This window comes from Macaca mulatta, chromosome 4 (assembly GCF_049350105.2).
Source record: "Macaca mulatta isolate MMU2019108-1 chromosome 4, T2T-MMU8v2.0, whole genome shotgun sequence".
NCBI classification, from domain to species: domain Eukaryota; kingdom Metazoa; phylum Chordata; class Mammalia; order Primates; family Cercopithecidae; genus Macaca; species Macaca mulatta.
The window spans coordinates 89,216,588-89,334,965 of NC_133409.1; the positions used below are offsets into that span (position 1 = coordinate 89,216,588).

A 118,378-nucleotide genomic window follows, 5' to 3' on the forward strand; every position below is an offset into this window, starting at 1 on the left:
TTCAGGGAAATTTGTGAATACTTGGTCATCCTTCTGAAGTTGCTGTAATAGTACCCATAAACCCCTCAAGCCAGCAATGTTCTCTGATCTGAAGAAATTGCTTTAGTGAATAATGTATAAATTCTCAACAGTAAGCCACACAGAAATTTTGATCAATATATTTTATGGGGAAAATTGCACTTCTGGATAATGAATCTTTTCCACACAGATGTACAGTTTGGAACAAAATTTCGGACCATGCTTAGAATTACACAATTGCTGTGAATCAATTAAACTGGCAGAGATGAAGAAGTGAGTGGGGTCTTACTTCTTTATTTGTTTCAAATCTTGTTGTCTTTGCAAATAAATTATTAAAATATAAGAACTAGGAAAAACATTTTAAGGTATTAGAAATTATATATGCTTGTTTATAATTTGAATAGGTTAAATTCAACTAAATTAATCCATGTGTTTATTGGATTGGCTAATGTATAACAATAAGACATAATTCTTGCTCTCAAGGAGCTAGTAACACAGTACAGGAAAGAAATAATGACACAAGCAATATCTTCAGTAACAAATCAAATGACATGTGCAAAACACCATATGTGAAATAAAAAACGTTATGGTGCTGGAGGCGAGAGAATGCTTCATTGAGGAGGTATAGTTGACTTGGGCTTTGGAGGTTCAGTAAAATTTGCGTGCTAGAAGTAGACATTCCACTTGTCAGAAGAGGCATATGCAAAGTCACAGAAAAGGAAACATATGGCAGATTAAGGAAACAAAAAATAGCCAATTTTGGCTAAAGCACAGGGTACAGGGAATCATATGTAATAAATTGAAATGTTAGAGTAAGGCCATATGTAAAGCATCACATCCTTTAAGTCGTAGGCAAATGACTCATTGTACTGAGAGGGGATCGTGAATAGTGACGAGGACAGCAAATAGGTTGAGAGTAACTTCTCTAGTTAATGGAAAAGGATAGCTTTATTCCACAGAAAGCTGATTGCTTCTGAGCAGAGGATTGACGTGATCAGGAAGTTAGGAGACTATTGTAATTCACTAGACAGAAATAAATGAAGGCCAGCATCTTGTAAAATATGCAAGTTAAACCCATGAATAGAACCTCTGTACCCTCCTCAAAGCACACTAAAATGACAGTAAAGGGGCACTTCAGAAAGATGACCAAGTATTCACAAATTTCCCTGAACCATGTTTAAAGTATGAACCAATCATAGTTTATTCCGAGGATTTACACAAGTCTTCAGTTTTTCAATACAGACTGTAGACTATAATTTTTAGAGGAAATAGCCTCCCTTCCCCCACTTTTAGGTTTCTTTGGTGGCAAAAATTAAATTGGGTTGCATCAAACATTTTTAAAAAGTATGAACCAACAAGGACAAGGGGAGTGAAAAGAAATTGATAATAAAGATTTGGAAGCTGTCAAAGTAGGTGGATAAACAAAAAATTAACGATCTGGGATGAATGAAGAGTGAAAAATAATTCAAGTTATATGGCACAATTCTTGGCACCAAGTACATGGGTGAATTTGGGGCTATAAACAGAAGAATGAATTGAAAGTTTGTTTAGAAAGAAGATGGTCCCCTCTATTCTTTCTTTTATTGCATCCCCCTCCTTAACCATGCAGAAGAACAGAGATTTATTCTCTGAGAATGGTAAAGCAGAGGGTCTTTGGAATGGAGAGTGGCAGGCAGATTTGATGGCAAGATTACTGGTTGAAAATGGGCCATTAAGTGAAAATTTACTCTGAATCTGAGATGTTTAGTCTTCTTTCTCCTCTCATTTACTATAATGCTGTTAGGGAGGCTTATATCATTCAGGTAAAAATTGGAGATTATTCCCTGGCTGGAATATGACTAGCAAAAGGAAAAATTTTGAAGACATTGATGTCATCAGCTGTCTTCCCCCAAACCTCATCTGGCCTTCTGGAATTACCCTTTATTCAGGTTCCTCACTGACAGTGTCAACTATTCATTCAAGGTTTCCAAACTGCCCATTTGGGGGCCATTCTTAAATATCAGCTGACATAGCACTTTGGGAGGCTGAGGTGGGCAAATGACTTGAGGCCAGGAGTTTGAGACCAGCTTGGCCAATATGGCTGAAACACTGTCTCTACTAAAAATACCAAAATTATACAGGTGTGGTGGTGCACACCTGTAGTCCCAGGTACTCGGGTGGCTGAGGCATGATAATCACTTGAAACGAGGAGGCAGAGGTTGGAGTGAACTGAGATTGCACCACTGTATTCCAGCCTGGGCAACAGAGTGAGATGCTGTCTCAAAAAAAAAAAAAAAAAAAAAAAAATTCTGACACCCTAGTATCATCACAAATTTGAACAAAAGCTCTGATATTGAAGATAGAGACCAAAATGAAAACTAGGAGAAACAGACTATACATGGGGAAGAACGCCTCAGAGAAATCAATCATTAATATCTTCTGAGAGACAAAATAAGAGATTGCCTCTAAGAAGTAGGAACAAGTGCTATGGTCAAAAAATTTCAAAAATTAAAAATATAGCAGAAATGAAAAAAATGCCAAGAATGGTCAGAAGTAAAATTAAGAACATCTCCCATAATACAGAGGAAAAACACAGTCCAGGCAGTTTAACATCCAAATATTAGAAAATTTAAAAAGAGAAAGCAGAAAGTGAGGGGGCACAATTTTTAAAAAATATATACAGATCTGTGTACATACATATGTGTATGTATATGTATATTTAAATCTAATTATTAATATACATATCTGTGTACATACATGCGTGTGTATATATATTTAAATCTCATTATTAACAGACATAAGTTTTCACATACAAATAGCTTTCTGAGTGCTCATCCAAATGATGAAAATAGACCCATACCAAATCACATCATTGTGAAATTTCAGAACACTGGAGACAAGGGAAAAAACCTTCCAGAGAGAAAGAAAAACAGTAGGAGGAGGGGAAGTATATTCATACAAATGATCAAGAATAAAATTGTCACTGACAATAGCAAAGCTGGAGACTGGAAGATATTGCCTCCTAACCTTGAATTCTATACTCATACATACTATCAATCAAACATGAGGGTAGAATAAAAATGTCTCAAAAATTTATGTTTTAAACATTTTTTCTCAGGATGCTACTTTAGGCAAAATGAGGAGTTATAGCTAGAAAGAAGAAACAGAGGGTCTGGAAAACAGAGATCCAAACCAAGAATTAGGAAAAGGGAATCACTGAGATGATGGCAAAGTGAGAGCTTAATACGACAGTAGTGCAGTTGGCCAGAAAGGGAGGGGACAATCTTCACAGAGCAGATCTGAAGTTCTAGTGAGAGATGTCACTTAGGTGAGATTGAAACATGCTTGAATGTATTGAGAAGATATTGACAACCCAGGGAGAATTTGTGGTTGAATTCCTGATAGAAAATTAAGCAAATGAGACTTCAGGGGAAGCTGTTGAGTAGAGAAAGGAAAGACATCACATTATGCTACATGAATCAATAAGGGAAAGCATTTACTTAATCATAATAACGTAAACACTGATCCAACTAAAATTATAGCATATTTATAGTTGAAGAATGAAGACTATGAAGTATATGGTGAAAGGTAGGGAGAAACAGAACTGAAGCTTTGTCTTCTATTGTGAGAAATCAATAGTTAACACCTCAAATTTACAACTCAAGCAGTAGCAATATACATGTGCTATTTAGAAGTACGGATGTACGCCAAAAGAACAATTTAAAAGAGAAGAAAGTGGTTGGCTCTGGGGATCAGGAAATGGAAGTGGGAGAGTCTAAAATTAGATAAGACTGAGAGATATGGCAGCAGCAGTAAAGAAATAATAGGTAGGACTAGATGAGAGAGATGTGGTAAAATTAAATCAATAGGACTGGGCAATTGGTTGGACAGAGAAAGTAAGAAAAAAATGACAAGGGTTTCAACCAGAGTAGCTGAGAGCACAATGAAGTCACTAACAGAATTAGGAAATCTAAAGAAGACATGTGAATGGAATATAATAGAAATATAATATAATAGACAATGGAATATAATAGAAATATAATGGCTCAGTGTGTAAAGATCTAGCTTCCAGGCCTGATTCTGCCACCTTGTCCATGTGGCCTTGAGCAGACCACCTCACCTCTGTGAGCTGCACTGTCCTTATCTATAGAGCAGGGGAGTCAGGGGAGCATAGTGGTGAAGAACGCAGGCTCTGGAACTAGATTTCCCAGGTGCAAATATCAGCCAATGCCATTCTCTAGCTCTATTTACTAGCCATGTATGTGGTTTAGACCATTCATCTAACTGATGTGTGCCTCAGTTTCCTCACCTGTAAAATGGGGATAATAGTATCCTATTTATCATCATATATTGTTGGGAGAATTAAATGAAAGTGAATTGTATCATTTAACAATAGAAAATAAATAAAAACAAATAAAATAAAACACCTGATCAAGCATACATGGACTAAACTTGAAAAATAAGAAAGAGGCTGATATGGTTTGGCTGTGTCCCCACCCAATCTTATTTTGAATTGTAGTTCCCATAATCCCCACATGTGGTGGGAACGACTCAGTGGGAGGTATTTGAATCATGGGGGTGGTTTTTCCCATGCTATTATCATGATAGTGAATAAGTTCTCACGAGATCTGATGACGAGATCTGGCTCTCATCCTTCTCCTTCCTGCCACCATGTGAAGAAAGACGTGTTTGCTTCCCCCTTCCACGTGATTGTAAGTTTCCTGAGGCCTCCCCAGCCCTGCAGAACTGTGAGTCAGTTAAATCTCTTTCCTTCATAATTTACTCATTCTCAACCAGTTCTTTGTAGCAGTGTGAGAATGGACTAATACAGAGGCCATGTGGAAGGATCAGTAGAATTTCTCCAGGTAAACACTAGATGCCATAAACAGATCATGGCAAGAACTTGAGCCTTGAACTTGAACAAATCAAGGTTTGAGTCTTAATTCTCAAGCCACGTAAACTGGGGAAATTTGTGTCTCCCACCTAAACCCATTCTTCCTTAGCTAGAAAACCCACAACAGTTATATATAAATTAAAGTACATAATATGCACAACGTGCTCAACACAGTGCATATTATAGAAAAGGCATTTGAAGGCTCCATTGACTAGAGATGGTTTACACACATAATTGGGGTTGCCTATGACTGTGAGCCTGTGTATACCTCATGCCATCTGAAAGGTGAGCTGTTTTCTTCCAGGGGTCAATCTCTTTCCTAGGTTTCCTCTTCCATCAATCAGGTTTTCATCTCTCTTAGAGTCCCTGTGCAGCCAAAATTTTCTGATAAGTGCCCTTAATCAATGTCTACTCTGTAAGTGAGGTGAACTAACGATCTAGTTCGCAGAGCCATGACCAGGTCCAATGTAATATTTATAAAGTAGGCATAGCATTTTGCACCTGCATACTGGGTTAATGCCAGTGCTATCTTTACACTCTCGGGAGCATGGTTAGATTTGGGAGTCCTTTGGTTTGTTTATTTGAATAATGAAGGAAACTTAAATCCTGGAGAAAATTATAAGCTGACTTTCTATAGTTATATCCAGTAACTAAGAAAGTCCAGAAAACAGTCAGTTTTAATAGGGAAGATATGAAATCACCAGGGGTTGGTTGCACAATTAAGAGGGTAAAAGCAGGAGCTCAATACATTTGTTTCATTGAATGCCCAATCTCTTTACAGCGCAAAGCATTGGTCTGTGTGCTAGAAAAAAAAGGAAAATGAATTTAAATGACAACAAAATAAAACATAGTCCCTGGGTAAGGTTGATAGGCATAACTAACCACAAGTTAGGATCTGACATTAATTAGTATTATGGCAGAGTCATTATACCATTGTAATCACTATCTTTTCTATTTGAGTATTTCATGCTTCTTCAAAAAATGTTATAATATTTTTACATTTTGAAAAATATGTATGCAAGAAATCTAATGCAACTCACAGAATACCAATTATGCCCTCCAAAGTATCTGTGTAATCATAACTTTGGGCTTTGGAATCATGTCTTTGAAGAAATGGAGAAAACCATGGAAAATTCTTCATGTTCTACAGGATGTCACATTAAGCAAACCAAACTTAGAGGAAGAGAGATGCAGAAAAAGAGAGGTAATTCAAATTGCTTCGTTGTCCACCAAAAACTAAATTCTGCATTTGTCCGTTTCCAGTAAACCACAGTATGATATGAAGCTGTGGGACTTATGCTCCATTTTATGCTTCAAGTTTCACTCTACTGGTAGGAATTCAACTGATTCTAGGTAAATTGATTAGGGTTAAACCAATTCTCATTACTTACTAATGATCCTTAACATTTTGTATGTGGAAGAGATGTGGCCCAGCCAAAGCTAGTCAACAGGATCAGAGTGGCCTCCAGTGCTAGAAAATATTTTATGTATAATACAGTTTTCCCCAGTAAAAAAATGCATTACTTAGATTCAGTAAGACATGTGAGGCATGGAAGGAGCATAGCATTGGTAGTGGAGGTAGATAATTCATGATTTGTGACTTAGGCCAATACTTAAAGTATCAGTTCCCTTACGTGTAAAATGAGGATAATATTACTTTGTGGGGCTATTGTGAAGGCTCTATGATTAAACATATAAAATGTACCCAACCCAGGGTCTGACATATCGTTAGAACTCAAAAAGTTTTCGTTATTTTGTTTATTTGTCTCTGAATGGAAAAGTGAAACTGGTCCTAGATAAAAGGCTACAAAACTGATTTTGTCAGCCTGAAAGTAGAGAAGGGCTTGTCCCTGTACACATCAGCTCTTTTCCATTCTATTACGGCCAGAGAGATGAGCGTCCATTGGCACTGCTAGCTTTAATCTCCACAACTGTTTTAGCAGGGGAGGACTCAGAAAGGCAGCCTTGGTAAAATGCCAGACACTCTTGGATGCTCAATTGATATTAATTAATCCTCAGTAGCAACATTTTGGCAACAGATCTTGACTCATGTGACCTTTCATGCTGGATGGAATTACACTCAGACGATTCTTTTTCTCAGCCAAGCCCTTTAGAACCTTTTTAGACTGTTGGCAGAATTCCATGAGCACTACAGTTTCCTGAGAATTCTGCAGTTGGCACTTTAAATGTGTCAGTGCTAAATAAATAGAAGGTGAGACATTATGTATCCAATTTTGGTGGTAGGAGATAGCCAAGTAAGTGTTATAAAGATGCAAAAATTCTCTGTTGAGTTCTGGTGATGACCAAGAGGATGGATTTATATAGTCTCCAGCCTCCTACTATCAATCATTCCCAAGGCCTGTGGTTATTCAGGATGGCCACTCACCATGACAAGGAATATTGCTGGCAAAACAACTGCTTCTCTCAGAGGATAAGCAGCTAAAATGTAGTGCCTTGGGTAACATCAGATTTACATTAGTTTTTAGTCTCCCCCCCGGCCCTTACTTTTGCTCCTGCTGTTTATTAAAGGGCTTCTTATGTGATTTTATTCTGTATTTAAAATGAAGGCAGCAGGAGTTAGTCTCAAAAATGAAACAAGAACTGACACTTCTCGCCATGCCTGGGCCTCTTTGTGCTGAGACGATAGTGCCCATGCAGTTACTGTGCCTATGGACTCCCACCAGGGATTAGCGCAAACTGCTCTAAACATCTTTTACATCCCTATAACTGTATTTTCTTGTATATGATGTTTAATGTAATGGAAAAATCTACTGTGGAGATGATTCTCAGGAACTTGGTGATAATAGTATTAATTTTGTAATTAGAGATACTGTTACTACTGTTAATGCTATTTCTTTCCTGGAACTACAGCACTTATCGTAATATGTTTAAATGGTAAATTTACTTTTCTCTCTCCTCCACCATATTTTAAGATTTTTTTCATTGTATCTCCAGCACTTGGAATTATGACTGGTACAGAGTAAACTGTTCAATAAATATTTGTTGCATGAGTGAATGATGAGGTACTGGAACATGAATGATAGTAATGTAGCCAAGACTTTACAGAGTTAACCTGATTAAAATTAGTATTTTTCACATGTTCAACCCACCTCCAAGCTGCTCTTGGCTAACTCCAATTTATCCTTTAGATAAAAGAGTTTCTCAGGGAAGCCTTCTTTCATGTTCTTCATCTTGCTGGTAAGCATTATGAGTACAAAGACCATGGTGATTTTTGTTTAACATAGTATTCTCAGCACTCAATAGAGAATCTGGCATGTTTTAGACACACAAAAAATATTTGTGAAATAATACTCCATGCTCTGATTTCTCCTCTTTCCTACCCATGCTACCAAATTATCTTGCATTCATCATATTTCATTTAGACCATGTCCATTATCTTCTTGTTGGACTTTCTACAGCTACCCTTCTCCCTGCTATAATTCGTATTGGATACAGCTGCCAAAGTAATTTTCACCAAACTGTGCTCAGGCTAATACTTTCTGTCCTCAAATTGCTTTTAAATTACAGTGATTTATTTATTAAGTTATAAACAACAACGTGTACTCCCCATTTTCTTTTGAAACCTCATTCTTCTATAAAAGTTTTTTGTATTATAGCCATGGTCTGAATGTATGTGATCCTCTAAAATTTATGTGTTGGAACTTAATTCCCAGTGTGACAGAATTTGAAGTGATTAGGCTGTGAGGACAGAGCCCTCATGAATGTTAAGATTAGTGCCCTCACAAAATAGGCTTGAGGGAGACTGCCCTTTTCAACAAGTGAGGACAAAAGAAGGTGCCATCTGTGAGGAATGGACCCTCACCAGATGCTGAATCTCCTGGCACCTCGATCATAAACTTTCTAGCCTCCAGAATTGTGAACAATAGTTCTGTTGTTTATATGGTCTAGTATTTTGTCATAGCAGCCAAAACTGACTAAGACAGCCACTGTACTTTGTCTTTGACTTTATCTATACTTCTGTCTAGCTATACCCAGCTTCTCTTGTCTTTCCCTCAGTCATGAAGTTTCAGGTCTGCAGAACCGTTTATATTGCACATACCATGTGCTTACATGAGTGAAAAAGATTCAGGAATGTTTTACCTCCATGAAAGATGAGCTCCCGATATAAAACAGCAAATTGCATGAGGAAATGAACCAAAGAAAGAAACAGAGAGTTTGAAATTATTGAATAATATGAATGAAGCTATAAAATAAATATATGTATTAGTCTGTTCTCACGCTGCTAAAAACACATTCCTGAGACTGGGTAATTTATAAAGAAGAGAGGTTTAATGGACTCACAGTTCCACATGGCTGGGGAGGTGTCACAATCATGGTGAAGGGTGAAGGGGAAGCAAGACATGTCTTACATGGCCGCAGGCAAGAGAGCGTGTGCAGGGGAACTGCCCTTTTTAATATCATCAGGTCTCAGGAGACTTATTCACTATCATAATAGCATGAGAAAGACCCGTCCCCATGATTCAATTACCTCCCACCTTGTCCCTTCCACAATATGTGTGAATTATGGGAGCTACAATTCAAGATGAGATTTTGGTGAAGACACAGCCAAACCCTATCAGTATATTTAAGTGGATTATAGAAATAAAGGGCTTCCTGTGACTCCAGCAAGGAAGAGGGAGCTAAGGAGAAAGCAGGGGTTGGGGGCCCCTACCATGCTGTGTCACTGCTGCTTTGCTGACGCTCTGAGCTGGAATGGGGAGATATAGAGGAGCGAGTCATGGAGATGAGTGGCAGCACCTTGATAGGGGTGGCAGTTGAGTGATAGCAGATCAGGGTAAACTCAGCAATCTTGGCTGCTGGAAGTGAAGGGGCCAGAGCCCCGTGAGAATTAAAACAAAAATCAGAGGCCTATGCTTGAAGTCTGAAGAAATCTGTCAGTCAAGATAGCTTGAATGCTATTCAAAATATTTGGTGATATTTGTGGTCTATCTATTATATATCTTAAATTTTTATTTTTAAAAAAATTTTTGACCTTTTTTTGAGTATGATGGTTTGCCTTGAAAAACAGCTACTGTTTCTTGAGGAATAGAAGATGGAGAAATACATGTTTCATTTACTAGAGACTATCAGTGTACTGCTGGCCTAAAAAATCCAACTATTCAGGTAGTTTTTTCTTCAGAAAGGAAATTATGAATATCAGTAGCTTATGGATTTTATGATGAATATAAAAGAAGACAAACTATTCAATTATGAAAAATTTCCAGAGTAACTTTTTGTAAGTATAGGTATCATAGATAAGAAATTCTGCTATCATGAAATTTATAATCCCCAAATCTTTAAATATCTATGGAGCAGCTTCAACAAATTGTAAGACCAACTTATATATCAAAGCAAACTCTTTTTTGTGATATTTTGTGAACTGTTCCTAGAAAGATGTCTGAGTCTAGGGTGAAAATGATGAGGAATATCTTTTCTATTTAGCTAAGAACTAGTTGCAAAATATTTCTGTACAAAAGATTTGAACTTACACAGGAAGCTTTTCAGTTGATTAAAGATGGTTATGAATTTCGCCAAACTATTATGGGGAATTTGATAATTCAGGTGCCATGATAAATGTGAAAGAAATGCTTGTTTCTATTTTTTATGTATTTTTTAAGTTTCAGGAAAAATAAAGCCAAATTTCAGTAGTTTCATAATACCACCAAATGGTATAATCAAACCACAAGTGATAAATAAAAAGGCCAATTTAACACTGCTCAGTTGGGACTTTTATACAAAATGTGTAACTTTCATTTTAAAAACTGATGTATACTAGGTTTTTTTTTGTGCTCCTTTCCACATTTTTCATTTGATAAATGGCAGTTACTGGTTATAACATGCAAATAAAAGATTTTCTCTGTTCTCAAGTATAGCATTTCTTATCAAGTCAAATTCTCTATTCTATTTGTATACAACTTTATTTTCTGAAAAATGACAGCTGTACTCTCCAAGAGGTAAACATATAATTGGTTTTCGTTCATCTTTAAATTCAGCGTAACTCGTTATTAATTTAAAACTCCTTTTTCCCTAGTTTGTGGATGCTTAATACTAGATTTGTATGTATCAAAAGATACATACATCCTACAAAAACCATGTTAAATGTACTTTTATTCTTTAAAGTTCGTTAAAGTGTGTTTTATGGTCCAACATGTGGTCTATCTTGATGACTATTCTATGTGACTTTGAGAAGAATGTGTATTTTGCTGTTATTTGATGAAACATTCTATAAATGTTAATTATATCCAGTTGATGGATTCAGTTCAGCTGAATCCTCACTGATTTTTTACCTACTGTATTTGTCAATTATTGATAGATGTGGAAATCCAGTTATAATAGTGATTCATCTATTTCTCCTTCAAGTTCTATTATTTTTTGCCTTATATATTTTGATGCAATGTTGTTAGATGCTACACATTAAGGATGATTATGTGTTCTGAATAACTGATATTTTATCATTATGCAATCTCCCTTCTTATCCCTCTTAATTTTCTTCACTCTGGAAGTTTACTTTATCTGAAATTGATGTAACTATTCCAGATTTCTCTTGATAAATGTATAGTAAGGTATGTCTTTCTCCATCCCTTACTTTTTAATCCATGCCTTTGTGTTTTAAGTGGTTTTCTTATAGACAACATACAGTTGGATCTTGTTCTTTTAAAATCTATTTTTACATAGCCTTTGTCTTTTAATTGGTATATTTACATCATTCACATTTAAAGTGAGTATTGATATAGTTGGTTTAATATTATCTTATTTGTTACTGTTTTCTATTAAGTGATCTACTCTTTGTTTTTTCATCTTCCCGTCTTTTCCTTTAATCTCCAGTTTTAATTTAACATTTTATGATTCTATTTTTTCTCCTGTCTTAGCATATAAGTTATAAATTTACAACAAATCTAAGTCCACTTTGAAATAAAACTATAACATTTTATGAGTAATGCATGTACTTCCCTCCATCCCTTATAATATAATTGTCATTAATTTCATGTATCTTCAAGCTATAATCACTGAATATATTGTTGTTATTGTTATTTTGAGAAAATTTTTATGTTAGATCAATCAAGAATAAAAATATTTTATTTTCAATTATTTTTATCTGACACTCTTCCTTTCTTTATGTAGATACAAATTTGACCTATATAATTTTTCTTCTCTCTGAAGAACTTATAAGATTTACTGCAAGGCAGGTATACTGTTGACAAATTTTCTCAATTTTTGCTTCTCTGAGAAAGTTATTTTTTCTTTACTTTTGAAGAGTAATTTTATAGATTCAGTATTCTAGGTAAATGATTTTTTCTTTCAACACATTAAATATTTCATTTCACTCTTTTTTTGCTGCATGATTTCTGAAGATTAATCTGAATGTAATTCTTATGTTTATTCCTTTATAGATTAGGTAATTTTCTTGTTTGGGTTCTTTTCTATCTTGTTTCTTGATCTTTGGTTGTCGAATTTGAATGTAATATGCTTAGATGTAGATATTTTTGTATTTATCCTGCTTAGTGTTCTCTGAGATTTCTGGATCTTTAGTTTTTTGCCTGCCATAAATTTCAGAAAATTATTAGTCATTATTAAACTAGAAAATATCAATGACAGAAAAATATCTTAAAATCAAGGAGAGAGAAAAGATAGCTTATATACAAATAGTGACAACTAGAGAGCAACTTTTCTTATATGAAATAGGTACCTGAATACAATGTGTTTATTAATGAGCTTGGGCTTAATGGATTGCTGGAATAAGATGCAAGGAATAGGAGTGAGTTGAAAATGTTACTGTTACATACAGCTAAGAATCTTTTGATTCATGGAATTATTGTTCCAGATTTCTCATCCTTCCCTATATCCATACCTTTTGATATGGGATTTTGTGGTTTCTCAAAATAGAAGTGGAATATATTTCCATGGCCCGTTGGATGTGTGACTTTGGCCAATAGAATATGAACAAGAATAAAATATGCCCAGTTCCTATGCCAAATCTTAAGAGGCACTGTGTGTTTCCTCTTACCTTCTTGTGCTTCTATCATTGCCAGGAGAAAATTATGCCCTGTGCAGGCTGTTGGTCCCAGAAACATTACAGCAACGTGGAACACACTTAAATCAATCCCACAGTCGGGAGCCAAGTCTAGATGAGTTTGGAAGAGCCATTCAAGCAGCCCTACAAATGTGTGAACGATATAAAAGATGGTTGTTTGAAGACATTGAGTTAGGATCTTTTTGGAGCATTATTACTATAATAGCTAACTGAAACCAAAGGGCTAGACTCTCAGATTAAGGCAAAAGAAAGCATGCTCCTTTTGGCAGATGGAGAAAAAAATTTCTAAAATTTAACAATTATAATGTGATTCTTAGCAAACTAGGAATAGAAGGGAACTTTCTATAGTTGTATAAGGGGTACAAAGAACATCTACAAAATAATAAAAATAAAACTATAGCATATAAGATACTTAAGGGAGAAAAGTTGTAAGAATCTTTTGTATGGTAATAGATAGCACAGGGACAGATGCTCACTACACCACATCTAATCAACATTGAATGACAGGACTGAGTCAAAGGACCCTGAGATCACTCTCAAGCTTGATAATTCACTAGAAGGAATCACAGAACTCAAAAAAACTGTAGTGTTTACAGTTACATTGTACTACAGACAAAGGATACAGGTTAAAATTAGCAAAGGGAAAAAGTAGAAGGGGTGAAGTCCAAGAGAAACTCAATTTCTTCCTGGTAGTTCAGTTCATCCACTTCAGTCATTAGGGTAATTCCCCTTTTTGTTTATTGTTTCTGTGGCATAAGACATGCCAAATGGCCAGGTAAAAGTCTCAGCTTTGATATCAGTGGATTCATTTTTGTGTTCCCAGTGGAACCATTCCCCCAAAACCTGCAGTGCTGATGTTCTGTGGCATATTAGTGAGAAGGTTCATTCTACTTTTCCTCCTTGATTCTCCACATATTTTGAATGTAGGGAGGAAAACACCATGTAATTTCCTCCTGTAAGACAAAGAGGGTGTGGCCTTCCAACTGAAGCTATTTTTAATAAGTCAATCCATCTTTCTTTCAGTCCAATCACTTCTGGAAGATGAAGTATGTTGTATGACCAGTTAAGTCCTTGAGCATAAACCCATTGCTGCAGTTCTTTACCGTATAATAATTTGAAGCAATGCTTTGCCAAATAACATGATGATGAACAAGGCATTCTGTGAATTCACAGGTGGTGGTGTTGGCAGAAACATTGTGGACAGGGAAAGAAAATCCATCTCCAAAATGTTTGTCTATTCCAGTGAGGATGAATCTCTATCTCTTCATAATAAAAGGGGCCCAATGTAATCAACATGCCACCAAATGGCTGGCTGTTCCTCCCAAGGAAAGGTGACATATTGAGGGCTCAGTGTTGATCTCTGTTGTTGGATTCAACATTCAACAGCAATTGTAGCCAGGTCACCTTTGGCAAAAATACGTCTCTGTTGTTAAGACCACGTATAGTGTCTATTTCTTGCAGTGTGGCTACTTTTTTCTTAGGCCTATTAAGCATGCTCTGGGGTATCTGGGGAAAGGAGTGACTGACAGTCACAGAATGTGTTATTTTGTTCACTTAGTTAGTGATTGCTTCTTTTGCAGTGGATGCCCTTTGGTGAATATTTTTTTAAATGAGACACAGCCATTTTTTCTCTTTGAGGCCATTCTGAGTGGTCTATTCACATAACATTTTCCCAGACTTTTTGTTACTGATATTCCAACCCTGTTCTTTCAAAGTCTCTAATTCATCCATTTAAACAATTAGCAACAACTTATGCACCAGTGTAGATCTTTACTTTTGGCTTTCTTTCAATTCAATGGACAATCAAATGTCCCATTGAAATTCTATAATTTTTTTCTTTTGCCACTGCCCATTAGGTCCAATTCTGTAGTTATCTTTCCCATTTTAAAACCAGGATTAAGTTTTTCTTCCTCAGTCCACTGGTAATAAGAAACTACACATGAGGTTACAGGACTAGATTGAAGGACAGGAGGCAATGAAGTAGTCAGTGTAAAAGGAGATTGATCCGCCACTGCCTGAGCCCAGTCCTTTTATATCATTTTTATTTGATGTAGACTGAAGGCTACAGAAATGTTTGATAAAACATTGACTTGGAGATAAAGTACTTGTAAGAGTCCAGTTAGGAGATTAATATTATAGTAGCAATGATGACAAACAACATTGACTGCAGTGTGTGATAGACTCTATTAGAGTGCACTTGAGTACTTAGAGAAAGATAATAAGCTTGGCTCAAATCACAGTTTGAGAGCCAGAGAATTCCACAGCATTCCTAAAAGATTCCTAATTTCTTGAAGTTACAGGGCAGATACTACTGAAAAATGATCTCTTTCTCCTCAAATTGAGGCTTTTCCCTCAGACACCTTCTATTGGCAGAGCCTAGCATCAAATCAGCTGGCAAAGAAATAAAGGAGTTTATAGAATTTAGATCTAGCGGCCGGGCGCGGTGGCTCAAGCCTGTAATCCCAGCACTTTGGGAGGCCGAGACGGGCGGATCAAGAGGTCAGGAGATCGAGACCATCCTGGCTAACACGGTGAAACCCCGTCTCTACTAAAAAAAATACAAAAAACTAGCCGGGCGAGGTGGCGGGCGCCTGGAGTCCCAGCTACTCGGGAGGCTGAGGCAGGAGAATGGCGTGAACCCAGGAGGCGGAGCTTGCAGTGAGCTGAGATCCGGCCACTGCACTCCAGCCTGGGCGACAGAGCGAGACTCTGTCTCAAAAAAAAAAAAAAAAAAAAAAAAAAAGAATTTAGATCTAGCACCACAAAGTAAGGAAAAGGCAAGTGGGTTCAACTCTGAGAGGCAATAAAATATGGGCTTGAAGCAACCCTATAGCTGGAACAGATAACCAGCTTGAAATTGAAAGAAGTAAATACAATTTTACATGGAAAAACATCATAGATTGCCCTGTGATTCATAATAAGAACTTTGACATTTGTGTAGAAAGGGGTAAAAAGAAATTTATGATTTAACTACTTAGCTTTGTAATCATGTTTCTAAGTATAAAAATCATAACCTTAAAATAGTGATAAATGTAGATCACCACTAATTTATGCAATTTCAGAGATGAAAAATGTTTATTTGTTTTCTAGTCCCTGTTACTTTTGGTGTGTCTGGATTACAGAATATTTATATTAGTCCACTGAATTCAAGCCAAAATCCTTTATTTTGGGATAATGTGCTTACATGAGAGTAGAATAAGGACTTAAAGAGAGGTTAATTAAGCAAAGTCAATTTTGAAAGAATATTTAGCCACAAGCTTGCTGAGTTTTTATAGGGCAAGTGTACTGACTCCTTGAGCTCTTGGTTGTCTTATCAACAAAAGTTTTAAAGTCTAGTGACTTTATAACTTCAAACCTATGAAAGTACCTCCTAGGATTGTCCTCACTTTGTACTGGAAATAGAAGAGGTATCCGTCAGGTATAGAAGAGTATACCATGGATGACCCTTGAAAACATTCTAACTGAAATAAGCCAGCCAAAAAAAGACAAATATTGTGTAGTCCCACTTGTATGAAGTACCTAAAGTAGTCAAATTCATGGAAACAGAAAGTAGAATAGTAATATAATCAGAACCACATTTCCAGTTACCTGTTTTATCAGTCAAGTGGTAAAGAAGAGAAGAACAAAATTGTCTTTTAAGTAACCCTTGTCACAAACTTTTAATTCTGAGACTATATAGATGCACTAGTGTTTGTGAGTTTTATAGTAATGGACCAGGTTATCCTGTGTAGAGATTTTTCAACTGTCATTTTTAAATGTACGAGAAATGTCACTATAGAAGAATTGGAGAGTATTTAGCTTATTGAAAGGCATAGAAGAATTGGACAGTATTTAGCTCATTAAAAGGCAGAAACAGTAAAATACTAAATATTTTTTTAAAAGATTTAACTGTAGCACTTGTGAATTTCTAAGTTTTCAAACTCAATTATTTTCACATCCATATTCATGATGATGTGGTTTATCTGTAAATGCTACCCACTAGGTTTATTTTGGATGCTCTTGGTAACACCCTTACAAGCACTGAACTTGTAAAGTCATCTTTTCAGTAATATGGAACAAAAGATTTGGTGTGGGGATGGGGATAAGGCAAGAAAAAAAATGATACTGAGGGTAAAGGTCAGATATTAATGTTCACATATCAACAGGAAAAGATTTCAGTGGTCAGAAATGAATCAGAAATTTGGGGAAATAAAAATCACAAAATACACTAGTGATTGGGGCACAAAATATTTAATTCACTGTGTTAAATTACCCAGTTATTTCAAAGAAGAAGAAAATTTCCAACTGTATTAGAAATATATTTCTCAAAGATTGTTTGAGATGTTTCTCAAAAATTGAGATATGTTTCTCAAAGATTATACCTTAAAAGGGTGCATTTGCCTCTTTATTTAAAGAAATGGATGTGTCTGAGATCACTGAAGGATTAATAATCATGCCTTTTGACCTAGGACTTTGGTTTTGATTAGTTTATTTTCTCTCATTTCTGTGAAAAGAGAACATTATGATAGAATGATAAAAATATTAAAACATGGAAACTAGATTTTGGTGACTTTTAGGGCAATCTCTTTAGGCACAACTCAATTCAATCAACAAGAGGGCATGGACAAACCTACTCCACTTATTAATTTAATTTCTATTTCTCATGTCACCGTTTTTTCAGCTTTTTCTTTTCAAAATGCTGACATTTGGGATAAATGTTTGTGTATGTGAAAGAAAGAAAAGGAAGAAAGAATCTATCTAATGTTTAAAAGTGATCATAATCTGTAAAATACTTTCTTTTTGCAATTCAATAACATTAGTAACATTTTAAAAAGTACATTCAAATATGTCTAAAAGTAACAATATCAGTTAACAGTTATATCACCAATTTGTTCATTAAATTGGGGAAGTGAGAAGTTTGGATTATTCTTCCATTTTATATTACACTTAACAGAATAGATGGCATGTGTAAACTCTTTCTGTGTTTAATTTTTTTAAGAAGAAAAGTGAATTTTTAAAATGATTAAGAAACAGTTATTACACCAATGTTCATCGTGAAACTGGTCCAATTTTTCCACAGAACTGAAATTTGAGAAACTTAAATTTGTCTTATCTGAGTTCCTTTGATGGCCAGGCCTCCTGGGTGGTATTGGGGAACTGAGGCTTTCCAGATCACCACACCAGACAGTGAGATATACCTGCTGCTTGGTATATCTTGGTATATCTGAAGTAAAAATTCACTTTTCTTCTTAAAAAAATTAAACACAGAAAGAGATATACCTGTTGATTGGCTTGTCTTTCTTACCTCTCCCTAATTTTCATTTTCCACATGTGATTAAAGAGAGATACTAGACCCCCTCATTTGACCACCTGATGCCTGTTGACCAACTCCTGATCCTTAACCCTACTGTTTTCTTTCCATGCTATATATTAATAAAGCTCCAACTTTAGTCAGGGGAGAGAGACAGATTTGAGACTGCTCTTCCATATCTCTGGCTGACATCACACATCATAATGCCTTTCTTCTCTTACAATTCTCCTTGTTTCAGTTATTGGCTTTCTGTGCAGGTAGTAACAGGACCTAGGCCAAATACCTGGCATTCGGCAGCAATAGCAGCATTATTCATAATAACCAAAAGGTGGGACAGTCCAAATGACCACCAACCGATAAATAAATGACAAAATGTGGTTTATACATACAATGATATATCCAGTCATCAAAAAGAATAAAGTTCTGACACATAGTATACCATGGATGACCCTTGAAAACATGCTAACTGAAATAAGCCAGCCAAAAAAAGACAAATATTGTGTGGTTCCACTTGTATGAAGTACCTAAAGTAGTCAAATTCATGGAAACAGAAAGTAGAATAGTGGTTCTCAGGGGCTGGGGGAAGGAGGAATAGGGAGTTATTGGTTAATGGAGTTTTCTGTTTGGGAAGATGAGAAAGTTCTCAAGATGAATGGTGGTGATGGGCGCAACAATGTGAATGTAATTAATGTTACTGAACTCTACACTTAAAAATTGTTAAAATGGTAAATTTTATATATATGCGTGTGTGTGTATATATATATATATATATACATACATATATATAGTTTTCAATTTCAGCTTTTATTTTAGATACAGGGGTACACATGTAGGATTGTTACATAGGTATATTGGACCCAATTCATAAGTATGGTACCCAATAGGTAGTTTTTCAACCCATGCCCCCAACCCTCCCTTCTCTAGTAGTCCATGGTGTTTATTATTCCCATGTTTATGACCGTGTGTGCTCAATGTTTGGCTCCCATTTATAAGAAAGAACATGTGGTATTTGGTTTTCTGTTCCTGAGTTAATTCACTTAAGATTATGGCCTCCAGTTCCATTCATAGTGCTGCAAAGGACATGATTTCATTATTTCTATGGTTGCACAGTGTTTCATAGTATATATGCACATTTTCTTTATTCAATCCACCGTTGTTGGTCACCTAGGTTGATTCTATGTCTTTCTACTGTGAATAGTGTGATGATGAACATATGAGTGCATAGTTCTTTTTGGTATAATGACCTATTTTCCTTTAGGTACATGTCCAGTAATGGGATTACTGCCTGTGTTTTAAGTTCTTTGAGAAACTTCCAAATTTCTTTTCACAGCAGTTGAATTTACATTCCCAACAACAGTGTATAAGCATTCGTTGTTTTTCAGCTTTTTAATATAGCTATTTTGACTGGTATGAGATGGTATTTCATTGTGGTTTTGATTTGCATTTCTCTGATGATTAGTGATGATGAGCATTTTGTAATGTGTTTTTTGGCTATTGTATGTCTTCTCTGAGAAGTGTCTGTTCATGTTCTCTACACATTTTTTTAGTGATTTTTTTTCTTGTTGATTTGTTTAAGTTCCTTATAGATTCTGGATATTATTAGACCTTTGCATAGTTTGTAAATATTTTCTCCCATTCTGTTGGTTGTTTATTCTGTTGATGGTTTATTTTGCCATGCAGAATAAATGTTAAATTTAAGTTCTTTAGTTTAATTAGGTTCTTTACAACAAAAAATGAAATTGACAAATGGGACCTAATTAAAGAACCGAAATTTGAGGAACTAATTCCCCAAAAGCAATTGCAAAAAAAAAAATAATAATAATAAAATAAAATTGGCAAATGGGACCTAATTAAATTAAAGAACTGAAATTTCTCATGAACTAGTTAGTTTCTCATGAACTAGTTTCTCAAATTTCAGTTCTTGAGTTTAATTAGGTAGTATTTGTCAACTGCATTTTTTTTGCTGTTGTTGCAATTGCTTTTGGAGAATTAGCCAAAAACCCTTTGCCAAGACCAATGTCAAGAGTAGTATTTCTATGTTTTCACCTAAGATTTTTGTAGTTCAAGGTCTTACATTTAAGTATTTAATCTATCTTGCTTTAATTTTTGTATATGGTGAAATGTAAGGGTCTAGTTTCATTCTTCTTCATATGGCTAGGCAGCTATCACAGCACCGTTTATTTAATAGGGAATCCTTTCCCCATTGCTTGTTTTTGTTGACTGTGTTGAAGATCAGATGGTTGTAGATGTGTGACATTATTTCTAGGCTCTCTATTTTGTTTCATTGGTCTGTGTCTGTTTTTGTAATAGTACCTTGCTCTTTTGGTTACTGTAGCTTTGTAGTATAGTTTGAAGTTGGGTAATGTGATGCCTCCAGCTTTGCTCTGTTTGCTTAGGATTGCCTTGCCTATTTGAGCTCTTTTTGGTTCCACATTAATTTTAAAAGTTTTTCTAATTCTGTGAAGAATTTCATTGGTAGTTTGATAGGAAGAGCACTGAGTCTGTGAAATGCTTTGGGCAGTATGACCATTTTAATGGTATTTATTTTTTCAATCCATGAGCATTGCACGTTTTCCCATTTATTTGTGTCACATGCCATTTTTTTAGTAGTGTTTTGTAGTTCTCCCTATGTGGATCTTTCACCTCCTTGGTTAGCTGTATTCCTAGGCATTTCATTTTGTTTGTGGCTATTGTAAAAGAGACAGTGTTCTGGGCCTGTGGCTCACGCCTGTAGTCCCAGAACTTTGGGAGGCCAAGGCGGGTGGATCACAAAGTCAGGAGATCGAGACTATCTTGGCTAACATGGTGAAACCCCATCTCCACTAAAAAATACAAAAAAATTAGCCTGGCATGGTGGCGGGCTCCTGTAGTCCCAGCTATTCGGGAGGCTAAAGCAGGAGCATGGCGTGAACCTGGGAGGCGGAGCCTGCAGTGATCGAGATCAGGCCACTGCCCTCCAGCCTGGGCTACAGAGGGAGACTCCGTCTCAAAAAAAAAAAAAAAAAAAAAAAAAAAAAAGAGAGAGAGAGAGACCGTGTTCTGGATTTGACTCTCAGCCTGGATTTTATCATTCTACAGAGATGCTACTGATTTTTGCACATTGAGTTTGTATCTTGAAACCTTGCTAAAATCGTTTATCAGTTCTGGTAACCTTTTGGCAGAGTCTTTGGGGTTTTCTAAGTATAGAATAATATCATCAGCAAAGAGAGATCGTTTGACTTATCCTTTTCCTATTTGGATACTTTTTATTTCTTTCTCTTGTCTAAATGTTCTCTCTAGGACTTCCAGTATTGTGATGAATAGGAGTGGTCAAAGTGGGTATTCTTGGTTTCTTTTAGTTCTCAAGGGGAATGGTTCTAGGTTTTGCCTTTTCAGTATGACTTTGGCTGTGAGTTTGTCGTAGACAGCTCTTATTATTTTGAGGTATGTTCCTTCGATGCCTCGTTTGTTGAGAGTTTTTTTTCTAGAAAGAGATATTGGATTTTACTGAAAGCTTTTTCTGCATCTATCGAGATGATCACATGATTTTTGCTTTTAATTCTGTTTATGTGGTGAATCACATTTATTGATTTGTGTATATCGAACAAACCTTGCATCCCAGGAATAAAGCTTACTTGATCATGGTGAACTAACTTTTTGATGTACTGCTGGATTTGCTTTGCTAGTCTTTTGTTGAGGTAATTTTTAATCTATGTTCCTCAGGTATATTTTCCTGAAGTTTTCTTACTGTGTTGTGTCTCTGCCAGATGTTGGTATTTAGCTGATGCTGGCTTCAAAGAAGGAGTTAGGGAGGAGTTTCTCCTCCGCATTTTTTTTTGGAACAGATTGAGTAGGATCAATAACAGTTATTCTTTGTAAATCTGGTAGAATTAGGCTGTGAATCCATCTGGTCCAAGGCTTTTTTTGGTTGGTAGGTTCTTTATTACCGATTCAATTTCAGAGCTTGATATTGGTCTATTCTGAGTTTCAATCTCTTCCTCATTCAATCTTACAAGGTTTTGTGTTTCCAGGAATTTATCCATTTTCTCTAGGTTTTCTAATTTGTGTGCAAAAAGTTGAATAGTATTCTCTGAGGATCTTTTGTATTTCTGAGGGGTCAACTGTAATGCCATTTTTGTCATTTCTGATCGTACTTATTTGGATCTTCTCTCTTTTTTTTTTTTTTTTGTCTCCGTTAATCCAGCTAGCAGTCTGTCAGTCCTGTTTATATTTCTGAAGAACCTATTTATGACTTTACTGATCTTTTTAATTTAAATTTATTTTTTCTTTTCATAGTGTTGGAGTCTTGCTATGTTGCCCAAGCTGGTCTCAAACTCCTAGTTTTAAGCCATCCTCCTACCTCAGCCACCCAAAGTCCTGGGATTACAGGCATGAGCCACCGTACTCAACCTTATAGATCTTTTGTATGCATTTTCCCATCTTAACTTTGTTATGTTTTTCTCTAATTTTAGTTATTTATTTTCTTGTGCTTTGGGGTTGGTTTTCTCTTTTGTTTTCTCTCTCTCTTTTTTTTTTTTCTAGTTTGTTTAGGCTCAAAGTTAGTTTGTTAATTTGAGATCTTTCTAACTTCTTGCTGAAAGTCTTCAGGGGTGTAAATTTTCCTCTTACCATTGCTTTGGGTGCATCCTAGGGATTTTATTAAATTGCATCCCTCTTTTCATTAATTTCAAAGAATTTTTTGATTTCTGACTTAATTTTAATGCTCATACACAAGCTATTTAAAATCAAATTGTTCAATTTCTATGTATTTTTGTAGTTTTGAGAAATCTTGATATTGAATTCTATTTTTATTTTACTGTGGTCCACAAGTATGCTTGCTATGATTTCAAGTTTTTTAATTTATTGAGATTTTCTTCATGATCAGACAGGTGGTTGATTTTAGAATACATTCTGTGTGCAGATGAGGATGTATGTTCTGTGGTTGTTGGGTGGAGTGTTCTATAGATGTCTATTAGGTTCAGTTAGTCAAATGTTAGGATTTAACTCCAGAATTTATTTGTTAGTTTTCTGCCTTGATGATCTGTCTAATGCTGTCAATGGGGTGTTGAAGTCTCCCGCTATTATTGTATTTTTGGCTAAGCCTTCTTTTTTACGTCAAGAAGAACTTGTTTTATGAATCTGGGTATTCAATTGTTAGGTGCATATATATTTAGGATAGTTAAGGCTTCTTGTTGGATTGGACCCGTTATAATTATGTAATGCCCTTCATTGTCCTTAATTTTTATTGGTTTAAAGCTTGTTTTTCTTCTTTTTTTTTCCAATGTAAGAATAGTGACTGCGGCTCTCTTTTGTTTTCCATTTGCATGGTAGACCTTTTTCTATCCTTTGATTTTGAGCATGTGGGTGCGATTACATGTGAGATGAGTCTCTTGAACAACAGATGGCTGAGTCATTTCTGTTTACCAAGATTGCCACTCTGCGTCTTCTAAATGGGATGTTTAGCCAATTTACATTCAAGGTTACTATTGATATATGTGATTTTGATCCTGTCACCGTGTTGTTAACTGGCTGTTATGTAGACTTAATTGTCTAGTTGCTTTATAGTGCCTGTGGGCTATGTGCATAAGTGTATTTTTGTGGTAGCAGGTGTTCTTTTGATTTCGTGTTTAGTACTCCCTTTAGAACCTCTTATAAGGCTGGTCTAGTTGAAACATATTCCCTCAGCATTTGCTTATTTGGGAAGGATTTCATTTCTCTTTCACTTATGAAGTTTAGTTTAGCCAGATATGAAATTCTTGGTTGGAATTTCTTTTCTCTAAGGACACAGAAAATAGGCCCCCAATATGTTTTGGCTTGTAACGTTTCTGCTGAGAGGTCTGGTACTAGCCTAATGGGTCTACCTGTACATAACTTAACCTTTCTCTCTAGTTGCCTTTAAGATTTTTTTCTTTTGTGTTGACTTCAGTGAATCTGATGACTATGTGCCTTGGGGATTGGTCCTCTTGTGTAATATCTAGGTGGGGTTCTCTGTATTTCTTGAATTTGCCTGTCAATCTCTTAGTGAGATGAGGGAAATTTTCACAAACTGTATCCTCAAGTATATTTTCCAAGTTGCTTATTCTCTCTCCTTCTTGCTCAGGAATGCTAAAGGGTCATAGATTTGGTCTCTTTACATAATCTTACATTTCTCAGAGGTTTTGATCATTTTTCTTAATTCCTTTCTCATTATTTTTGTCTGACTGAGTTGACTCAAAGAACCAGTCTTCAAGCTCTAGATTCTTTCTTCAGCATGGTCTATTCCATTGTTAATACTTCCAATTGTATTACAAAATTATTATAGTGAGTTTTTCAGCTCTAGAAATGCAGTTTGGTTCCTTCTTAAGATTGTTATTTTGCAGCCTGGGTAACATGGCAAAATCCTTTCTCTACAAAAAAATACAAAAAACCAACTGGGTATGGTCACGTGTACCTGAACCTGGCAGGTTGAGGATGCAGTAAGCCCTGATTGTGTGACCACACTCCAGCCTTGGTGACAGAGTGAGACCCTGTCTCAAAGAAAAAATAAAAAATGATGACTACCTTGTCTTTCAGCCCTTGGGTCACCTTACTGGATTCTGTGGATTCTTTTGATTGGGTTTCAACTTTCTCCTGAATCTTGATGACTTTCCTTGCCATCCAGCTTTTGAATTTTATGCCTGTCATTTCAGCCATTTTATAATGGTTAAGAACCATTGCTGGGGAGCTAGTGGGCTCATTTAGAGGAAAGGGGACACTCTGGCTTTTTAGATTGCCTGAAGTTTCTTGTGCTGATTCTTTCTCTTCTGGGAGAATTGGTGTTCCTGTAACTGTGGTTTAAGTTGAGTATATTCAGTTGGCTTCATTTCTGGATGCTTCTAGATGCCCAGGGCTCTGTAAAGGAACTTTATATTTGGGTCAATTCTTGCTCTTGGTTTCACAGGTGTATATATTTAGTGGGACAAATTTTTGGTGTTGTGGGTTGAGTTGGAATCCAGTAGATCACACTTAAGAATAATGGCCAGTAGCTAAGCTAATACCCAGTCACGTGACTCTTTTGTACTACCTTGTATTCACAGGCATGCTCTGTGGTGGCAGGGGAGAGAGACAGCCCCCTCACCAGTCCACTCCTGGGCCTTGGGGGAGCCCCTCTGATGGCTGCTGCTACACCCACATTTTTTGTTAGGTGTTCCATGTGGTGGGGCCCCCCTTGGGCAGAGGCTGTGGTAGGGAGATGTGAACACAGTCTCTGAAATGGCCTTGAGGAGGAAGGCACACTCTGTTCCCTCTCTGTCCCAGGAACCCATGCATCTCACCCTTCTCAGTGTTCTGAGGATGGGGACTCCTTCTCCACTTAAGTGCCAGCCACAGATCTTGGCTTTGTACTCTTGAGCTGCCCGCTACAGCCCTGGGGGCAACGGGATGTTGGCTTGGGTCTGGGTTCTGGTAGTGGTGAGAGATCCAGTGTGTTCCAGGGTCCTCAGGAAAGTACTTAGGTGCAGTGACTCACTAAGGGTGTGCTGCAAGGGCTGCACTGTGCACCCACTCCTGCAGGGAAGCTAGGCATAGACCCTATGAGGGAACAGCAGGCAGAAGAGCTTGCAGAGCAGATGCCTCCAGTCCTGTGGTGAAGCTGGCCCCGCCTCTGCTGGCTTAGAGGTCAGCTGGGGCCTGCACCTCCTGGAGGGGAATGGCGGGCCCTGGGGGATGGGCCTCTGTCCTCACTCTCTGCAGGAGAGTCCAGTGTGCAAAAGCTCCCAGGCTCCATCCATCCAATGGCCTGTCTCTGACTGCTCCCTAGGGAGATCCCCCGCTAGAAGTCCATGTCCATGGGGGATACAGAGTCCTCTGTAGCTAGGATTCCACAGGTCTGCAGCAAGAGTGGGCTGTCCCTCAGTTCCCCCACTCACCCCTTTCTCAGAAGCCAATTGGAGCTGGAACTAGCCCTGGCATTAGGGTATCCTACACAGGATTCCCAGCTTCATCCCTCTTCCGCCTTGGTTCCTGCATCACTTCTCCATCCACTCTCAGCATTTTCTCTCTGAAGATCTGCCCAAATTATGGTGGTTTACTCGATAATTCAGTCTCTCTCAGTAGGAATGGCATTTTTGGGACTGCATCTAGTTGGTCACTTTGTGTTCAATTTGAAGAATGTTTAGGACATGTTTTGCTGGACAGCTCTTCAAAGCATACTGCTGAGCACTTCTACTGGGCCCATTTTGAGACTGAAATTGTAGAGCTTTTGAGAAAACAAATGCGGTCTAAAAGCTTGAATAGACATTCTCATTTCAATATTTGTCATTTAAAGCATCCCTCATTATTATCAATATAAAGTGAAAATGCCATACCCACAGTCGTGCTGCCAATCATTTTCTCTACGGAGCTAAAGACTCACAGAAATGGGATTTTTATAGTAGCCTCCAGAGACACCGAAGTGACAGTGCTATCTGCATCCAAAATAAGAATGTATCTACCACTGGCAAAATGAATTAGTATGACTAAAACTCAAATGAATCTCATTTCTACCCCCTCCTCTCTTTCAGAATACTTATCTTATTTTATTGTAATTGCTTTATAAATTTCCTGCCTTTGACATTGTAAGCTAAGCAAGGGAACAGTCTATATATACATGATTTTACATTGTTTTCACAGTACTTAGTACAATGTCTGGTTCATGGTAAACTGTTAATAAGTAGTTATTGAATGTGTGTGTGAATGAATAATAAAATGAATCATACCATGATCTCAGTTGCTAAAATAATGCACAATTAAATAGAGGGCAAAAATTTTACACTAGAAAACTAAAGCCCACAATATAAATAATCAAGTGATCTACTTTTCAAACAGTGGTCAATGACTGAGCAAACAATATTTAACCTATTGGGAAATTTTAAAGTTTAGCAATTAGTTAATCATCCTTCAAAAGGCACTTATTGAACACCTATTATGTACTAGTTCCTGGGAAAAGCTTTACGCTACTAATTTCTAACAGAAGCAGTACCCAACTCCCACTTCCATCCCCAGTTGTGTTTTGCAATTTATTTGATTTTTCTTTTTGCTATCATGATTTTTGGTGGCCAGGAGCCAAGCATTCTAGATATCTTACAATTTGTGGGATAGTCCTTCACAATGAAGAATTGTTCCTGGTTCCACAGGATTTTGAAATATTTTGCAAGATATTTAAGTGCCATATTTCACTCAATCTAAGATACCATTGATTTTAAGATGTACTATAATTATATATATAACTGAGAAGGAAGAACACCGCAAATTATACTATGACACAATTCCTTCAGTACAGTTCTGCACAACACACGTGTCAGTCTCAACAGCTCTTGCTCTTCTGAAATTTCTTTTAACTACTCTGAGCGATCTACAAATTCTCCTCCTTTTTGTTACTCAGATGGATCTACAAATTCTTCTGCCTTCTGTTGCACTGAATGGCATATGATAGTTAATCTTTGTATATATTTCATGATGAAAATGTAAGACGACATTTATTCATGGTGTCTTCTTTTTTTAATAAAAAAAAAATGTGCTTGGCTGGGCGCGGTGGCTCGCGCCTGTAATCCCAGCACTTTGGGAGGCCGAGGTGGGCAGATCACGAGGTCAGGTGATCGAGACCATCCTGGCTAACACGGTGAAACCCCATCTCTACTAAAAGTACAAAAAATATTAGCCAGGCGTGGTGGCGGGTGCCTGTAGTCCCAGCTACTCGGGAGGCTGAGGGAGGAGAATGGCGTGAACTCGGGAGGCAGAGCTTGCAGTGAGCCAAGATTGTACCACTGTACTCCAGCTTGGGTGACAGAGCGAGACTCTGTCTCAAAAAAAAAAAAAAAAAAAAAAAAAAAAATTTCTCTAGCCGTTCGAAGTTCCTCTGGGAAAAATATTGAATGATTGTTATTCTTCCAGTGACGAATGCTTTGTAGTTTCAAAATGATGTCCACTGTCCTGCTTCCATGCTTGTGAATAATTATTTGTATTGATGTTGATTCATAGTATAATGTATTTAAATGACATTTTATATAGCAATTAAACTCAACACATGCAATACCTGCAAAGCAGATAACCCAATTGAAGTGATGAGAATACGAACAACTCTGATCAAGTTTCCTCATCTTGGCTGCAACCTGATTGAAAGAGACTGTAAGAAGCCATTGACTGTAAGATGAATTTTGTAATTTCAAAAAGGTTAAAATGTGTCTAGAGACAATAGATGAAAGACTTGTTTTTGTAGTTATTTGAGTCCAGAGTCTAACTCCATTTAACTCAAATATGCTGAGTTTTTCAAGAATGCAAATATACTATGTAAATCACAATAAGATCAACCTTGGCTTTGTTCAGAACTTACCGAGGTTATTCATCCTTCTGGAAAAGCTATTTGAGATACAGTATTTGAGTTTCTTAGGTTACATACCTATAACTGTGTTACGAACTACTATATTCAATGTGATTCTTCATATAGTTGCAAACATCTGACTAATTTAAGACTTGTCTTTGTCAATGATTTAGTCTCATTAATTATACATAATTTTCTTATTGCTCTTATACTATGCTGATGGCATTTTGTCAATTTATTCGAGAACAGAATGCTGATTTATAGTATTTATAGAAATATATAAAACATATTTCAAAAGACTATAGCTACATTGCATATTGTGGTTGATAGTATTTAAATGCTGCTATAGTGATATTGTTTGTACAACACTTGAAATTAACACCTTCTTCATACAGATGTAGGTTTGAAATGCATGTATTTTTTTAGGGTAATACACTTTCAATCTTCTTAAGATTCTTAAGAATTTTTACACATTCTTAATCACATTAATAGTATTATTTTTCTAAAAAGGTGGACCTTTTTTCCTAAAAAAATTATCCCCAGTGGAAGCTGTTCTTAATGATGCATGGTAACTGATAGCATACTAATGGGATTTTGAACTAGTTCTTTTTTCATTTGAAGCACAAACAAAAAACTCACCGGGGCAGACTATCTCCAAAAGACTGATCAAACCCCGAAAATATGCAAAGGCATTTCAGACAAACATTTCTAACTTTAATACTTAGATGAATGCTATAGCTTTCAATCTGAATATCTTCAGCTTTAACATCACTAATTATCTTAACTTTTTGAATGTTCTGAACTTGGAGAAAGGTCTAATTAATTTTCAGTGGCTCAGTGAGATTTAGGTATATATGAGCATTGTCCAAAATACGTACAGTCGCTTGGTTTCAGGTCTGTGATGCATGGGATCATGTGATGCCAAAAGGCACCAGGGCCCCATATTTCCTGACCCCTGGTAAAGTTCACTGTCCGCCGTTAAACTGGCAACTGACCTGACACCAGAGCTATCAAAGGGAGATTTTTTTTTTTTGAGTTCTACGTACACTTGATGATTCTTTTGTCATTGTGGTTGGTTTTCATTGTGTCAATAACTTTTGGCAGTTGGTCTACTCCTTAACCTGAATAATCAGGATTCATCTCTTTGCATTCTGTCTCAAATGTCTCCACTGATGTCTTCCATAAGCTGGTTCCAAATCTGCATCTCCTGGTGGGGAATCCCAGACTGCCCCAAAAGATTTTGAGATCCATTGGCATTCCAGATTTTTACTCCCTTGGAGACAATTACTTAGCATCTGTGGATAAATCGTATATGTAACACAGTACTACAGTAACTCCTCCAAACACCTCTGCAGGATACATGTTTGGTTGCCAGCAAAGAAAACTCTTCTGTTCAAGGTACTGCATGCTGAACATGCACAGGGTGCTGGTGAGTCCTCCTCCTGAAGCCAGGGCAAACTGTGCTTGATCTTCCCTGGGCACTGCATTTGGCCTCAGAGATGCAGCCCTGGCTTCTGGTCCAAGAAGGTGAATGCTAAGAATCTGTGCTACACTCTTGCTGCAAAAGACATCAGGCCTCTTGATATTTTGAGCATGTTTTTATGTAGGATATATTAACTATGGATTTCACTTTAGGAGAAGAGTAAAAGGACTAAATATATTTATAAATAGGGGGGCTTGGTCTGATAAGATTGAGAACTGCTGAACACAGATATGCTATTCCTGCTAATAGTGTCATTGAAGAGTAGACTTAGACAATTGCAGCAAAATGGGAAAAGTTTGGCGATAGTGGTAAGCACACAGTGCTATAAACGCACACAGGAGGGCACTTAGGATGGACTAGGGAAGGGCCAGGCAGGGTTCCCTAGGAGAGGTGATTTTTGAGCTGGCCTACAGAAATATTTGGAGTTATCCAGGTAAATGAAGGTTATTCTAGTTAGATGAAAAAAATGCCTTGGAGGTATGAGATGGCATAGCATTTATAAAGACCTACAAATGGATGAGGCAGTTGAATCAAGGGAAATAGTAGTGTTTCGATTGGATAAGATGCCAGGTTGTTCATAGGCAATTATTGCTTCTCCCTCCTGAGACTCCATTAAAATGAAATAAATCATTTCCCCTTCTGTCCTACTCCCATGTACAGTCGGTGTAAATCCACAGAGAAAAAGGGAATGAGAGAGGGGATGTTAGTAGATGAAAGATTGTTACAGTTTGTGAATTTAGGAAGTTCATAGAAGCAGAAATGTTATTTAAAATATTTAAAAATAAGTACGATGTGGGGCCCAAGCAATCAGAAAGAACTGCCTGTTGTCGTGCAGAAGAGTTTCCTGGAGACCCTCTGCTGAGCCAGTGGTGGGCTGCACAGTCTCTGTCACCCTTGGCTTCTCTAGATGTACTCTCCACTAAACTTTTAGAGCTGAGAGGACTCCCTTGCTTTTTGACTACCTGATAGTTCAGCTAAAGGAGGCATCAGGGGTATCAGGATCATTATTCTACTCGTTCTTTCCCTGCTGAGCCATGGTTTTGTGTGCCTGCTATCCTCTACCTAGGACCACAGTTTCTGTAGGGTAATCTATTCTATAGCTATAGCTCTGCTTGGTTGCACCAACAGTTTCCTTTCTTGCCTCTTCAGGCTTAGAGGAGGTAATAGCTTTCTAATCTTGATGATTCTGGTGTCTTGTCCCATCCTTTGTTGGTTGGTTTCCCTTAACCCTCTTCATGCCGCTGTAAATGGTCTCTTCATTAAATCTTTCAATGATCCCATTTTCTGTGCACCATCTGTTTCCTGTAAAGAGTTCGTGTGGGTGCATGTGGAAAGGGGGTTTCCCAGGGAGAGAATGAGGTGGCAGGGGGTGTGCAAGGGATTCTGGAGAGGTAGCTAATAACCAAGAAGGACAATAGGATTTCTGTTTCATGAACTGTCATGGCTAACCTGGTGAATGTCAGTTAGATATCAGTTCTGGATAGGATACAAACTATGTACTTATCGGAATAGAAACTTACACAGAATATGAAGGGCTTTGTTTTTGTCCCCTCAAATGCACAAAGGGTCAGGATGGCATATATTTCAGAATATAGAAGTAAAGTACAGAACTAAAAATGGTACCAACAAAGGAATGCCTTACATGTCTGAATATGGAACTGGAATCTCAGCTCTTATTTCTATCCAATAACTAGTTGAACCAATAACTAGATGTGTAGCTTTCAGACAAAAGATTGTAGGTTCTTTCTGTATAGGAATTAAATAGTGAATACTTGAGATTAAGGGAAAATTTAGGAATATTGACTGAAAAGCTGTACTCAAGGATGTTTGTTCTCTATTCCTATAATCCCATCAAGCCTTTGTTGCACATATTCCAGTCAGGAGACTGGAGAACTCTTCTGGAAAATAGAATGGCTTCAGGGAAAAGTTCTTCATATATTGATGTTTAGAAATCACCAGTGAAAATGTGGCTCTCCCCACCTGTCAATCCAAAGTGAAACATGTGAGTTGACATACTTCATCTATATTAGAAAGCTGCCTGTTAGCTTTTTAAGCTTTCATTTTTAATATGTACTCAAACCAAAGATCTCTTGGCATAAAAGTAAGCCTCATAAATTAAAAACAAACAAGTAAAATAAACATACAGAGAAAGTGCCCAGACCAAAAAAATGTGTAAATCAGAATTAATCTCTCCCAAATAAGAATTTCACAGCTCCAACTAAAACTTTAAGGTTTGTGAGAACATGTTGTAACTGTTAAAAAGTCCCAGAAAGCAACTTTAAAAATTAACATGCAGGTAAGTTAAAAAATCAGGTGGCTAGAATAAAAAAGGGAAGATTTGGAACATAAAGTCAAGAAAATTTCTCAAAATATAATAAAAACAGAGGTGAAGGCCAGGCATGGCAGCTCACACCTATAATCCCAGCACTTTGGGAGGCTAAGGTGGGTGGATCACCTGAGGTCAGGAGTTTGAAACTAGCCTCTCCAACATGACGAAACCCCATCTCTACTAAAAAAAAAAAAAAAAAAAAAAATAGTCGGGTGTGGTGTGGTGGTGCATGCCTGCAGTCCCAGCTACTTGGGAGGCTGAGGCATGAGATCATGGAGGTGGAGGTGGAGGTTGCCGTGAGCCAAGATCACACCACTGCACTCCAGCCTGGGAGACAGAAAAACAGAGGTAGAAGGCCAGGTGCTGTGGCTCACGTCTGTAATCCCAGCACTTTGGGAGGCTGAGGCTGGCGGATCACGAGGTCAAGAGATCAAGACCATTCTGGCTAACATGGTGAAACCCGATTCTGCTAAAAATACAAAAAATTATCCAGGTGTGGTGGCAGGTGCCTGTAGTCCCAGCTACTCGAGAAGCTGAGGCAGGAGAATTACTTGAACCTGGAGGCAGAGGTTTCAGTGAACTGAGATCACGCTACTGCATGCCAGCCTGGCAGTAGAGCAAGACTCTGTCTCAAAAAAGAAAAAAATAAATAAATAAAACAGACGTGGAAAATATTAGAAAAAAGAAGATACTTAGAAGATAAATATAGAAAGTTCCACATCTGACTAAGCTCCAAAAAGAAAGAAAAAATAATGAAAATGGAAGGAAGGAAATGATAAAAATAAAATACAATAAAATATTTTACAATCGAAGTGTATTAATATCCAGATATAGAAGCCTTACCAAGTTGCCAGTGCCAAGAATGGAAACGACCCACACGAGGGCACTTCATAGTGAAACTGCAGAGCACAGACGTAAAGACAATTTCAGAACACAGATATAAATACCTTCTGAGTGTCAGAAAAAAAGACACATGTAAAGGACTAGGAATCAGAATAGCGCCAAACATCTCAAAAAAAGTCTAAGAACAACGAGAGAGTAGAAGATGGTTTTCAAAATTATGAGGAAAAACTCACTCTATGTATCTATGTATCTATGTATCTATGTATCTATGTATCTATGTATGTATGTATCTATCTATCTATCTATCTATCTATCTATCTATCTATCTATCTATCTATCCATCCATCCATCCATCCATCCATCCATCCAGCCAGCCAGCCAGCCAGCCAACCAGCCAGCCAGCCACCCTCCGTCTGTCTATTGGTCTATCATCTATCATCTGTCTATCTCTATGTTTCTTACTGAGAACTTTATACTTAACAGTGAAAAGGGCAGATGAAGACCTCCTCATGGAACCTTTGTTAAGCAATTAATGGAGGATATGTTCCAGCAAAATACGGGAATAAATCAAGTAAGAGGAAAGCATAAGCTTTGCACAGGGGGAGTATGGTAGCCAGTGAGGTTTATCCCGAGTGCGATTATTGCTAGTTGATAACGTTTCCCAATACCCCACCATGACAACTTGAAACATAATCGGTATTGGCAATTTTTGACAGTCTCTAGTGACCAAGATTTAAAAAAAGAAAAGGAGGCAAACATAGTATCTAGGGAACCATGTCTCTAACAAAGGAGAATAGCAAAAGAAGTACCTGGCCGAAAACCGTTCAGAGGGCCTGCAGAGCAACCATCCTTGTTCAGAGCAGGAGAGTGAAGGTCCCCATGATGCAGAACTCCATCCAGAAAAAAAGTAGACTCAAGGGAATGGATGAAATTGTCAGTGGTAACTTAGAGATGAAGGAAAGTATTAACGATATTTAAATGAAAATTATGCAAGCCAAAAAAAAAAAGAATTTTTTAAAAATTGACACAATAGTAAACAAAAAGCTCTATAGAAAATAATGTCTTGATCCTCTTCCTAAACCGGTGCTCAGCAAGGAGAAGGCCATGTTCATTTCGGGCGCCAAGATCGTGAAGCTCAATGACGAGAAGCTGGACTAGTTTGAGTCCAGCATCTCCCAGGCTCTTCTGGAGCTGGAGATGAACTCAGACTTCAAGGTTCAGCTCAGGGAGCTTAATATTATGGCAGCCAAGGAAATTGAAGTTGGAGATGGTCGGAAAGCTATCATAATCTTTGTTCCCACTCCTCAACTGAAATCTTTCCAGAAAATCCAAGTCCAGCTAGTAGCAAATTGGAGAAAAAGTTCAGTGGGAAGCATGTTGTCTTTATTGCTCAGAGGAGAATTCTGCCTAAGCCAACTCGAAAAAGTCATACAAAAAATAAGCAAAAGCATCCCAGGAGCTGTGCTGTGACAGCTGAGCACGACGCAATCCTTGAGGACTTGGTCTTCCCAAGGAAATTGTGGGCAAGAGAATCCGCGTGAAACTGGATGGTAGCCTGCTCGTAAAGGTTCATTTGGACAAAGCACAGCAGAACAATGTGGAACACAAGGTTAAAATTTTTTCTGCATCTTGGCTGGCATAGAGAAACCCTGTCTCTACTAAAAATACAAAACATTAGCCAGGAGTGGTGGCGGACGCCTGTAGTCCCAGCACTTTGGGAGGCTGAGGTGGGCAGATCATGAGGTCAGGACATGGAGACCATCCTGGCTAACACAGTGAAACCGTCTCTACTAAAAATACAAAAAATTAGCCAGACATGGTGGCGAGCACCTGTAGTCCCAGCTACTGAGGAGGCTGAGGCAGGAGAATGGTGTGAACCTGGGAGGCGGAGCTTGTAGTGAGCTGAGATTGCACCACCGCACTCCAGCCTGGGCTACAGAGCCAGACTCTGTCTCAAAAAAAAAAAAAAAAAAAAAAAAAAAGAAAGAAAGAAAGAAAGAAAAAATCTGGTGTCTATAAGAAACTCATGGGCAAAGATGTTAATTTTGAATTACCAGAGTTTGAATTGTAAACAAAAATGACTAAATAAAATATTTTCACAGTTTAAAAAAAAAGAAAAAAAATAATGTTTTGATAACTTTTTCTTTGCAGCGAGTTATATTTTCTGAATCAGATTATATTGATTCAACTGAAAGTAGCCTTTAACTATATTTAAGAAATAAGAGAGAGGAGGTGGGAGTATAGGAGTTAAATGCATGTGTGTCATATATGTAAATTTAAAGATAAAGTCTGAAGTATTGATAAATCTAGATAGAGAAGTATAAATCTATGTAGCAGAGACTTCTACAGGTCTCCTAGAGGCTGTCTCCCCTTGTCCAACAGGAGGCTTTGGCACATGGCTGGCCAGTGCAAGCAATACTTCTCTACCCTCCCGGCTGGGATGAAGTTTTGGCTCATGAGTTGTATGTACACGTTTCAAATGACAGCAACTAGAATCCTTCAAAGAACAGCATGCCCATGTGCCTTTGCCCTTTTCTCCATCTTGATGTCTAAAACATAGATTCTACCTCAGACCGTGAGGACAGAGGCCACATTCTAGTGGCAGTGGAATATGAACAGGGAGAAGTCTGGCTCTTTATACTGCAAGTATTTTATGTAAGACAAAAAAAAAAAAAAAAAAAAAAAAAAACAACAACAACAACCCTGTTTCTCTTATTTGAGGCATGGCATTGAACTTGTCAGAGCCAAACCTAAACTCTTTTAGCATAGTATGAGAAATATGGAGGAAATATCCAGAACCAACTGAAATAATAAAAAATGGTTGTCTCTGGAGAGTATATTTGGTGCTAAAGAGGGACAAAGGAAAGAGCTACTGTTTTCCATTATAAACTTCAGCAATAATAAGCCGAATATGAAATTGCTGTTTAGTAGACTGAAATTGGTTGAATATCAGCAATTTACTATGCTTCAATCTAATATATATATTAAACCAGGTGCATGTATTGGTATGATTAAAAAATCTTTGAATACAAAAGAAAGAAAGAGGAGACTGGGTAAGTAGACAGGAATCTAATCTTGAAAGACCTGCTGTGTCATAGTGAGGGTCTGTGGTTTAATGTGATCAGATTGGTGTTTTGAAGATCATTCCCACAGTAAAATGGAGAATATACTTTATAGTATAGCTCCATTATTTAGTAGCTATTGTAAATAATTTTAAAAGGTGCCTTTATAAATCAATCAAGACAACAAATAATGAAAACTAAACTAAGGCTGTTGCAGAGAGGATCAGGTTAAGAAACAGGTTATCAATCAGAGAAAGAGAGCAGGAGATGGAAGAGAGACAGTCTGGGAAAGTGGTTAAGAATCTGGATCTGAAGTCCCTTGGACTGTCTGTTACCCTATGTGTGGCTTTGGCAAGGTTCTGTAATCACGCTGTGCTTCCCGTTCTCATTTACAGAATGGGGATAACAATTGTACCTCCTTTTTAGAGTTGTGGTGAACATTACATGCAAGAGCACATATGAAAACCATACAGAAGTGGTGAGAGTACACGTTCTTGTCTTTTTCCGCTTCTCAAGGGGAATGCTTCCAGCTTCTCCCATTCAGTATGATGCTGGCTGTGAGCTTGTCATAGATGATTCTTGAGTACACATGGACATAAGATGAGAACAAGAGACACCAGGGACTACTACAGGAGGGAGGGCAGTGGGGAGGCAAGGGTTGAAAGACTAGCTGCCGTGTACTAGATTCACTACCTCAGTAATGGGATTACTCATACACCAAACCCCAGTGGCACACAACTTACCATGTAACAAACCTGCACATGTACCCCCCGAACCTAAAACAAAAGTTGGGAAAAAAAGGAAAAGTAACAAACTACCTGGTGCAGAATAAATACTGAATAAATGTGAGCTACTATTATTACTATAGGTTGCTTCATCCATTGGAGGAAGCGCAGGAGAAGGCACAGCCTGGGCGGTGGTAAGATACTAAGCTCTGTTCTGGAATGTGGCATTTGAGGTACTGGCTATCTAAGTGGATTTGTCTGATAAAGAAGATTGACAGGACAGAAGTTGTGCTACAAATAGGATTCATTGGGACCCAGGCGGAATTTGAAGCTATGGGAATGAATTCATTCTACATCTAAGAGGAGTATGTAGAGTGAGGAGAGAGAAGAAAAAAATAGAAACACCAATATTTAAGGAAAAGGGAGGCTTCCAAGGAAATTAAGAATAACAAATCAGAGATTTGGGAGAAGGGCCAGTGGAGAACATTGGGAAGTAACAATTTCCAGGAGTGTTTCGCATGCCCAAACTGGAACGGGATGTAGACAGGTCCTTTGACTTTAGCAACTAAGTGGGTGATCACCACGTTGGTGGTCCGAGGAGCTCAGGAGTCAGAGGGCAGAAAGCAGAGGTGCTGCCAAGCATGACGAAAGCAAACTGAGCCACTGGGGGCAGAGTCTTCTTTCTAGAAGCTTGTCTGGGAATGAGAAAACTGGAAGAGATTTGAGAGTGTTTGCACATGTAAATAAATAAGACTTCAGAGAGGACGGAAACAAAACAAAACAAAACAAAACACACCACAAAACAAATAGCACACATGAAAAAGCAGGGTCCCTGAGATCTGTTCTCTTCTGATTTTCCATTTTGCCTTCTCAGATAAGTAGAATGTGTGACAACAAAAAGACGAATTATGATTCTTGGTACTTAATTATGTAAGATCTGTTTCAAAGCCTCATGGGAGAGTGTTTTGTCCTGTTACATATTCTTTTTCTGTATGCTTTCCTAAAAAGTGATAACAACATATGCAAAGAAACACCGAGAGAGAAATCAATCTGAAATGACATTGCATGTCTAGAGATTATTTTCTATGCTCAAACAGAAATAACTCTTTTTGATAGCTTTTCCTATTAGCATGCCACTTTAAGGAAGAATAGGAAAGTGCTGAGCTTCACAGTCAGAAAATGCTTTCTATTTTAACTCCTTCAAAAAGGTAATGAGTAATTTCATCTGTCTACAAAACTACATGTGTGTGTATGTGTGTGTTTAAAAAGTCCCGGAGGTCAAAATAAGTCTTTATATAATTAGAAATTTTGTGACCTTTCAATAGAAAATAATCACAAATAATGGAATAAAATATGTTTTTTGATCTCAGGTGTGACAAAGTCATTTCTTATAGCAAGAAGTAAAGGCGTACAGCCACTGGAAGGTGGCTGCTGTGCTGTGGTCTCTGTTCCCACAGCCTTGTTTAGTAGCCACTATAAATAGAAACAGTGCACATAGGAGAACAGATGCACTTTTCCACATCAGCATCAGACTGCTCCCAGGCAATGAATGGCCATTGTAGCTGAGCATAAGAACTGAATAATTATTCTTAAATTATTTTCAATGCATATACTGCTCGACATGTAAGGGAATGGTTGTTTACATGTATCACTTTGAGAAAACTGAAGAAAAGCTCAATAAGAAACTGCTCGACATGTAAGGGAATGGTTGTTTGCATGTATCACTTTGAGAAAACTGAAGAAAAGCTCAATAAGAAATTTGCTGCAACGTGGATCGAAGTGGAGGTCATTATGTTAAGTAAAATAAGCCAAGCTCAGTTTATTTGCATGTTCTCACTCATATGTAGGAACTAAAAGAAATGAATTACATAAAGGTAGAGAGTAGAATGGTGGTTACAGAGGCTGGGAAGGGTAGCACGGATGAAGAACACTTGGTTAAGAGGTACAAAAATACAGTAAGCTACAAGGAATAAGTTCTAGTGTTCAATAGCACTGTAGAGAAACTATAGTTAACAATATTTTTTTGTATATTTGAAAATAGATAGAAGAGACAATCAGGAATGTTCCCAATACACACACAAAATAATTGGTTGAGGTGGTGGATATCCCAGTTACCCTAATTTGATCTTTATGTATTGTGTGCACATATCTAAAGAAAACCCTCATGTACCTCATAGATACAACTATTATGTATCAATTAAAAAATGATCATCATTTGTGATCTGTGTTTCTTGTATGAGTTCTGATTATGCTCCAAATACTATGCTATGCCCTTTAAAAAGTATTTAACATTTTAAATATTTATGATCCTATGCCATAAATACTAGTATTACCCCATTTAGCAGGGGAATAATTTTAGACTCAGTTAAATTACTTCTTATGTTTTGAGATTTGGTATGTGAGATTTAAAGCTACTACTGGAGAGAGCAGTCTTCCTCTAGTTTGAGAATTGAATGATATTTTGGGGGCAAAACAAGTAAGATATGAAGAAAATACTTAGAGGCAATAACCACTTATTAAAAGGGAATTCTTATGTCTAAGAAATTTTCATCTTGACTAAAATACTCAGCAAAGTACTGCTATTCTGACTGTATTTGCAGCCACATACATGCATATATATATACTGCATATATACATATACTGCATATCTATACTGCATATATACATATATATACTGCATATATATACTGCATATATATATCTATATAGATGTTTGACTAACTCTATTAGTATTTTTTGCAATGTCTCTCATTTTATGAAATTGATGTATTCCTCAAGAGTTGCAGGCTATTTATTTATTTATTTTTTGCTAGCTGTTTATAGCTCTATTTGAAAAGGGCCCTAGCTGTGAACACTGGGTAAATAATTGTTTTATATTATCAAGAGGACAAATGATTATTTCCCAAATAAACACACTTACGTTTAACTAGCTGTACAAATGGGGAACTGAGTGCTCCAAACCATGTGACTAAGATACAAACTAAAGAGAATACTATGGCACATGGTACCACTAGAGATGGGACCACTCTCTGGCAAGAGGATGGAGCCAGCATGTGCCTAGGTTGTTCACAGCCTAAAGGCATGCAATCTCTTGAGCTCTTCTTGCTAAGGATTATTTAGCACAGCGTTGTATGATTCCTGCTATGTTTCCATGATTCCAAACCTTTTAAAAAATATTTTTATATACTTCCTATGGTGTCCTAAGAAAGTTTAATGACTATATTCTCTTTTATTTCTTACGTATTATTTTCGCATTATTTCAAACTTACAAAAAAGTGAGAACAGCACACAAAATTTCTGTTATATGTACTTTTACCCAGATACACAAATTGCTTAAATATTGACCCCATTTACTCTCTTATTTTAACTTATGCTTTCTAAGTATATGTTTGTATTTTTCTCTGAAACACTTGAGAGTAAATTTTAGACATCACGCTCATTTGTACTAAAGACATCAACGTGTTTTTTCCAGGAACAAGGATATTCTCCTGCATAACCACGATGCAATGATAAAATCAGAAAAGTTAACATTGAAACATTACTATTATCCATGGTCCATATTCAGATTTTATCAATTGTCCCAATGATATTCTGTATAGCTAATTTTTTTCCCAGTCCAGGATCCATTCCAGGATCGTGTATTGAATTTAGTTATATTTTTAAAATCTGGGACTGTTCCTCAGTCTTCCTTTGTGAGTCATATCTTGACATTTTAAAAAGTGCAGGCTAGTTATTTGGTAGAGTGCTCCTCAGTTTGGGTTTGTCTGATGTTAACTCATAATTAGAAATTAGATTATGCCTTTTTACCAAGAATGCCAAACAAATGATGCTGTGTCCTTCTTGGTGGTTTATAGCAGGTGGTTTGAGATTCAGTTGGCCCCATTACTGATGATTTCAACCTTCATCACTCATTAAAGGTGCTGTCTACCAAATTTTTCTTCTGGAAAGTTACCATTTTTGTCTTTGTAATTAAAAAACAATCTGTGGGACATTCACTGTTGACTCTTGCCTTGATGAATTATTACTATGATGTTGCAAAATGACAATTTTCTCTCATAGTTTCTGCAGCTATTAATTGATATTGCATTGCAAGGAAGGACTTCCTTTTCTCTCTCATTGTGCGTGTTTGTATGTATTATGTGTTTATATCAGTTTAGACTCATGATTTTTTATTTTATTCCATAGGTTGTAATATTTTACCATCATTATTTATTTTGATGCCAAATTGCCCCCTTTGTATTTGAATTTTTAAAAATAGCATTAACCAGTTTTGTCATGTACTTTAGTCACGTGACCTGCATTTGATAACTTCTGGCTGATTTCAAAAAATAAATATATTCTCCTGACAAGGAATTTCATTCTATTTAATACAGACGAAATGAATAATGAAAAATTAATAATTTTGAAGAGAACTTTGTTGTAATCAGTATACAACTTCTAAAAAACAATCTACAAATACTATTTTTTCATTGTTAGTGTTTTATAAAGTTCACTACATTCATAGGATGATGCTGCCTCTTAGATTTTAGGTTTTGGCATATTCACATTTGTTGCATTTTCTGTAAGATTTTTCTGTTTTCTCTGTTTAGACACTCTTTCGACCCAAATGAAGAACAAGCCTGAGGGGTCAGGACTGGATTAAAATATAAAATATATATAAGTTACTCCTAATTATTAATTATTGATTAATATTTTTCTGTGTAGTTTAATTCAATAGGTATTATTCATTTGAGTTCTTCATAAGTCTGTTTTGTTTGGGATATCTTTCTTCAAATCCCCCCCACAAACTGTAGTATTTTCAAGATTGGATCATATTTGCACATCAATGAACTTATGCCCCAAAGTGGAACTGTGACCATAAACTTAAATGTGAACCTATTGCTTACCATTGCTTCCCATATTGTCATTGAACAAGAATGGCTTGGAAAGGTTTCATTGATATTGTACCCAAAAACTATATGTAAAATTGTTTAGAGACTAAACAAGAAATTTAATAATTGTGAAACTTTCTAGAGAAAAATTACCTGACCTGGAGCAAAATTAGAGTTTGGAAGGACTTCAGTTTATTAGTTTATAGTTTATAAGTACAGACAATATGAATGCAGCAGTTTTTTGACTAGGCCTCTTTTTGCATTTAGGAAAACTCTCTGAAAGAGTCTACTGGGTGAGGGTGAGAGGCATTGAAATGGGATTAAGGTATCCATTTATTAGGTTATTTAGGGCTTATGTTAGTTTTGTGGCTAGCACAAGTAAAGCATTCTGCTGCTTGGGGAAGCGTTTTCTCTAAAATATTCTAAGACCTTATTTTGTTGGTGGCTGCATGAGTGAACATGTTTGTCAAGTTCATTACAAGGGGATTTACTTGAATATGCAAATTGTTATTTTGAATGGTGAAAGCCACATTTATGTAGAACTTCACCATAAATATGGTCTTAGGTAGCACCTACTCTTAATCATATTTAGATACGTCCAATGAAAAAGGATTTTCTGTTTGATTTTAATTTTAGAGGAATGCTACTTATTTAGCAACAGCCCCATTCAACCTGTCTAAAATGTTGGTGTTGGGAACTTGACATTTTATAGTGGATTCACATTTATTTGCTGGAATGGCTGATACAAAAGGTTAAAGATCTCCATGCTACCTAGAGTAATAAATTGAAAATTAAATCAGATGACTTCCATCTATCTCCAGATTCTATGACTTTCATTCTTCCCACACTGATAAAAGCAAGGAAAAAATAAGTCAAATTGCAGTAATTGAAATGGCTTTCCTCTTCAGCCCTGCGAAGCTGGCTGGGGCTCAGTGATAACACGACAGTTCTGCAGTAGAGCACTTCAATATGAGGACGTATTGCTCACTGTAATTTTGCTGAAAAGGTCTGTATACTATTGCTGTCATCCTTTTTTCTTCAGAAGAATATGTGTATTTACTCACAATTGTTTAGTCAGGAATAAAACATCAGATGAGAAGAGGCTGTTTTGTATTATAAACTATGAGTCAATTATTTCTTCATTTTTAATGATCACTAGTTTCAAGTTAGAAGCAAATGCTAATTCACAATAAAGTCCGTTGAACACTTGCAAATGCTAAATGCAGTATAAAAGACATTAAAGCCACATTTCCTGTCCTCTAACAGCTCATAATTTAAGATGGCAAGGTAGTCATATATTCACCCTTCTGCCTTACTTACAAATTAGACCCAAAGGAGAGGGGTAATTAGGCTGCAAAAAAACAATTCATTGCCTAGTCCTTCTGAATGAAGTCAGCTTTTTGTTAAGTAGGTTATATTTGAGAATGTTTTGGGAAGGGGCAGTTGATTACAAGTGGGCACAAGGGAACATTTGGGCAATGGAAGTATCCTATGTGTTGGCCGTGTTGGTGGCTATACGAGTGAATATATTTGTCAAAACCCATCAAACTGCTATTTAAAATGCATGTATTTTAATATATTTAAATAATACTTTATCTTTAATTTAAAAAGCTATCCTAGAAATGAATATAAAGCCCAACTAACTGATAGAATATTGTTCAAAGGATGTGTGCAATCAATTCAGAGAAAAGGAAACACAGATGGCTCTGAAAAAAAATATATGTATAGATGTTAGATTCCTCTCAAAATAAAGCAAATTAAAATAACTTAAGATACATTTTTCATCTATAAATTTGGGGAAATGATTGATAACAAACACATTGTATGGGAAAATAGATACCCTCATATTTGCCTTGTTGAAGTATAAATTGCTACCATTCCTAGGGAAGGCAGTTTAGCAACAATTAACAAAAACAAATGCATGTATCTCTGTTGATCCACTAATCCTGCTTTTGGGGAATTCGTGCAACAGATATACTACATGTGGGCAAAATGACATTTGTATAATCTTATTACTTGTAGAATTGTTAGTAATTGCATATGATTCTTTAAGTGTCCAAAAATCGGGGACTGGCTAAATGAATTATGGTACATCCATGTAATGGAATACTGTGTAGCTGTAAAAATGGGAAAGTCTCTATATGGTGACATAGATAACTCTCTTAATTAAGTGAAAAAATAAGGCACAGTTTCCAGGAAGGTAGAGTAGAAGTAATTTCCTCTATTCCTCTCTCTAATTACAAATAAAAATCTTGGACATTATATATGTGTTAAAAACAAAACAAAGAAAATGTAAGAAGACTCTGAAAGGTAGAGAGAAGGTAGCAGACCAGCTACAAATCTCAGGACCCAAGAAAAACAAGGCGGTAAGTGCCGTGGGTTTTCTTTCTGCCTTATATACCCAAGACTTGTTGCTAAAAAAGCTAGCGTCCTGGAAACACCGATGAGAGCAGACAAAACAAAACAAAACAAACAAAACCCTCAACAAAAGCCTGCTCTCTCTAGCGAACGGGCCAGAAAATGGGCAGGCTAGCATGACAGAAAACTTTTAGACAGTAACTGCTCCAGCAAAACACCACAGAAAAAAATGATGGCCTTACTCCCAACCCTATGAGCAAAGGCTGAGCGTGAAACGAGACTTCCATCCCTCCACTCACCCCTCCCGGAGCTCTGGTGTCAGAGAACATATACTAAGTAGGAATCCTAAACTTTGATCCACATTTGGGGATAAATTGGACTCAGTCAAAATTTTAAAATTCTCTTTTTGAAAGACGATGTCAGTGGATGAAAAGATAAGCTACAAACTGAAAGAAAATGTTTATAAGCCACATATCTCACAAGGACTAGTATCTAAAATATATAAAGAACTCTTAAAAGTCAACAGTAACAAACAAACAAACAAAAAATAACAAAAATAAGCAATCCAAATATAAAATAGGAAAAAGACACAGAGACATTTTACCAAAAAGGATATACAGGTGGTAAATAATGCTTGAAAATTTGTTCAACATCATTAGCCATTAGAGAAATGCAAATAAAAACCACTAGAAGATATCACTGTACAACTATCAACATAAAAGATAAAATCAAAACTAATGAAAACACCAAATGCTGGTAAAGATATAGAGAAACTGAATTCCTCAAGCATTGCTTATGGGAATGTTAAATGGTAAAGCCACTGTGGAAAATAGTTTGATATTTTCTCATAAAAGTAAACATCACTATCTTATGACCAAACAATTACATCCCTGGGCATTTATCCCAGGGAAATGAAAACTTATGTTCACCCAGAAACTTGTACCTGAAAGTTTGTGGTGGCTTCATTTATAACAGACAAAAATTAGAAACCACCCACTGGGTGAAAACTTAACCGTGGTACATTACTACCTTACTATCATAGAATACTACTCAGCAATAAAAAGTAAGGAACTACTGACATATGCATCGACTTGAAATAACCTTCACAGAATCATGTTGAGTGATGAAAGTCTGTCTCAAAAGATTATATAGTACAGAATTTAATTTATATGATGTTCTTGAAATGACAGAAATTTAGAAATAGGAATACAATTTTGGTTGCCAGGGGTTTGGAGGGAGTGGGAGTGGCTAGAAAGGGGGTGTGGCTATAAAATGAACAGCTTGAAGTATTTTTGCAGTGAAGCCAGAATGTTATCAATGTTATTATCCTGGTTGCGATATTGTACTATAGTTCTGTAAGCTATTGCCATTGGAAGAAACTGGGTAAAAGATACATGGGATCTCTCTGTATTATTTCTTACAACTACATGTGACTCTACAATTATCTCAAAATAGATTTAATTTTTTAAAGTTGATGTGCAGAACAGCAAAACTTACACTACTTTATGTGTGAAATTGTGAGAAAAAATCTGTAATTGTTTTATTCTAAATGAATAATGGAATGCTGGAAAGATACATAAGAAGTTTAAAACTTAAAAATGTGGTCACCTATGGAAGAAGGGATGGAGAAAAATGAAGACAAGAATAGAAAGGAGATCACTGTACACTCTTTTAACTTTCCAATTTGTGTTTGTTTCCATTTTAGATTGTAAACTCCCATGGATCAAGTATGTGTGTTATTTTGACCATACCTGCACAGTGCCCTATGGAATTATTTAGTAATTTGTTTAATGCTTGATAACTAGTCTATAAATATGAAGATTTTCATATGATGATTAGGTGATTTTCCGGAAGGCAAATCTAATTGGATAGAAATATGGAGCATGAAGAATGGATTAAATGGATACCCCATTTGCCACAATGTGTTTAGTATTCATCACATGCCAGTATCAAAACATCTCATGTACCCTGTAAATATATACACCTACTATGCACCCACAAAAATAAACACATTAATGAAATAAATAAAACTGGCAGTTGGGTGGTGATATAGAAGACAGTAAGAAATATAAGAAAGAAACATACTTGTGACCTCTTAACAAATTTAATTATTATTTTTTCACTCTCATTTGATTCATTTGATTAACTTTTATCAGTTTGGAAATGACCTCTTCTGTCAGCTCCAGCTGCTGGGTAACTATAGTTCTTAACTCTTGAATCAATGTCCATCTTCTCTGTCTGCTTTGTTGACTCTACTTTTATCTAATATATAACTGTGTGTGTGGGTGTGTCTGTGTGTTAGGTGGATGGGCAGTAAAGAAGAAGGAAAAATGACATTTTTGTCTTTGGGCTTCTATTCATTTTTCAATTCACTTTCTATCCCAAAGGGCCCCCACATTTAAACATTTACATGCCAGGAACTATGTAAGTGTTTTATGCATTAATATTCGTAACAATGCTAGGAGGAAAGTTGTATTACTATCATACCTGTGATGTGGATAAGGAAAATAAAGCTGAGTGAGGTGAAAAACTTTCCCGAGGTCACATAGCTACTAAGGGATAGAATCAAGATTCAAATTCTGTCTGACGCCAAAGTCAATGCTCTTTACTGCTCTCCTTATTTGAGTAAGGAGTTGTAGTATGAACTTTAGGAGAGCAGATGTGGATGCTGCGAACCACATAGGACATACTTCCAGAGGCGTTAGTAAGGAAAGAGGTAAGAAATGGGTCATAAATTGGCCAGATTATAGTGGTCTATATATGAAATGCTGAGAGCTCATAAGTGCTTAGGTCATCTTGAAGAAAATACATGCTTTGCAGGAAGAATGAGGGATGGAGGAGATGTTGGTCAAAGGTCACAAAATATCAGTTAGAAGGACGAATACATTCAAGAAATCTATTGTACAACTTTGTGACTGTAGTTAAAAAATGTATTATATACTTGAAAATTGTATATTTTAAGTGTTCTCACCACAAATAAATGATAAGTATGTGAGATAATGCATATGTTAATTAGCTTTATTTAGCAATGCCAGAATGTATATATATTTGTAAACATCATGCCCTATGCTATAAATAGATACAATTTTAGATGTCAATTAAAACAAAAAATATGTAAGAATGAGGCAATATCTGCATGGGAATTTCTGGGATGAAAAGTATGTTAAAGGACCCATCTCACAAAATGAAGTCATTTTGTCAAAAAATTGAACGTGGGAGAAAAGAATGAACAAAGGATTTGATGTTTTGTACTGGGGAAAAGAATATGGTTGTACCTATTCATAGGGGAAATGGTAGTAGAGCTATCTTGGTTAAAAAAAATAAGTGCCCTGGCGTGGTGGCTCATGGCTGTAATCCCAGCACTTTGGTAGTCCGAGGTGCGTGTAGCACGAGGTCTGGAGTTCAAGACCAGCCTGGCCAACATGGTGAAACCCCATCTCTACTAAAAAAAAATACAAAAACTAGCTGGGCTTGGTGGTGGGCACCTGTAATCCCAGCTACTCAGGAGGCTGAGGCAGAGAATTGCTTGAACCTGGGAGGCAGAGGTTGCAGTAAGCCGAGATGGCGCCATTGCACTCCAGCCTTGGTGACAGAGCGGGACTCTATCTCAGAAAAAGAAAAAGAAAAAAAAAAAAAAAAAAAAAAGAAAAAGAAAAAGAAAAAGAAAAGAAAGAAAGCAATACTTCTATCATTGGCTCTGCAAGATGTGTTAGGCTGTTATCCAGACATAAAACAAGGAAGGGGAGTGGCTATTGGACAAAAGAAGAGAAGATGTTGGTGTGAAGTATATATGGAAATCATTACTCAAGACAATTAGAATGGCTAAGAATGCTTTGACAGCATACTTGGAAAGAGAAGGACAGTGCCAGACAAAGATCAGAAAACCAGACTCTAAATTAAAGAAGTAAAGAGAAAGTTGACCATGAATCAGTACAATGATAGATTGATGGATTTGAAATAGGCCTTTGAAAGAAAACATCAGATGTTTACTATCAAATTGTGCAACTGTTTAGGATAGAACTTTTCACTGTGCTAAATTAGATCAGCGCATAATTTTCAGTTAATTTTTGACTGATGGAAATATCACTTTCATGTGGTCTGCTGTATCTGACTTCTCCTCATGTTTGGATTTCTGCTACTGAAAGTGCACTCCAGGGACCAGAGCTATAACCAAGTGCCAAGCCCCATTCCAATAATAAAATTAACCATTACGGCTCTTTAGGAATCTCCAAGATAGTCTTCAATTTTAAATTATCTCCTTTCCCTTCTATACCCCTATGCATGGTGAGGCCAGTATTTATGCCTGGCTTTCCCAGATAATTACTGGGTGGCTGCCAGCGCTAGTTGAGACAATGGTTTAGAAAAAGCCTCTTATTGATTTCAGAAAGTCTACACATACCACGGAAGAAATATTACTTGCTGTGGCCCTTACCTCCAGGACTTCATGGACCAATTGGCTACAGATTTAAAAACTTTGGGGAGACAGACTTAATGCTGATCCAATTTTCTTCGAGAGGGAAAGTCCGAGTCCAAATATCTGTTGTATCTGTTGTCGTGGTTACCTCCTTTTTTTGTGCCCTTCTCCAAAGTCAGTCTCCCTCCATTGTATTGTCCCCAGTTATGATGAAAGTTTCTCTACAGGTTAAAAATTACCACTCAATCTACAGCCTTTGGGACATAGAGGAAACTTCCGTGGCTTGTTAAATCACTATATTTCGGTATTTCACACAGTATATGCTGCTGATATTTAATCAGAAGAAACAACTTTTTTCTGAAACTAAATTGTTACTAAGGAAATTACAACTATTTGACAAGAACAAAACATAGTCTAAAGTTTGGAAAAAGTGCTAAGGGAAAATGGGGTAAACTTTGATGCAGTCACGAGGCCCTTTATACTCTTTTTGATTAAAATTTGCCTGGTAAATCACTTTCTGGAAATAAAATTTAATTCCTCAGTGCCACTCACACTCCTCAGGGTCAGGGCATTCAATAATAAATGCGATCTGGATAAAATGCATTCTTCAAATATAATTATTACTTTAAGTATCATATAATGATAATGATTATCTCGTCTTTAAAAGAGTCTTTTACTTTAAGAGATTCATACCAAAATATTTATAGATTAAATAATATGTCTTGTATTTGCTTCAAAATAATGCTTGTGTGAGTAGGAGGGAATACGTGGAAGTATAGCAAAAAGATTGAGTGGGAGATAATAATGTTTGAATCTGGGTGATGGCTACTTGAGTGTGTATTATACCACTCACTCTACTTTTGAATATGTTTGAAATTTTCCATCATAAAAAGCTCAAAAATAATATAATGGTCACCCTTAGAGTCAGTCAGTTCTCTGAACATTATTACTTTCCTGAAAGGCAAATCACTCAGAACTACGTGGCAACTGTACATTATACTCACTACTCACTTCTGGTCCCCTAGCTCTTCATTTAGCAAGCAGTGTTGGCAAAAAGTTTTAACTTTCCAAGTAAAAGCTTCAGGGAATTCAGTTTGACAGGATGAGTGTAGAGGAATTTATACGAAACTTGTATATGTTTCTGCAGAAGCCCTTCCTGCTGAATCAAGGGACCTATATATTCATATGGCAGAAACAAGGTGGGGCTCTAAAAAGAGCAGAGAGATTATGGACAGAACTTGGTTTTATTAGTCTCTATGAGCCCTGGAGTCAAAATATATGTCAAAAGATGTTTATAAGATTTACTCAATTAGAATTCTCTTGAAAATTCTATTAAGTACATTTTCAGTACTCTCTTTTTTTGCAAAATACCAGAGTTTCTGAGTTCAAGTACAATTTCACTCAGAAAAACAATAGTACTCCCAAATGTACTGATTGTTTTAGAGTTGGTCTTTGTTACATCACTGTTCACAGATATGTTATGCCAATTTTTCAACCAGCTCAGCAGCTACAAGATTAAATAATAAGGTAGAGACCATTATGGTACGTATAGGTATAATTTTAGTTATAGATGGAGAGATGGATACTGTTCATAAGTTGTTCAACTATTTATGGGAATTTTGGCATAATGTTATATATTCAGGCTGTGCTGGGTCAAATCTCAAGTCTTGACGTTCTCTCTTACAGCATAGCCTTGGGCAAGTTATGAAACCTTTCTGCATCTAGTTTTTCCCTAAGGTCTTTCATTGTGTGTAAATTAACTAAATTTATGTTCATAAAGGATCCAGAACAGAATTAGTTCTTGTGCTTATGAAGCTGATAGTAATAAATATGCTGTTAGACTTCAATCCTAGAATGTTAGAGCTTGAAGAAAAGACTATGATTGTGTAGTCTAATTCTCTTATTTTATAGTTGAAAAAGCTTGAAAAAAAAATGCCAATGTCCAGGTTCCACCACCAGAGAATTGGGCCTGGGGTAGGGTCCCCAGGCAAATCTAATGTTCTCAAAGGGAAGAAAACCATGACTTACAAGTTACAGGAAACTGTCCTACTGGAGGCTTTTCAGCTTCACTCTAGTATCTGGCATCTGGATAGGTCATTCTATGTGGGCTCTCAGCCCTTCTCCCAACATGTCTGTGCATCTGCTCCTTCTATGTTACAGCAGAATAATACAAACATATAATTAGTATGTTCATACCTAATATTTATAACTGTGAAAACCTCTGATTTTTCTTTCCCAGCTTAAAAATACTGGTGTGTTTTAACATGCCACTTGTGAAAAGGCCAGCATTGCAGGGGTAGAGGTGAAAGCAATTTGCATAACTTCTGGAGCTTAGAAAGGAGCCCGGACCAACCCAGTAATAGTGCTTTGGACAGTAACAATTTTCTGCCATCTAGTGGATAATTCGAAGAATAAACCATACCTTTCCTTTAAAAAAAAAAAAAAAAATCAGCATTTTCACAAAACTATGACTTCTAAGCATCCTGCCACTTTTTTTTTGTTGTTAGTAAAACAACTACTTTTCCACAAACAGTTCCTGGAATTTATCCTTTCATTGATTTTATTGATTGATTCTTTTAATGTAAAAAGATATTATGCCTCCTTTTAAAATGTTGCTAAAATGGTGGGGCACAGTGGCTCAAGCCTGTAATTCCAGCATTTTGGGAGGCCAAGGAAGATGGGTTGCTTGAGCCCAGGAGTTGGAGAAAAGATTGGTCAACATGGTGAAACCCCATCTCTACAAAAAACACAAAAATTAGCCAGCCATGGTGGCATGCACCTGTGGTCCTGGCTACTCAGGAGGCTGAGGTGGGAGAATCGCTTGAACCCGGGAGGCAGAGGTTGCAGTGAGCTGAGATAGCACCACTTCACTCCAGCCTGGGTGACGGAGCCAGATCCTGTCTCAAAAAAAAAAAAAAAAAAAAAAAAAAAGTTGCTAAAAAATGTGGACACACAAAATATAAACCCAGCATGCTCCATTTCTAAATGTTTGCCTACTTAAAGGCCTGTAATACAGATCAATGTGCTTATATTTGGCTGTTTCTAAAGTTTCTCCTTTCTAATTTTGGCGGTCGTAATGTCCAAGGTTAAGAGCCTGGGCCCTAAAGCCAAAGCTCTTACTTAAAACTCTGGCCTTCTTGTGATAACTGTGGTATCTTGGAGAACTTAACTTCTTTGTGCTCCAGTTTTCCTATCTGGTAATGATAGTATCTACTGCATAAGGCTACTGGAGGGATGAAATTCATGAGGTCCTTGGTGTTCAGTGTTATTAATGCTTTTATCATGATTGTTTACATGTGTATCAATGTTTACCAGTTTTGAGGAAGAAATTCAGAAGTGACTTGTCCTGTGACTCAATTCAATTTTAAAACTCAACATTTATTTAAGTTTATTTTATACTCAACATTATGGGAAATACAAAGCTGAATGAGACAGTGCCCTATTTTTGAATCAATAGTTTCAGATGACTATAGGATAATTAACTATATAATTCAAAGCAAATATAATGAATATGAGACAAGAATTGTCATAAACAAAATACATATGAGGGGAGTGAATATTTCCCCTTGGAAAGGTTGACTTATGAGTGATAAATGGCTAAATTTTAATAGGGAATTAATTGCATAAATGGCAATGATAGGGAGGGCTACCCAGGTAGGAGACTATTTTGAGCAAAAGAACAAAGTTGAAGAAAATGCAGTATTTATTTTGGGAGCAATAAATAATAAGATATGGCTAAAGCAGAATGTTTCTTCATTCTTTCACCCAACACTTATTTCAGCACCTTCTCTGTACTAGGTTTTGTTCTAGGCAATGAATATTTGATGGTGAATAGAGTAGACAAATATTCCATCCTCAAAGGTACCTATTCTAGTGGGGAAAAATACTGATAGAGTAGCCTAGGAAGAACGATGAGGCCAGATTTTGGAGGGGACCTAATGGAGAGCCAGTAAAGGCTGCTGAGCAAGATGAAGCAATAATCAGATGCTAATTAAGAAGTATTGATCTATTGATCTGGTGGAGGAAATGTGTAGGACAGATAAAAGGATGAGACCATGGAGACACAAAAGCATATTTTGATAGGAGATAATTTAAAGCATCTAGATGAGAACTAATGAAGCTTGAACCATGGAAGTGAAAAGGAGAAAACAGTCTTAACAGACATTTAACAAGTGAAACAGGACCTGGGACCAGCAGGAAGTGGGTATGTGGGAAAGGGGAAATGGTAACACTAGGCTTTCTGCAGAGAGTGGAGGCACCATGTGTTATTAGCGTCACGGATATCATAGACTCTGGAATCAGATCTACACGTATTGTAATGACTGGAGCCAATTATTTTCCCTCTTTTAACCTCAAATTCCTCATCGGTGCAATGAGAATAATTTAAAATACCAGTTTATTAGATTATTGTAGAAAATGAAGGCAAGTCCATGTCACATTCCTAGGGACACGGTGAGTGCTGGAGGTTCTTACTGGGGGAGGTAAAGAAAGCTAAGACAAAGCCACCTATACCTGCCTGCATTTGCTTCAGATGTATTTGAAGGGGAGATTGTTGTCACTTTAAGGTAACAATTATTCACAAAGAAGATAACTAGTTGAAGATTTTCAACAATTATTGTACATTATGATTACAAACTAAAGGTCCTTAATATTTCTTTTGAGAATCAAAGTAGTTGTGGGTTTTGATATTACTCTCCTCACAAACTGACAAAAGTCTCATATTGGCAGCTAGAAACATATTCCTTATGAGAGATAATAGAAGATTTTATGAAAAACCCAAGAATGAGAATTAAAGTTTCAATACCCAGAGTGTTTTTATTTCTCACAGTTTTAATATCTGTCTCTGAACATTTTCTAGCTGTGGACTTGTATTTCTGTTCTTAGAAGCTATTTATTGAGTTTAATATTGGGGCATAAGGCAAGAAAAATGTGGGTGTTAGTTAAGGACCAGGTAAATGGATAAAGAAATGCCTAGATGTTTATTTTCTAGAATTCCATCCAAAGTAATTATGTTAATATCTTAAACTTATATCCACTAGGAATTAGTGCACATTAAGAAAAGGAGAACACTGGAACAGGAGAGGTGAAAGTGTCAAAAAAAAAAAAAAAGAAAAAATGCTTAATAAGGAAGAACAAGATAAATGAAATGCTGTACCATGGGAGGATTGAGGCAGCCTATAAATGCTGTTGTGGTATGATAAAATAATTTAATATGTCCAAAGCTACACATACTCAGCATAGGTTAAAGTAAAATTGGCTGCCTTTTTGAGAAACACAGAGAATGCATTTTGCAATTTAAGCAAAGTAAGTACAACTGCATTTCTAGCTGTCTGTACGCAAATGACACAAAACTTGGACAGATTGACTCCAAATTTGGCAGACATATTTAGGATGGTCTGGCTTAACAAAAAGCTATGCAATGCCTAAAACATCTACTGTGAGGGCCCTAGAGGAAACTTCAAATACAGGCAGTTATTTTCCAAAGCACCTGAAAATTAAGTGTCTCCAGATACCCTGTGACTGTTGGTTGAGAAAGGCATATTCTATAGATTAATAGTATATGGACAGAGGAAACAGTGGTATCAAAATAAAAACGTCAATGAAGATACTTGAAACTACAGGCATTAATTTGCCATCCAGCTGCTTCTTCCATGGGCAACTCTATACAACATGATTGAGGCCAATGGCAAAAGGGATTTACATATTAATGATGATTGTTGATAACTGACACTGGGAGAATATTATAGCAATAATATTTTCACAACTAGAATTTAATTCAGAAAGTATTTATTGGCTGTCTACCAAGTGCCAGACACTTCACTAAGCACAGAGTTTATCAAAGATGAATAAACACATGATCTAGGGTGGAGTGGGGGTGAGAAGGAAGGTGAAGATAATTGACACTTTAATAACTTTATAATATGTTGAATATGTTCCAGGTAGATGTAAAGCAGTTTGCATATATTTCATTTCATATTCACATCAAACTTTTTGAGGTTTATACTGGAAAATTGAGAAACCAAAGTTGAGAGTTCGGTAACTTAACCAATGTCATATAATAAGCTAGTGACAGAGCTGGGATCTGAACCCAGCTTTTCTGACTCCAAAAACCATCTTTTTTAACCAGGTTGTCTATCACTCCTGACTGCAATATAAACCAAGTTGTTTAAATTTCTCACAGAATTATAAAAAATAAGTTGCAGGAAATGATTAAATTTTGCTAAGGGATATTAGTAAAGATTTCACATAAGAGGCAACTTTGATCTGGGCTTTAGAGGTTGATTAAAATTTTGACAGGCAGGCGAGAGGAAGAGAATCCTAAGCAGAGGAAACAGCATGGGCAGGAGCACATAAAAATTAAAGTGAATGGTATTTTGGGGAAACAAAATAAGTCTGCAAGGGAAAATGAAAAAATTGTGGCTTTTCTTACAGGACTCAGATGTAAGGAATTGGTGAGAGGGAAAAGCCAAGATTAAAAAATACCCAGCTTTATTGAGCTATAGTTTACATATCATACAATTCACTCATTTCAAGTCTATAATTCAATGATTTTTAGTAATTTTATCAAGGGGTACAATCATTACGATAAATTAGTTTTAGAATATTTTCATTCTCTCCAAAAAGTTTCCTCATGAGCATTTGCAGTTAATTACCATTCTTGCCCCTAACCCCAGGAAACTACTAATCGACTTTGTCTCTGTAAATTTGCCTGTTCTGAGCATCTTGTATACATGGAATCATATAGTATGTGGCCTTTTTGACTCCTTTCACTTAGCATAATATTTCCAACGTTCATTCATGTGGTAGCATGCACCAATACTTCATTCCTTTTTATGGTAGAATAATATTATATGATATGCTGTATCATACTTCCTTCATCTCTTTATCAGTTGAATACTTGGGTTTTTTCAAGTTTGGGCTGTTATGAATAATGCTGCTGTGAACATTTGTGTGGACATATATTTTCATTTCTCTTGGGTAGATATGGGTGAAATTTCTGGGCTTTATGGTAGTTTTATGTTTAGCTTTTTGAGAAACTATCAAACTGTTTTCCAAAGTAGCTGTATCATTTCCTAACATTTTCATTACTACCAGCAATATATGAAAGTTCCTGTTCCTCTACATCCTTAACAATACTTGTTACTGTCTGTCTTACTTATTATAGCCATTCTAGTCTGCGTGAAATGGTATCTCATTGCGATTTTAAGTTGCATTTCCCTAATGACTACTTTTCATGTGCCCAAGACTTGAATTCAAAAAGCTCTATTTGGATGATGCATTAACTAAGATGAGGAACAGAGGACAATAAGTAGAATTTGGAGGAAGGATAATAAAGTTATTTTTAGGTGTCTGCATGACATTGGTTTGAGATGTCCAAAAGGCAATGAGAAACTTGGGTCTGGAACTCAGAAGAGAATTCAAGGCAGAAGATGTATATTTGGAACTCAGCTATCCAGAGAAAGCAATTGAAATCATGGAATTAGATAAATTCAAATTCACCAATAGAGAAAATATAGAACAAGGAGGTCAAGAATATTTAGGAATATTTGTTTTTAAGAAATTGATAGAAGATGGTGTGCCAGTGAAAGAGGCAGAGATTTAGGAGACATAGGAGAGAATGGTGTCATGGATGCCACTGGCAGAAAGATTTTGAAGAAGCTTGAGGAAGCCAGCAATAGCAAGTGCCTATCTCATAGCAGACAGAAAGTTGAAGAAGCAATCATTGACTTTTGTGGCTACATATTAGTTGGTGGTGTCTAAGAGAGTAATTTCCATGGAGGGGAGAAGACTAACTGTAGTCCTTAAGCCCAAAATTTTATCAAACTTTTCCTTTTTTGTTCATATATTTTGCCTCTTGTAACTATCTTGTAGTTTTGGAAAGTTTTTATTACATAGGGAAAACGAAAGTTTTAAAAATTTAATTTTTTATTTTATTTCAGAAATGTCAAAATTTTTATCACCACACTCTTTTTCTCCATTTTTCTTCTATCCATACTCCTTCATTCATTTCCTGTTTGAGAGGTTGGGTTGAAGCTCTCAAATAAACAGACTTATCAGTGATGCTACAGAGGCAAACAAGGGATACGATGTCATTTGTTAAAGAAGGAGTAAGCCTTAAGGATTCAGTGTGTGGAATTCCATAAATATAAAACTTTTTGTTTTTATGTGTAGCAGGAATAGCATTTAATGTCACTGTTTGAGTCATTGGATGAATGTCTGCTGAGCTCATTAACGTTCCTCATTTAGAGAACCGTTTACGGACATCCACTCCATAAGTTTGTTAACATTCGTGGGAAAATATTTGACCCAAATACTCTTTGCTCCTCGGTGACACAGATCATAATTCTATCACAGCGAGCTGTTCCCTTTCTCAACCACAGTGATATAAAATCCAGTCATTTCAAATACATGTAAACTCTGTTATTTCTTTTATAGACTCCAACTTTGAGTCTGAATCTCTTGTTTATTTTCTCTCCTTTTTGATTTCCTCCATATTGAATAGAGTATTTGGTCTAAAGCTTATTAGCCAAAAAAATTCAGAATGATTTTAATTATCATACAAAACTTCTCTAATTCTCTCTGGATGATACATTTTTGGTACCATCTAAGAAGCCACGTGGATGACTTGAGTGGATGGACTCATTTCTAAATTCTTTTGAGATGGATGGTTCAAATGAAGACTTGATATCCTCTCTCCTTGATATCCTTTTTTAAATGTTGACATAACACAATACAGATTCAGTAAATTCTGAGAAGTCATAAGGCCATATCTATCCTGGTGATGTATTTTCCCAAGTCTTGACAGTTCTCCTTTACCTTTCCCTGAAAAGAGGACCTCAAAGTTCCCATACATTTTTTAATGGTGATCCCATTTCAGTCAGTCCTGCAATGTTTCTGGTAGGATAATGAAGATCTAAAGACTTAATACTCCTGGAAGAAGAGGTTTAGGATAAAATTAATACCTAACAACTGTAATTTCTAGTGATATTCTGACTCTTTCATTGAAGAGACACTACTCCAAGACATAAGGTTTATATTGTGGGTCCCCATAAGATCTTTACTTTTCAAAACCATGTGATTTAAAAAGTGAACTAGAAACATTTGATGAGGGTGTTCTTCCAAATATTCTTTGTGGAACAGGTTTGGACGTTAAAAGAATTCAGCATCCAAGATTAATTCTGGAGAGTAACTAACTGATACTAATAATATGGATTAAAGTTTCATGAAGATTTGTGTAATAGACATAAATTTAGCTTTAGATAGAATAAATAAGGGTTTAAAGCCACCAAGAGTTTTAGCAATTCCTTACATATAAAAATAAGAAATTAGCAAAAGACTACCTGCATCAAAGTAGAAAAATTCAATTGAAGTGGGATTTTTTTTTCATAAAATATTTTCAGAATCACAGAAGTAATAGAGGTTTTTTTGTTTTGTTTTGTTTTGTTTTTTAGTTTAGAATATTTTAACATTTTATTACTGTCGGAGCATAGCCATAGATCTCCTAGTTTAACAGAAGAGAGATTTTGTTTGGGCCAGACAATTCTGTTTTATGCCTGAAATGGTATCTGAATATATAGTTACAACTTGAATGTTGTAAAAACAGATGGGTAATAGAAGGTAAAAGTCATCATGTTCCTTTATGTAATAGAAGTAGAAACAATACAGAATTTATTCCACACCTATTTTGTTTACTAAACAGTTAATGTAAAAAACAAATCTTTAAAAATAATATGAGTAATATAGACTATGTAAAATGTAAATTTATTCAGTATAAGAGACTTCTAAAAACCAATGTATAAAATTAGCAAAAACTGTATCATTATCATAATAAATATCTATCTATAGATGTATTACAGGTTATGTGCTTGATTAAATATATGTAGAACACACTGTAACAATCATTTTCTTTTTCTCTTGAGACGAAGTCTCGCTCTGTGGCCCAGGCTGGAGTGCAGTGGCGTGATCTCGGCTCACTGCAAGCTCCGCCTCCCGGGTTTACGCCATTCTCCTGCCTCAGGCTCCCCAGTAGCTGGGACTACAGGCGCCCGCCACCTCGCCCGGCTAGTTTTTTTGTATTTTTAGTAGAGACGGGGTTTCACCGTGTTAGCCAGGCTGGTCTAGATCTCCTGACCTCGTGATCCGCCTGCCTTGGCCTCCCAAACTGCTGGGATTACAGGCTTGAGCCACCGCGCCCGGCCAAACAACCATTTTCTTATTTAAAAAACAATTAACAATATGCCAAGTAGATTAAAAATTTTTTTCTTAAATTCAAAAATGGTATTGCTAACATCAAATGTGTTTTTGGATTGACTTTTCATTTGTGATATTAAATTTGGCAGTGATTTTTTTAACCATTTGTGATTAGTGTTATGCATTTTTCATAATGGTAGGCCAATATTTTACTCCAATGAACAATCTAGTGTTCCTTTTTTTTAAGTTATAGCAACGATGTGAGCTTTGAAGCCTGAATTGTAACATAACCACATTTTACTTAACCAGTGGAGCTAGTTTGTCCCAATTTAACACTTATATAAAATGCCAAGTTAAAATTGAACCCTTGGGCATCCTAGTCATTATTATTGAAGCAGAAATATATTTTTGCTTCTTTTGTCATCTTTAATCCCCAACATGACAAAACAAAATATTTTGACTTGTTGACTTTGCCAACAAATATAACTCTTGGCCTTCAATGCCTTTTTCCTCTTTCTTTTCACTTTTGTAGCCATTAACCAAACTTATTACTGCAGTAAGAAAGTTAATCCTTGGAACCTTGCTTTCTTTGGTTCTATTCCACAAAGAATCAATAGCATAATTTCCCTCAAACACTGCAATAATTACTTTCTTCCTTTACTTAAGAACAGTTGGTAACTTTCTATGGCCTGTTATATACACTTTTTATCCTAAGAGTTAATATCTCCCTTCCTCTGACTCTTTCTCTTTTAGCAGTCTTATTCTCTCCTGCTTTTCGGCACAGTCTCTGCTACTTCCAAGCCATCTGGTTGTTATTGGCACGTGGGATTTGCTTTTAACTTCTTTCCTGCCTATGCAGATGTCACCTTTGAATTACTGGGAACCCACTGTTTCCTGAGGCAGTCCATTTCATCTTTGGATAAGTCCATTAAGAGAGTTTTTCTCTTTGTCACATAAACCGTATAAATCAACTATATAATTTTTACATTTATCTTTGTGTGTATTACACAAAGACCTAACGAAGTCTTTTTTCTTAGTTGTTTTGTATATGTGTCCTGTGTCTACAGTGGTGCTTTGTTTAACCTGTAGGCAAGGATCGCTGCATCACGCACTTCTGCGTTTCCATACCCTGATCCATCCTCCTATCACTCCAGAACCACAACAGTGTAAGCTCTAACTTTTGGCATAGTATAGTACATGTTTAATGGATGTTTGATGTGTAGGATACCTTCTAAATGCAGAACTATTCATATGTAAAAGTACATATATTTATACTTATGAAAGGATAATAAAATATTTAGGAAATGATTCTGTGAATTTTAATTGTAAGGCTAGAATACAAGTCTCATCATGTGCATACTCTCGCCCCCTCCCACACACAGTAAAATGCCTAAACATTTCCAATTATTTAACTAAGAAAACATTACATGTTGTATACTTATCTATAATTGGTTAACAGAGAAGATGTTACATGTTATATATCTATCTAAACCTAAGTGGCTTAGTTTTCACTATGTGTAATGTACTATTATTTTCTATATCATAGATTTAGTTTTACCTGTGAAATTTCATATAATGCAGAAAAAATATTGCTAGTTTTGCCTGTATTTTGCAATGAGAATATGAAAACGTATCTTGGCATTGTTAACCCCAAAATACATTTTTAGTGTTCAAATAGTCTATCTAGCAGAACATTTATTAGTATCTCTAAATTGTTAACATCCCTGAATGTTCTTGCATTTTAAACTATTTCAAATATTGTTTCCATGACAATTTTAATTGAATCTCCTGTGATGCTATTTTGGTAATTGTGATCAGCAGTATCTTATAATTAGATTTTAATCAAAACCTTTAATGCTCTAATCTATAATCTGAGAGAAGACACTTATATATCTATGCGGGCTGCTTCTCCTGACCTCCCTCTACTCCACCCAAGAGATGCTATAACCAATGTGATAACTGATCATGGAGAGCAGAGGTTGCTCTCCATTTGTCCCAAGTAATGTGGAAAATATCCAGGGGCAGCAAGGTAGGGTCATGATCAGTTAAAGTCTGGTATAAAGATAAACCTGGTGCTGGACTTCCAACTAAGGCTGTTTATTTCCTGTGTGATCAATAAACACTGACTGACTTGTAGGACGGTTGCTTAGGGTTAGGAGTGCACCTCCTGGTTATGCAGCAGATTGAAGCTGGGGGCACGATTGACTTGGGGTAAGGTGGGTGGCACAGGTGTGGGGGAAGAGTGGGGAGGGCTCCCCTACAATGCACATTATTGTGCTGCTTTGCAGGTTCGGAATTATCAGCAGTGAATTATTCTTTTTCAGTTTTTATTATTACTAGATTTCTTTAAAGCCCACTTTTATGTCTGCCCATTAATCATCTATGTAATTTTAGAAGGCAAAATGCATGAGGCACAGAGCTAATTATGCATTCTATTATGTCTTTAGATATCTGGATGAAAGTCATGTTCCAACACTCAATCCCTTCCCTAAAACTCATTTCCACAAGTGATGATTTAATGATCTATTTATTTTAAAGGTTTGCCTTTAGGGACAAAGATTATCCTGGTTAACTCCACTTGAAAGAATGACTGTTATTTCATGGAATCTGTAAGCATTTAGAAAAATCACTGTGGACTTTGAAAACACATTTAATACAAAATGTGTTGAAACCCATGGTTTGACTATCCCTAGGTAGAAATGATCCCCTTTATACCTATGCAGATTATGAGAGCCATAAAGTCTTCAATTCTCATATTCCATTGAGTAAACATGGAGCTAGCAAGCTGTGGAAACTGTGTATGAGGACAAATTGTAGCTTTGTTTTTTAATTCTAAAGTCAGTATGTGTGACCAAAAAAAGAATGATTTTTAAATCATAACAATTCTTAAATGTGATAATTGCTGATGAATTTACTTTGATCACTTTTGTTCTTTTACCATTCATAGCTAATTTATCACATTACATATAACCAGGAATGCAAACACTAGTCTCATGCATACCTCTCAGTTTGAGCTCTTAGTTTTTCTTTTACTCTTCAGGTATGAAAAACCTCATTCTTCAGGTATATGTCATATATTTGATTATGAAGAGATATTTTCCTATGTTTCTAACAGCAGAGTGCAGTATTTTGCAAGGAGAGTTGTCTTTGTGATTTAGCATATATTCATTTCTGTTCTACTGTGCTTTTTGTGCCCTTAGAATACAGTTCGATCAAACTGTGTGCAAAAACTTTTCCATTCTAAACTACATTAATATTTTCTAAAACTTAAGTCAGAAATAAGACTGCAACTGAATTCTGGCTTTAGTGACAACAAAGGCAAAGTGGATTTTAGGTGGGAAAGGACTGTCTCCTAGATGTCACTGTCCATCCCGGAGCCACATTTTTGGCAGAAGATTTCCTTGTTCTGGGTCAGGAAGCCTTTACCCACCAAGGAGACAGAGCACTTCCCGCAGTTAAAGCATTCGCTATGCCACTGGCTGTCTTGAAAGCAGATAAACTTGGCACCTGTGAGACCTGTAAAGGAATTGGAGAAAAAGATTAATCTATCCTTTCAAGGAACAGCTTGAGCATTCTATCATATATTCCTCTAGGAAATGGAGATATAGCTGTGAGCAAGACAACCTAGAGGCAAGTAACCCAAAAAAGAATGCTGCTTCCTGGGCCTGTGTCCATCTGGACCTATCCGCTGTAGGAAAGTTCCACCTATGCCACCCAACCAGATTCGCAGCCAAATTCTGCCATAATCTACAGAAGAAGGAAGAATGCTGATATGCAAGTCACGTATTTTTGGAAACAGATAAGGATTGTCTAAGCCGGATAAGAAAATACAGTGTAGCGTAGTGGAAAGAAGGTATAGGTTGTAAAGCCAGAGATATCTAAGTATGAATACATTTCCTCTTTTTCTCTATATGACTTTAAGTTTTCTTAGCTGCAAAATTAAGACAAAATGAAATAAATGTGCACTTTCTAGCCTGACGTCCGATGTTGTAACGACTTTTAGTTTTCTTTCCCCTCATTTTTCTGTGCTTAGTTGTACTTAGAATACATCCTGGGGTCATATGGTTTGGGACACTATTTCTAGAAAGCCCAAAATAGAGAATTTTGTCTAATCATTCAGCTCTCCTAACGTGGTGGCCTGATTACCTCGCTCAGAGACAACTTCAGCTTTTGTTGAATCTGACCAATGAAGCCACGTTATCCAGTGATTGGTTTCTAAGGGCTTTGTCAGCCTCCTCCACTTTAACCTGGGCCTCCCTTGAGCCACACAGTTTCTTTTAAAAGTAGTAGAATTTGAATCGTCAGTGACGGTCTGATCTCTCTCTCCCTAATGTGATTCCAGGGTATAGTTCAAGAAACTGATTTTGAGAAGTTCCATAAAGGGAGAAAATGTTTAGGGTTTGGGAAGAGGTTGAGATGCCCTAGGCTTGGGTCTATATTTATTTCGTGTTTTCTCCCAGTAATCTTAGTGCTATTATTTGCTTATCATCCATGGAGTGAGGCTAAAAGAGTTATATAATTCATATGTAATTCCAAATACTCCATTTGGAATGGTGATGTGAAAGGGTGAATAGCATTCTATTTCAGATACATTCTTCTTAAATAGGATAGTGAACTTTTGTTTCCATCGTAACAAACTTATTTGATGTCTTCATATATAATTTAGTAGTTTATAGAGAAATTTACATCAAATTCCTCTGCTTTCCTTGATTAAATTTATAGCTTGCTTATCTATGATGCTATCAACATTACTTCCTAATAAATATAAATTAATTATGTACTACTTAATTCCCTTAATGTTATTCAAAACGTTAATAAGCTGACTGCAAGAGTAATGTTCTGTATATACATAAATTATGCTATTAATAAAACTATTACATGTCTAGCATTTTGATACTCATGAGTTTTTCTTAATTTTATTAGTAAGCCTTGTACAAGTGGCAAATATAAAAGCAAATCTTCCAGATTTTATGAAGAAGAAAAACTAGAAGCATCTGATGACTTTAAGAAAGGGCTGAACCAACATGTGAGACATTTGCAAACTGTTCCAAAAAGGATATGTTTACTCCCTTAAGTCATGAGGGTTATTTGCAGTAAGAAAGTCATCCCTGAAGCAGGTCTCTGGCACCTGTTTTATCTGGTTTCATAGGTTTCTGACAAGTCAGTAGAATAACAGCTGGCATTTGTTGAGTGCTTGAATGTGTGCCAATCACTATTCTAAGTCTTTATGTGTGTTACCTTATACAGCCCTCACCTTACCTTCATGGGGGTAGATATTAGCATCAGTTCCACTTTGCAGACAAAAACTGAAAAATGAGAAGTTTAACCACTTGCCCCAGGTCACCCAGCTAGTAAGCAGCAGACCTACTATTTAAGCACAGGCCAGTTGTCTTTAGAGTCTCTGCTTTTAACCTCATGAAACTAAGTTTGAGTTTCTCTTTGGTAAAGAACATGGTCAGGAACATTAACATCGCTCTCTGAAGAAACCACAACATTTGAAATTCCTTTTCCTTGAAATAAACAGAGATGGAAGAAAGCAAAGCTGCTCAATTGCTTGTTTTATAAATAAGGCAAATGAAGGCCCCCCACCCTGGAAGTGAGTTAGTCACCCATGGTGACACAGCAGTGGGGGCAGGAGGACCAAGTCTTTTGCTCCTCAGTCCAGAGCACTTTTCACTGCATGAAGCTGCTTCATTTATCCCTGATAATTTAAGGGGTTAATCCTATCTTAAAGGAGGAGAAAATATGGCAGCTATACCTGGAGTTTGTTCAAATGAAGCAGTTCAATGTGCTGGGTTTTAAAAATTATACTTGGTGATTTATAGGTAGATTTCTCAGAGCTTTTTAAAAAAATTAATGGATTAATTAATCTTAATTGACAAATACAAATTGTACATATATAATGTGTTGTTTTTGTATATGTATACATTGTGGAATGGCTAAATCAAGGCAATTAACATATCTATTACCTTATCATATACTTTTTTTGCGTGTGGTGAGAACATTTAAAATCTATTCTCTTAGCAATTTTCAAGTATATAATACATAGTTGTTAACTATAGTCACTATGTTGTACAATAGATCTCTTGAAATTATTTCCCCTGTTTAACTGAAATTTTGTATCCTTTGACCAAGAATACCTAGCTTCTTAAAGTGATATAATAATCAGATGAATGCCAATTTTCTGAAGACATGTGACAGTATCAGATTTCCAATGGTACATCAGTTCAAATAGCTCAATTTTAAAGAAGCGGTACTACAGGGTCTATAGATATTTAACAATTAGATCAAGAAATATTAAAGTGAGTTGTAAGTTTTTGCAGGCATTTCAGTCTCTGGTGTCTCAATCAAAAAGTTTAGAAAAGAGATTAAAATAGTTATTAGACATTTCCTGTGGACTGATGAGTCTGAATAAAATATATAATATTGCATTTAGATTACTTTTGGGTCAGATTGTTTGATCATCCTCATATTTTTGTGCAGAACAACGTTGTTTTTCCATCTCAACTTTAAAAGCCTGGGCTCAGTGATCTGGAACAATCTATGAGAAAAATCACTTAGGCACGTGAATCTGTGATATATCAGAATTGAAACTCAAGTTCAGGGCTTGTATAGGCTTTTTGCAGATCAGTATTAGCCATCTGGATGCCCAGAGAATTTTGAAACCTATTTTGAGTTGTTAATTTCCTTATTTTCTCATTGAAGTTCTCCTTTTCTTCTGTCCCGATTCAAGAAAAGTATTGTTATAAAATAAATGGACTGTGATTGCAGATTTTACTAGGGAGATTCTGGAGCTCCAGGTACTGTTGGATATCTGAAAGTCCCATTTTCTAACTAAAATCAGTGGAGATAGTGGCTTGTTCTCTTGGCTATAGGAATTGCCAAATTTGTAGAAGGCAGGAGAGCAGGGTGGTTAAAAGCATGGACCCTGGAGCCCAGTGGTGTGAGACTGCTAAGGCAAGTTCTTGCAAGGGCCAGGGAGGTGATCTAGCTGAGTGATGCAGACAGGGTGCAAGGAACAGAGAGGGCATGCCCAATGCAATTGAACAGCCACTAGTTCCATATGATGGTGACCCTGCTGGTTAATGTGGAGACAGTTTGCTCACCCAATGGTAGGTTCTTCCTCTACTTTTAGCTGCAGAGATGGATTTTACATTTCCAAACATGTTCAGGCCAAACATCACCTGCCTGCTGGCCAGATGTAGCCTGTGGGCCAGTGTGAGATCCTGACACACATGGTGCTCCGTCTAGAGAAATAAGACCATGCTGTTTTTTCTGGTGACGCCCTCCCTTCCCTTGCAAGTCAGTGAAAACCTGCCAAGGTGGGGCTTGCTGTGAAACTTTTTCTTTCGGTTGGAAAGTGCATGAAGACTCAACTTTTATTTTGTTACATATTTGAAGATGAAGAAGGAGGAAAGGGATAGAATCTTTAATTCTATGGTATGTAAACTGAATTAAAAATTGAAATATGATCTAAGAATACTAGGAATAGAAAGTAGATATACAGTTCTGACACATTATTAGTGACTATAAATTGCCAGAAAGAATACCTGCTGGATTTCTCAAGTGTCATGCTAGTTTCAGTTCCTTTATTATAGGATTAGCATTTTAAAGGTGTCTCTGGGGAAAAGATGTATTTCTTTTTACCTTGAAAACCTCTTTAACATGGATCGATTTATCATTATGTTATTTTCAAATCATGTCACTTTTTTTTCAGTAAAATGCTATCTTGTTTTCTTTCATCTACTCATAAATGCACTTCATAATTGCACGTGAATAGAGAAAAGAGAGTAATACATTTGTTAGAAGCATCTTAAAATGAAGTTTAATTAATTACTGACCTATGTTACCTTAATTATTACAGCTTCAGATGTTCTATACAATAGTGGAATTTAATTAAAACCTTCCTAACTAAAGGATGCTTGGTCCTATTTTGGAATTAAGCAGGATTCTGATTTATGAGTACTCTTTCCTCCCACTCAAATCTTAATGAGGCTGCAAGCAGACCTCCTTGTGAAGGTCTTTTACTTAGAGTCAGTACCATTAGGTTTAGTAGGTAGTTACCTTTACCGAGTATAGGCACCCAAATTATACTTTCCTTGAATAATCCATGTAATATTTATGCTCATATATTTGCACCCACTTGTGTTTATCTCAAAAGGAAACGTAAATGAAAGCTTCCCATCCTTTAATCGTATTTCCTAAATTAACTAGACAGCGTTTCATATAGTCATAACTGTCTCATGGCAAGATCATATTGAACTGAAGAACTCACCACTAATGGGTTTGGAACAGGCTACACACTTGTTGGCATAAAGATGGTTGTAGCAGTCCACGCAGAATGGATAGTCGTCTCTGGACATAAACTGTTCTTCACAGAGATCTTTCCTACAGCCACTACACAGAAAACACTCTTTATGCCATAGCTGGTCACAAAATGTTATTCCACCTGAAGTTATCACCTGCCAAAGACCACAGAAAAGGCAATGACCATGGGAGCCATTACAATTCAGATCATTTCATGATTCTCTTGAGATCCTAGTATCTCTGGGGATTAAAGGAAGCAAAAAGAAAAAAAAAAAGATCATTTCATGCCTTCTATGTCCACAACTGGTGCTTTCGGCTACTCTATTTTCATCTTAGGATGTTCTTTTCCTCAAAAAGTCATTAAAAAATTAATCATATGAGAAACCAAAGGTTATAGGAATTAATTAGAAGTAGAAAGAAATAAAAATTATTGTATATTTTTCTGCTACAATGAAATAGAACAGAGGCAGGGCCCTATTGGACTCAGGAAGATCGGGGAGAAAACCACACATGTTCTTTATTTACTTCCTCATACTTCTCTGAATTTTCTTAATTTTGGTTTTTAAAGATCTGCTGTTAGAGCTATTTTCTATACTATGTTCTTATAACTACCTGTCTAACTTTAGGGATGCTTAAAAGAATTTTTCTTTTTCCTGAACTTTTTACACCAGGTACAAGAATATCCAACAGCAGTAACTCTGAAGGGAATTGGTAAGCACCATTATTTGTTGATAACAACTACCATTTCTTAAGTGTTTTTTCAGTCCTCAGCATCGTGCTAAGGATGACCTCTTCTGAATATTCTCAACACCTCTACATAGTAGAGACTATTATCTTTCCCTCTTTTCCTATGAGCAGCTACTGAGGGTTACAGTCATTAAGTTACTTGCCATCGCCACAGTGAGCTAGGATTCAAACCTGCATGGTCTGACTCCACAGCCTGTGTGCATCACCTTTAATACCACACTGAGTCAAGGTTACCTTGCACAGATAAGCAGTTGAAAATCCTTGCTGAATGAATGAATAAATACCAAAGAAAAAAATAGTTGGAAAGTGATTCCAATATTGTATCTAGCAATGGGGCGTTGTGGGAATCAGAACTCAATGGATTGAGCCCTGGTTGTACATTGAGCCTTAAGGTGTTATGTGAAGTGTTTTGCCAGAGATGTAATTAGTTCTGCATAAGATAATTTTTTTTCCTAAATGAATTTAATCCATGAATTCTACTTTTTAAAAGGCTGAGAAATCTTTATTTAGAATCAGATGGATAAATATTGGGCAATTTTTCTCGTGTAACTATTTTTAAGCCATATCACCTTTTGAATTTACAGCTAATGAGCTCTTAGAGTTGCTGCAGATATTGGAATGTGTTTTTGTAAATTTTTGTAATGACTGAAGCAATGGGATATCTGAGGTGGTTCCCACAACCTTTGTATCAAATTAACTAGATAGTAAAACATAGAGCCTATTTTAAGCCACCTCCTTGTTTACAAACTCAAAAATGTTATTTGTCTGTGACATACACTTGTGAAAAAATTATTCTAAATATATTTTTAATCATATAACAAATATCTTAGAAATTAAAGATATTTGATATGAAAGATATTTTCCTAGAGGAAAAAAGCATACTATTCTGAATAAGTAAATGAGAAGCATAATGGTGTGATGGAAGTAAAGCAATTTAAAATACTCCCTACTGACTTCCAATGCCCTACAGCAGACACAGCAGAATTCATGATTCCTTTGATTTGTTTGGTCTAATGATTAGCAGGCAATGCTTAAAAGATCTGAAACTTGAAAAATGTATTCACAGCAAAATAAAACTTGATATATACACCAAAGACTGTTTAATTAGAGACAAGAAACTCTGGAACATTAGAAATAGTTTGCTTGTGATTACATTCCTTTTGAAGAGGTAGGAAGGTTAAGATGAAGTCTAATATCTAAGTTTGGTTTTCACCACTGATTGATCCCAGGATTTAGAACAAGTTTCTTCTCTGAAAAAGTGGAGGCAATAATGATTTTGCACTCAGTAGGTGACAGATGAAGAATTGAAGAGGACGTTTAACTCCTTTTGAACCTTGAGGAGTTTGAATTTGAAGGGCTTGTAGTTTAAAATCATTTGCTTTCCGGTGGAAAATAAATCTTAGTGTAACAAAATAAAATCTATGGATTTTAGAGCTTAAAAGTTCTAAGAGCCTGATTGTCAGGTCGTTTTTTCTTTTTTTTAAGAAAATATTTGGGTTTTGGTTTGGGTTGAAAAAAATTGTTTAGATTGGATCATCTTGATCAAAAACATATCCAGCTTTTTAGAAAAGGACTTGTGGTTTTAAAAACTAAATAAAAAATAATCCGGTATGTCATAATCTGTCTACTACCCAATATAAATATTTTGTAAATGTTTGGTGACTTCAAATCATATCCTAAATATAGTTACAGGCTCCAATAACCTGGGAAACATTAGCACTTGGCCCAGACAGTGCTCAGCATGGATGTACTAAAGAAGCTTCACTCTTGAATTGTTATAGCATTGAAAGAGACTTTATATTGTATCCAATAAATGATTTTAAGATAATTCTCACAAATCTCATTACTGTTTTAGTCTAAGGCTTTAAGAAATGAAGTCTAAAATTGGCTAACTCAGTTGTCTCTCAAAACAGTGAGATGAATCTATTCATTTTATTTCCAGCATGATTTTAATTTCTTTAATTTTTAAGTTTTGTATATTTTTTAGAGATAGGATCTCGTTGTCACCCAGGCTGGAGTACAGTGGCTCAATCATAGCTCACTGCAGCCTTGAATTTCTGGACTCAAGTGATCCTCCTGCCTCAGCCTCCCAAGTAGCTGGGACTACAGGCACATGTCACCATACTTGGCTAATGTTTAAACTTTTTTTTTTTTTTTAAATAGAGACAGGGTCTCACTATGTTGCCCAGGCTGGTCTTGAACTCCTGATCTCAGGCAATCTTCCCACCTTGGCTTTCCAAAGTGTTGGGATTACAGACATGAGCCACCATGCCCAACCTCCAGCATGTTTTTAAATGCTGTCATTGGTAATTCTTTGGAATTCATATGTCACATGGTCATATGGCTTGATTGCTGCTTGTAAAGTCATTTTCTAAGCTAGTGTTTTGGTAGAGTAATGAAGGTCTCAGTCATAAGATTGTTTTATATCATGTTGTCATCAATTGCAATTCTCAGCCATCAACATTGTATAATTTAATAATTATAACTTAGTATAGTATATTGCTACCTCTTTAAATGAAGTACTGGTATTGGTTATGCATGTTAAACAATCACTGCATGTGTGTGTGTATGTGCATGTGTGTTCACATATGCGTGTGTAGAAAGTGGTAGTGTGACTTCCAGCTGTCCAGATATACAAACGGGCTTAAGAGTTCTCCCAAAGTGGCCCATAGATAAAAAGTACTTTGAAACCACTATACTAATTCAATGTATTTTCATGATTCAGCTTTCTTATGACAATTTATGGTGTCATTTTAAACTTATGATGCCTCAGAGATCAAGGATTTCTTTGAGAACATCCCATATATATTATATAGAATGCAGACAGGCTTCATCAAGGTGTTAGAGCTACTTTTTCACATAAAAGCTTAGAGGATAAAAAAAGAATTGGATGAAGTTTACTTCAAAAAAATCACTTTTTTTCTCTCTTAGAAAATGTTTTTTGAGTGGGAAGCCAAGTCAGAAGGCTGTACATGATCCTGGAGCTGGAGTGAAGGAACTTGCTGCCCTTAGTCTTCTTTCTGTCTTTTGTCTGCTGAACGTCCCCCATGATCTTGGCACTCTCTTGAGCTGATTGCTCTACTCTTAGGAAATACAAAAGCTTCAAATCAAGAAGACATTTGCATTGCTGAGAAAGAATGTGAAGAGTTAAACACCCTGTTTAACTTGGTTCCCTTAGTCACTTTGTGAGGCAAATCCATATTTCTCTGAAACAGTTAATACTGAATGGATCAAAAATTATTTTTTAAGAAACATCTGTATTCAAAGAGAGACCTGTGCTTTCTCTCAGAATATGTGAGATGTTGTATAAAAGCAGTGAATGGGCCAGGTGTGGTGGCTCATGCCTGTAATCCCAGCACTTTGAAAGGCTGAGGCAGGTGGATCACCTGAGGTCAGGAGTTTGAGACCAGCCTGACCAACATGGTGAAACCCTGTGTCCACTAAAAATACAAAAATTAGCTGGATGCAGTGGCAAGCACCTGTAATCCCAGATACTCAGAAGACTGAGGCACGAGAATCTCTTGAACCCGGGAGGCAGCGGTTGTAGTGAACTGAGATTGTACCACTGCACTCCAGCATGGGCGACAGAGTGAGAATCCATCTCAGGAAAAAAAACAAAACAAAACAGCAACAACAACAAAAAACAGTGCAATGAACTGGAATACCAAATCACTTGAGCTGTTTGGAATATTAAATTCTTACTGTGGCTGGAATTTTATGGTTAACAAAAAAAAGATGGTTATCGTCATCATGACAATTAGTGGTTTGGACATGTTGAAAGTCCAAACTACTATGGGTGTGTGATTGCAGATATAGCGTAACAATATCAGTTCATTCCAAATATATGATACAGCTAAAAAGAAATGGTCTGAGTTTCCATAAGCTTCACCCTCTGTAGAAAATTACCTTCTTACAAAAGTTGCAGTAGTGAGCAAACTCCTTCTCAAAACACGGCACACAAAAATTGCCACTCTCTTTGGAGATCAAAGGCTTTGTCCCTATAGGTTGTCGGCAATTCTCACACACAAAACAGGTTTCATGCCAGTAGTTTCCTTTAAATTCCATTTTGCGGGAACCTGTACTCCAAAATTAAGGACCTGTTAGTATAAGTCAAGCATAATACAGATCAAATTACTTTAAGACGTTTTAAGTTAAGATGATAAATGAATTGTCCTTTTAGAAAAATAGCATTTTTTCAGGTTCAAAAAAACCCATTCATCTGAGGAAAAAAAAAAAAAAAGAAAAGGTTGGTAAAGTTCAGCCATGGTGATGGAGAATCACTCTTACACTGAAAAGTCTTTCAAGCCCTTCATAACCTATAATCTGGAGATGTAAAAGTACTTCGAATGAAGACTCCTAATCGTTTTACATGGTTTGGATAAATTGGGCCATCAAAATCATTACAGGGGTATTAAAAATGCCCTGAGCACAACTGCTGAGACTACGCTGTGCAGTTATGGCCTTCTAGAAATTCTCTGAATCCATAATAAGAAAATGAGAGAACAAGAGTGAGACAGTAAGATTGAATTATGTTCTTATGCTGCTGTCCATAGAGATTGAGAAGAAGATCAAAATATAAAGAATTAGTCCTTGCCAAAAGTGGAATGATATACATGAACCCTGTCTTCCCTAAGAGAGAATAACAATGACTGATCCCCAAAACAGTTTGTGTCAAGCTACAAAATGACAGTTGGCCCCAGTCGCCTATGATGAATCACTCTTTCTGATGCCATTCATTATGCCTAGGGCACTGCGTTTAATGTAGTATTATTGCTATAAATTTTTCTTTATTTTATGGGTGAGGTTCTGGCTTGAAATGTTTCAATGAATTAGACTTTATGAAAATACACAGAACACTGTAATTTACCTATTCAAGGATAATGAATGAACAATCTTTTTATTTCTAAGGTACACGGAAGGAGATTGAGAGAGTAAGAAAGATGTCATTCTCAAAACCAGGGTTTTGGGAGCTGCAGCACTCCTCATGTGCTGGGACTTAATGAAAAGCATGGCAGCTTCAGTTAGAGACAGGAGCCCCCTTGAGATCCTACCAGGCATGATGGTCCTCTTGCAGTGGAAGCACTTGGAGGAGCATTCATTAGAATAGCACTCCGTGCACAGCAGGCGCTCATCCTTGGCAGCAAAAGGCTTTTCCACCAAAGAGTGATTGCATTTGGTGCACTTGAAGCATCCTTCGTGCCAGTGCCGGTCTTTGTAACAAAGATCCTTTGAGACAGTAAATAAAAGTTAATTAAATGTGGTTGTGACAAAACAGGACATTTTATAAGACAAAACTGAACACTCCTGGGACTCTCATGTCAGTAGGTTGTGCTAGTAGCTTGAGGGAAAGTTGTTACTGAAACTGTTACCCATAGAGAGGAGACTCTCTGGGGTAATTAAGAGCTAGAGCCCAGGGCTTTCTTGGTGGGTCACTTAAGGCAGCTGGGAAAAAACAAATGAATTATCTGCTGTGTCTTCAAAATTTGCCTATATTCTTTTTATAAACTATGACAGAGGTTTTTCGTGGAATGATTTTTTAAAATTTTGGGGTACAATGTTCTATTACTTTTTGAGACTTATCTAAAAAGCAAACAAAAAAATAATATCACCTAAGTAATGCAAACGCAGAAAGAAAGGAAGAAAGACAGAGAGAGAGAGAAAGACATTTGGAGGATGGAAGGAAGGAAAGAAGAAAGAAAGAAAGAAAGAAAGAAAGAAAGAAAGAAAGAAAGAAAGAAAGAAAGAAAGAAAGAAAATAAGCATGTCGGAGGAATGGGTGGTAGGAGTGAGAGCTATCAGTAGGGCTTAGTAGAAATAAAGCTGATTTTACGTCAGAAAACAGATTTTGAATCCTTACAACCTCAATTCTTTATGCATTTATTTATACCCTTGTCATTCCAGAAATAACAAACACATCCAGAGGGTTACCAAGGGCTTGGAAACAGCAGGAAAATTCTAGCTGTGTAACTTTGGACAAATAGCTTAACATCATTAATCTTTAGCATTCTCAGCTACCTTATAAGATCATGTGAGGATTAAGCATATGTTGTATTTCATAGTGCTAAGTGTAGTGGCTAGAGTTTGACTGCTGATAACTTTTAAGATCCTTGTATATCCAGTAGCAGAGAAATGGTGTTGAAAGTCAACACTAAAGGAAAAGAGGCACTCCAACCCACTTGTTTGCGTTCATATGCAGTAATTCTGTAAATTGTGTTGAGACTTACCTTAGAATCAGATTCAATTGGTTTTTTGCACTCCTCGCAATAGTTAGAAAATACACGATCATAACATGTAACACAGAACAGACTGTCATCCTTTAGTACATATTTCTTCCCAAGAAGTGATGCTGTGCAGTATTGACAGTAAAATTGAGCAGTTGTCATTTTGGTTTGATCCTGTGAATGACAAAGTGATTCATGTATATAAAAGCAGAATTTTGTTTATAGGATAAATGATGAAACCTTAATATAATGTGAGTGAAGCATTCGGATGAATTTATATTTTCTTAAGCAAAAATCCACCAATTTAGGAAAATATGCTTCTAGTCATGGTGACATTTGGAGTGATTTAGGAAAGGTTACTTTCCCATCTTGGCAGTTCTTGTGTGTTTTGCTAAAAAAATGCATAAAACCTGCAGCTAGATTATGAAAAACATCTTGTGTTTATCATAAGCTAATGTGGAATTCAATGAGAATATGGTATCTGTTGAAACAGGATGGTTTTACCTCAAGGATATAAATATAAACTGTTGCTAGGGCTTTTAATATCTCTCATCACTTACTTCTTGCTGGAAAATTCTAGAGGCAGATTTTGATGGAAAAACAGTCTTTTTTACTGAAATATAAATTAATAATCAATACATTGTCATTCGAGTCTTCACTGAATAAGGGCTCTGCACATTTACCCCAAGGTCTTCCTGTACCACATCCCCTCCTTAGCTGTGACTTCCACCATTCCAAATGTGCTGATGACTCCAAAATCTCTGTTTTCTACTAGCTTTAGATATCTTCATTTAAATATCTTTTACCAAGCTGGCCAAATAAAACTCCTCAGCAGGTAGGATTCTGAACAAGTGCTAGGTCTTTGTGACTATTGTTGAACAATTGCCCAAATGCAGAAGTGCATATAAAATCATCAGTGGTAGAAAACAATAATAGGTTCCTTCAGGCTTTAGGGCCAAAGTAACATGTATAGAGCATGAATAATAGCAGCAGCTATTCCATTATAGCTATGGATAAAATAGCTAGAATTCATCTGCAAGGTGAAAATCATTCTGTAAGGTGAATAAAAAAGCTGATATGAAACCTAAAGCCAGTGGTAGATAAGGATTCTGATTGTCTTGTAAATTTGGAAAGCCATTAAGAAACAACGCATATAGATTTCCAAAGGTTTTAATTAGGCGTTGAACATGAATTCTTTGTTGTTACAAAAAAAAAAAAAAAAAGTAGTACTGCTTTTCCTCGGAAAATGAGATTTGTCATCTCAGGATTTACTGGAATATATTAGGAGCTTTGAATATTTTCTAATTCTCTCCCAACAGAATTTTTTTTTAATTTTGGCAAAATCAGAGGAGCAATTAACGATGATGATACAACAGCGTTTTTGATACTAGTTTGTACTGACTACATTTGAACTGTTATTCTCATGCGTTTTGCCTTATTCTAGTGATGAAGTTCCCAGCAGAGAGCCTTGCTAAATGCACATGATTATTAATTCTGTACATAGCAGTTTTGCTATATTGTTCTTCATTAACAAGTAGAGAAAAGGCAGAGGATTTGGAATATGTGGGTCTTTTCCCAGGAAAGATGAAATGCAGACTAGAAAGTTCGCAATGGAACATGGCCAAAATCATCTACAAGGAACATTGAATTCTCCATTTGATTAATTCCACAGAAATGTTCCTTCCTAGTGAGTACAAACACACTCAGAGGGTTACTGAAGGCTTGAAAACAGCAGGAAAATAGATCTAATTCCCTTGAAAGGTTTAAAAATAAAAGTTTTATTCACATTTACAGCAATCAAGTATTTATCACTTCATAGAAATAAAGTATGTACCTTTAACTCTCTTCACTTAATATGGAAAACGTCACTTTCATTAATATTTATTTTCGTTTTAGATGTATATAATAGCATCATGAAACATAGCCCCTCAGTGGTTAGGAACTGGCAGTCTACTGCCATTTTGTGAGGCTTTTAGTGTATTATAAAATGAATATATAAAACCACAAAAGGGATTACACCAAATTGATAATATTTCAATTGCTTATTTTAAATGACACTTGAAACATGACAACATCAAAATACCTGTAACTTATTTAGTGATCAGATCAGATGCCTAAATATAAGACAAGATGGTCCTTCTCCCATCCAAGTCCTAATAGGATAATAGGCCTGGATCCACAGAAAATTCCTTACAACATAGACCATATGTCTTAATTTATTTTTATTTATTTATTTATTTTTTTGAGATGGAGTCTCGCTCTGTCACCCAGACTGGAGTGCAGTGGTGCGATCTCTGCTCACTGCAAGCTCCGCCTCCCGGGTTCACGCCATTCTCCTGCCTCAGCATCCTGAGTAGCTGGGATTACAGGCGCCCGCCACCGCGCCTGGCTAGTTTTTTTGTTTGTTTGTTTGTTTTTGTTTTTGTTTCTTCTTGTATTTTTAATAGAGTCGGGGTTTCACCGTGATAGCCAGGATGGTCTCCATCTCCTGACCTTGTGATCCGTCCGCCTAGGCCTCCCAAAGTGCTGGGATTACAGGCGTGAGCCACCGCACCCGGCCTCTTAAAAGAAATTCACTTCTTATTCAATTCTGTTTTGTAAAAGCAACATCAGGAAGTTGGGTAGGGTGAGGACAGAATTGGTCTAATATCTCAAAACCTTGTGATTTTACACTTGTAGGACTATACAGTGGGAGGAGGCATTTGGTCCAGGTCAACACTTCTTAAATATTTACTCAGTGATTTGAACTCCCTGCCCCCTCAAGGAGTCTGGATTCTCTTAGCTTAGCCCCTGTCTTAGTAATAGTGAATGTAATTTGAAGTAAGAGAACAAACTGAATGTTTATTCTTTTCTTCTTGGTTAGAAAAAATACACTAAGAAATTAATTCCTCATTTTCATGAAGTCTATCGTTTAACTATTGATCTTTGAATATATCCAAATAGTGTTTCTTAAAAATAGAGGTATTATAACTATATAAAAGATACACATTCTATTAGAACGATATATAATTCTTAGAGAACCATTATAATAGAAAGGAGAGTGAGGAGAGACCTTTCTAGGAAGACCTTAAGGAAGTTAAGCTGTTGGAAATCTGTTAGGAAGGAAGGAAGATTGGAAGAAAGGAAGGAAGAAAAGAAGGAAGGAAAGAAAGAAGAAAGGAAGGAAAGATCAAACTTTATTGAGGAAGGGAAAAGACAAGTGAGAGAATGGCATAGGAGCTCATTTGAAGTTGGGAAATGTTTAGTCTTGAGAACAAATTTTCACCTGGGTACATTAAGGATGAAGAAGGATCTTGAAACTTGAAAGCTTTTTAAAGTGATTTGAACTTCGAATGCAAGTAGTTCTAACTGGAATGAAGCAGGCAGAACAGGTAAGAGAATGAATTTTTCCAATCTGACCACTTTTTACTATCTTATGCTTTTCTAAACATTATTCTTTACTTTTTCCTCTTTATCACTAACATTAATAGTTTAAAATTCTCAGGGAATAATTCTGTGTCCAGAAGAGCAAGCCAATTAGCTTGTTTTAATCATGCCCTAACAGGTAGAGCTGTAGGAAAGAGGATGAGAACTATGTGATTTTTGTCTCAGGAATCACCACCTGAGGAATAATTTGTCAAAGACATTGGAAAATTTTTGCTTTCAAAGATTAAAAAGTCTTGAACAAAGCTGTTCTTCATTATGAGCTGTAAGAACTATTAATATAAACAATGTACCCCCAATTGGTTAGCATTCAACTTTTCTAGGTGTGAACTCAGCAGTGCTAGTCATTCACTTGGAATGTGTCACTTAGACATTCTTCTCAAACTTCTTTCAAAGTTATTAAGCAACTAACACAACATTTAAGCCCAGAAGTTTTATCTTTGCATATTGGGATTTTAGAAGGTTTATTTAGTGGTACACTGATACATCAAAGAACATAATGAAGACAGATGAGTAGAAGACAGATGAGTAGTTCAGAAATTCAATGGCATCAATGGACTTGGCTTTGTTTTTGTAGTTCCCTCCTTTAGATTTTAGATTTCTCCCTTAAAAAGATGTAAGTTTGGCTGTGCTGTGTCTCGCCTGTAATCCCAGCACTTTGGGAGTCCGAGGTGGGTGGATCACCTGAGGTTGGGAGTTTAAGACCAGCCTGACCAACATGGAGAAACCCCTGCTCTACTAAAAATATAAAATCAGCCGGGTGTGGTGGCGCAAGCCTGTAATTTCAGCTACTTGGGAGGCTGAGGCAGGAAAATCACTTGAACTCAGGAGGTGAAGGTTGCGGTGAGCCCGGATAGCACCATTGCACTCCAGCCTGGGCAACAAGAGCAAAAACTCCGTCTCAAAAAAAAAAAAAAGATGTAAGTTCATTGGTAATAGTTTCTGTAGCTGAGAATGTTATTTCTTAGGTGCTATTTTTAAAACCAGAACAATTTTGCGTCAAGTTATATTTTATGGTTGAGTTATTGATAAAAAGCCTAATACTCTGAGTAATATATCCACTTAACATTTTTACTATGCTATGCAGAATGAATAGATTCACAAGAAGTGTAGTTGAGAACATTTCACGTGGGAGAGAGGCAAGGACTAGGTGCCATGCCTGGTATCTTTAATATACTATTGTTTGCAAGGCATCACACACCATCTATTTATTAATGCATTTGAAAAACATGTAAAGTACATGTCATTTGCAAAGTAATCTGCTGCAAGTTGTAAAGGATATAAAAATAGATTAGACTCACATACTGTCTGCAGAGAGCTTATGATCTAGCAGGAAGAGTAAGGACATTTCATATATCACTAAACAAAAGTTAGGAAGTGATGAGAATAAATGAAAGGTTACAAGTTTTATAGCAGTAGTTCTAAACATTGGGTACACATTAGAATTTAAAAAATGTCCAAGGTGCATCCCTGTCTCAGATAAATTAGACTTTTTGGGAGTGCACTAAAAATAAGTATTTTTCCATTCTCAAGTAGCTCTAATATCCAGCGCGGTTGAAAACCACCCCCTTAAAGAAGGAGGAAGGACAATTACTTTCAGCTAGGAAAAATTCAGGAACAACTTGAAGCAGTGGCAACTCAATGACTTTTGTAGCAGATATTATGGATTGGCCTTCCCAAACTTGGTTTTATCCTCTTTCAAGTTGGAGAGATCAAGGAATTAAAAGCATTTCCTGGATCTTCTTACAGTGTGTGTTCAGGATGCAAATTTGTCTCTGCTACAAACACATGGGAAAATCACAGGTGGATATGAAATGAAAGACGTGTTCCTGCTGCTGTTGATGGTGGCAAATCGGCTGGCTGAGATGTGAACAGCTTCTATCCATTCAGAATGCCAGGATTCAGGTTTCCTAACTGGTGTTTTTGCTGGGAGAGACAGTTGTGGTGGTACTCGTGGCAGCAGCAGCAAGTTTATGACCTCTAGATCACCAGCAGAATGGATGTGGAAGTGGGCAAAGGGCAGTCTCTACCACCCTTGGAGTAATTTCAGAAATACTAACCATAATACTTAATACTCCTATATGTTTCCTGAACATATAGGCTGAGTCCTCTGTCAACTACTCTATGTGGATCTTTTTAAATCTTTGCAATGATCCCCTGAGGAGGTCTATTATTATTATGCTCATTTGATGGATGAGCAAACCAAAACTTAGGAGGTCAAGATCACTTGGCTGATAAAAATGCTAGGTCTAGGGTGCAAGTCTACAACTTTTAGAAACTGAAGCCGAGGATCTTAGCCAGTGTAAACCTGTCCTTTCCTTGAGATGTGGAGAAGGGCATTTAGATGCAGCAACAGAATTGGGAAGGGCACTGACACTTGTATATGTGAGGCATGCATGGAAAACAGTAAGTACCATATTCTAAATGGCTTGCAGAGCATGGGAGGGTAAATATTGGAAGACAAATTTGAAAAGGAAGACTAGAGCAAGATCATCAATGGCTTAAGTTTCATGCTAGTTTTGAACTTTTTTCCATAGAAAAAATATAATCATTGATGATTTAGAACAGGTAAGTGCCATGTTTTGAGCTGAGACTTATGAGAATTAATTTAGAAACAGTGATAGAAGGGATTAAAGGTAGATATACCATAAACAGGAAAACTAATTCGAAACTCATTTTTCAATATGTGGTCTAATCAACAAATATTATGCCTTCTGTACAAAATGTGCTGTTTTTTGTGTTGGGGGGAGGGGATATGGAGAATCAATGAGCTATTTCCCTTAAGGGAAAATTCATTAAATAAACAAATCATAAGAATAAAATTATTAATCAATTTACATGAACAAGTAATTATATATAATATATAATGTTAAACATGTATGTACATATTAAATTATATATTGGCATATATTATATATATAAAGAGAGAGTTGCAGAGACTGTGAGATCAAGTGATAGAAGAATACAACCATGTATGAAGTCTTGGAATTCTGAGAAGCCAAAGACTGAGTCTTGTTTAAAGGGTGAGAATGACATTGGAAATGAGGAAGGGATGGAAGCATTTGGGGTATCCATGTTGGAGGTAATGATGGCCTGATTTAGAAAAGAGTATTGAGATCATGTGCAAGATGCAGTAGGACTTAAAAAGTGAATGCATTTGGGAGGCAGAGAGAGCAGTTCTGAAATTTCATATACAGTTCCTGGTAGAATTAGTATGCCACATGGGGGTACACAAAGAGAAACTAGTTGGAAGACAAGATGAACTCAGTTTTAGTTATATTGAATTTGAGGAACTAAACTAGATAGCCATCAAGCTGTATGTCCAAAATATTAGGCATCGAAATGTGTTAGATTAAGAAGTTTAGACTATTTTCCTGGGTGAGCTAATTAGTAGTTGAGGAACTGCAATGGTAACTGAAGTTATGAGACTGAATGAGACCATCAAATAAACCCTAGTATAGAAAAGCGAAAACAGATAAAATACAAACTCATGGATAAATGCATGTTATGTGATGGGAAAGAGATGAAGCAGATGTAGTGAAGGTCACAGTGTTTTGAAAGACAAAAGAAATGAGAACTTCAAGAAGAGAATATATGTTAATAACAATTAAGGAAAGTGTCAACAAGGAGGTAAATGATGCCTTCAAGAGAATAGTTTGGAGACACTAAATTGTCTGATGTCAGATATCAGAGTTAAAACATGAGTGAGGAGATGCTTATTGCTGACAGCTTAGAAAACTGCATGTTCAAAAACACACGCCTAAGGAATAAAAAACAAACAAAAGGATATAAAAAACAAACAAAACAAAATGTGTTGCTGAATTGGCAAGAAAGTAAGGGAAAATCTCAGAGGCTAAAAATAAGAAGAAAGCAGGAAACTAGAAAGGTTAACACTCTCTAAAGGAGCCATCTGTCCTGAGGATGTCTTCTGAGCTATGATGACCTTGTTATCCAAGTATTTACAGCCTGAACTTATACTAACCGTAAGGTCTAAAACTCGTAGCTTTTAGTTTAAAAGGCTTAGTTTAAAATGGAACACAAGAAAATCCTCTATGAAAGAATGTCACATCATCCTAGGTCTAAAAAAATTCATACATATAAATTTTCATTAAACATGAATTCACAGTTAAAGTATTTAAAATAAGAATAAGCAATGAAAACAAGCAGTATAAGTAAAAATCCAGCAAAGAAAATAATTGGATCTCCAACAAAACAATTTAACATGAGAAATAACAGACACAAAATGGAAAATAATTATGTTTAACATATTTAAAGACATAACAGAGGGCATTATATAGAAAAATTCAGGAGAATAAAAATGGCTAGGCAGACTTCCAAGAGAACTGATAGAAATAATAGCGATAAAAATGTATCATTAAAATTAAAACTTAGATTAAGATGTGGATTAAAATCAGTTGAAGGGCCGGGCGCGGTGGCTCAAGCCTGTAATCCCAGCACTTTGGGAGGCCGAGACGGGCGGATCACGAGATCAGGAGATCGAGACCATCCTGGCTAACCCGGTGAAACCCCATCTCTACTAAAAAATACAAAAAACTAGCCGGGCGAGGCGGCGGGCGCCTGTAGTCCCAGCTACTCAGGAGGCTGAGGCAGGAGAATGGCGTGAACCCGGGAGGCGGAGCTTGCAGTGAGCTGAGATCCGGCCACTGCACTCCAGCCTGGGCGACAGAGTGAGACTCCGTCTCAAAAAAAAAAAAAAATCAGTTGAAGGGAAAATTAATAAACTTGGAGATAGAACTAAAGATATACTATATAATGAAGAAAGAAAAAGAGATAGAAAATATATCAGTTAAAAAAAAAGTAGAAGATAGAGTAAAAGGATTTGACCTAAGTGTTTACAGAATTTCAAAAGAAGATAATAGAGAAAATGAGAAATACGCAAAGGTTGCAGATAGAATTGACTTTCCAAGAATTAATGACATAAATGTATAGATGCAGAAAGTAAAACAAATTTCAGGCATCATAAAAACAAACACATCATAATAAAGATGACATACTCTAGAAACAAAGATGATCTTAAAGACATTCAAAGAGAAAAAAAAATCTAAAACACCAACAATTAGATATGAAAACAACTTCTAAACAGCAACAATAGAAACCAGAAGGAACTGAAATAATACTAAGAGAAAATAAGTAAACCCTATACCTGTATACTCAGTGAAGCGGAATTTAAAGAATAGGATGACATAAAAACATATTTAAGTTGACAAAAGCTATGTTTACTACCAAAAAAACCCTCACTGAAGGTAATTCTGAAGAACGTGGTTTGAATAAAAGAAAGAAGAAAGGCAACTCTCTAAAGGAACGTTTAGGAAAATGGAAGACCAAGAGAAAGAATAAGGAGCAAATACCTTGACTAACATGCAGTTACCTAAAAATAAACATTGACTGTATGAAACAACAATAATAATTTGTGGGGTTCAAAAACACATAATAGTATCAATGTACTGGGGAAAATAGAATTTAAGTGAGGAAAGAGTTGATTGTTAACCCTTGTATTGTTGGAAAAGAATACATTAACTGAGTTACATTAAGATTAAGTATTTCTCATGTTAAAATTTTAATCATAAGCCCTTATATTTGTTAAATTTTAATGGAAAACTCTAAACATAGAAATAGAAATAAGTAAAACAAAATTGTTTCATAGAAAGTAGATAGGAAAAAGAAAAATAGAAAACTGAGACATCACAACAGAAGAAGATATATGATACATTTTAAACCCGAATCAAACCAAATGGAGTGGTTAAACTTTCTTGGTTGAAAACCAAAATATTCCAAAGATGATCCAAAAGTAACTACCTACATCTGCAACCAATCTGAGTTCAAATCCCAACAAATTCTTGTCAGCTTCAGTCAAAGATTTGATGAAAGGGAAATACAGTTTTCTTTAATACCATTTGAAACAGAGGTCAGCCTAATTTAATATTTTTGTTAACTGCAACTCAGCACAACACTTGACAGAAACTAAAAGTTCTTCCCCTTGACCTAGCCATGTGACAAGAAAGGAGTGCATCCTCTGGGGGCAAAACAAAACAAAACAAAACAAAAATTGTACATGTGTATTTTGTTCCAATGTTTGGTAGGCAAAAAATTATAAGATATCTCAGGAAGTAAATATATACATTTTTTAAATTCTAATATTTATTTGATCCTTTTCCAGTTCTTTCATTTTTCTGCTGAAATCATTTATACATTCACTCATTATGTTCATTTCCTTCCAAATATTTAACATAAGTATAATAAAGTCCCTATGGGGTCTTATGTTTAAAAATATTTGTAGTAGAGAATTCAATGGATAAGATTATCAGCAGATCAAAAAAAGCAAAAGTAAAAATCAGCAAATTTGAAATGAAACAAACTAATGCATAAAGAGAAAATTCACTAAATGAAGATAGTAGAAATAATTTTTCCCCAAATAAAATTGGTGAAAGACTTCCATTCCAATAATGGTACTCTGTATAATTCAAACCATGAGGCAGCTGTGAACCACCAGAGAAGCTAGAAAAAATATATACTTAAAAAATGTACCTTGGAGGCATCATATAATTAATATCACAGTGAAGAATTAATAGGCAATGTCCAAAAGAAAGAGAAAAACATAGATGAGCTTGATAATTGGTTTTCCACAGAAGAACATGTACATTCAGGAAGATAAAATGAATAGTATGAGAAGCTGTACGGCACTTCTCACAGCCTTGAAAGGATAAGGGGACATAGATTGAGGTCTGTGGACCTTCAATGTAGCAGTCCTGGTAAGCTTATCATTGTGTAGGTGAGATTTCTATGCCCTTGGAGTAAGGCAAATTAGAAGTAAACTAGTATTTCAGAGACTGAAGCCCAGCTTTGAATTACCTCAGTTTCTAAAATTATATTAAGAAAACCTTGGAATTCTGATATCCCTAGGTGAACACCAGAGTAAACACACATCCTGTCTGAAGGAAGAAAACATTATACTAGGCCTCAATTACTTCTACACCAATGTCTAGCACTAAACAAAAATGACCATGTTCAAAAGAAGACAAGGGAACATAAAAAATAGAAACATACACGATAGATTTTGTTGTTATAAGACAGAACATAAAACTATTCTTAATATGTTCAAGGAGGTAAATAAAATAAGGAGCAAAAATATACAGAGAATTAAAAACAATGAAAAAGAATGAAGTGTAAATTATAGTACAGAAATATACAATGATTGAAATTAGGGACATAACAGGAAATTTTAGAAAAGATTGGGTGAAATGAAAAAGATAAAATAGAAAATAAAATTAAGCATGATGATAAAAGGTATGAAAAGTATAATTAAAAAAGTAAGAAACATAGGTGATAGAATGAGAATGATAAAAGAGAAAAATATACAAGTTGTATTTGGAGAAATAATGGCCAGTCTTCCAAAACTGATAAAATACATGTCCCAAATTTTAAAAACCAAGAAACCATGAACCTTAACTGACCTGAAAAACACACTTGGACACATCAGGGTACAACTACTAAAAATCAAAGACAAATAACATATCAAAAATAGATGATAAAGTATTACTTTCAGATTAACAATAAATTGAGAAGATACCTACTTCTTCTAGACAATGGAGAGATATATGCAAATTGCTGAAAAAAATTAGCAACCAACCTAGAAGTCTATGCCCAGGTAAAAGGTCTTTTGACAATTCAGGTAAAAGCATTTTCAGGCCATCAGAAACTAAATTTATTGATCATCCAGCCACGTTAAAATAAATACCAAAGAGTGTTCTTTGGGCAAAAGTACACATTGGAGCTCACAGGTGCAGAAAAGAGTAGGGAAAAAAATGAAAATTGTAAACATGTAGACGAATCTATGTAAAACTGACTATGTAGAACTACCCTATGTCAAAGAATTAGAAAATTTAGGTAAAATGGAAAAATCTAAAATAAATAAAACTATTAAAATTGATACAAGAAGAAATAAAAAATTATGACAACTATTAGATAAAATGAATTTGTAATTAAAAGCCTACATACAGAGTGAAATAAAGCCAAAGTGGCTTCACCAGTGAATTTTCCAAGCTTTAAAGAAGAAATAACAGCCATCTCATACAAACTAAATCAAATAAGTACAAACAGAGAACATGCTGTGGTTAATTTTGAACTCATTAACACTTTGGTATCAAAATCTAAAATCAGTATGAGAAAGGAAAATTTTAGGTCCATAATACTTCTGGCAATAAATACAAAACCCAACCCCAAATAACAAGCAATGAAATCCAGTGATATATGATGAGATTAGTATATTGTGATCAAGTTGATTTCATTTTAGGAATGCCAAGTTCAGTTTAAAATTCAAGAGAATCACTGTGTTTCAATAATTTTACCAAGAAAAGGGACAGCTGTAAAATTACCTCAGCAGCTGCAGAAAAGGCATTTGATAAAATCTTCAATTTATGATTAAAAACTCTTAGCAAACTAAAAATAAAAGAAATTTCTTCCATGTGGTTTAAAAAAACCTATAGCAAACATTATACTTAATGGTACATGTTGATAACTTTTACTCAGATTATGAATAGGAAAAGAATATCCACAATCACCACTTCTATTCAGCTTTATACTGGAAGCCACAGATTTTGCAGTAAGGTGAGGGAAAAAAAGCGCAAGAGTTAAAAGGAAACAAACTCACTATTTGCTGATGATCTAATTGTGGAGAAAATCCAAAAAATTCTATAATACCTGATTAGAATTTACAAGTTAGTTATTAGAGTTGCTCAATAAAATGTCTATATATAAAAATCAATTTTATTCCTAGCAGTAACAAAGTGAAATGAAAAAAGTCATTTGTGATATCATTTAAATTCCCTGAAACACCTTGCTATAAACCTAATAAGAATGTATGAGATCTCTACATAGAAAACTATAAAACTTTGAAGGAATAGACAGAAAACCAAAATAAATACATGGAAGGATAATACCATGCTTTTAGACTTGAAGACTTACTATTGTGAAGGTATTATTTCCCCTTCAATTGCCCTATAGATGCAAAATAAAATTCTATCAGGTTATTTTTGTTACAAGCTAATTCCATAACTTATAAAGAAATGCAGAGGGCCAGGAATAGTGTAATCACATTTGAACAAGAACAAGATTGGAAGACTTGCTAAGTCAGATATGAAGACATTATAAAGCTACTATAGTGGATGGTATTGTATAAACACAGGATTAAATGCTTAGATCACCAGAACAGAATAGAGAGCTCAAAAGCGAATCTATACATATATAACACACGACCTAAGGAACAGTGAGGGATAACAAATAATAGGAATGGTGTTTTTAGTAAATGGTGTTGGGTCAATTATATTTGTTTCCATATGAAAAAGAGTGAAACTAGATTACTACTTCACATGACATATAAAGATTTTTTCCAGGTGAACCATAGATCTGTTAGGACAAAGCAATAATCCTTTGAGAATATAAGAGAATGTCATTATAAACTTGTAATCTGAAAGGTTTCAGAAAGAAGCCAGAAAATGTGCTGGCCATGTAGAGAAAATGTAATACACCAGGCTAAATTAAACTTAAGAACTTCTGTTTCTCAAAAAACATAAATAAGAGTAAAGAGAGAGCCAGAGTCAAAGAAGGTATTGCAATTCATTAATTAACAAAGAAGTCATATCCAAAACATGTGAAGAAGTCCAACAAATCAATAAGAAGAAAAATGGACCACCCAATAAAAGTACAAAAGACTTGAACAGATACACAGAGGATGATAACCAGCTGACTAATAAACATGACAATATTCTCAACCTCATTAACAACCACTGAAAGATAATTTAGCAAGTTCCTTGATACAAAATCAATATAAAAATATCAGCAAAATTCCTACACATCAGAAATACAATGTTAAAAACATATAACGTTCAAAAACAATGGAAATTGTACTTGTCTTAAATATAACAAGATGTGTCTAAAACCTTAATATAGTGGAATAATTTGTTGTAAATGATATAAGACCTTGTCATCATTAAGGCAGTCTAGTATTGAAACAGGATAAACCAAAGACCAATGGAGGAGAATAGAGAATCAAATCAGATCTATGCATATATGAAAATGTGATATATCAAAAATGGTATTGGTTATTTACATGGGAAAAAATAAATTGAGTCCATACCTCATACCATACTCAAAACAGTTCCATCATGAATATGAAAGGCAACCTTTAAAATATGGAAGTAAATTTCTATGATCTTATGATCATATGTTAGGAAAAAAATTTTTTAAACCATGAAAAAGACAAACCGTAAATGAAAAGGTTGATAATTTTTTCAAAATTGCTCATTAAGAGACACTTTTTAAAGACTGAAAAGACAAGCCACAATATGACAGATGATATTTGCTACACAAGTAACTGAGAGAGAGTTAGAATACAAAATACATAAAACATTCCTATGAATCAGTAAGTAAATTAAAAACAAGCTAATGGAGATCATTTTTCCATTAGCTTGTTTTAAATTCACTTATTGTGAGCAAATATGTTCTTTTGTAAATGGAAAATATTTATTTTAAAGAAAGCACAACCTACTTTTAATCAGTGAAATTTAAATTGATCTGTTCAACAAACCAAAATAAAATGCATTTATACTCACAAAATATGAAAAAAATGCTGACAATATCAAATGTTGGCGAGGATAAAGAAGTAACGGGAGGCCAGGTGCGGTGGGCTGATGCCTGTAATCCCAGCACTTAGGAGGCTGAGGCAGGTGGACCACCTGAGGTCAGGACCAGCCTGACCAACATGGTGAAACACCATATCTACTAAAAATTCAAAATTAGCCGGGTGTGGTGGCACATGCCTGTAATCCCAGCTACTTGGGAGGCTGAGGCGGGAGAATCTCTTGAACCTGGGAGGCGGAGGTTGCAGTGAGCCGAGATTGTGTCATCAAACTCTAGCCTGGGCAATAGAGGGACACTCTGTCTCAGGAAAAAAAAAAAAAAAGTAACGGGAGCTCTTACACGTTGAAAATAAGAATGCAAAATGAATAGATAAAATCACTTTGAAAAACAATTTTTCATTTTATTGTAAAATTGAACATATACCTGTCACGTAACTCATCAATTTCACCCCTAAGTGTGTAAATTTGAGAGAAACGTTCAGGGATGATGTGGAACAATGCTCACAGTGACATAGTTTATACTAGCCATCCAAAAAAGTCTGAATGTCCATCAAGGGAAAAATGGATAAACAAATAGATATATGGTCACACAACACATTGTCATATGGCCACAAAAACAGATGACTTACAGGTATCTTCCTCAACACAGAAGAACTTTACAACATTGAGTAAACAAGCAAATTGTAGAGAGTAAATATACCAGAATGACATTTATATAAAGTTTAGAACAGCCAAAATTTATTATTAGGAATTATAAATATGTGCTGTTAAAGTTATTTTTAAAAAGCATAGTGATGATTAACACAAAATTCAGGATGCAATATAAGATTATCTAATTTTCATAGTTATAAAAATGGATTGGGATGTTACACAGGGGGTTTCAAATATAAAGGAGATGTTTTGTTAAGCAAATTTGTTATTTCTTACAGTTTGTGTATATATTATGAATATTTTTTTCTATATAAGGAGACTTCAAAAAGTTAATAGAAATGGAATTAAGAGATAAAAAGTAAAAATATAAATTTTATTTCTCAACATAAGCTCCATCAAGTTTGACACTTTTGTAAGTGATGATATCAGCCATATAATCCATTCCTAAAGAACTGAGGGTCCTGGGAATTTAACCATGTCAATGTCTTTTTACATCATTAACTGAAGAAAAATAGGTGCCCTTGAAAGTCTTTTTTAAGATTAGGAAACAAAAAGAAGTCAGAGGGAGCCAAGTCAGGACCATAAGATGGATGCCTAATAATTTTCCATAGAAACTCTCACAAAATTGCTCTTGTTTGGTGAGAGAAATGAGCAGGGGCATTGTGAAGAATTCTCCTGTGAAGCTTTCTTATGCGTTTTTCAGCTAAAGCTTTGGCTAACTTTCTCCAAACACTCTGATAATAAGCAGATGTTATTGTTCTTTGGCCCTCCAGAAAGCCAACAAGCAAAATGCCCTGAGCATCCCAAAAAGCTGTTGCCATGACCTTTGCTCATGAATGTTCTCCTTTTGCTTTGACTGGACCACTTCTGTCTCTTGGAGGCCATTCCTTTGATTGTGCTTTGTCTTCAGGATCAGACTGGCAAAGCCATGTTTCATCTCTTGTTACAATTCTTCAAATAAATGCTTCAAGATCTTGATCTCACTTGTCTAAAATTTCCATTGAAAGCTCTACTCTTGTCTGCAGCTGGTCTGTGCAATAGTTTTGGCACCCAAGTGGAAAGTTTGCTCATCTTATGTTTTTTAGTCAGAATTGTGTAAGCTGACCCAATTGAGATGTTTATGGTGTTGGCTATTGTTTCTGCTGTTAATTATCAGTCCTCTCCAATTAGGGCACAAAGGATTAATTTTTTCCTTGCAAATTTATGTGAATGGTCTGCTGCTGCAGGCTTCATCTTTAACATTATCTCATCCCTTCTTAAGGCAATTTATCCATTTATAAACTGCTAATTTCTTTGGGGGCATTGTCCCTATTATCTTTCCATAAAGTATACATTATTCCACCTTTCTTCCTCCCAAGCTTCACTGTAAATTTGATGTTTGCTCATGCTTCAATTTTAGGAGAATTTATGTTGCTCTGATAGAGACTCCTCAAACTGATGTCTTATCCTTCTTGATGCCTCAAATTAGATCCTTTTCAGACATGTTATAACAAATTAGTATGAGTTTATTTTGGTGTAAAAAATTTTTAAACACATGCTTAGTTTTTAAATAATATGTATTTTCCATGAACTGTTTGAAGTCCTCTCATAGATTCAATGTTTTTTAAAAAATGAGTGGATCATGAATAAGTAATAGTATGTATTAAGCCAGCCTTTATATTTCTACATCTGTTTTGATTATTTTTAATAAAAAAGGAAAGGGCTTTGTGTGCTGATAGTGGTCATGGAAGTTGTGCTCACAGAGAGCTGGAATGCTTGTGGACTGAGCAGACGAGTGAATTGTGAGGAAGACCATTGTACATGCAAGAGAGGGAAGAGAAAGACAGTAAATTTCTCTCTTTTTTTCCCTTCTTCCCTCTCCCCTCTCATTTCTCTTCCCTTTCTCAATACTCAGCTACCACGGAACTGTGCAAAACAAGAATATGTTTCCAATAAGCACAAGTTTCAGTTAACACAGCATTGTGCAAATAAATATATTACTTATATGTGCCTTATTACTTTCCTGCTACAGATTACATGTTTTTGAAGAGGACTTTTACTTTCTTATGGTAAAGTTGAAGTGCACTAGGATATAATTACAGTCTTCTGTTGATGTGTTTTTGAGGAATTTTATTTTTTGTGCTATAATTTGAGGGAGTTGAATTATCATATATTCTTATTCTAAATACCAATTATAAGTTACTACATTGATTTGATTGCAGCTTTTTGTTCCCCATGGAGATAGGTAACACCATATAAAATAATCACATTGACATGTGTCTTAAAATGAGGATATACAGTAGGGGATTTTTAAGATTACTTTTTTCTCTAATATATGATCTGTAAATTTTACTAAATAAATGCAAATAACACCATAATTATTACTTTTGCATATAAGCAAAAGTGCACTGCCCTTTAATGTAAAGTCTGGTGGGCTTTGTGGTTTAATTTTCATCTGGTTATTCAAAGTAGTTTTACCTGTATAAATATATCTATGCTCATCTGGGATTGCTGCATGGCTATCCCAGTTGCCCATTCAGGTCTTTATTTGATTCTGTAAAGTAGATTTTCCTTTAGGGAAGAACTTGGAATAATTTAAATTTAAATGGTGTAAAGAATATTAAAATGCTCTTGGGAAGGGCTAATGCAAACTGTTGAAGTCTTTGAAACTTGTGTGATTGACATGAAAAACTTGAACAGAGACAGAAACTGGATGAAGAATCTAAGTTTAATCTACAATTAACTGGATTTACCTGTGGTCATTTTCTTGTTCAGGATTTTAATCATTTGAATCATTGCTCTTAAGGGCAAGAGATGACTGATGGGCAGTCAGCAGGATTTTTGAAGGCTGATTGAGCAAGGTATACTGCTCTATTCTCTATAAAGGATTGTAGAAACCATCTGCAGTGCATAGTTATACAATACACCTAGTCTCCTAAGGCAAATGTTTCAATGTTTCATTCTCTTTTCCTCCTTATACACCCCACACATTTATGGGTTACCACATTGTATTGATTCTACCTCAGAAGCATTATTTAAATATTAGTTTAGGCTTTCCTCACATATCTGGTGGACCATATTGGCTTACATTGAACTGAAAATATTACATATTTCTTTATGTAGAGGAACTAAGCACATGTCCATTACGTGACTTTGTTCTCTAACGATAATTAAATCTAAACTCAACTACTTAGCATAGAGATCTTTGACTATCTTCTCATTTCTACTTATCTCACTATCTCCAGCCCTTTCCCAGCCCCAGACTTTCCAACACACACACACACACACACACACACACACACACACACACACACATCCCACCTGTGCTTCAGCCACTTCCAGTGACTCCCTATTCTTCAGATACACTCTGTTCCGTTATGCCTTTCAGTTGTCACACATGACTTTTCTTCTATTTCTAATTCTCTTCTCTTTGCTCCCCATCTACCTGATCCACCCAACCTGATGATTATCCTCATCGGTCAAGGTCCAGTGAAAAATCCTTCTCTCTATAGCATTTTCAGATATTTCAGGGAAGAGTGGTTGTTCTCATTAGTTCATATTTATGTCTATCTTTCTTTTGCCACATTTTGTAACAGTTGTTTTGTCCTTTGTGTGTCTTTCTCACACCACTATTAGCTCCTCAAGGCTAAGGATGCTGCTTACTTTATCTCTGTATCTCAGGAGGCATAGCACGATCTCAGTAAATGTTTTAGGACTGAATAATTGAACAAATGGAAACTTCTTGTTCTCTAAGAACTTGGAATCCAAAACAAGCACTAATGAAAACACATATGCAAAGAGAATTCTATCAATAGAAGAAAGGATAAAAACTTAAGTATAAAACAGTTAAGAATTTGCATGTTATATATTCACTTGAATTGTGAATTAATTCATATATGTTATATGTATGGCAAGTATGTCAAAGGACTGAGCATAATGGCTAGGGAACAAAAGTTAAAGCCCTAAGGGCCTGCCACGGCAGGGAGAGTTTTTACTTTTTCTGTGGGGGTGACTGAAGAAGGCAGCCTTTGATATTCAATTGCCCTTTGAATATCAGCCAAGGAAGATATCAAAGAAACAGCAAAAGTAGGTGGTTAATCTGTTGACAAGATTAAAGGGTTTTTTTCTAAACTCGGGGCACCAATGAGCTTCCACTAACAGTTTAAACTGTTTGATCAGATACTTCAATTCTCTGTTGGGAGCCGCATGAGCCTTTCTGGGTCTATGCGTAAAACTTTGGAGACTGCCATATTGTGTCAGGACTGCAAAGTCATTGTCCATTGATATTTATGATGTCAAATGAAATGTTGGTGCAATGAGGGAATAAATTTGACAAAATTTAGGGGAGTTAAAAGAGTTATATGAGAAAAATAAATCCTCCACATTTATTATTAGTCTGTGTAAACTAGGCCAGATGGGATACGTGCACATTCTATAGTAGAAAAATTTTAAATTCACATATTTTAAAACTATGAAAAAGTTAGAATAATTAGTAAATAAACTCTACTTTTTGGATTTCTTTTTCTTTTCTTCCCTTGGTTCTGAGGATCAAGTTGAACAGATCTGTGTGTACTTCCTTATTTGGTTTTTGCTTGAAACCAAAGACATACATACTAAGAAAAGCATTGGGTTAAAAATCAAAAGCTACAGATTCTTGTGCTGGTGGTTTTAGCCCTAGCATATAGTTTGTCCACAGTTAAGAAAGCCATGTAACTTTTCTGGCCCTTTCTTTAACTCTGAAATGAGAACTATATTAGCTGCTTATGATCCCATTCAAGGATCAAGTAAGATGTAAGAATGGAAAAGTCATGGGTAAGTCGGTTGTAGGTATACTTGGCTTGATGGAAAATGTGCAATTAAATTATAACTGTAATTTGCATTTTGAAGAAGGAGGATGTTTCCATTCCCCCTCCCAAATGCTACTTTAAAAAAACTCAACAAACAATCTTAAAAATAGCTTAAGCCATAACTTCAGGCCATCAATCAAAAATAACCTAAAACAAGCATCATAGAATTGTGGTGGAATGTTTGATATTAGTCTCTAGGGACATATTTGCAAGCACAGTTTGTTGGAAGCTGAATGTCTTGTGTGGAATGGTTGAACACAAATTCTCCAGAGAGCTGATGAGTTACTCTCCCATGAAACAAAACAGCTGACTAGAGCTTTCCATTTGGCTAATTTGTTCTGTGGATATTAACCCAGAAAAAAAAGTGCTTCATATGGTTTTCTTGGAGAGTTTACATTTAGAATCATGTAATTATGGCAGCTGTTACTGAAATAGAACTAAAATACAGTTCATAATAGCATATAATAATATTTTATCAAACATTCTTTAAGAAATAAAAAAGAAGGGTTTTTTAAAACTACACAGGTTTAGTATCACCCTTTTTGTTCTCTCTGGGATATAAGAAAATTTTCAAGACTATAAGAGTATTGCCTTTGAAGATAAAATTAGATTATCTAGGACTCTGTCTATCCAGAGCCTAACCTTCTGCTTTTAAATCTATCATTAGTCTTGCTTCTGCAATGTTAATTCCAAAGAAACTGCAACCATTTCAGCAGACATAAGTCTTCCCTTCTACTCCCTTCAAACTTGCTCTGTTATGCATTTTAAAGGTGTTCTGGAAGAGCAGATATAGTTTCTAGGTTGCCGCAGAGTCTCCTCAAAGGCTTGTTCTAGGATCTGATTTAGTGACAAAGCTTAGGATAGATAAGGAGAAAAGCTAAAAAGATGATTTATCTAAAAGTATTTAGCACAGGCTCAGCACATGGTTGGGACAGCGTATTTCTTGTACATGAATCCTCAAATCAACACTGTTTCCTGGAGATTGAGTCTGTAGATGGATGCTATAGATCTAATATAAATCAGCAAGTATTCCCCTCCACCTCTTTATGCTCCTTGGAAAATTCGACAAGTATTTTATAATATTTTTTAAGACGATTAATTGTGCCAGGGTTTTTAAAAAATGTTTTATTTTCATTTGCTTTTTTGGAGATCACCTTCATTATCCTCTGAATTCTGGTAGCTGTTTTCAGCAGTGCAGAGTGGGCCCCTCATTGATTCACCTACTTAACATTGTTTCTACCAGCTTTCACTTGCCATTTGATGGGGAAGTGCTTCCCCTTGCATCAGATGGCAAGTGCAAGCTTATCTAGTAAGAAGTATAATCTGCCATTGCAGAAACTAAGTCTCCTGAGGAAGGACCAAAGCTGTAACACGGGCACCATCTGTAACAAACATTGCTGAGCTGAATAACTCCCACAGGGTCAGGTATTTAGGTAGCAGAAGATAACATAAACATTTTGCCATGGTCTGAAAGAGTGTGTTTTATCAGAAAGAAAGAACAATGGCTTTTGCATCTTTCATTTTCCATTCATGTGTTTAATATCATGATTTACGAAAAGATTGTAAATTGGTTACCATGAAGCCAAGATGGCTATTTTATTTTCCTAGAAATTACAAATTTTAATTTCTGTCAATGAGTGATGAGAAAAATAAATCCTTACTCAATTAAGTCGCCTTAAATGGAGGACACATATATTGAATTTAATTCAATGGCTTCAGGGAAGGTTCAGTTAATAACCTGGGTCCAGGAATTTAGAGGAACTCTGCAGAGTGCTCCAATCACCACAGCTAGTCAGTTCATCTTGACCCTATATAATCTTGAAAAACTAAGAGTATACACTCCCTATAATATAGGAGAATCAAAAAATTATTTTCTATGATTTTCTTTAAAACAAATATGTTTTCAAATATAAGCAATAAACAGTGTCTCTTCTAGTAGTACATGGATAGTGTTGGAAACTGTCCAATAAAATGAAGAGTATATTTTATTTGGAAGGTGGCCAATACAAAATGATAGATGGGGTTATATATTCCTTATCTAATAGAGCCTATAAAGCAGTTTAAAAAAATCTGTGATTTACCTAGATAGCAACTCCAGTTAAACAAATTAGTTAGGAAGAGCTTTCAGCTATTCAACTAAGAGCAATAAATAAGATTTCAAAATCAATCACATAATTCTTTTCTGAGATTATGTCAAGACTAACCATATAATATATTGGTTTTCATTTATCCTGGCATTAATGTGTATTATAGATTCTGTTGGTTTATGACCTCCTTAAAATGCATAAAACATAGTGATAAAAGGAGAGTTCATTTCTGGGTCTTTTAAAAGAACAGCCTGTCAACATGTTCTGTTCCACTTCTGGCTTAAACCTTTTTCAAGTCTGAGGTTCATAAGGGCACATTTATAAGTTGTATTATTATGACATGGTTAACGAAAGCCCTTTGTGTTTCTTTTTTTTTTTCTTTTTTTTTTTTTTTTTGAGGCGGAGTCTTCACTCTGTCGCCCAGGCTGGAGTGCAGTGGCACCATCTCGGCTCACTGCAAGCTCCGCCTCCCGGGTTCACGCCATTCTCCTGCCTCAGCCTCCCGAGTAGCTGGGACTACAGGCGCCCGCCACCGCGCCCGGCTAATTTTTTGTATTTTAGTAGAGACGGGGTTTCACCGTGTTAGCCAGGATGGTCTCGATCTCCTGACCTCGTGATCCGCCCGCCTCGGCCTCCCAAAGTGCAGGGATTACAGGCGTGAGCCACCGCGCCCGGCCTGTGTTTCTTTAGATACTTTTAATATTCTACCTTCTAATATAAATGTTCTGGAGCTTGTTGTATCCCTTCTAACTGAAATGGAAACTCATTGAGAGCAACCATTATGTCTTACTCATTTCTATACTTCAATTAGAGCCAAGCAGTAGCCATCATATACTGGGTGATCTCTGAAAAGGTCTTGCATAAAACTGATGATAATTTGTAAAGGATTTCTACTTAAGTGAAAGTGATGATGGCTCAAGGCCAAGAAAACATGCTGCAGCACGAGGTAGAACTTTCTTTTTGGAGACATCATTATGACTTCATAGTAAATACAAGCAGTCTAGGTAAGGGTGTGGTAAGCATCCTTTCCTTGATTTATAAGGAGAAGTCTCCAGATACATTCAGTTTCTTTTCCTCTGAACTGGTGAGCGAGGTTGAAGGATACAAGTATCCTATCTCTTTGCAAGTCTACCAGCAGTTTTACTGGTGGGTGCCTCTTTAAACCTTTTTATTCTGTTTTCAGAAATAGTGGTCCCTGGAGACTTCAGACTCTTAGTGAGTCTGCAGAAGGCTGGGGAGGGAAGGGTTAGACTTTGATAACAGGAGCCCTCTCTGTCCTTTCACAGACCTGGGAAGGCCTCATCCCCAGAAACTTCTGTAGAGCCCTGCAGCCTGTCACTAAGAGTTTGTTATAAAGCATAATGTATCCCTTGTCATATACATGAAGTTTCAAACTTACCTGCCAATTCTTAACTACCAGTTGACAATTTTCTGGTAGTCAAAAATGACTTTTTGGGGATGGGTCACAGTAACAGTTTATAAAACCACTCCATTATTAGCATTATATTAGGCATTATGACAATATCAAAATACACACATGGTACACGGCAAAATCATGACATTTATAATCTACCTTGCAAGGTCAAATGTTGGAAATTATATCCACAGATGGTACCTTAGAGAAAATTAGATAGTACATATTGAAATGTTTTTAAAACTATTGTGAATTATACAAATGTCAACATTATTGACAAAATGCATAGGAAATAATGATAACTAGAATATACAAAAATATATTATTAAAATTGTTGTGTGTATAATTTGTTATCATAATGGCACTGTAACATTTGGTACTGATCAATACCAAACGTGGCTTCCCATCAACTGATACTGAAAGTAAAAATACCAAGAGTCATTCTTGAAGAAAGTCTATGAAACAGTATGATAAAGAGACAATTAAGGAAGGTAGCAAGATTTCTTTTTTCATCATACAGAATTTGTACCTTTGGAATTTTGTACCAAATGCATGAGTTGCCTATTTCAAATACTAAATAAAATCTGAACTTATTCCACTTGAGTCTCCTGTTCTTTATCATAGAATGCAAGAACTAGAAGAAATATGTTAGTTTCAAGTCCTCATTTTACAGATTTGAAAACTAAGTTCCAAAGAAAGTACTAATACATTCAGTCTCTCTTTTCAGAAAAAATAGAAAAAATGAAATATATCTACAAAATGAAATTTTGTAAATAGTAGAAAATAGTAGAAAATACTCACATAACTAATCCAAATCAATTTTTTTTTTTTTTTTTTTTTGAGACAGGGTCTCACTCTGTGGCTGAGGCTGGAGTGCAGTGGCGCAATCTCGGCTGACTGCAACCTCCGTCTCCCAGGTTCAAGCGATTCTTGTGTCTCAGCCTCCAGAGTAGCTGGGACTACAGGTGCACGCCACTATAACTGGCTTAATTTTGTATTTTTTATAGAGATGGGGTTTCAACATGTTGGCCAGGCTAGTCCCAAACTCCTGACCTCAAGTAATTCTCCCACCTCGGCCTCCCGAAGTGCTGGGATTACAGGCTTGAGCCACTGAGCCCGGTGCCAAATCAGTTTTAACAAGCTGCTTTTTAGACTAGATTGCCGGTTTGCAATGATTGACTTAATTAGGACCACGTTGTTAACAGAAGTAAAAGAGAAGATCAGCTAAAATTAGATGTCAGTTTAGTGACTCATTTAAAGACAACTTACATTTATCATTTTGGTTATTTTGTACAATTTGTCTCTCAGCTTTGCTCTTTATGTCCTTGTTTTTTTAAGAAGAAAAAAAATTAACTTCTACCTTGCAATAAATTAATTGTGCAACCAATGAGTCTTTTCTGTAATAGTTTACTAAAAATCAAATCTCAATCATTGGAATAAGAATAACGAGAAGTAAGGAGGAAGAAGAAAGGAGGGGAAGAGCAGAGAGGAGAATTGTAGGAAAACTCAGAAAAAAGAAATCCCTCATTGGTATGGTGTAAGGTATTTACAGAAAAAGCCTCTTAATGCTGTAGTCATTTTGCTATACTTCCTCCCTATAAAAGCATACTTCTGATCCACGTCCATTTTCACAGAACCACTAACAGCTGGGAGGGATTTTTGAAATTCTCTGGTTTCATTTACTATTCTAATCTAACAAATGAGAAAAACTGAATTCACAGAGGCGAATTGACTTTTTTCTTTTTTCTTTTTTTTAAAGAAAAAGCTGCCAAACTACTTAGTAAAAAAACCTCAACAAGAATTCAGGTTTCCAAGCTTCTCACAGAGCCATTTGTTTTGCTTTTCCATATAGAAGTTGGTAAAAAGCTTGTTTAAAATGATAGCTTTAGATAGGCTGTAATTTTTCAAAACATAGAAAAAGATGAAAACTTTCTCTCCTTATTTGCATCTATCCTTCTAAGTTTTAATTGTTGACCAGATTAGCCTCATAAGCATGAATAGAGAGGTTCATTCCATGCCTAAAACCAAGCTGCTGCTAGCTGTACAAAATGAAACAGCTATCTTCAAAGGCAGTACAAATCCCCTGTAACATTCAGGGCAACTCAAGTTATTATTGGATTACTGTAAAAGTTGGAAAGATAAGCCCAAAATCATATTTGGCTTTATTTTCTGCATTCTCATCTGATAAAATGAGATTAGTGATGTGTGTACATGTGTGGTGTATGTGTATGTGAGTATTTGTGAGAAGGTGTGCTGTGGGGATGGGTGTGTGTGTGTATGTATTTGTGAGAATTTGTACTGTGTGTATATGTGTGTGGGGGGATGTTTGAGACGGGGTTGAGGGGTGGAGGTTGATGTTAACTAGTTTTTCCAGTATCTATAAATGAAGCAAAATAATCTGCCTCTTGCCAGAATGTGATTTTAAAAGGTACAAGGTAAAGCTGTATCCTGTGCTTTGGTGATAACACTAATCAATAATTACAAGCTATTCTTTTGACAGTTTAAAATGTGTTGATGATGTTGGTGGTGGGGGTTGGCCATTTGATGTTTAAAGCCAGCTTTAATTTAATTTAATTTTTATCTGTTCTCCCTCTCAGAGATTTAGGCAAAGTTGATTCTCAGCATCCATCAAAGGAAAATGATTATAGCCAAAATACTCAGAGCTTTCACTTAGCAGTTGTATGTTTGAGGCTTTGGAAGCACAACATGTTGATCTCAGGTTTTTATGCTAATTCTTTATATAAGGAAAGGGGAAAAATCTGTTACCATTTCCTTGGAAACCAAACTGTTCACAGTATTAGTAGCTAAATATTGGTTACAATTTAATGTTAATTTTCATCCCAAATATCACACGTAATATGTGAATTCTTAAGGCATGCCAGTGCATCACACAAAGCAGAGACCTTTCCTGTCCTGTTTAGAGTTGTGCCTGTGGCACCTACAAGAAAGCCTGGCACAAATATGTGCTGAATGAATGCAGAAAGGAAGAAGTCAGATGTTTGGTTCTAGAATCCTGTCTGTCTTTTTCACTTTAAACCCTATGGTATCAAACAGCTCCCTGAATATATATACTTTAGTTCTGTAGGTTTCATAAAAAGCTCTTGAGGGCCAACTCTGGGCCATCCATGGTGCTTGGCAGTAAAGTAAAGGTCTTTACCTATGAAAAGCCTATGCGATGGCCTGGGAGAGAGACATTCTTTTACTCTATCTCTTTACTCCATCTCTACTCCAGTGAAGACATCTCTTTACTCCATCATTGTACAAGATAAGGACCTGGCTGCATGTTCGTATGGTTCTTGATACTTTACCACCCGCAGTATGCTTTATCTCTGGCTAATTGTGTTTCCTGTTCGACAGAAAAGACAGGGAAGATACTATGCTTGCCAGCAGACTCCTGGTGTCTAGTTTATTACCAGCATATGCTGAAGGCTCAGTAAATATTTGCAGATGGAAGAGACTGAAAGAAGAATGAGAGAGGACGTGTGGGAAAGTGTGAAGGTATGCACAGAGTAGTCTGGGTATTTTAGGAAGTTTCTGGAAAACTTCAGGTAAAGCTTCTTTTAGAGCTGTGCCTTGAAGGTTGAGTTAAAGGCAGTCTCTAAGACAAAGTAGGAGGAGGTTCCTAAGCTGAGGGCCGTCCGCACAGTTGTGGAGGTGATGACGGAGCATGATCAGGGGAGTGGTCTGCAAGCTCACAATCACCACTAGAACTGGAGGGTGGTATCCATACTTGGATAACAAAAAGGTCACATATAAAAACTAGTTCTTTTTACATGTCAGAGCTTTAAAAACTTAACTACACATTGCTATGGATTTATTTGGCCCACTGTTTTCTTTTTGGCCAACTAAAGACCATACTGAAAAGGTAGATCTATGACATATTCTATTAACTAAAAGTCTTGGCATTTCAACAATTTTCACTGACATACTAAATTTAAAACAGATCAAGAATTTTTTTTTGAGTTGAAGATCGTAACAGAGAACTTCTCATTCCCCCTGGTTTCTGTGCTTGCCCTTTAAAGGAGTTTCTCTCTTTTAAAGGATTCACTCATTCTGTGTCACTTGAGGAGTGACTTAACTGATAAATAATTGGGCAAAGGGGCACTTCATGTGGAGCCACATTCTTTCCCTTACTCCGCTGGAAGTTGCCAGTGCATGGGCCTATGTTCCCTCTCTGCAGTGAATTAACTCCAACTGCTCAGTCCCAGCTCATGAGGGAGCTCTGTAAGATCCAGGCTCTCTACTCCTTCTGGGAAGAAGCTGAATTCAGGCTGGGAAGGGAAGGGCTTGGTCTCTTACGCACGTTTTGTTTTCTACTCCCGCATTAACAATAATGATGTTAATAATAAATTGATCCGTACGTGATTTCTGTATCTATTTCTCAATTGCTTTAGAACTCTGAAAGGAGACATACATGATTAAGTGGAACTTTCCAGTCTAAACAAATATTACAGTAAAGCTAGTTTTATCTTGTTCTGTTTGTTGTATGTATGTGTATGCGTATTGAGAGACGGGGAGAAGAGGGGAATGAGAGAGACATACATATATTAACTTTTGTTAACCAGATGTTAAATTAGGCAGTAGGACCTATTCTCTGATGATGCTAGTTATTATAGTTTAAATGAAAATAATCTCTTGGCTCAGTTAAAAAATCAAAAGCAGTAAATATTCCAACTACCTTCACTGAAATAACCATTAATTGTTATTTTAATTGTTATTTTAAATGTTTTTGAAAATTTAACTTGTGACCTATTTTCTCTTTAAAGTTTATTAGCTTTTTGGATTCTGAATATTATTTTCCCAGGTGGAATTCTGATAATAGCATAAATTTATTTCTACTAATCAATGTTTTCCAGATCATTTGGTATCTAAGTGAAGAATATTATAAGTGAAGTACCAGTATGTATTTTAATAAGAAATTATGGTTTATAAAGTGACTTTATATATATTATTTAGAATAGCGATTCTTAATCATTTTATATTTAATAATTATTTAGCATATAATAAAAGCTATTTACCTCTCCTTAAAAATATATACAAATGCATACGTTCACAGAAATTTCTCAAACCCTGGGAAGGCAGGGTTCTCGGAATCAGGCTCTACAGTAGAGATCTGTACTATATAGAGCTCAAGGGCCAAATCTAGCCACTGCCTGTTTTTGTATGGTCTGAAACCTAAGCATCGCTTTTACATTTTTTAATGATAAATAAATACCAAAAGAGGAATATTTTTGACATATGAAATTTAAATATCGGTGTTCATAAGTGAAGTTTTATTGGAACACAGCCACACTCATTCATTATCATACTATCTATGGCTCCTTTCCAGGTACAACAGTAGGCTGAGTAATTTTGAAGACTAAAATATTATCTGGCTCTTTGCAGAAAACATTTTGCTGATCCCTAATCTCAAGTTTCAAAGTACATTTTGTGCTTTTAATTGTATTTTGCTGGGTGTTTGTTAAAGTATGCTTAAGTTTAATTAGAATTTGAAAAGAACTTTCTATACACTACTTAAAAGAATATATATTTACTAAATGGTTTTAAAAATAATACTAGAAGTCATTAACATGGTGTTTGGAAGGGAATTTAATGCCATGGTGAAATGCTTATAATTCTCTAAGTGGGAAAAAAGTGTGAATAGAATAATCAGTATGACCTCAATTATATACATTTTTGAAAAAGTAGAAACAAGTTTAGAAGAAAATATGCACAAATGTTAAGCTTCTTAATTGAAGCTAAGGAGTATTTAAAATTTTACTTTTCAGTATTTTTCAAATTGTATACTCCAATCTATCACTTCGGTAATAAGGAAACATAAGAAAAATATTGAAAAAATGGGAATATAATTGTTTAATTTTTTAAAAAATTAAAGGTCAAAAATTAGAATATTTTGTGATAGTATAACTATCAACATGTTCAAGGAAACAAGTGAATAAACTAAATATAATTACAAGACCAGAAATCATTTTTATAAATGAAATCTTAATTTAGATAGCATGACAGCTTGGTGTCAGATTTTTTTCAAATGCAAATTATACCATGAATCTACTAAAGAAGTGTTGATGTTTATGTGACAAAAAAGCTTAAACAAAATTGGAAGCATTTTAGTTCTATACTAGGAGGCATTTGGTCAAAATTGATGATAGACAGCTCCTTGTCAATAGGAGCCTCTTTCGTGTTCATTAGCACAATAGAGAGTTTCATGATATAAAGAAAATTGAACACCTTGACTCTTTTTCAGTAGGTTTATACTGGCTTGATCTAACTGATGAATAAATGAATGAAAATATGAATGAATGAATTACATGTATGTATGACTTTTTGTTACTGTCAAAAATAATACATAGTTTGATACCTTGATCAGGAGAACTGTTAATCTTCTTTTCAAAAGTATTAAGGGTCAGGGAGATAGCAGCAAGATAGCCAACTAGAAGCCCCTAGTGCTTACGCCCCTCTCAAAGACAGCCAGAACAATGGAAAAGCAGCTGCATTTCCATTGGGTGAGCACAAAACTCAGGATAGCTACATAGAGAATAAGGAAATGCCAGGCCTTCACCATCCCATCCCCGAAGTGGGATCAGCTGGGAGCCAGGAGGAACTTCTTATGGTGAGGAGGTAAGCAGGATGACTCCAACAACCTCCATCAATACCTTGGACACATACAGATCTCCCCACTGGTGTTTTCTGGAGTCTTCTCAGGCACCAAGCCCACCTGGTGAAGCCTGCCTGGAGTCCATATAGCTGTGCTCAGCCAGAGAAGGAGTTGACACTGTGCCCCACCTGCTGTGGCCCATGTGACTACTGTGCTATGGCATCTTGGAACAGGAACTACAGATAGAGTGAGCCTTACTCAAGGAGTAAGTAGTCATGGCTCCCCTTCATCCCTGAGACTAAACCACCCCTGAACCACCCCATCCCAAGAGCCCCACGTCCCCAGTATGTGCTGTTAGCAGTGTTAACACTGTTTCCTGTGAGGTCAAGAGGAGGTGGAATTGCTCTACCAACTCCTCCCCCTGCCCCTGCTGAAGCAGCACTCTGTCTCTTGGGAAAGCAATACCTTGGCTATTCAGACCAGTCACGTCTTCCTGGTGTCTAAGTTGAAGTGGTGCCCTGCATCCTAGGAAATGGTGCCTTGGCCACCCAGAACAGTCATGCACTCCATTACTTAATCTGAATTGATGCCCTGCATACCAAGAAAGCAGTGCTTGTGTAGCCAAGAACAGTCACATCCTTCAAACCTGAGCTGAAGTGGCACATTGTCGCTTGGGGAATTGTTGCTCTGGCTGAGCTGAGCAGAAACTGAGCTGAGACACCCTGCTCTATAAACTGAACAACTTTAGACCTTGATTCCCTGGAGCTGGCCTAGCTCTCTAGAGTCTCAGATGCTGAAGTACCCCTCTATCTAGGGAGTGGAGTCATTGCTGTGTTTTTTCCTACCCACCTGTCACCCAGGGAGCAAGCAACAGCTGTCCTCCACCATTTTGGAGTACTGAAAGCAAATGCACTTGGCCCTGCACATTCTGGGATACTGCTAAGCACCACCATCCCAGGGTCTACAATCACTACTACCCAGTGCCTCATCCCTTGGATCCTAAGTTGACACTGTGCCCTATTGACTCAGGTTCCTGAATTGCAGCCATACCCTGCTCCCCAGGCCAAAGTTCCAGAGCGCTCCTTATTCCCTGGAGTATTGAGGTCAGTGCTGTGCCCTGCCCCCAGGGGTAGAATCACAGCTACAACCTGGCACCCTGAGCATGAGCTGCTAGGGGGTGCCTCAAAATCATAGATCCTGGTTCTGTAGGTAACCTACATCAAACCCTGCCACAAGGGGTGAAGCTGTACCCTAAGGCCAAGTTGTCTCAATAGCTTTATGAGATACTGAGCTGAAAACTCCTACTGCACGTAGAACCCTGATCACTGCACTAGAACCCGTGCCACTGCAGTTGCTTGTAGGTCATGTCAGACTTGACATCAAATGGGATCCCCTCAGCTAAGTCTCCTTATTTTAGAGAAAACCAGAATAGGAGGACTCCAGAAGCCCTTAACACAAAGAACATTAAAAACCTATGTTGCCAATGCCATTGCCACAAACCTCTAAGCATAGGCTATGAGGCACCCACAGTTATTTCTGACCTTGAATACAACGGAAGAAGCTGCACAGAGACTGTATCTCTATACCTGTCATGAAACAGAGTCACTATACGTTTTCTAGCTGCACAGTAAAACTCAACTGCAGGATGAAACTTTCTTCATGAAAATCACTCTAGAAAGTTTGAAAAAGGTGATTATTTCACTAGATACACAGACATCAATGCAGGGACACAAGAAACATGAAAAAGCAAGGAAATAAGAGACCAACAAAGGAACATAAAAACTCTTTAGTAATAGACTCCAACGAAAAGGAAATCAATTAATTGCCAAAAAAAAGAAATGTAAAATAATGATCACAAGGAAACTCAATGAGATACAAGAAAATAAAGATAGACAATTAAATACAATCAGAAAAACAATTCACAATATAAATGAAAAATTCAATGAAGAGATAAAAATCATAAAAAGAACAAAACAAGAATCCTTCAGTTGAAGAATTCAATGAATAAAATATAAAATACAATAGAAAGTTTCAGAAGCAGACTTGATCAAGCAGGAAAAAGAATCTCTGAACTTAAAGTTGGGTCTTTTGAAGTTACCCAGTCAGAGAAAAGCAAAAAGAAATAAGAATGAAAATGAGTGAAGAAATCCTATAAGATTTACTGGAAAACATTACACAAACAAATATTCATATTATGGGATTTCCAGAAGGAGAAGATAAGGAAAAAGGTATAGAAAGCCTGTTTAATAAAATAATAACTGAAAACTTCCCAATTTAGTGGTGGGGGTTGTGGAGGAGGGATATTTGAACATCCAGCTTCAGGAAACTCAAAATTTCCCAAATAGATTCAACCCCAAAAAGGTCCTCTTAGAGGTGCATTATAGGCAAATTGTCATAAGTCAAAGACAGAGTTCTGAAAACAGCAAGAGAAAATTGTCAAGTCACATAAGAGAACTGCCATTAGACTAATAATAAATTTTGCTACAGAAACCTCACAGGCGAGGAGATTATAAAGTTATAAACTCAAAGTGGTGAAAGAAGAAAAAAAAATTGCTAGCTAAGAATACTATACCCAGCAAAGTTACCCTTCAGAAATTAGGAAGAAATAAAGCCTTCTTGATGTAAGAAAAAAGTGAAGGAATTCATCCTCACTTGCTTTGCCTTACCAGAAATGCCTAAGTGATTTCCACTTACATCTGGAAGTGAAAATCACTGCCATGAAAACACACAAAGAGTATAAAGCTCATTTGTAGAGCAAATATATGAGGAGAAAGAGAAAAGAGTTAAACCCTGTCACTGCAGAAAACCACCAAACCACAATGATTAAAATAAGATAAAAAGAAAGGAAAAAAAGATATACAAGAAAACAGGAAAACAACAAAATAGTGGGTGTAAGTCCTCACATGAATAATAACCTTGACTGTAAACAGACTAAATTCCCAACTGAAAAGATATAGACTAGCCGAATGAATTAAAAATAAAAGAGACCCAACTATATACTGCCTAAAAGAAAGTCATTTCGCCTCGAAAGACACATATAGAATAAAAACAAGGGATGGAAAAAAAATCCACACAAATGGAAACCAAAAGCAAAGGAGAATAGCTATACTTATATCAGATAAAGCAGACTTTAAACAAAAAGCCATAAAAAGAGACAAGGTTATTGTCACTTCAGCAAGAAGATGTAACAATTGTAAACATATATACACCCAATACCAAAACACCTAGATTTATAAAGCAAATATAATTTAACACAAAGGAGAAATAGATTTCAGTACAATAATAGTTGGGTACTTCAACACCCCTCAGCATTGGACAGATCATTCAGGCAGAAAATTAACAAAGAAACATTTAATTCAAACTTCACTTTAGACCAAATGGACCTACCAGCCATTTACAGAAAATTTCATTCAACAGCTGCAAAATACATATTCTTTTCATTAGAAAATGGAACATTCTTTAGGATAGAACACATGTTAGGCCACAAAACAAATCTTAACAAATTTAATAGAAGTCATATCAGTTATTTTTTTATGACAATATAATAAAACTAGAAATCAAAATAACAAGAGGAACTTTAAAAATTGTACAAATACATAGAAATTATACAACATGTTCCTGAATAACAAATTGGTCAATGAAGAAATTAAGAGGTAGATTTTAAAATATCTTCAAACAAATGAAAATAGAAACACAAATTACCAAAACATCTGGGATATAGCAAAAGCAGTATTAGAAGGCAAGTGTGTAGCAACAAACACCTATATCAAAAAAGTAGAAAGATATCAAATAAACAAGCTCATAATGCACTTCAAGAAACTGGAAAAGCAAGAGTAAACCAAGGCCAAAATTAATAGATAGAAAGAAATAAAAGCATACATAAATAAAATTAAGACTAAAAAATACAAAATATCAACAAAATGGAAAGTTTAGTTTTTTTTGAAAAGATAAACAATATCAACATTCCATTGGTTTGACTACCCAAGAAAACCGTAAAGCTTCCAATAAAATCAGGAATGAAAAGGAGACATTACAACCAATACCATAGAAATACAAAAAATTATCAGAGACTATTGTAAACAGCTATATACCAAAAACTTTAGAAGACCTGGCAGAAATGGGTAAATTTCTGGACACAAACAACCTATCAAAAGTGAACCAACAAGAAAGAGAATACCTGAACAGATCAATTACAAATAATGGCATTAAGTCTGTAATAAAGTCTCTTATCAAAAAAAAGCTCAGAATATGATGGCTTCACTCTGGAATTCTACCAAAGATTTATAGAAGAACTAATACCAATTCTCCTCAAATTCTTCCAGAAATTGAAGATAAGGGAATTCTTTCAAACTCATTCTATGAGGCCATGATACCTTGATACCAAAACTAGTCAAGAATGCAACAACAAAAAAAGGAAACTATAAGCCAATAAACATGATGAGCATAGTGCAAAAATCCTCAGCAAAATACTTGTGAACCAATCTGGCAGCACATTAAAGAGGTTATTCACCATATAGGTCAGATTTACCCCAGGGATGTAATACAGAAACGAATAAATGTGACACCTTGCGTCAACAAAATGAAGGACAAAAACCATTTGATCATCTCAAGAGATACAGAAAATATATTTGAGAAAAATCCAGCATCCCTAACAAATTCTCAACAAGTTAGGTATAGAAGGAATGTACTTCCACATAATTAAAGCCATGTATGACAAATCCACAGCCAATATCACACTGAATGGAGAAAAGTTTAAAGCTTTTCTTCTAAGATCTGGAACAAGACAATGATCTCACTTTCATCACTTTTATTCAAAATAGTACTGGAAGCCCTAGAGAGAGCACTTAGGCTAGAGAAAGACATAAGGAGCATCTAAATTGAAAAGGAGGTCAAATTGTCCTCATTTGCAGATAACAAGAGCTTCTATACAGAAAACCATAAAAGCTCCACCAAAAATCTCAGAACTGATAAGCAGATTCAGTAAAGTTGGAGGATACAAAATAAAAATACAAAAACCAGTAGCTTTTCTATACACCAAAAACAAACTAGTAGAAAAAAAATCAAGAAACAAATTGCATTTATAATAGCTACATAAAAAGCCATGTAGGAATAAATTTAACCAAGGAGGTGAAAGATTTCTACAATAAAAACTACAAAACACTGATGAAAAAAATTGAAGAGGACACACACAAAAAAATCTCATGTTCATGAATTGTAGACATTAATATTGTAAAAATGACAATACTACTAAAAGTGATCTACCAATTCAATGCAATGCTATCAAAATACCAATGACATTCTTCACATAAACAAAAAAAATTTCCTACAATGTATATGAAACCGCAAAAGACCCTGAATAGCCAAAGCAATCCTGAGCAAAATGATCAAGCTAGAGAAATCACATTGTTGAACTTCAAAATATATTTCAAAACTATAGTAACCCAGATAGCATGATATTGGCATATAAATAGACACATAGAACAATGGAACAGAATAGAGAACCCAGAAATAAATTCACATAGTTACAGCCAAATGATTTTCAACAAAGCTGCCAAGAATATTTAATGGAGAAGGAACAATCTTTTTGAAAAATGATGCTGGGAAAACTGAATATTCATATGCAGAAAAATGAAACTGGATTTCTACCTCACATAACATGTAAAAATCAACTCAAAATGGATTAAAAACTTAAATATAAGACCTGAATCTATGAAGCAACTAGAAGCAAACATAGGGGAAATACTTCAGGATGTTGGTGTGAGCAAAGATTTCATGGATAAGATCTCAACAGCACAAATAACCAAAGCAAAAATAAACAAATGAAATTATGTCAAACTGAAAAGCTTCTGCGCAGCAAAGGAAACAGTTAACAGAGTGAAAAGACAACCTGCAGGATAGGAGAAGGTATTTGCAAACTATTCATCTGCCAAGAGTTTAGTATTCATAATATAAAATGAACTCAATAGCAAAAAAAAAATTCACATTAAAAAGTAGGCAAATAAGCTGAATAGACATCTCTCTAAAGAAGACATACAAATGGCCAACAGGCATGTACAAAAAATGGTCAATGTCATTAATCATCAGGGTAATGCAAATAAAAACCACATGAAGATATTATCTCACCCTGGTTAGAATGGCTATCACCAAAGAGACAAAAAAAAAAAAAAAAAAAAAAAAAAAAAGGGCTAACAACGATGTGGTGAAAAGCAAACTCTTATATGCTATTTGGAATATACATTTATATGTGTGTATATATATATATATATCCATTATGGAAAACAGTATGGAGGTTCCTCAAAAAATTAAAATAGAACTACCATATGATCCAACAATCCCATTACTGGGTATATATCCAAAGGAAAGGAAATCAGTATGTTAAAGAGATATCCATACTTCCATGTTTATTGCAGTACTACTCACAAGACATAGTCAAGATATGAAATTACCTAAGTTTCCATCAATAGGTGAATGGATTAAAAAAAGTGCTATATATCCCAATGGAATATTATTTGGTTGTAAAAAAGAACAAATTTCTGCCATTCACGGCAACATGAATGAGCTTAGAGGACATTATTTTAAGTGAAATAAGCTAGAAACAGAAAGATAAATACTGCATGTCCTCATGAATATGCAGAAGCTAAAAAAAGTCAATCTCATAGAAGGAGAGAGCAGAATAGTTCTTACTAGAAGCAAAAAAGGGTAGGGGGAAGAAAGAGATAGCCAAAGGTAGGCTAAGAAATACAAAATACAGCTAGATAGGAGGAATAAGTTCGAGTGTTCTATAGCACTATAGGGTAACTATAATTAGCAATTTATTGTATATTTTCAAATAGCTATAAGAGTAGATTTTAAATATTTCCAACTCAAAGAAATGAAAAATAAAGTTATAAATTTGCTAATTACCCTGATGCGATAATTTGTTGTATACATGTATACAAACATCACATTGTACCCCATAGATATGTACAGTTATATGTCTATAGTAATAATAAAAGCAAAAAAGAAAAAAGAAGAAAATTCTTAGAAGTCATGTGACTTATGACATGTTACTTAAATTGTTTTATGAACAATTGTAAGAAATAATTAAACAGAATCAAACTGGAAAACAAGCCCCAGAAGCATATTTCTCCACTCCACTTCCACACCACCATCTTTAGAGGATTACAATTGCAATGAAATTGTAAAAATACAAAAAGGTATATTTTTAAATGTGAGGAGACAACCTGAATTTATCAAAATAATCTACTCAGGATCCATTTGGTAAATACTCCTTTGACAAAATGAATATGCAAAGGAATAGCTCAAAGCTTTGCTAAAAATCAAGTGAGATAAATTTAAGGTCCATTGGTGCTGGAAATGCAACCGAAGAATTTGAGAAGAAAAAAAATAAAAATGACTACTGTTATTATTATTCTAATATAAAATTCTGTAATACAGCTGTTTTAATTATATCTTTAAGGTAGGGAGGCAAACTCACCTGCTCTCATTCATAGAAAACTCAGTATGAATGACACTTCAAAACCTTGACTGTCTTCTCCACATCACACTATTGCTTTCAAACAGACTCTCTATCTTTATTTATTTAATGAATGTAAACCTTGCTGTTGACATACCCTAGTATGTTCTAATCAGGGTAATTAGCCCGTGTGAAAGTTTAGACATATAGTAAAGATAAGGTAAATCCAAACCCATAAGAATGCTTTACTAGTTCATATAAAATACTAGGGTATATCATCAATAAGCTTATTATTTATTTTTATTTTAAATAGAGTCTCCCTATGTTGCCCCAACTGGTCTTGAACCCCTGGGCTCTAGTGATCCCCACGACTTTGGCCTCCCAAAGCTAGGATTACAGAAGTGAGCCACCATGCCTGGCCTCAAGCTGATTATTTTGCAGGGATTTGAGGCATGTTGGGCAAAAAGGAGTCCTCCTTCTCCTCCTCTTCCTCTACCTCTTTCTTCTCTTCCTCTTCTTCAGTGAGCTTTCAAGGGTACCAAAAAGCAACCAAGAAAAATGATGGTAATTGGAGAGGAAAAAGATAATTACGAGAACAGGGAAATGCAAGCTGGTTTAACTAATATCTGATTCAGAGCTTCCCATGCGGACCCAAGTATTCAGCTTTCATTTCTAAAGAGATCATATCCCCTCAATTGAAAACATAAAAATAAAAACAAATTAAAGCGTCTCTAAATATTCTAAACTCTTATTTGTAATATTTTAGTAGAAAAGTACCCAGTCTTGTGTAATAAATACAAATTAATTCAGCTTTACTCAAAATGTTGGCAAGTGTAATGAAAATAAGAGGTAAATTTGTCAGTGAGGTGGTGTTATATTAAAACACAAATCTGCTACTCTTGCTTAGGTAGAACAGTCCCAGATTTGGCAACTAATGATAATGTGAGAATAAATAGAACAAGTGTAGAAAACAGACACCACAGTTTACCTTCCCCTTAAAGCAATTTGGATTATGGCTTTAAGCATATATCATAACACATATGTTAAGAAATATCTTGTATGATACATATGTTTGCAATACTTATGTTAAATTTTAATCCATATGCTTTGCTAATAAAAATGCTAGTATTTACACATGATGGTATTGTGGATACGAAATGAGGGCTAAAAGAGCTCAAGGATTTCCTTACATTTTATGTATAAGAGCTATGCATTTTGTTAATAATTCTTTTTAATTTCCAATTTTCTGAAGTCTGAAATGACAGCCGAGGAGCTACATTTGGTTTTCAAATGAATGATAGGTACCAAAGAGGATAGGACTAAAATAGTGAGAGAGAAAGCATTAACACATATGGCGTGTATGCTTTTTGCCTGAATAACACTACCTCTGTTTCAAGAAGTAGCACTTTAAATTGATAGAGTCTATTATATATTTCTGTGGGCTGGAAACACAGATATTTTAATTTAACCTTAGGAAACCTAAGATTATGAATTTTTGTATGCCCACTTCTGGAAAGTAGGCAGATTTTTCTTGAAAATAGCAGGAATCTCATTAACTCCTTTTACTTAAAACCTGTAAGTGACTTCAAAATGTGCTCTTGAAATATAAATCTAGTCATAAAATATGCTAAGTGATAATATTATTCATTCAAATAAACGAAGGCAAATAAAATCTCAAGAGCCCTCCTCTTCTTCCTCTTTTTACAACAATAAAGCTGTACCCTGCATTAAAACCATTAGAGAAACTCAAGAGACAATTCCAAGGAGTTATCTGGCACTATGTAACCTCCACACGCAAGTTATGAGAATGATAAATCTGAAAAGCTCAGCATATAAAATTTGATAATCTTTAGCTAAAATGGCCAAGAAACTTCAAAAGGCATACACTTTTGCCAAGCAAAATTTTTCTCTTAAGGAGTTACTGGAAAGTTTATAAAAATTTCTCATCCTTAAAAAAAAAAATTAGAGAAGTCGAAATACCACAAAACAAAACAAAGGAAACATTTGGGGGAAAGAACTCACTTTGTCTTAAAGCCGCTTCTTCCTGTAATTTAAACAATACAAAAGGAGAATATATGTTGATTATTTTTCCTCCAATCCATATGCGTGTTAACTCCCAAAGGAACAGAAAGTCACCAGCACCATCTGAAGATCCTTTCCAACTGCATGTAGCTTTTTCAACTTTGCGGGAGAAAACAGAAGGGTCCCTGCATTTCCTCCAAGTCTTACACCATGTGCATTACTCCTACTGGGCTGAAAAAGCACTACTTGTCAATTTTTACTTGAAACTATGAGTAACAAATTCTCTGCAGGACATCCTTAAAGGGAAATTCTGCCAGGATTAGCATTCGAAGTATCTGGCTAAGCTCCAAAAAGTTTAAAATACACAACGTTCACACAGACACATACACACTTGAGAAATTTCCACTAACTAGGCTAAATTAAGGGCATATTTATAAAAATAATGCTCTAAAAGCATGATGTATTTTCTGTTTCCTCAATCTGTTTTTGGCTTTGTTTTCTTTGTTTTCTGGTGGTGATCAGAACCTTTCTTTTAGGTTGGAAATGTCTGAACTGCTGAGCTTTTCTTTTGGACTGTCTGGAAAGAGATGAGGCCCCATGCTCTTACCTGCAAAGCTATTGGTACCTTGAGAGATGACCCCCTGGGTTGTGGCCTCTATCACTGCCTTCTTGGGAAATTGGGGAAATCTGAGACATAAGTTTGAGTAGAGTACTCAAGGTAGTTCCCTGCTCTCTGGACTTGCAGTGTAGGCCCAGCCTTTCCTGCTCTGCCTGCTTCCTGGTGAGCTGGCCACAATTGTGACATCACATCCATGGCTGTATGACTTCATAAAGCATAAACTCATTGGGTTTTTTGAAATCTTCGAAACACAAAAAGTAGACAGCGATGTCAAGAGTTGGATCTGAAGAAAGTTTTGGATATTAAACCAATCCACAATAAGTATTCTCAGAGGGGCACACTGATTCATAAAGCAAGTGACATTTTCTCTTAGAATCTCCATTTGAGGCCATTTCTTCAGTTTGGAAGGCAGGATGAGAGAAGAAATTCTGCCTTAATTCCAGACCAAACTTAAACTGTCCTTGTTCTAAGTGCTAAAGGAGTGAAATGTTAATATCTTCTAAGGTCAAACTCGGGTATATACAGTCAAAGAACTTGAGCTAGGGAAACGCAGAGCCAGTTAACTGTGTGTTTTGTTATTCACTTGACTTTACTGATTAAGACATTATGAAAATGAACATATGGTGATTAACAACAATAAATTTGGATTCAGCAAAAGGATATAAGTATATTTCATTAGTAATAGATTTTAATCCTTAGGACACCATTGCTAAGCAGGTACTAGCTGTATTTTCCTTGTTTTATGGGCAAGGAAAGCAGTCTTTGAGATGTAAACGTGCCTGGGACCATCACCCTCTTCATTTGTTCCCCTGCTTCCTGAGAGGGTAATCTACATTCACCAAGTCATTCCAAATCTACAACATTCTGAGTTTCCTTCTCCCTCCCAACTTATTACAATCTGTCTTTCACTTGAACCACTCCAAAAAAGCTTCATTAAGATCATATACAACCTTGATTAGCAACCCAAAGAGCATGGTCTTTAGTCTTACCGAAAAATTCTCATCTCTGGCCATGTCTATTTCTTTTTGAAATTATCTTTCCTTGGTTTTGCTATGTTACACTCTTCTGATTTTCTGTTTGCTCTTAGCATCTTTAGCCTTCTCTCTATTCACCTCAGTCTTCCCTAGAGCTTTATCCTCTGTTCATTATGCTTCTCTGAAGGTTCTCCATCATGTTCTTCATCGAAACAGTGAACAATTATACAACATGATTCCCAAATGTGTACTTTCATCTGATATCACTCTTCAAGGTTCCAGACCTGTATCCCACTATCTATTAGACAACCGTGTCTAGAAGTCCCCAGACATCTCAAACTCAACAGTCCCGAATAATCCTCTTTGTCTTCTCCCCATTCCAAACTTGTTAGTTTGCTGTATATCCTACTTCAGGGAATGGCACAATCATCCACTCCTTATGTTAGAGTATTCCCTTTCCTCATCTATTCTCCACCATCCCCATCATTGTCCACCTTCTGTAGGTTCTAGTTTGTTAAATGATCTTTCTCAAATTTATCCTCATCCCTGCATTCCATGTCTCACGTTTCTCATTCAGATTATTCTATCAGCCATAAAATAACTGGCATCTGACTCAGCCTGGTCCCTTTCTATCCTTCTCTATAGAATAATATTATTTTTTTAAAAGTTTGTCAAATTATAAAATACATGCTTCTTGTAGATAATCTGGAACAGAAACTGAAAAATATATACTGAAAATGTAAAATGTAAAATGACTTGCAATCCAAGACAGCCCAGATGAAATCTTGGCGTACCTCTTTATACTTTATATTATTCATATATTAATGATAAAGAGAAATACTTACATTTTTTGTAAATATATTTACAAAATGTATTTTGTAAATTTATTTACATTAGATATTTCTCCTAATACTATCCCTCCCCCAGACCCCCATTCTGCAACAGGTCCCGGTGTGTGATGTTCCCCTCCCTGTGTCCATGTGTTTTCATTGTTCGACTCCCCTTTATCAGTGAGAACATGTGGTGTTTTCTCTTCTTGTGTTACTTTGCTGAGAATGACGGATTCCAGCTTCATCCATGTTCCTGCAAAGGACACAAACTTATCCCTTTTTATGGCTGCATAGTATTCCATGGTGTAGATGTGCCACATTTTCTTTATCCAGTTTATCACTGATGGGCAAGTCAATAAAATATTTTTAAAGTGGCTATAAAAAATAGTTGTGATATAATAAAATATATAAAGGAATAGCTCTCTCTTTTCTTTCTCTCTTTTTTCAACACTAAAAGATACACTCAGCATTTATAACATACGAATCACAGGACTGAGATTAAGATTGAAAAGAGGAAAGGAGAAAAATCTAGAACATTGACTTTAAGTACATTTACATTTATTAGGTTGTATTTAAACGACTATATTTTCTAAGTGTCGTATCTTCAAGTTCTTATCCAACTCTGAAGTCTGTATGATAGAATTAGGTTAAAGACTGCATTTTTAGATGAGTAAAGACAGACTCAGTAGTAAAACAGTTTGACAAAGCACTTTTACTTCTTTACACTGAATAACACAAAACATGAGACAACCTTTGAGACTTTTGTCTTAGGTGGACTAATCAGATAAAAGTTTTCTTTGGCAGACTAGTATCTGAATAGACTATTTCAGAGCCAAGATTGACCCGTTTCTGTGCAAGACATGGTGTCCATGTTCCTCTCTACTAGAGGCTGGGAAAAAAAGGCGTATACAGTTTTTAGTCATTTTACTTCTCAGAAAAGGCAGACATTAATTTCATGAATAATATGTACATTTTAAAGAATTTTGGTAAATTGCCAAATTGCTTTCCAGAATGTAATTTTTTTAGAAGACAAATCTAATAATTTAATTTCCCTGGTTAGTTGAACCTTTTAAAGGCTTCTGTGTTTTTGAGATAGTGGTTAAACTTTGTAGCTTAGTGTTTAAGGCATTTCACAACCCCCCATTCTCTCTACTTTATCTTACACTACTTCCCCAGATCAGTTATCATATTTCTCAGACTTCTGGGCCCCCCACATCTCATTCTTTCATTCTAATTAGCATCATAGTACTTCTGTTCCTCCTTTTCTCTGTCCCAATGTGCTCTTCTCTCTTCTCTCATTTTCACCAAGGCTAATCCTTCTTTTTTTCTCTCTGGACTCTTGGTTCAGGTGTCATTTCTAGCCTCCCCATTATGCAACACAGTCTGAATTTCATTTCTTGTCACAACACCCTCTGTGTACTTCTACCAAGACACTATATTTAACTGTAATTGTTGACTCTTGTTATCTCCTTGAAAGTAAAGCATACTTTTAAAGTTTATATGTGTCTTCCTAGTATTTACCTGTCATACAAGATCCAGTAAATTAGGCCAAGTCCATAAATTCACTATGTCCTCCCTTTCTTCTATCTCACCATCAGTGTAATCCTGTTTTTCCTGCTCCTTAAAACAAACACCCACGTTGTCTTACTAGTAATCACTTAAGAGAAATAAAGATGCAACTAGGGGCAAGTTTGATAAAACAAATAATACAACACTGGGAACTTACAAACATTGAATACGTGTTTACAGTGGTTATTCCTTCTTTTTTATGATGTAAGTGGAATACAAATTGTTTTTCTGAAAGCCTGAAAGTCAGAGTTTCATTCTTAGATGGTTTGAAAGAAGTCTCTCCTGGCTGTATTTATTCTGTTGTATGCTTAGTAGGGTCCTCAAGATAGAGCAACTTGTGTGAATTTGTAGGTCATCTAAATAGCCACTTGAACAGTGCTCCCAGATGTGTGTGGAAAATGTACATCCCAGGGGAGTTTTTTTGTGTGCTTTTATTGCATCTCCCATGTATTGGGGAAAATTATTCATTCGTCTTAGTGAAAGAAAGTAAATCTTCCATCCTCATACTCCCTCCCAACTCACATCAGTTAGTTCTTGATAGAAAAAAATTCCATTTGGTTCTGTGAAATGGTTTGGCTGTGCCTTCACCCAAATCTCATCTTGAATTGTAACTCCCACATTTCCCATGTGTCATGGGAGGAATCTGGTGGGAGGTGATTGAAATATGGGAGCAGGTCTTTCCTGTGCTGTTCCCGAGATAGTGAATGAGTCTCACGAGATCTAATAGTTTTAAAAAGGGGTTTCCCTGCACAAATTCTCTTGTCTGCCGCCATGTGAGATGCGCCTTTCACCTTCTGCCGTGATTGTGAGGCTTCCCAAGCCATGTGGAATTGTAAGTCCAATAAACTTCTTTCTTTTGTAAATTGCCCAGTCTTGCGTATGTCTTTATCAGCAGCATGAAAATGGACTAATACAGTAATTTAGTACCAGTAGAGTTGGTGCACCTGAAATGTGGAAGTGACTTTGGAACTGGGTAGCAAGCAGAGGTTGGAACAGTGTGGAGGGCTCAGAAGAAGACAGGAAAATGTGGGAAAGTTTGAAACTTCCTAGAGACTTGAATGGCTTTGCCCAAAATGCTGAGAGCAACATGGACAACAAAGTCCAGGCTCAGGTGATCTCAGATGGAGATGAGGAACTTGTTGGGAACTGGAGCAAAGGTGACTCTTGTTATGTTTTAGCAAAGAAACTGGCAGCATTTC

At 36.0% G+C, this 118,378-nt stretch overlaps 1 protein-coding gene, 1 non-coding gene and 1 pseudogene across 3 annotated transcripts; 2 read left to right on the plus strand and 1 right to left on the minus strand.

Annotated features, from left to right (window-relative positions):
- Nucleotides 1–29,594: 29,594 nt before the first annotated feature.
- Nucleotides 29,595–37,578, plus strand: LOC144340725 (small ribosomal subunit protein eS7 pseudogene; annotated as a pseudogene). Its single transcript, XR_013417015.1, has one exon. The product of XR_013417015.1 is annotated as a small ribosomal subunit protein eS7 pseudogene (transcript).
- On the plus strand, nucleotides 33,750–33,888 carry LOC114677768 (U4 spliceosomal RNA). Its single transcript, XR_003729215.2, has one exon. It is a non-coding gene; the product is annotated as a U4 spliceosomal RNA (small nuclear RNA).
- Nucleotides 37,579–59,296: 21,718 nt separating the features above from the next.
- On the minus strand, nucleotides 59,297–113,415 carry FHL5 (four and a half LIM domains 5). The gene is made up of 6 exons (XM_001100497.5): nucleotides 113,188–113,415; nucleotides 74,062–74,232; nucleotides 72,889–73,063; nucleotides 71,744–71,913; nucleotides 67,059–67,245; nucleotides 59,297–62,299 (listed from the first exon to the last, which is right to left on the minus strand). The coding sequence occupies exons 2-6, from the start codon at nucleotides 74,218–74,220 to the stop codon at nucleotides 62,136–62,138; spliced, it is 855 nt and encodes a 284-aa protein (XP_001100497.1). The 5' UTR covers nucleotides 74,221–74,232; nucleotides 113,188–113,415; the 3' UTR covers nucleotides 59,297–62,135.
- Between the last annotated feature and the right edge of the window lie 4,963 nt (nucleotides 113,416–118,378).

Coding starts and splice junctions, on each gene's coding strand:
- FHL5 (XM_001100497.5), bottom strand. CDS start 74,220: ATGACAACTGCTCAATTTTACTGTCAATACTGCACAGCATCACTTCTT. Junction 67,246..71,743: donor ACTGCAACTTTTGTAAGAAG/GTAATTTTCTAC, acceptor GGTCTTTGGCAG/GTGATAACTTCAGGTGGAAT. Junction 62,300..67,058: donor CTGTTCCAAACCCATTAGTG/GTGAGTTCTTCA, acceptor ATTCCTTTACAG/GTCTCACAGGTGCCAAGTTT.